Below are 132,004 nucleotides of genomic sequence, written 5' to 3'. Positions count from 1 at the left end.
TCCCCACCCTGCGGGTCTCTGGAAAGCTCTCTCATTCCTCCCTTGCCGTTTGCGGAGGCTCATGCCTTCCTCGCTCCTTTCGTGTGGTAGTGGGGCCTCAGCAGGAGCCGTGGGCACACAGGTGTCGCCCGGGTCTGGGAAAACCGGGAGCAGCATGCTCGCTCGGAACTAGCAATCTGCCTGGGCAAGCACCTCGGCGGCAGCAGACACAAGCAGGGCCAGTGGCACGGCTCTGCCTTCCCCTCCTGCCGGGCCGCCTGCCCTGCCTGACAGACAGGGTGCGAACGCCACTGCTGTCCCCGCTGCGGCGGGCCTGGCCGCTCTCCTTGCCCGGCCACTGAGGGAGGACAGTGTGTTGACACCATTCAGAGGAAGCCCAAGGGCTCTGAGGGTCGCCAGGGAGAGGCCCGAGAGGAGCGCTGCCCGCCCGCCCGCCCTGCCTCCTGGCCTCGGGAAGCTGAGGGACCAGCCGGGGCGGGAAGGGGGTAGAGGCAGGGGGCTGCCCTCACTCCTGCAGCTCAGCCCCGAGCTAGGTTTGCTGGAATCGCATTTAAAGATCAACTTGGTCCTGTTTAAATCTGGGAGCTAAAATTTGGGGTGACTCTGGGGGTCACAGATGCATTTCTAGTCCATTGCCGTTTCCACAGTGTCACCCCTCCGTCCTCTCATCCAAAGCCACCATTCTCCCTTCTCCTTTCTTCCTCTTTTGAACATTTTTGTGCTTCAGAGATTGGTCTGGCAAGCTTCCAACGGGGCACTAGCTCTGGACACAATGCCCGTTTCCCTGGGCAGTGCCCTCCCGTGGGCCCTCCTGGGATGTGCCTCCAGACATCGCTTTGTTTCCCATTGAGGGAGGGCCACTGAGATGGTCCGTGCGAGGGCACAGTGCTGCGGGGACCACCTCGCGGGCCGCTGCCCATGGCGCCCAAGGGAGGACCCAGCGGAGTGGGCGGGTGGAGTCCTGGCCCCCCTGACTGCTGAGTATGGGTGCATCACCCTGTGTCTGAGGCCCCAGTTTTCGTGGCTACGTAGTGGATGGGGTGGCTACAAGGATGGGGTGCGCCAGTAAATGTTGGTGGAAAGATTCTTTGTACCCCCAAGCCCAGTCATGAGGGTCAGGCTGGGATGGGGGATGCAGGGAGGTAGTGGCCAGCCACATGGTTCCCCCCCACGGCTCAGGGCTCCAGAGTCCCTGCCCTCCCTCATCATGGCCCTGACTCCCCAAAGGAAGTGTTGGTTAACTGTGCCTTTTTTGAAAGATCAGGGTTGCCTGCTGGGCACCTCCAGAGCCAGCACCAGGGCACCTGCAGCCAGTGCCAGCCCGAGGGGCCCAGGCAGGAGGACGCTGCAGGCTGTCTGGTCCTGGGCTGACCCTCAGCCCCTCCAGCCTGGCCACAGCCCCTCCTGCATCTGGAGAACTGGCAGGTGCCCTGCTGGGAGCCAGGTCGCCCACTTCTCTCCAGGCACTGCTGAGCTCCCCACCCTGAGCCTCTGGAGCCCAGGGAATATGGACGGAATGAGATGTCAGCTCCTCCGAGAGGCTACCTTGGGTTGTGAGCTGGGCCACCCTCCTTGTTTACAGCCCTGCAGCCCCCAACCTCATGGAAATGGCCCCACTTATCTGCCAGATGTTTGTGTATGCGTCTCCTAGCAGCCAGCCTGGCACACAGTAGGTGCTCTATAAACATCCGCAGCAGGAGGTCGGCGGTGGTTGAGGGGCTTTGTCTCTGGCCCATTGTGGGATTCAGGAGAAAGGCCCCCCGCTTGTTTGTTTGCTGCTGGGCCAGGCCCAGTGGGCTTGGTGACTTTCTTCTCTCCTCCCCCTCCCCTTGCGGAGCAGCACTTTCCAGAGATTGAAGGCAAAATTGCTTGAAAGCCTGTGCTTTTATCCTCCAATTTGTAGCCATTTAGCAGGGCTGGGCGGAGGGGCATGAGGGCTCTGGCTGTGCTGTCTGCAGGAAGGTGCCCGCCGCCGCTGCTGCAGAGAACGGAGAACGAGTCCTTTGTCCTAGCTTGGACAGCCCTGGGCTGAGGGACAGGCGCTTGCGGGGGCTCAGGCTGGGTCCTGTGTGGCCTGCAGGGTGGCCAGTGGCTAGTGTGCGGGCAGCATCAGCCTCCAGAGCTCTGGGCCCCGCACATGGTGGTGTCCACTGTCCCTGCACCACCTTCCCCTGCAGCCGTTCCAGCCTCTGCTCATGCAGCACCCAGCCTCCAGGGAGCCCCTTTCTCTGGTCGTTAGGGAGGGGCCTGCCTAGACCAGAGGAGTCCCCGTGGTACAGGGGAGTGTGAGGGGCGGTGCCAGCTGGAGGAGTTTCCGGGGCTCCTGGGAAATAAAGTGCAGTCACCTGGGGTGGCACGGTGTCTGCCGGAGGGTTGTCATCTTCATGTCTCCAGGCGGCTCTCTGCAGAGCAGGACTCGGCGTCTGCACTGACCTGCCTGTGCTGTGGAGAGGCCCTGGGACCCACGCCCAGCTGTCACTGTCTCTGCGTGGGGAGCGAGGTGTGGGCAGGGCCAGCACCGTGGGGACAGAGGGGGGGGCTATCTGAGGGGCAGGGAGGGCCCTGTGGCTCCCCCCCCCCCCCCGGAGTCTGGATCTCCCGAGTCGGGCTGCCCTTGCCCCTTTCCTGGGGTAAGGCCGAGGTCTGCTGCCACGCGGAGCCCAGGACTCACGCAGGTCCTTCTCCATTGTCACCCCCAGTCCTGTCTCCCCTCCCTCTGCTACCCCCCCACCCCCCGGCCCTCAGCTCCAGCCCCAGGAGCCCAGGAAGCTTCCCAGGTGGAAGTCATGGCCAAGAAAGATGAGAACCTCATCCTGGGGGCAGGCAGGCTGCGGCAGGTGGGGCTTGGGGTGTCTTCTCAAAGCAGGAATGAGTCCCCTGGGCAGGTGATGGTCCAGCGGGGGGGCACTGCTGGGCACCGGCCCCTTACTAAGATTAAGCCCTGGTGTGCCAGCCAGGCTTTCTCCCCACTGCAGTCCCCCACTTAGAAGAGAACACTGAGGCCAGGGGAGGGGCAGGCCTGGGTCTCACACCCAGAGTGGCCTGGTGTCTCCCTAGCACCCCGCTTCAGCCCACCCCCCCACAAAGTCCTCAGGAATCAGCACCAATAAAAAAATACACTTTACTGTGGACCTCAGAGTCTACAGGGCCGGCTCGACGGTCCAGGGGGCGCGGAGCATGCAGGGTGCCACAGGGTGCACGGAATGTGGTGAAGGGACCCTCCACTAGGCACCCGGGCCTGGTCCCTCTGACTGCCCTGCAGGCCTCAGGGCCCTCGGGGCAGAGCTGGCCCTCGGACCCGTCAGCCCAGCAAACGCTGGTTGAGCAGAGGAAGTGGGTGGCAGCCTGCTGACAGCAGGTGTCCGGGCTCTGGACACTCTCAGAGCCACCAGTCGGGCCCACTCTCAGAGCCACCAAGCTGGGGGCAGGGTGGGCAGAAGCAGCTGGTGCAGCTCAGCCGGAAACAGCAGCACGAGGAGAGGGCGTGGGAGCCCACACCTGCCAATCCTGCCCTGAGCTCCTCTGCAATCTTGTCTGTCTTGATTAAACATCCAAGGAACATCGAGTTCACAGATGTGTGTTCTTCTTCTTTGTCTTCCTGAAACACCCAGAATGGAAAAGCAGAGAACAGCAGCAAGCTGTTGGCACTCTGGGGACAGAGAGAGTTGGAGGAAAGAGGGCTGAAGGAGTCGGGCCGGGCATCAGAAGGGGCAGGTGGCCGCAGAGCCAGTGGCCTGGGCTTGTCTGGAGCAAGGGAAGGTGTGCAGCTGTGTGCAGGTGTGCGCACATGCAGGAGCAGACTGCTGGGCAGGAAGCATGGAGCACACGCCATGCGCTTGCTTTGGGAAGAACACCACGCGGTAATGGTGCAAACAGTGGACCCGCTGGTTGCCACACTGTCTGTGGGGAGGTGGGCATTGTGGCTGAGACCCCTAGATTGTCTCTCCTGGGGAAGAGTTAGGATTTGGGAGGCAGGGCTAGCCACTCACATTCCAGTTCAGGCAGCAGGGTCCTCGGCCAGCCCACCAAGCTGCCTCCATGGCAGGCAGGTGGTCTAAGAGAGGCCACATGGCAAAAGTGTGGGCTGAAGAGGAGGCGGCAGCTGCCCAGAAACCAGGTGTGGGCAGAGGGGCCCTGGGGCCCGCTCACTTCCAGCAGTGCTCCAGAGAGCTGTGAGGCTGGACCTTGAGCTTGTGGGGGCACAGCAGCTTGGTGAAGGCCCGGCGAAAGCTGTAATGGCACAGCGGGTAGAGGATTGGGTTGACTGCCGAGTTGGCCCACAGTAGCCAGAAGGATGTCTCATACCAGTAGTCGGGGACGCAGTGGCCGTGGCAGGCAGCCCGGATGATCATCAGGAGGGTGTACGGGGCCCAGCAGAGTCCAAAGATGCTCACGATGATGGCCAGCGACTTGGCCACCTTCTTGTCCCGGGACAGCCGGAAGCGCTGGGTGATGCCCTGGGACACCATCTTCATGCGCTTCTCCAGCGATGCGGAGGACGCCGATGGCTTGGAGCCCCTCTTGAGCGAGCGAGGCCGCTCTGTGCCCCGCGAGGAGCTGCCTGAGCTGGAGGTGGGCGAGTCTGCGGTGCCCCCACCACTGCCCCCCAGGGCTGCCTCCCCTGCCTCAGTGCCAGGGGCCACCTCGCCGACCCTGGCGCCATACCTGTGCAGTGGCATGGCCTCCCTGTGCCCCCTCTGCCAGCAGCCCCAGCAGCCAGGTGCGGCTGGCGGAGAGGGCTGGGCCTCTGGTGGGGGCTCCAGGCCAGTGGCCTCTCGGACCCCGTCCAGCCGGTCGCGGGTGCGCTTCTGGATGTTCAGGTAGATGCTAAGGTTGAAGAAGGTGACACTGAGGAAGGGCGTGAAGAACTCGAGCGTGGAGGCCGTGATGAGGAAGTACCAGTTGTAGAAGAACTCTGCGTAGCAGTGGCCCTCAGGGATGGAGCTGCTGCCCGACAGGTGCTCCCAGCTCAGGATGGCCGGCCCATAGAGCAGGAAGGCCAGCACCCACACCAGCGCCATCTTCCACACCGCCTGCCGCGTGTTGCCCTGCTGGGCCCGGTAAGAGACCTGCGGGGGGACATGCTGGGTCAGGCACCTTTTGGATATCATCTCATTTAATCTTCACAACACCCCGTCACTCTCCCCACTTTCTTTCTGGATGGTTCAGGACGGAGGGACAGACCAGGTGGATCGGCTAAGGGGGAAAACTGGGGTTCAACCCAGGCCTAGTGACGTCAAACCCATGCTCTTTGCACTCTGTCCCATGCCCTTCTAGATAGGACACATGTGGCTCCTGAGCAGAGAGCCCCTGGGGTGCCCAATAAAGCCACCAAGGAGAAGACAGATGGGCAAGGTGAGACTTCCGCTCCAGTGCGCCAGCCTTGTGCCCATGTGGCACTGTCATGGGTGCCCAGGTGGTCCAGGGCCCCGACTAATGGTGGCCACTCACACCAAGGGGAACTGGTGGAGCCAGGAGCTGATGCCTGTCTTCCGGGGATGCACAGAGACACACAAACACACACAGAACACAGACACACATAGGCTGAGACATACACAGACACACACACAGGGCAGGGGGGTGTCACCAAGGGCCTCTGGCTCAGATCCTCCCTCAGCTCCGAAGATTTTGCACCTGCCCCCAAAAAGGAGGCTGAAGTGACCCCCTTCCTTCAGGAACATCTGATGCCAGGGCCAGGTGGTGCCTCCTGCCTGTCCCAGGACCGGTCTACTGGCAGCAAATGGCTACTGAGTGGGCAGCTGGCTGTATAGAGTGCCTGGCATGTCAGGTGTGAGGCAAGCGGGACCAAACTCACCTGGCACTGCCCACATCCCCTGCCGGGTGCCTTCTGGGCCCTCCTGACCACCTCCCCCCAAGAGTGAGCATGGGCACCTGCATCCCAGACTCACAGCGCGGGTGACCGACAGGAACCGGTCATAGCTGATGAGCACGATGTTGAAGACGGAGGACGTGCAGAGTAGATAGTCCACCACCAGCCACAGCTTGCAGAGGCCCCTGCCGAAGGGCCAGCGGCCAGTCAGCACATAGGGCACGTACAGTGGAATACAGAAGGCGCCTGTGGGAGAGCAGGGCGTGGTGGGTCAGAGCCAGACCAGGGTCTGTGGTCAGACCCTCCACAATGCAAAGACAGGCAGGACCTGTCAGTCGCCACCCTTCTTGGCAGCAACCTCACCTGACCCACCCCCTCCACCCTGTCTCCTAGACACACCCTCTGACCTGGAACTGGCCTTCGACCCTGTCCAGCCCTCCCAGGCCCCAAGAGAGGAAGAGGGAGAATTTCCTCCCTCTAGCCCCCTGGACCCCAGTCCCTATCATGGCTTTGGACAGCCTTTCCTCTTCAGTTCAGAAACCAAGAAAGCCTTTTTCCTGATTCAGAGGGCACTCGGCCACTGCCACGCCAGCCGCTCCCGCCGCCAAGCCCCTCTCCAAGCGCCTGGCAGATGCACGCGCAGCCCCAACAGGTGTCTGGCGCTCCAGCCCCCTCCGCGCGCCCGCCCTCAGCCCGCAGCAGCTCACGGACACGTGAGAGCGCTCTCCGCCCCCCCTTCCCAATGCCCCCTCCCACAACACGGCTCTAAAACCCCCATTCCATGTCCCCTCCCCCAAGCCTTCCCGGCGCCCTCCATGAGTCCTAAGTCCCCCATAGCCTTTGTTTGCTCCTGCAGGAGCCGGCGCTGTACCCGCGGCCGCTGCGCCTGGCGCCTCGGGCGCCCGCCAGCTCCGGCCCCTTCCCCAGGAACATCATTCCCAGCCTCCGCAACGCGGCGGAGAGGCAAGAACTTCGGCCGCGCCCATCGCCCATCGCCCCACGAGTCCCAGGCGCCCCCTCCCCAGGCCAGCCCGCCCCGCCCCGCCCCCCACTAGGGCGTGTGCCCGTACAAAAGGCACCCAAGTCCGGCGCTCCAATTCCCGCTGGTCTGGCGGGCCGAGCGCTCCAGGACTCGGGCAGGGGTTGGGGGCTTTACCCACGAGAAAGTCGGAGATGGCGAGGTTGAGCAGAAAGAAGTTGTTCTGGGTGCGGAGGCTCGAGTCGGCCACGAAGGCGAGCATGACCAGCGCGTTGCCCAGCACCGTGGCCACAATGAGCAGCGCCATGAGCGCGGCCAGCACCGCGGTCCAGGCGGCGGAGAAGCCGCGCGCCCCGCCCGCCGCCGCCGCCGCCGCCGCCGCCTCTCCAGCCAGCGCCCCCGACGCGTTCAGCGGCCCGTCGGGTGGCGGGCGCTCCATGGCCCTGCCGGCTCACGCAGCGCTGGTACTCGGGGCAGGGCGCGGACCGCCGGCTGGGCAGCCGGGAGGGGCCCGGGCCCGGGAGCCTGGTGTTTGAGGGCTTTCAGCCCAGCCGGGTTCCCCGGGGGATGCCCGGCGCATGGTCCGCGGGCGCAGAGGCCGGGGCGGGCAGCGCCGAGGAGGCCCAGGCTGTATTCCAACCCGAATAGGGCCAGTGGCACAACCGCAGCGGCCCGAGCGGAGCCGGAGCCCGAACCGCTGCCAGAGCGTCTGTGCGCCCCAAGTGCAGCGCGCTGCCAAGTGCGCCCCGTGCCCAGCCGGCCGCCCCCCGCGCCCCGCGCCTGGCTCAGCTCCGGCACCATTGGCTGCAACCCTCGCCCCGCCCCCGCTCCCGCCCCGCCCCGCCCCCGCCCCACCCGGCGCCGGCAGCACCACGGACAGCGCCGCGTGCCCGCCAGCCGCCGGGGCCCAGCCTGGTGCGCACAGCCGCCGGCTGGGAGCCCGGCCAGGGCGCGATGAGGGCGGGGCTGGGGGCTCCGCCTGCTGTCAGCCGGCCCGTGCGCTCTGGAGCCAGGCTCTGGGCTGCTCGGCCGGCCCCGTGCCCTCAGTCCCGTGATCCCTGGCCGGCCCTCGTCGGGAGTCGGGAGCCGGGATGCCTGAGGGGACCTGGAGTAGGAGTAGGGGAAACACCTGCACCCGCGCGACCCCTCCTCATTCATCCTTGGTGCCAGCGAGTCTGAGGGGAGGCACGTCTTAAAGAAAAAAAAGGGAGGGATCGCTGAGAGCTTGTGCTCTGGTCAGGGTCAGTCCCCCCTCCCATCTGCGTGGCACTCTGGGTCTCAGTCTCCCCGTGGACAGGGCCCAGCGAGGGGGGCAGGGTGACCTACAAGGCTCAGATGTGGAGTTACATAAGGAAAGATGGGGAGCCAGTGGGCCCTGCCAGGAGGGGAGCTTGCCCACCAGGCGCTCAGGTGGGGCCCCAGGTTGAGGGGGGAGTGTTCAGCAGCTTGGAGCCCATGGGCCCCCTGGCGGACAGCACCATGTGGTGGTCAGCGCTGCATGGACAGAAGAGGTCACTGTGCTCGCTGGCACAATCAAGGCACCAGTAGCTGCAACTGCGTTAGCGCCTGTGGAAAGGGGTGGGGGAGGAGAGGCAAGGGAGGGAATGCCCCTCCCTCCAGGGATGTTCTGATAGACAGGGTCAAGGACAGATTCAGCTGGAGACACTCACAGACAGACAGACACGCCCACACGCAGATACACAGACACCCACACACCAGGGAAAATCACCCAGCATCAGTCTGGGGCCTAAAAAACGGCAGTTAGACAGACACACACGTCAGACAGCGACAGCAAGGGGAACAGTGCCCGAGGGGAGGGAAGCAGGGGCTCCCACTCCTGCAGCCACACCTCTGCGGGCCGTGGAGAGGACAGAAACAGTGTCCCTGTGTGGGTGGGGGCTGGGAGACTGGGGCAGAGGCTGCAGACCGGACCCCAGGCGCGGGCACTCCTATACTTACTTCGGGGACCATCCCTCCCACTAGCCCCAAGAGGTACTTCAGAAACTTTGAGGAGTGGGGGCTGGGCTCCCTCTGCCCTCTCTCAGAGCTGGAGGCGCGAGGGGACCCACACTCTCGCTGCAGCAGACCCACTATGCCACAGCTTCTTGCAGCCTGTGCTGGGCATGTGGGGCTCCCAGAAGCCTCGCTGAGCACCTGGCTATGTCCCTCCCACCACCAGCAGAGCCTGCTCCTCTTACCAGCTCCCAGCTCTCCCTCACTGCTCCCAAGGTGACTGGTGGTCACCCAGGACCAGGCACTTACTTGGTGGTGAGACAAGCAAGGTGAAGAGTTCCTGGAGTGGGCAGTGAGGGCTGCTGAACCTCATCGCTCTCATCACCAAAGCCTTCCTGTGCCTTTGGTGCTGGGCCAGGGCTCACTGTCCATGCTCCCGTGGGATGGACTCCACCAGGCCCTGCTCCTCCCCAACCCTCCCGCGGCTGGCTCTGGCTAGAGACGCTGCATGCCCCCACCCCTGCCCCAGCCTTGGGAGATGGAGTCGAATGGGGTTTCAGAGGGGGCTCTGGCTCTCTCACTCACTGGCTGGGAGCCTCCTCCCCAGTCTCAGTGGAGGAGTATGTGTTGCTTACCATCCAGGATGGAGGGCCCATAAAGGGGGTGTCTGTGTAGTTGGTGGCTCCTTCAAAGTCTCAGTGACCCTGTGGCTATCAGTATTCTGGAGATTTCCCTGGTGGACTCACCCCACAGCAGCTGGGGTGGGGGATGGGCTCAGTCAGACTCAGGGGTGGTCTTCCTCTGTAAATTGAGGGCTTTGGGAGAGGAAGGGCCAGGGCTGGGCCAGTGGTTTGAGAATGGCCGTGGCCCACGTGGAGAGCACCATCATTACATGTGTGATCTTATTAGCCCCCTATTTACCCTATAAGGTTGGTAGGACCAGTGGGCCCTGTACAGAGCTGGACACCACTGCCCAAGGTCACACAAGGCCAGGCACCTCTCTCTTAATGGCCACACTCCTGGCCAATTCCTGAGGTCAAGGCCCCTGAGGCCAGCAAATGCACCAACCGTTGGGGCATAGTGTCCTCTCGGTCCAGCCCAACCCAGCCAAGGCAATTCAGGGTGAATAGGGCAGGTCCCTATTGGCTGTCCACAGGGCATCTTGCCCAAGGAGTGGGCATCCAGGCCCCAGATGGTGGGGAACCCTAGGAAAGGCTGGCTGAGGGCTGGGATAGAGGACAGACCCCGCCTCTCCACTCACTCAGACCCCCAAACAGAGGGAGTAGCCTGGGGCTCTGGTTTCTCCATTGTTGAAACAGTTGACATTTTGGGTGAAATGTGTCCAGTCCAACAAGGAGGCCATGGGGAAAATGCCCCATTCACACCAGCCCTAGCCAACTAGCAAACCAGCGCCTGCAACTTCCCATGCTGGAGGAGGCACACCGCTGACTGAGTGACCATCCATCCACCCATCCATCCATCCTTCCATCCAGAGCTCTTACTGCCAACCCTCAGGCACCCGCTGTCCTGTGACAGAGGGAAGGCAGTCGTAAGCAATGTGTGTGCAGGCTCCAGGTGCTGGCTGGGAGGAAGGAAGCAAGGCCGGGGACGGAGAGCACCAGCACAGGGCTCCCCTTCAAGAGACAGCCTGCCATGTGAGGTGAGGTGAGCTGACAGCCCCTGGTGGCAGTCTGGCCTTTGGGGTCTGCTGCTGAGCTGGAGCTGAGGCAAAGGACACATCTTCCCAGTGGGTGGGACTTGAAGCTCCTGGTCATGCACCTTGTGTGGGCAGGAAAGTGGCCCAAGTGAGAATACCTACGCGTTCAGAGGCAGTGCCCAAAGGCCTGGAGGGCTGGTCAGGGCCTGGAGGGACAAGGACCTGGTGGAGGCAAGGGGTTTGGGGCTGGAGCCACGTGGGTGGACATGTGATTGTGGACCCCAGCGTGAAGGCCCTCGTATCAAATGCAAACACCCACCAGGAAGCTTCCATCAGGAAGAGGCGGTTTAGCAGGCCCCTGGCACAGGCCACCCAGAACTGGCATGAGGTGGTCACGCTGGAGGCCCTGCTGGGGCGAGGAGTGTGGACACCTCCCCAGGTTGATCTGGCTACTGCCACCTCTGAATGTCTACCCCACCAGCCACACAGCCAGGCCGAGCCCCCACTGTGGCATGTTTTCCAGGAGAAGAAACTGCCACCTGGTGGCGAGTTGACCACATTGGGCCCTTCCTCACATACCTGCTCAGGTGTGGGCTTGACCCTCTGCCCACAAGGCTGCACCAGCGCCCAGGTGTGGAATCTCACACGGCCTGGGGCCCACTTCCCAGACAAAGATGCACTGGTTGCACTGCCTGACACACCGTCCTGGAGCCACTTGCTTCACAGGACACAAGAACAGCCTCCCGAGGGCACACGGCACAGGTGGGCACCGCCCTGCTGATGCAGTCTACAGCACCTCATCTCCAACAAGGAGAGCTAAGCACCTGGGGCCGGGGTGGAGGTGGGCCTGGGCCCACTGGCCCCTCCCAGTGACCCACTGGGGAAATTGTGCCTCCACCCTGCAGGGTTAGAGGTCCCCTCCCCAAGGGGTGCACTCTGGCCTGGGCACATGGGTGTCTTTTGAAGCTGACATATGAGAGGTATGGGAGACAGAGGTCAAGGCTGACTACAGGGTTTTGGCTCAAGCATCTCAGAGGATGGCGTTGACAGGAATGAGCTGGGGAGTCTGTAGGTGGAGCAGGTTGAGGGATGATGGAGTGCTCTGATTGGAGTGTATCGAGCTTGATGCCAGTTGGACATTCTGGTGGGGAAGTTGTTAGGCCCCCCAGGGTCCAGTCCCGGGCCTGGAATCAGAGCTTGGGCCAGCAGCGGCCTGCCCTATTCCTTCTGGGTCTGGGGCCAGGGGAGCTCTGCACTGGAGACACAAAGTTGGGGTCACCAGTGTCAGGCCAGCAAAACACTGTCCCATGTGTCCTGTGCTTCTGCACGTCCTGTATGTCCGGCGCTGCCACGGGCAGCAGGCTGTGCCTCCACGCTCTCACTGTGCTGGAAAACCTTTCTCCTCCAACCAGCTGCAGGCCCCCGCTGCCCCCGCAGTGCTCTGCCCTGTGCGTGGGGACGTGGCCCACTAAGGAGAGGAGCCAGGAGGCCGAGGCCAGCTGCCGGGCAATTGTCCTGCCAGTATGGCCAAGGCCCATGTCCAGGGTCAGCGCTGTGACCGCTCTGAGGGAACCAATGTTTGCTTTCTCCTTCTGTGGCAGCTCATTTAAAAAAGGAAATGCAGATTTTTCTTTTTTTGTTCCTTGTCTTTTTTTCCCTAGTGACATTCTGAGCCAGCTATGGGTGCAGCCTGATGAGCTCAGAGTTCGGGTGTGATCAGAATGGCTCCTGATGCCACAGATTTGAAATAAAAGCCAAGTCTGATTTCCCTGCCTTGAGGGTCAGGGCTGAATTGGGCCCAGGCCCAGTTGGCAGGAAGGCGAGAGAGGACAGGAGAACCAGGGGCACAGTTGCCGTGGTTTGGCTACAACTCAAAGAGGCTTCAGGAAGGGAATGTTTCTTGTTTGTTGTCCACGGCTGGACCATGCAGGAAATGGGCTTCAGACACAGCTGCATCCAGGAGCTCGGAGACAGCTGCTTCTTTCCACCTGTCTTTCCCTGTGTTCACCTCCTTCCCAGCAGGGACTTTCTCCCTGACATCTCTCCCTGCAGCTCCGCTGCTCTCCTAACTTTCTCTTCACTCCCCAGGAAGAAGGGGAGCTGCCAACAGCACCCCAGAATGAGCCCTGCTCAAACAATCCTGGTGGCTGGCTTGCGCATGCAGCAGTGTGGGTCTTAGGTCGTTGGGTCAGTGTCATTTGAACCACCCCTGTGGATGGAGGGGAGGCTGTCCGGCAGGTGGAGACATAGTTCTCCCCAGCAGCTGCCCTGGGGGTCCTGTGAGGGGCCTCTGTCTGCCCTTCCCCCAACAGTGTCTTTGTTGGCAGTGCTGAGGAGCCGGGGCACTGGGCCTGGGCACTGCGAGCTCTATAGGAGACCCCCGGGGGAGGCCCAAAGCTCCCTGCCCCCAGCCTTGGTTGGGTGGTGGCCAAGCCATTCTTTTGTCTGGACTCTTGGCCAGCCCCTGGCCCATTGCTGGCTGCCATCTGCCTGCCCTTGGAGGTCCTGCCCCCACCGGACAGTGTCCCTGCTCTGAGCCCTCTGCCCACAGTGCCACCATCACAGCGAGTTGGAGCAGCCTGACCATCCACAGCCTCGCCCTCCCTTTGGGGTTCCTGTCCTGCACTGGGCCTCTCCTGCGGTGACCAGGTTGGGTGGCCCTGATCACAATGCTGATGAGGTGAACTGGGCCTGGTGTCCTGATCCACTGTGCAGACCCCAGGTCCACAGTCCCACCCTGACCTGGTCAGGGCCCCCAGCCCGGCCCAGCCTGCACGCCTCTTCCCAGCACACACACTGGTAACCCCCACCCCAGCCCTGCCCGTCAGGATCAGCCCACCTGACCCCTTCCCACCTCGCCTCTCGGAACCTTCAGGACTACCCCAGGTCCCTGAAATCTTGCCCGTGCAGTTCCGTGCCGGGGCCCAGACCGCGCATGTGCTCCTGCATGTGAATGTGCCTGTGGCGTGTGCCTAGTCCCAACCCCTGGGCAAAGGAGCAGCGCCCTGATCCCCATGTCATCCTGGGCTACCCTCCCTCTAGACTCTAGAGTCCAGAGGCAGCCTTTGGGGGAGCCCAGGGGCTGGAAGGAGGGCCCCGCTCAGAGAGCTGCTTCCTGCAGGAGAAGGCAGAGCTTGGCCCCAACTCGCCTCTGTTACTCCCCCAGGCTCCGGGGATTCGGGGCAGCTCCCTGGAAAGCCTGTGGCTGCCAGGAAAATAAAGAATGAGGCGCTGTCTCTGTGTCAGGGGCTGGGGTCCAACTGATGAAGACATCCCCTGAGGTCTTGAAGGAGGAAGCAGGGGGCCTGGGGCGACCCCCAGGAGCAGGGCCAGTTGTGTGTGTGTCTCTGTTTATGTCTATGTGTGTCTGTCTGCCTATATGTGTGTGTATGTATGTGCATTTCTGTTCATGTGGCACGTGGGTCTGGCTGTTCTCATGTCTGTGGGTCAGTGTGTATGTCTCTGTGGCTGGGTTTCTGACTTGGGCCAGGAGCAGGGCTCCTGGAGGAAGCTGGTGCTTGTCTTCCTTCCTCCCTGTGGGGACAGGCCAGGTCAGAGAGATGTCCCCCCTCCACAGTGCCCTGGCTATAGCACCAGGTCGTGGGCCAGGGCAGAGGTCAAGTGATTACTCCCGAATCAGCCCCTCCCCTGGGTCGGGGCACGGCTCTCAGCCACTCACTAGCCACGCACACTCATACAGCAACCAAACACCGGAAACAAGCTGTCCCTCCTGGCACATCCTGGATGCGCGGGGGCCACCAGGCCAAGGCGGGCAGGAGCTCAGCAGTTGGAGGGGCTGGGGGTCAAGGGTGTGGCAGGGCTGGGGTACCCGAAGCAGCCCCTCCTCCAGCCTTGCCGGGGCTTCGCTTAGGAGGCTGGCTGTTTGCTTGGGACCTGCCTGGCCAAGTGGCTTTGTGCCTTTGTCCCTCTCACCCGCAGCGGGAAACCAATGGCAGGGCCGGGGCAGCCAGCGCAGCTCTGGCCGTGGACTAAGGACATGGAGTCGGAGCCCTCAGCCCCAGACCAGAGCTCTGCCTTCCACACTGTCACAGAGGGGCCACCTAGCTTCTCCCTACGGCCCTGGGTAAAGGGCAGCTTGCCACTCCAGTGGGACCCACTGCCCTCTCTCCAGCCCCCGCCCTCTCCCCCACACCCTGCCGGGCCTCAGTTTGGGCCCACCTTTGCCGGGCACTGCCTTTTCCTTTTCCTCTCACATTTTCTAGATGAGCTCAGCGGATTCAGGCAGAGCTGGACACGGCCCTGTGACCAGTAATGAGGTTCACCGGGAGGCCCCTCTCTTCCCGAGGCCCAATTTCCCATGTGTACGATGGCGCAAAACTGGATGAGCCAGTGGCTAAAAGCCACCTGGGGAAAACATCTGGGGCTTCCTGGAGTCTGTCCTTGAGTGACTCACCTGTGTGCCGTCTGGAGGGGGGTCCCAGCCTGGGATGTCCTGATGGAGGAGGAGGGGCCCAGAGGCCTGTCCAAACAGGTGGCTATGCTCCTCGCGTGTGGAGAAGAGGGCATAGAGACCGTGGTTCCACAGGGCATACATCTGACAGTACACCGATGGTGTATCTCCTTCAGGCTTGGCTGGATCCAGGAACCCGATAACTCTCATCAAAGCCTGTCTTTCAGCCCTTGGCGCAGGCCTACTTCCCGCTCATGCAGCTGTCCCCTCAGGGTGGCACCTCCAGGCTGACATTCCACAGCTCTCAGCCCCAGATCAGATGCAGGGCCTTGTGCCCAAGCCCACGGCATGACCGATTATTCCAAAGCGATGTGCCAGGTGCCAGTCATGTGCCCCTGTCTGGAGCTAGAAGTGAGGTCAGCCTGGATGGGGTCGGGGTCCCCACTGGAGAATTTGGGGTTGTTCCTAGAAGACAGGGTGGATGCTGGGCAGAGCACCAGATGTTTGTCAGGGGGCCCAATTCCATGTCCTCTGCCCCCCAAGTCCATCCTACATGGGCTTCCTCGACCAGGGGCTTTCCATGCCTGACTCCCTGGCCTCACCAAGCCCTGGGGATACTGAGGCTCCTTGAGATTCTCTCTTAGCAAGTGGCAGAGCCTGGACTTGCATGAGGTTGCTGGCTCCATCTAACCCTTGGTCATTGCCCAGATCAGACCATCCCACCCATCTCTTGCAGGCATTTATTGAGCACCTACTATATGCAGCTTGACTAGGAACCCAGAAGGTCATGCTGTTATTGAGGCCAGTGAGTGACTGGAGGTGCCAGCTAGCTTTGCCTCCCGGGGGTACCTTGGAGAGGATCCAGCCCTGAGGGTCCCCTGAGCCCGGGCTGTGGGATTCCCGGTAGACTGCCTTCCTGGGCTGGGGCGGTGCTGGCAAACTGCCTAGCAGGAGGCCTCTCATCAGCCCCTTTGCCTTGTCCCCAGAACAAGCCTGGCCTGCTCGCCAGCCTGCCACCCTACTGGAGGGGTCAGAGCCCCAGCTGGCGGTGTGCAGCTTCTGAAGCCCCGAAACTGGAGAGCAGCACCCATGGGCCCTGAGTCCTGCACTGAGCCCACCTCACTTAGGATGGCTACAGAACTGGGGACCCCGCCCCCAAGTTAAGAATTTCAAATGGTGACAGCAGAGTAGTCAATTTAGCACGGAGCCCCACGAAACCACCCAGGTTGCAGCCCCGTGGCCCTGGCACTCCCAGCCCACACTCCAGCCTACTGGGCCCCCTCTCACCCCTCCACTGTGAGGGCAAGTCTGGGGTTTACCTGGCAACCGCTCTGACTGGCTATCCCCCCGATTGTGGCTGTCGCCCCTTTCCCCTCCCTGCCTTCCTCTCCCATGGATGGAATGATGGAAGGGGGGAGCACGCCTATCCCCAGAAGGACCCAAATGCCCGCTATTTCTTACCCCACTCTCCAGAGCAGGGGTGCTCCTGCCAAGGATGGAGGTGGGGGCCCTGCCACCAGTCCCCACCCTGCCTTCCACACTGTCACAGTGGGGCCACCTCAGTTTTCCTCATGACCCTGGGGAAAGAGATGGGCTTTGTTTAAAAAGCTTTCCCAGACCCACCGGCCTCCTAAGCAAAGGCCCGGCAAGGCTAAAGGAGGGGTTGCTTCAGGGTACCCCAGCTCTGCCACACCCTTGACGCGCCCCCCCCCCCCCCCCCAGCCCCTCCACCTGCTGAGCTCCCGCCCTGCCTTGGCCTGGTGGCCCCCACGCATCCAGGGTCTACCAGGAGGGACAGCTTGTTTCCCGTGTTTTCTTGTTGTATGAGTGTGTGTGGCCAGTAAGTGGCTGAGAGCCGTGCCCAGACCCAGAGAAATGGATCACACTGCTCTCCCCCCCATACCCCAGCCCTACCCCCCAAGTATGTTTAAACTCCCCCCTCACCCCACTCCACCCCTGCACCGGGGCTAGCCCCATCTGGAAAGTTAAAGCCCTCCCGCTCCCTCCTGCCTCACTGGTCCCTGCTCGGATGTGCGTGCAACCACCAGAACCCCTGGGAAGGGTGGAGAGAGAAGGGCAAAGCCCCCTGCTTGCCCTGTGGCCCCCAGGTCTGAGTCTGCTCACGGGGGCACGCACACCTGCCCCATGCAGGGCAGCAGGGCAGCAGGTGCTCAGCAGGCACTTTGAGAGGAAACTAGTGTTCAGGGTGCAGCCCCAAGGGGGACAGCGCTGAGGCTCCACCCCACAGGCTGCTGGAGCGCAGTAGGGCCCAGTCTGTGTGGCAAGGGTGTCAGGGCCTGAGAGCTGAGAGTTCTGCCTTGCACCTGGCACCGCCCCTCTTCCCAGGCAGTGATGTGATGGTGAACCCACACCTTGAGAGGTGTCCAACTCTGGGCCTGCCCTGGCCGAAGCTGGAGGACACCTGGAGGCCAAAGGCAGGCCTAGGTGGTATCAGGGGTCTGCACAGGTCCTCTGACAAATGGCCACCCATGATCTCCTCCCCTGAGTCCTCTGTTTTATTCAGGCTGGCAGTGCCTCAGTAAAATGCTGCTGTTGCACCAATAGCAGTATGGGATGAAGTTCTAGCCAGTGAGATGTCAGCAGAAGTGCTTGGTGTATCTTCAGGGACAGATGCACCAGGGACCTGACTCGCCTGGTGGGGCAGCACCTCTGTCCTTGTTCTTTCCCCCCTCTCCTACTTCCTGGTCAAATGCACATGTGATGGCTGGAGCACAAGCAGCCATATTGGGCCATGAGGTGACAATGAGAATGGGAGCCAACACTAGAAGCGTGGTACAATAATATAGAAACTGGGTCCCTGATGATGCCTGGTACCCTACCTGCCTGCAGCTCTAATTAATTCTAAAGGGCAGGCAGCCAAGTCGGCTCAAATGTCCCCCAGCAAGGTGGACGGCCACTCCAGCACCCTACAAGACATTTCATAGAAAAGTCTCCCAGTGTTTAGTTTTGTATTGATTTCAGAGAGGAAGGGAGAGGGAGAGAAAGATAGAAACATCAATGACGAGAAAGAATCATTGATTGGCTGCCTTCTGCATGCAACCCAGGCATGTGTCCTGACCGGGAATAGAACTGTGACCTCCTGGTTCATAGGTCCACGCTCAACTGCTGAGTCACACCAGCCAGGATCTCTCTCATTATTGGTGTTTCTGTCTCCCTCTCCCTTTCCCTTCCTCTCTGAAATCACTACACATATATTTTTTAAAAAGTTGGCAGAATTTAATGGGCGCAGATTGCTCAGGTCCCGAAGCCATGGGAAAAAAAAGAAAAAGCCCTTTGAGGCTGCTATTGATAACTTGTCTCTCTTCAGGTGGTGGGTTCAACACTAAAAATACCCTCTTCCGACAACAGGGCGCCAAGCACTGTCACGTTGCACAGGAGATTAGAAAGTTGTGTGGGAAGGATCAGCTTGGGCCACGTGAGGGGCAGGGCCAGGCTGCAGTGGCCACCGCTCTGTGCTGCATCCAGGTAGCAGATTCCCCAGCAATCCACAGAAGCGAGTGGGGGTGTAGGGAGAGAAGTGAGCCTCAGGCCGTGCTCGCGGGGGCAAAGGCCGGGTCAGCAATGCCGGGCCCCAGCATTCTTGGATGCCCAGCCCTGCTGGAGCGCAGGAGGCAGCTCTGGCCACAGACAGAGATAAGACATCAGCTCAGGCCCAGAAACCTGCTGAGAAGGTAAGAGTGGAGTTGGTGAAAGGGCAGTGGGTTATGGGTAGGGCTGGCATCGCTGACCTGCTCTGCTGTATGGCCCTGAACAGACTGCTCCACTCTCTGAGCCTCAGTTTCCCCATCCGAAGTGGGGAGCAATTGCCTCTGCTCAGCCTCCTCGAGGATGATGGATGTGAATGTGCTTTCTCGGGGCGAAGCTGGAATCTCTGACCCCAGCAGCCAGGCCTCAGCCCTCAGGGTCCGCTGGCTGCCTTCTGGGGGGGTGGTCATAGGCCATTATAGTCCCTGATTCTGACTCGGAAGGAATTGTGACAGGGAGGCTCCAATAATCCCTGCCTAGGGAGTCACAGACTGGCAGGACTGTGGGGTTCACTCTTGAGGCTGGCCTGGTCTGAGAGTAGTTCTGGTGGGAGTAGTCACCCCAAAATGATTAGACCAGCATGTCTCAAGCTCTGAGGACCACATATGGATGGGTCCCTGGGGTCCTGAGAGGACTCTGGGACCTGAGCCAGGCCCAATGCTCAGGATGGAAGGGGACACCGTGATGACCCCCCTCCCCACTATGTAGCAGGTCATCAGTCAGTTGATATCATGACCCATGAGGCCCCTAAGGTCCCAGCCACCCAGGAGCACCCGGGCATCTTGTTCAGGTGCAGATCCTGGTCTGGGCCGTGTCGGGGCTACTTCCGCAGAGCAGGCCCAGTCGTCTCCTCATCTGCGAAGTGGGAATGGTGACGCCGTGTCTACTGGTCGGCTGCTGCAAACGTGAAACTGGATGAGGCATAGAAACCACAGGCCCTGGATAATGTCAGCTGTCACTGTTGTCATGTCATTACTGCATGGCCCAAACCTCTGTCTCCTTTTCTGCTCCTGTCCTTCGTCCCATTCCTGCAGAATTTTGCCTCTGGAATTAGCTTCTTCATCTAGCAAAGATTATGAAAATGTTCCTGAGTTGCACCTTCTCCAGCCTCCAACTGAGGGAGGGTTCCCCCCCCCCCCAATCGTTGCCTCAGGGCCAGGAGGAGGCAGCAGTGGTTGGGAACCCAGCCTATTGCCTCTTTTTAAAGGGGGTAGCATGAGGTGATCCATGCTCACTCACCTCCAAGTTCATGGCCAAGGGTTGGGTTGATAGATCGAGCCTCTCTAGGGCTGGTCCTTTTTTTAAAATATATTTTTATCGATTTCAGGGAGGAAAGGAAAGTGAGAGAGAGAGATAGAAACATCAATAATGACAGAGAATCAATGATTGGCTGCCTCTTGCACGCCCCACACTGGGGATGGAGCCCACAACCCTGGCATGTACCCTGACTGGGAATCAAACCGTGACCTCCTAGTTCATAGGTTGACACTCAACCACTGAGCCACACTGGCCGGGCTAGGGCCTGTCCTTTGAATGAGGGTCAGAGCCTTAGGGACTAGTCAGGGTGAGGGTTGTGGAGGGTGGTGGTTTTCCAGGACTCTGCCGGGTCAGGGCCAGGCCTGCAAGGGAAGCTGCAAGCATCTCCCTGGCAACTGTCCTTGTCCTTGTCCGGGCTTGGGGGCCGGCATGCACTCCATACCCTTCCCTCTCCTGCTGCAGTCTGTTTCTTCAAGGGTAACCATGGAAACACCTTTGTTTCTGAGGCCCAGCCCCGCCTCCCTCTGGTTTCTCTCAGCAGCAGAGGCTGGGAGAGATTCTTCTCCAGCACTGGCTGACAGTGGGCCCTCCAGTGACCTGGCCCAGCCTGGGGATGGAGATGGCTGGCTTTCTGGTCCCAGAAATGCTGCCTGAGCTCCACCCTTGCTACAGAGGCCCTGCCACTCACTTATGCCCTACTGTTTACAGGGAGCACCAGTGTCTGCCAGTAAGGCCTGCTCCTGACCCCCAGGCACCCTTGTCCTGCTGGGGGCAACATGTGTGTCATTCCCCACTGCTGGGAATGGAGAAACACATTCTGAGAGGGAGTGCGGAGACCCAACTGGGGCTGGCTTTGTGGGACAGGTAGCGGTGAGCAGGGCCTTCAGGATTGCGCTCTGTGATCGCGGGGACCAGCAGTGCTCTGGGGGTCTATTCACTGGCTTTAGCAGAAAGGAAAAGGTAGCTGGCCAGATAACTGAAAAGTCTAGAATACAGCATGCTTAAGGTGCAGCGGGTCCCAGGTGACTCGGGGTATTTGCTCTTGCTTTCCCCTGGGTTGGCTTCATTCTCAGGTGCTCTCTCCATTCATGGTGACAAGATGCTTCAATAGCCCCATACTTACATCTTTCTGTCACCTACCTCAATTCTGGGAAGGTCTGTGAGCAGATGGGAGAGTCTCAGCCATCCCTCTGGCCTGAGCTCTCTGATCTCCAGCAAAAGTCCCAGGGCTGACTCTCCTTGGCCAGTACAGGGTCACCTGCTCACCCCTGAGCCAGCCTGGTTCCTGTTACTCCACCCACCCCAAATCAGACCCAAGACAAATGGACAAGGGTGGGAGGCACTGATTTGCAAAGGAAAATTGCGGTGCTCATAAGCTCAAGGCCACACAGCTAGTAAGGATGCAAGCTGGGGTCTCACTCCAGAGCTCCTGGGCTTAACCCTGGAGCCACTGCAGGTCAGGAACTCCCAAAGATTTCAAAGGGAACGGTCAGGAATGCAGCCAGGGGGTAAGTAGGCGCCGGGTTTTGCTGAGCAGTGAAGGGCATGCCAAGGAGTTTGGGCGGTGGGGAGTCCAGCAAGATGCTTGCGTTGACGGAGGCACCGCCCGCCCTAGGAGGTTGCGAGCCTTGGCACAGAGCCCGCGCCAGCCACCTGACTCGCTGTTTGTAAACTCAGCTCTCCAAGCCTCGCCCCTTCCTACCTCTCGCCCGCCCTCTTCGGGTCAATATCTGCATAACCCCGCCTCTTCATGCTATGACTGGCTGTCCGCGTCGTCACTCCTACGTATAGGCGGGACTTTCGAGGAGCCTAGACGGTGTCACTCCAGCGGAGTGATTAGTATAGTCCCGCCTCCCAGCGCTGCTCTCGGGTCGAGCGCTGATTGGGCGGGCGGCGGTCTACGCGGTGGCGCGGGGCGCCTCAAGTGGCTGGCGCGGGCTGTCAGTCGGCGGGGCGGCTGGCCGCACTTCCGCCTCGGTGTCAGTGGGTCGCGCGGGCCTGCGGGGCGGGGCGGGCAGCGAGGCTAGGCGGCCGCCGGACGGACCGCAGTCCAGGTGAGTGACCCAGCCCAGACCCCGGCCCGGAACCCGCATCGCCAGGAACGGCTCCCGGCACCGGGCGGTCAGGCGGCTGGGAGGCCGGACCGGGCCCGGGTAGCCGGAGCCCGGCGCCCACCCCTCGGCAAGCAGGCCCCGGCCCTGGAGTCTCGGCCGCGAGGGAACTTGGGAGGAAAGTTGGTGCCGGTGGCGGGGCGTTGGGCCTGGGTCCCGGGCGGCAGCCGAGACCCCGCGTCGCCAGGCAACTGTGGCCCCAGTCGGCCCTGCCGCCGCAGCCGGAAGTCGGGTTCGGGGTGAACCCGGAGGCCGGGCGCCTGCCGGCCTCTGTCGCGGTCGGGGTCATCAATACGGTGGGCTCGCCGGCCGGGGGGCGTTTGGACCCCCGGCTTCACTCGCATATTTGAGGTGAGAAGTCGGTCCCCGCTGCTGGAGACCCCGCCCCTCCCCAGGGGCGACCACCTGTGGAGACTTCTCCGCAGGTTTGTGCCTGTGTCCACCCCCCACCCTGCTCCGTCTCATTTTTAGTTTGTGGACCGTAGCAGACTCCGCGGACTGTGGAGAGCTCTTACCTGACGCGTCTGTTAGCTAAACTAGACATGGCATCAGATTTTAAAAGGTTCCTTCCTTCAGCTACAACGCGGTAACCGGGAGAGTAGGACTTACACTTGGTAAGTTGTAAGCACAGATGGAGACCGGTTTTCAAAGGTTCCTTCCTGCTCTACAGTTAAATTCAACAGTTAATCAAAACCCGGTGGTTGACTTTATAAGTTGGTGAGCCCAGAAGCTAGGTGGCCCCTTAGTTCGGGTCGCTCCTGAGTGTGTGTGTGTGTGTGGCGGGGGGCGACGGGGGCAGGGGACACCTCTCAGGAAACCGTGCTCAGGTTTTTGGGGTTTTATCCTGAAGGGTGAGTCTAGGACAAGCTCTGGACCAGGAGCCCGCAGCGCTCGCTTTAGTCCCTTTCTGGGCCTGCCCGTGCCCATCTGGACATGGGTCTCATTGCCTGTGTCCCCGGAGATGACAGTTCACAGCTAGAGAGCAGAGCCCCTCCTGACTGTGCTGGGCTTGCCATCTCTCCTGGCCTCGGTTCCTTCCTCTGTGACAGGTACCACCCACCTGGTGGGGCTGATCAGAGAAGCGGATGTAATGATTGCCCCAGCAGTCTCTGGCACATGGAAGATGCTCCAAATTGTTAGTTCCCTTTCCCTTGCTGAAGACAGGAAACTTACTGGCTACACTTCCTCCTTGACCAGCCGCCGGTGCCAGAGCTGGTGTTGTCATTAAAAACATGGCAATGAGTGATGAGTAAACAGATGGATCTCCTTAGTCGAATTTACCTTTCCTGTTTGCCTTCTGTGCCCTCCTGTGAGCAGCTCTTACCTGAGATGATGACGCCATGTAGCAGTTGTTCCAGGATGGCCAGAAGCACCTATAGCTGCTTCATCCACGTGGTCTTCACAACAACCTGCGAGACCAGTACTAACATGAGCCTCCATTCACTCATGTGGAAGCTGAGGAGTAGAGAGGCTGAGTAACACACTCTACATCCCACAGCAGTGAGTGATGGAGCAGGGAGGCTGTCTGGCTCTGGAGTTCACACTCTTTGTTGTTTTTGCTGTTAATCCTCACTGGAGACCGGGAGAGAAATATCGATGTGAGAGAGACACAATGATGGCCGGAGCTCCAGTGGCGCAATCGGTTAGCACGGTACTTATAAGAGAGAGACACATTGATAGGTTTCCTCCCACGCACCCTGAGGCATGTGCCCTTGACCAGAATCGGACCTGGGACCCTTCAGTCTGCAGACCGACACTCTAACCACCGAGAAACCAGCTAGGGCCTAAGTTCACACTCTTAAATTCCTCTCTGTACAGCCTTTTAAAACCAAAATTTTCATTTACAATGGCCCCTCGACATTTTCCTTTAAAACATTCTAATTGTGCTGCATTACAATGTGTCCGAACTTTGTTTCTTGCCACAGAGATAATAGATTTTCATTCTTTTGTGAGCACAAATATTTATAAAACCATTTTATTTCTCCTAAAATAAAGTGGTTCTTGGTGAAAAGAATATCATAACTTAGAATAAATAGACTGAGAAAAAAACAATAACATAAATGATTCTCTATCGTGCTATCCCAGATTTAGCCAAAGCCCCTTGCCTTAGTCAGTAGCAAAGTCATTACTGTTCATGGTGTGAGAGGGGGAGTTGGAGGAGCAGAGTGATGATGGATGTCCACAGTGTCAAGGACGAGGTTGCCCTTGGGGATTCGGCTCTGAACGATCTTAATGCAGGTATCTGTTTAGTGTGCACGGAGGCACCTGCCCTCCTCTCATGCGTTCAGGGCTCAGACTCTTACCTGTTTGACATTTTGACGTGCAGTGTTACTTTAGTGTTTAAGAAGTTCCACTTGCTTCTCATCCTAGACTCTCTTATTCATGCCCTCCAGCAAACGGTAGCAAATGAGTCTTAGATAGGATCTGTGCTAAAAAGTTGCTCAACTTTCCAATTGTATTACATCCAGCTAATTACATAAGTAACAACTTTTTTTTTTTGTTTTTGGTGGGGAAAGTTTTGAAACATTTATGTACTTGTATACTATCTTCCAACGGGGAATTAGCTGTCTCTTGCAAATGACTGCTTTGGTATTCCCATGAGAAGCCAAGGCCTCCTCTTCTCCTGGGAGTTTGGCTGAGGCGGACATAGGCTTATAGAGCTTTTGTATTTGCAGGAAAGCTGTGACAATGGGCCTCTAACGTGTTCCATTCGAGAGGTTAAGAATCTTTCTGGAGATCAGAGGGGCGAGCCCAGGCTGGGGGCTCTCGGGTTCTGACTCCCTCACTTTCTAACTTTGCCCGCAAAATGGGTTATTGTGTGGAATATATGTGAAGAAAATGTAAGGGAGTGTCTGGTGTTGTACTAGGTGCCCAGTTCACCTTCAGTCACTGACCTGAGAGCATTGAAATGGACCCCACCCGACAGTGACGCATAGACACACACAAAAGTTCAATTTAGAAGTGAAGCCAAATAAGTCTTTGTTAGGCAGATTTGCATTCTATTGAATGTTACCGTGATGCTTTATAATAATGTTACAGTGATACTTTATAATAATGATGACTATAAAAAGACCCCTGGACCCATGAGGACCTGCTGTCACTCAGCTAAGGCCCTGGACAGTATGCGGACAGTGTGGGTGTGGCTGTCTCCTGGTCACTGCTGTACTTCCTGCTGGAAGGCTGACGTTCATAGAGTTTATTTATTTTTTATTCCTCACCTGAGGATATTTTTCCGTTGATTTTTAGAGAGAGGGAAAGACAGAGAGAAACATTGATGTGAGAGAAACACATTGACTGGTTGTTTCCTGCACAAGCCCCAACCAGGGCCCAGGCTGGGGAGGAGCCTGCCACCGAGGCACTTGTCTGGGATTGAGCCCGGGACCCTTCGGTCCACAGGCTGATGCTCTATTCATTGGGCCAAACCGACAAGGGCGGTAGAGGTTAGCACTAGCAAGGGCGAGGCTTGATTCTGAAACTCGGTGTATTTCAAGGTTGTTCTTTAGCTTATTGAGACTGAACGGAAGTTAGTATTTAAACATGACTTAAATATTAAGAAATACTTAAATCCTAAGTGTTAATATTTCAGGGACTAGTTCGACAATTTAAATGCAGTTTCCATGGACAGTGGTTAATTTGTATCTCTGCTATAATTTTTATGTTTTCAAAGTGTTTTTGATGGTAAATCTCAGGTGTTGGCCCTGCCAGGGTCAAGCCCACCGTGGATACCCATGTGGAGGACCCACCCATGCCCGCAGCTCTCTTTAACGACCATGTGATTAAATGGTCACCTAGCCATCCCCATGAACATCATGTTGCTTCTTTCCTTTTCTACCCACATTCAGAAAAGAACTTAGGGTCCCATGGCAGAATCTCAGAGCATGTCGTGCTGTCACTGGGACCTTCTGGTCTGTGCCCTGGGCTAAACAGTGCAGCACGCCTTCTGAAAGGACTGTGAGCAGCAGGGACGCTGGTAGACTTTTGCCTGGTGTTTGTGTCTGTCTCTCCTTGCTTTTTCTGCGTGTCAGTGGGATCTTGCGGGGTTGTTTTGAGACGTGGACTCTGGGATTGTGCTGACTGAGCTAGCCCTGGTCCGGCTGCAGGTCTGAGAAGAAGGGCAGTGGGAAGGTGTGCTTCTGTTGACCTGGGCATCTCCCTCCCACGGCTCTATCGAGTCATGCCGGCATGGGAACCGCTGAGTGGCTCTTGGTTGGGCAGACCTGTCTGACTTGAGCTGGTCCCTTGACCAGAGGGTGGAAGCACTGGCCTTAAAAGGTGCCAGGAGAAGCTTGTTCCAGGCTGGTGTCAGGTGCTTGGGGAGAAATGGTCTGCGGATGGTTTGTGGGGAAGTTGTCCTGATTTCGGGTTCCAGAGAGGATGATGGCAGCCAGCGGGGAGGGCAGGCTGTGACACACCGGGTGGGAGCTGTGTGTCCCACTGAACAAAAGAAGGCTGCTCCCAGCCTGAGAGAGAAAAGTCAGCTGTCATCTGGCACCTCTACACTGGGCTTGGCTGCAAAGTGACTTCCACTAGTGTCTTAATATCAGGGTGGCTGTGTGATCTGATGTCCCCGCAGCAGCTTTCAGGACTGCAGCGGTGGCAGATGTTAACAGGCACCTGTCTGACACCGAAGAGGGGCCAGGGCCACCTTGTGCTGAGCTCGGGTGAGTTAGGCTCAGAGTGCCGGGATTCCACAGAGGAATTAGCGTGGGAAATGTCACACCACCCGCGGAGCAGGTAGTGAGGAGGGAGGGGCATTGTGGTTTCCCGTGCAGGTGCAGCACCCAGTGTTGCCACGGTTCTGTTTATAAGGCAGTTCTGCATGCATGGGGTTGACTGCCGATGCTCATCAGGGTAGAAGGTCCCTGGCTGGCTTTGTAGGGTTTTCACTCGGCTGCTGGGAACCTCATAAGAAGTGTGGCTTTGGCCCGGCTGGTGTGGCTCAGTGGTTGAGCATCAACCCATGAACCAGGAGGTTACCAGTTTGATTCCTAGTCAGGGCACATGCTCCGATTGTGGGCTCGATCCCCAGTGGGAGGCATGCAGGAGGCAGCCGATCATGATTCTCTCTCATCATTGATGTGTGTGTGTGTGTGTCTCTCTCTCCCTCTCCCTTCCTCTCTGAAATCAATAAAAATATCTTAAAAAATAAAGAAGTGCAGCTTCGGGAGGGAGGCCCAGGGATGTGCAGCACATCCCACCATGTTGCTGTCCCTCAGCCGTGCTTGGAACCCCTGGTGGGGGTCTTAACCCTATTCTGGATCAGCGACCCCTTTGAGAACCTAGTGGAGAGTCTGAGTCATCTTCCTGGGGAAAAATGAACACAAACAAAAGTTTGTCATTTTCCCTTTTTTATTTTTCTCTCTTTTGGGGGAGGGTGTAGTAATTCAGGGATTTTCCTGACCTTGGTTTAAACCCCACCCCCATTAGTGCTCAGGAAGTGTAGTTGGGAGTGAGCGGGCAGGTCTCATGTAGGATGACCAGTTTCTCAGCACAGTGAAACTGGTTCAGAGGCTGAGCAGGTGGAACTCGTATGAGAACTGACAAGGAAGGACCTGGGGTGGGAGAGGCAGCAGGTGAAAGGGCGAGGGTCTCAGACTGGATTCTGTCAGATGGAGATGGCATCCGAAGCATCTGGCCTGATTGCATAGATGCTTCAGGCAGGGCAGCGGGGCTCTGGGGACATGGGGGTCGGGGGTGAGAGCGTGGGCATGCTCCACGCCCCCCCCCCCCCCCAGGCCCTCAGGGCTGCAATGCTGGGTCTTCCAGTTGTCCAGCCGCCACCTGCTGGTTCAGGGCTCTGGTTCTGCTCTCGAAAGTGGACAAGCAGAGGGCAGTGAGTGGCCCTACTGACGGTCTGATTTCTCTGACTTCCCCGCTGCTCTCGGCGCATGGTGCCCGGGTGGGCGGGGCTGCTGCCCTGAGCTCCCTTCCTCTCCCTGCATTGGAACTGCTTTTCTCTGCTAGAACAGAATGACAAGGTTCATCGCCACCAACACTTTGCGCGGAAGAGCCTCCAATTCACCTTGTCTGGGTTTTGAAGCACTTCGTTCTGGATTGTTCTGGATTCATGTCCCTGTTCCTCGAAGTATCTGGTGCGTCTCTGGCGCTCACTGTTGAATATCAGTTTCCAGGGGAGGAAGGGACTTGGGGAAACTTGTGGGTGGTGGGTCTCTAGGCCATCACCTGTTGGGTCCCTACCGGAAGTGCTGGTCCCTTGGCTCCTTGGGTCAGGCTGGTGTCCCCTCTGCCTGCCTGTCAAGGCCACCCTGTTGGCCATTTGTGCATCTTCCTTGGTGAAATGAAATGTCTATTTAAGTCCTTTGCCCATTTCTGAATCAGGAAATTTTTTGTTATTGTTGAGTTTTGATGTCTTTCATTTCTTTTTCTTGTCTGATTACTCTGGCTAGAACTTCCAGTACTACGATCAATAGCATTGGTGAGTGGGCATCCTTGTCTTGTTCTGAACTTTGAGGAAAAGCTTTCAGTCTTTCACCTTTGAGCATGTTGTTCCCTGTGGAGTTTTTATCTATGGCCTTTATTATGTTCTGGTAGTATCCTTCTATTGGTAGTTTATTGAGTGTGGGTTTTGTTTTTGTTTTTATCTTGAAAAGTGTTGAAGTTGGTCAGATGATTTATCTGCATCCATTGAGATGATCATGTGTTGTTTTTCATTCTGTTAATGTGATGTATTACATTGATTGATCTTCATGTGTTGAACTATCCGTGTATTCCAGGAATAAATCCCATTTGGTGTATAATCCTTTGAATGTGTTGCTGAATGCATTTTAATGTATTTAGTTTGCTAGTATTTTGTTGAGGATTTTTGTATCAATGTTCATAAGGGATGTAAGTCTGTAGTTTTCTTCTTTTGTAGTGTCTTTATGTGGCCTTAGTGTCATGGTTGTGGGCTGGCTTCATAGAATGAGTTAGGAAGTTTTCCCATCTCCACGTTTTTTGGAAAACTTTGAGGAGGTTTGATGTTATTTCCAATTGAAATGGTGGAATTCACCAGCGAAGCCATCAGATACAGGGCTTTTCTTTATTGGGAGCTTTTTTATTACTGATTCAACCGCCTTGCTTTTGTTGTTGTTGTTGTTGTTAATCCTCATCCGAGGATATTTCCCTTGTGATTTCTTCTTTGATCCATGGGTTGTTTAAGAGCATGCTATTTAATTTCTACAGTTTTGTGGGCTTTTCAGATTTACTTTTGTTGATTTATAACTCATCCTCTTGTGGTCAGAGAAGATGCTTTGTATAATATCTGCCTTTTTAAATCTATTGAGGTGGATCTGTGGTCTCACATGTCCTGGAGAATGTCCTGTGTGCACCGGAGAATGCGTATGTTGCATGTGTCTACCGGATCTTGTTGGGTTAGTTTGTTGTTGAAGTCCTCTCTTTATCCTCTGTCTGGTTGTTGCTTGTTAATGCATTTTTAAGTTATTAAATATAATTTATATTATTTTGAACAATTCAAATTCAGAATTCATAGTTAACCTCCAAAGAGGACCCAGAGTTTTTGTATCATTGGTGAACTTTCCATGCTCTGTGAAGATTACATCTCGGTTGCCTTGCCCATTTTTATAGAGAAGAGAAAGAATACGCAACTCTGCTCTTTAGTGAGCTGACTGTGGACATAAACCCTCCAGGTCCACAAGCTCTTAGCCAGTCGCCTGATTCCCAAGTGACTAGATCTGTTTTTCTAAGAAAAACGTAAAGGTGCATTTGTTTGACTTGAGAGAGAATCATTGATTGGCTGCTGCTTGCATACCCCACACTGGGAATCGAGTCCACAACCTGGGCATGTGCCCTGACTGGGAACGAACCGGTGACCTTCTGGTTCATAGGTTGACACTCAACCACTGAGCCATGCCAGCTGGGCTGAGCCAAAATAATTTTGAGGAAATTTAAGTTGATTTCAGTTATGCTGATAATAGCTAACTTATATATATAGCAGCTTCTCCAGAATTGAAAATTGGCTTCCTGTTGATGTGAAACAAATATTTTAACATGATTTTTCATTTATAACCACCTGCCTGTTCTGAGAAAGACTTCAGCACAATCCCTGAGCTGTGTCTGGCCTCTGATGTGGGAATGGAAACTAACCTGCTCGTGTGACTGTCCCAAGTCAGTCGTTTTACCATTTCTTATACAACTGTAGGTGATGGTTTTATTTTTAATTTATTTTTGTTAATACTCACCCGAGGATATTTTTTCCATTGATTTTTAGAGAGAGTGGAAGGGAGGGAGTGAAGAGGGGAAGAGAAAGAGAAAAAAACATTGATGTGAAGGAGACACATAGATTGGTTGCCTCCTGCACATGTCCTGACCAGGGCCAGCAGCTCAGGTATGTGTCCTTGACCAGGAATCGAATCCAATGCTCTAACCACTGAACACACCAACCTTGGCTGTAGATGAAGATTTTAAAATAAAAATAACTTCAAATAATGATTACTTATTGATGTTGGATATTTGTATTATAAATGTTTCCTCTCATATTTTCTAAGATGAATTTTGTTATTTTTTAAAAATATATTTTTATTGATTTCAGAGAGGAAGGGAGAGGGAGAACGATAGATACATTAATGATGAGAGAGAATCATTGGTTGTCTCCTGCATCCCCCCCCCCCCCCCCCCCCAGGGATCAAGTCTGCAACCTGGGCATGTGTACTGACCAGGAATCAAACCTGACCTGGTTCATAGGTCGATGCTCAACCACTGAGCCACTCCGGCCAGACAAATTTTGTTATTTTTAAATATTTTTGTTTAATTCTCGCTGAGGATATGCTTGTTTGTTTTTCATTGATTTTTTAAAATCCTTTTTTAAATCATGTTTTTTTGTTTTGTTTTAAATATATATTTTTTATTAATTTCAGAGAGGAAGGGAGAGGGAGAGAGAGAGAGAGAAACACCAATGATGAGAGAGACTCATTGATCGGCTGTCTCCTGCACGCCCCCCACCAGGATCAAGCCTGCAACCTGGGCATGTGCCCTTGACCGGAATTGAACCCAGGACCCGTTAGTCCATAGGCTGACGTTCTATCCACTGAGCAAAACCAGCTAGGCCTGTTTTTTATTGATTTTAGAGAGAAGAAAGGAGAGAGAGAAACTGATGTGAGAGAGAATCATTGATCAGTTGCCTCCCATACGTGCCCTGACCAGAGAGTGAACCCACAAACTAGTTATATGCCCTGACTGGGAATCGAACCCATAGCCTTTTGGTGTAGATGATGATGCTCCAACCAACTGAGGCCCCTGGCCAGGCTCATGCATTTGTCATTAAATCATTGATTTTATTTCTTTGCTAAGATGTAATTGAGATTGATTTAAAAAATGACAAATGGGTATTTGAAAAATGTTTCTAAGCCATAAAACTTCTGAAAGTTAAGTATGCCAAAATGTTTCTCCTCTTAGATCTCCACCACCTATTGGATTTTACCCCACAAAGCTCCCCGTGTGAAGCACCTGACACTGTCAATGTAGACCCAGGCAATGATTCAGTAGGAGACTGCAGATCGGGGCAGGGCTCCTGGCTGCCCAGCATGAACGGGGACGAGGAGTTCTTTGATGCCGTCACAGGTGAGCACAGAGAACGGGTCCATCATTCGCTAGTTCATGGAGCACGAAGCCCCCACCCGGGTCTCAGACCTACTCTTCAGATTGAGGATGGTCAGGAAAGCATGTTCCCAGGCTTGACTCTCAGATCTGGGGAGAAAGCTCAGCTTTAGACGACAGGAAATAAAAAGAAAGGGCAATTCAGTTTTTAGTCTTTAAAAGAATTGCTCTTGCATGTAAATGCTCAAAGTTCAGTTATTTTCCATTTCCCCACAGCCTTTCTAAGTAGCGGCACATGGCCTGTAGTTGGAAAGCTGCTTGGGTGTGCCCGAGTGGAAACAGCGTTGATGGGAGTGTTTGTATGAGGGCGGTGGGGCAGCAGGCTGGGTCACTGGGCTGGGTGGGACATACAAACTTAGAGCAGCCCCTTCTCCCCATCACAGTGACCACTTGAGGTCCAAAGCTCTTAAAGTTCAAGACAGCCATTTACTTTCTACCCGTCACCCTCACGGCCCACTTTTGGAATCTTGTTTTGGGTACCCAGGTGTTAGTGACAGTCTTTCCAAGTGCAGTCAGGGGGCCACCTGTGTAGTTACTGCCAAAACGACATGGTGCCCAGCACAGCACAAGGTTCTTTGTGACGGCTGTCACTGTCCCTTGACACGCTTCGCTGTCCCCTGAGCCTTGTCAGCATGTTCTTGGGGCGTGCGTCCATCACCACCAAGCTTCTCTTTCCCAAAGCAGGAGTGGGGGCCAGTGCATGGACAGGCAGCCCAGATTGCTGATTTATTCTTGTGGGAAACCCAGGAGGAAGGAGGCACTGGGCACGCCGCCATCCCTCACGATCAGGTGCGCCCTGTGGAGGTTCCCCAGAGGTGTGTCTGACTCACCTGCCCTTCACACTTCAGCTCCTGATGAGACTGAGCCCCCACTCAGTGGCCGGCTCAGGGAATTGCCCTCAGGCCTCCAGAGAGGCTGGCCTCCGTGGGTCCCTCTCCCCTGGGAACCAGTGTGACCGAGACTGGTGGCCGTCTGAGTTTCTGCCAGAGGATTCCCCCGGAGAGGTCTGGAGCTCACGTGGTGTGGTGTTTGGGTGGTGCCTCTCATCTGTCTGCACAGCAGTAATGCTCTGCATGGACTCAGGAAAGGGGGGAAAGGCAGGTGAAATGATTTGTCACCTCCATCCTTTGGTTCCACAGCAAACAAGGGGAGGAATGGCAATGGGAAGGGTCCCCTTGCAGTGAAGTAGCCGCAGAGACGCAGAGCAGCCTGCTTCACTGCCTGGAGCACTGGGTTCCCCTCGTAACTCACCTAAAAAGTCTCTGAACCCAGCAGTTATTAGAGGAACGACTTCAACAGCAACCTCTTCCTCCGGGAAGGTCTTCAAGTCCATGAAACACGTACCGCCTGAGGGTGAAAACTTCCCGAACGGGCCTGTTGGAGGGGTTGTCTCTGAAGGAGCAGGTCACAGTGATTTCAGGTTTCCCCTTTTCTACAGTCAATACATGTTGACAGAGCACTGGCTTAATTAGAGGCAAGACCTTCACATAACTGTCAACGACATGTGGCCTGTTTACTGGGCACACGTCCGGCTGTAGTTGAAGCAGACGGTCCACATAAATCTCTCAGCACTGAGGGAGGGGTGTGGAGATGGGCCGCCTGGCACAGGGCAGTGGGCAGGCCCTGCCGACGTTCTCTTAAGTCAGGATGCTTCAAGCTAAGTGTAGACTGGGGGTCAAGTAGATGTGCTTTTGGGACTGGCCGTGAACATTAGAGGCTCTTTCAGAAGACAGTGGTCAGTTAAGAGGTTCATTTCTAATATATCCTTTCAAAATCATCGTGCAGTTAATCTCCTACATTGTATAAATTTGTCAATGTGGGAGAATATGAAAGGATATTTTGCTTATTCTCAGTGAGGCTTAGCAGCAGATGTTGTAGGTTTGGGGTCTGACAACAATTAGCCCCTAGCTTTACACCTGGGCCTTGCCTTACTTTCTGTGAAATGGCGCTGTTGGGGGAACCCTGAGCTCCTTGTGAGCGCAGGCCCCTGCTGAAGTAGTCTGGTCGTCACCGTCACTGGCAGGAACCACCTCGCCCTGGCGGCCCAGTCCCTCTGCCTTGCTCGGGTGCAGAGCGCCCATGCTCCAATGCCTGCACCAGCTCTTTCTCGTGGGAGGGAGCATGCCTTTCTTCCCCACCGTTGCCTGCTCCTTCGAGAGGAAGCCCTTTGGGGGGAAGGGTACTGGAGCACGTCCCAGTGGGCGCTCTTCTTGAGGAGTCTGGGTGGCCTGGAGAACATAGCTCATTTCCCCAGTTTCCTATGCTGTGGAGGAGTGCTCTAGTTAAACCAGTCACTCGCTCTCAGTGACCATCAGTCCGATCCGGTCTGGTAGTGGTGTGGCACAGTGTCTGCCTTCCTCAGAAACCAGGCCAGTGGGCTGGATCTTAAGATGAGGTGTGGAGTAGGACTGCAGATCTTGTGCAGACAGGACACGCTGCCTCCTTGAGGCCCAGGTTAGAGCATTGTAGAGGCTCCGGCCCAGAAGGGTGTGAGCCATTGAATAAAGCCACAGGAACTTTGTTCTAGGGCCCTGAGGCTGAACCTCAGGTCAGTGACAGTCCCCAGCAGGCCCGAAGGAACCTGGTGTATGTGAAATTCCGGTCAGAGTGGACGGTCTGTCTCCCTTGGAAGCTCCCCCAAGTGCTCCTGCTTCTCTGCCCTTCGTTCTTGGGAAGCAGACTTAATTAATCTGAATGTGCCCGGAGAAGCAATCTAGACCTTCAGGGTTCTGCTTGCACAGAATTCTGGGAGGCAGGCTTTTATCTTCCACGTCCTGCAAAAATGACCACTCTGTTTGTCTTGCGCAGGCTTTGATTCTGATAACTCTTCTGGGGAATTTTCAGAGGCCAGTCAGAGAGCCCCCGGAGGGCTGCCTGTGGACACCAGCAAAAGCAACGGCATTGGGGAAGCTGGGGAAAGGCCCCCACAGGAGAATGGGATTCAGAGGCACAGGTATGGCGTTCCACGTGTGTGATTTAGAATCTTCCAGTGTGTCCGTGATGGCCCCCAACACGCCGAGTCCTGAGGGCCATGTGGGCCAGCTCCTCTGACAGAACCCAGCATCCTTGCAGCCAAGATTTCCAGAGATCAGTGATGGCACTTGTGCGACTCCTGGTCCCATCATCTGTAGAATGGCAGGATGGCCACCCTGCCCCACAGTGCTGGGAAGCCTGAGCGCAGCGGGCGACCTGGCACCACACCTGGGGCCTGGCACACTGCAGGGGGACCCTCCTCCTTCAGTGCAGGGAGACCACATTCTAGTCTCCTCTCAGTGTTTCATTCACAGGCCAGGAGATTCTGATGACAGTGACCCGATGCGTCAGCGGGGTGGAGCTCGTGAGGTGGTGTCAGTGAAAGGTGGGCCTCTGTCCACCCCGAGCTGGCTTGCATCTGGGCTCCAGGGCGCCATCCACCTTCACCCTGACCTGTTCTGAGCTTTAGGCCCAAATGCTTACTCCACGCCTGCCCTGGAGGACTCATACTTTTACTTGTTCGGTCGCTTGCTCGGCAGATGTTGGCACACCTCCTGCATGCTAAGGTGACCTGGCCCATGCGGGCCCGACCTCCGCTGTGAGCCCCTCCTCCGCACCCCGCGACTGGTCCATAGCCAGACATTGGCGAGTCAGCCCGGAAGCTTCCCCTTTTTCTCCCCTTCCCATTACCCAACTCTGACACACGCCTGGGCCCTTTCAGTCCTTCTGTCTGCTGTCACATCCACCCCATCCCCTGGGTCTCCTGCAGTCACCCTGTAACTGCACCTACACCCCCTCTTTCTTCATGCTGCAGCAGTCACTTTTTCAGACAGGTCTAACCGGGCCACATCCACCCCCCACTTAAAACTCTCAGGTGGGCCCTGGCCGGTATGGTCAGTGGTTAGAGTGTCAGCTCAAGCACCGAAGGGTCACAGGTTCCATTTCCAGTCAAGGGCATGTACCTGGGTTGCAAGTTTGATCTCCAGCTCTGCCAGGGCACATGCAGGAGGCGACCAATCCAAATCTCTTTCTCTCTCTCCCTCCCTGCCCTCCCTTTACTCTCTAAAATGGAAAAAATATCCTTGGGAGCCCTAGCTGGTTGGGCTCAGTGGATAGAGCGTCGGCCTTCGGACTGAAGGGTTCTGGGTTCAATCTGGTCAAGGGCACATGCCCGGGTTGCAGGCTTGATCCCCAGTAGAGGGCATGCAGGAGGCAGCCGATCAATGACTCTCTCATCATTGACGTTTCCCTCTCTCTCCCTCTCCCTGTCTCTCTGAAATCAATAAAATATATATTTTTAAAAATATCCTCGGGTAAGGAATTAAAAAAAGAAAGAAAACCATCTCAGGTGGGTGTTCACATGGTACCCCTCTTTGGGATTCACGAACAGCACCCTTTTCCTCTCAGAAGTATCTCGGTGTGGACAGTGAATTCTAAGGTCACCTCCTCTAGGCTGAGGGCCAGCATCCTCTCCTCCTCTCTGGCCCCCTCCCTATTGTCTCTGGGCCCAGCCACAGTGGCTTCTCTTGGGTCCTCCAGGGCCCCCACCTCGGGCTGTGCCTGCTTGCCCCTCTCCACCTCCATCTCTGCTGTCTTCTCTCCCCTCCTGTTTCCATGCTCCCTTCTCAGCCCCCTGCAGTCCAGCCCAGATGACAGTTGCCCATTGACCAGGTGTCAGTTGCTGGCAGCCTGGCATGTGGCGCTCTGTAAATGGCAGTTTTTCTCATTTTGTCTCCAGCTGCCTCTCTCTTTTCCCTCCCATCCCTGAAAATGAGCAGTGTGCCCTGACTCAGCTGCCCTAACTGACATCCCAAGGGAGAGCTTGGGGTCCTTATGGGGCGAAAGCACTGCTGTCATCGTTCCAAGCAGAGTGCTGGAGCGGAGGCGCTGGCTTATGGTCTTCCCGCCCTGAGAGCACTGACCCGTCCAGGGGAGCACCGGGTGGCTTCTGGGACGCAGGGAACCACTGGCTCAGTCTTCAGTCTCGGGTCCATCTCGCTTCCTGCAAACCCGCACCTCCGTCCCACTGGGCACCCCTCCCTCCCAGATGGAGTCAGGGTCTCATCCCAGCCAAATTCCCAGAAGGGAGACCAGGCCCCGCTTGGGTCAGGGGCTCCCCATCCCAGTCTCCTGTGAACTGGGTTTCATGGTGCAGACATGCCTGTGGGGCTGCCTCTGGTCTGCAGGGAGGTCACTGGGGCAGGAATGTGCCTCAGGAGCACACACACATTGAAAGGGGCAAACAGTGCATTTCTGAAAAGGTTTTCTTTCTTTTAAACTATTTTATTAAACATTTTTAAAAATATGTGTTGTTTTTTTATTAATTTCAGAGAGAGGAAGGGAGAGGGAGAGAGAGATAGAAACATCAATGATGAGAGAGAATCATCTATCAGCTGCCTCCTGCACGCCCCCGACTGGGGATCTAGCCTGCAACCCGGGCATGTGCCCTGATGCTCAGTCACGGAGCCACACTGGCTGGGCTGAAAAGGTTTTCTTAATGTAGTTCCCTCTTGGGGACCTTGTGCCCTGGCCTCTGTCCATGGTTCTGCGGTGCTGCAGGCAGCTGGTACACTCCTGCTCTGGGGACAAGGCAACCTGTCCCCAGCTCTGGAAGGAGAGTCATTGGTGTGGTCATGGTCATTTTCTCCCAGGGTTCCTCCCACAAGTCCATTCCTTTGGGACTGAGCTAGCAGGCTGATCTTTTTCTCCCCAGGCATGCCAGGAAAATTAGAGAAAAATGGTCATTGAGCAAAATCACCAGTCATAAGGGAACCTCATGTTGGATTAATAATAACATGTGTTGCTGTGGTTACTGTTTTTCAGGACGTCCTTGCCGGCCCCGATGTTCACCAGGAGTGACTTCAGTGTGTGGGGGATCCTGAAGAAGTGCATCGGCCTGGTGAGTGGGCAGCCTGTCCGAGCTCAGCGTTAGGCAATGTGAACCCACAGAAGGGTTCACTCCCCACATTTTTTTGCTTTGTTTTGTTAATCATCACTCAAGGATTTTTAGAGGAAGTGAAAGGGAGGGAGAGAAACAGGGAGAGAGAAACATTGATGTGAGAGAGACACATTGATTGGTTGCCTCCAGGGCCAGAATGGAGCCTGCAACCAAGGTACCCTTCGGTCCATGGGCCGATGCTCTGTCCAATGAGCCAAACCGGCTAGGGTGACTCTGCAGATTTATAAACGGCATGGAGTAAAGATGATGAAACTGGAAAGGCACAAAGATGTAAGGGGAGGAGGTGAGGAAGCGAGGTTACTGATGGACAGGAAGAAACAACTCTCTAGGTTAAACTTGGAACGTTTCCCTCAGTGTTCTGTGATGTGCTCTTGGTAATCGGTGTAAAATGGGGGTGTTTGTGGGGTTCCTGGACACACACAGAGGGTGAGACCCAGAAGGCCATCCATGAGGGCTGCAGGCAGAGTTCTGATGCTTGGAGTCTGTGAAGTATTTTCCCGTGCTTCATCTCACTTACTCCTCACAGAAGTCCTGGAGTGGGTAGATGGGAGACTCGGTAGAATCCTATTTTCTTTTCATTAGCCGGAAAACAGAGATTTAGAAAGCTTAGAAACTTGACCCGGCTGAAAAGAAGTAAGAAATGGTGGACCTTGAAAATGACTTCAGGCTTTGTCACTGCTGCAGTTAAATATTTACCCTTTGTTTTCCCTGCGTGATCTACAATTATAATCTGCTTCTTGTTGATATTTACTGCTGTGTTGCTGACAATTACCTGAAAGAGAAGTTGGGGTGCTTCACTGGGCTGGAAAAAGTTTAGCTAAATCAGAAAGCAGGTCTAATTGAGCAAGTTTATTCTATATTTATAAAAGGCTAAGTTGACTTGTGCACGTGTGATACATATAAAGCTCTGTCACCAATCACACGCATGTGTTTCCATCTGTCATTGTTGATCGTGAATTTGGTTGACACTTCTATTATAGAGAAAGGGTGAATAGCGATACCAAAATATTTCTTCTAATTAATTTCCTTTCAATGTGCACGAATTCGTGCTCCGGGCCACTAGTCTATATATATAAAAGGCTAAGTGGCCATCTGTCCGTCCGTCCAACCGACTGACCGGCCGGTACATATGATGCGCACTGGCAATTTAAAAATAAACCTTGATTCGCGTATGCACAATACATATAAAGGTCTCGCTGGTGCCAATCGCACGCGTGTGTTTCAGTCTGTCATTGTTGATTGTGAAGTTGGTTGTTTTTGTTGACATTCTGAAGCTGAAAGAAAGTGGCATTGTCGACAAAATATGTCTGAAGACCAACTATTGATACTTCTATTATAGAGAAAGGGTGAATAGCGATATTAAAATATTTCTTCTAATTAATCTCTTCAATGTGCATGAATCTGCACTGGACCATTAGTGTTTCTTATATTTTGCTAAAGGATGGGGCTCTTTTTTAAAATATATTTTTTCATTGATTTTTTTAGAGAGGAAGGGAGAGGGAGAGGGAGCGGGAGAGAGAAACAGAAACATCAATGATGAGAGAGAATCACTGATTGGCTGCCTCCTGCACGCCCCCACTGGGGATCCAGCCTACAACCTGGTCATGTGCCCTGACCGGGAATCAAACTGGCGACCTCTTGGTGCATGGGGCGACACCCAGCTGCTGAGCCACGCTGGCCAGGAAGGATAGGGCTCTTTTTAAACATGACCACCATGATACCGTCAGGTGTGCACTCTGTTCAGGGTTCCCGTTGTCTGTGGGTTTGCATCTGTGTGTGGGGTTCTTCCATCGGGAGACAGCTTGTTGCTCTTGCTCTGAGTTTAAGAACTGCTGGGCTCAGTGCCAAGACCCATGCACTCATTAGGGCTGCAGGTCAGCGCCGCACTGACCCGCCTCACGTACTACCTGGGCTGTCTGCGGTGAGTGTGGTGTCATTAGGAGGTCAGCACCAATGAACAAGTCTTCCTCAGAGTCTTCAGATTATGTGTTTGATTCACTACCATCACCCAGTATGCTGGCATAAGTGACTAATATGTCTTTTTATGTATTTTTAATTTTTAAAATATATTTTTAGTCATTTTAGAGAGAGGAAGGGAGGAGAGATAGAAACATCGATGAGAGAGAAACATCAACATCAATCAGCTGCTTTCTGTATGCTCCCTACTGGGGACAGCCCACAACCTGGGCACGTGCCCCGACTGGGAATTGACTGGTGACCTCTTGATGTATGGGTTGACGCTCAACCACTGAGCAACACTGGGCTCTTTTTTATGTATTTTAAACGAATGGGGTTTAACCTGCTGGACATGCTCCAGGGCACAGGTTGATCCATCTGAGGCTGTGAGAGCCTCTTCAAGGCTCCAGCTCACCCTGTACCGTTATTGTCCCAGCCCGCAGCCAGCCACTGTGCAGGGAGAGAGGCCTCGGGACCATGCTGGGCCCTGGGGAGCTGCGGGGTTGCTCTCATTCCAGTCTTTTTTATGCATTCTGTGGGAGACAGCAGCTGGGCCCTGCTTTGTTTCAGGGATGACAGGGTTGATTTGACCTCTTCTGGCTCCTGTATGTTTCTCTTCTCCCCCACACACCGACACTTCCAGGTGTTGACGCTGGTGCTGCCTAGTGCTGATGGTTGAGCCTAGCATGTAACCAGTGACTCCCTCGCTTTATCCCAAGTGCACAGCAGTTCTGGGAGCAGGATCAACTCACCCAACAGCGTGTTTGCCCCGAAATCCAAGTCCTTTGGTGCCCCTAGCTCTTGCCGTCCTCAGGGTGCATCTCCTATCCCTGCTTTGGGGGAAGGGGTTCCTCTGGGTGGTTGTGCCCAGGGCTGCTCCATTTTATTCTCCATGCGTGCAGATTGCTTTCCTAAACAAAACTTTATTTTGACATTGTAAGTCCTAAGTCAAAGCTCTCAAACAAGAGTATCCCTCTATGTTCTCATTCAGCTTCCTGTCCCTGCCCCTCCCCGAGAGGCAACCCATAAAAATTCTGTGCTCCATCTTTCCAGGAATCATAAAGTGAGGTTGTGTGTCTCCTCCCATTTTCCTGGATAACTATAGGCTTCCCCCCACCTTAGCCACCCCCAGTGCCAGGGCTCCCCAGCTGCTTCCCACTCCTTCTGCCCTGCCTGCTATTGGGTGTAGGGTCATTTCTGGACCCAGGGTGGTGCACGTGCAGCTCTGCCCATGCAGCAAATCTGGGGGAGGGGGGGAACACCACTGCCCTCCCACCAGCAGGTGTGGGGCTGCCTCCCACCACCGCGCCCACAGTGGGTGTCAGGTTCTGATGAGCAGTGGAATCTCATGGTCACTGTTTCCTCTCCTGGCGTGAGCCAGGCCAGCATCTTTCCTGAAATTACTGTCTGCGCTTCTTTCCCTCCACCTCTTCTCCTGCCTCCTCCCTTCTCTAGCCCCCCCCTGTGAGCGGCTTCCTCCTGGAGCGGCCTCTGCCTTATCCAAGTCTGTGGGACCTCCTCCCTGCGCAGAGCGCACTGCCCCTCAGTGTCCCGCACGTCCTCCTGGCTGCTCCTGCACGGCTCGCTTTGCCCGAACAATGCCTGAGAGCAGCTATCAGAGTGGGTGGTCTCCCTTCCCTGCCTGAGGCATCCAGTCACCCTGGATATGATGGGAGGCTAGTGATTCTTTTGTTTTTTATTTTTAAAAAATCTTTATTGTTGAAAGTATTACATATGTTCTCTTTTTCCCCCTATTGACCCTCTCCAGCCCGCTCCCACCCCCAGGGCTTCACCATTGTCTGTGCCCATGGGTTATGCATAGATGCATACCATACCTCCCACCCTCCCTGCCTTCCCTGAGATTCCGCACTCTGTTCCATGCTTCCATAGCTCTGGATCCACTCCGTTCATCAGTTTATTTTGTTACTTAGATTGCACATGAGTGAGATCATGTGATACTTGTCTTTCTCTGACTAATTTATTTCACTCAGCATGATACTCTCCAGGTTCGTCCATGCTGTCTCAAAGGGTAAGAGATTCTACTTTTTTACTACTGTATAGTATTCCATGGTATAAATGTACCACAGCTTTTTAAAAAAACATATATGTATTTTTATTGATTTCAGAGAGGAAGGGGAAGAGAGAGAGAGAGAGAGAGAGAGAGAGAGAGAGAGAGAGAAACATCAATGATGAGAGAGAATCATTGATAGCTGCCTCCTGCATGCCCCATACTGGGGATCGAGCCCGCAACTTGGGCATTTGCCCTTGACTGGAATCGAACCCAGGACCCTTCAGTGTGCAGGCTGTTGCTCTATCCACTGAGCCAAACCAGCTAGGGCTGTACCACAGCTTTTTTATCCATTCATCTCCTGATGGGCACTTGGGCTGTTTATGGTCTTAGCTATTGTAAGTTGTGAACATAGGGGTGCATACATTCTGGGGGGAGGGCCACTGGAGGCAGCCAGTTGGCAGCTCCTGCCACCTTGGTCTGGAACAGGGCAGGGGCCATAAAGTGGCAGAGGACGGGGAGCCATCCTATGGGAGACAGAGTGGAGCTCACCATGTGGCGGGGAGGGCCTGTCTTCCCTTCCAGGTTGGCTCACTCAGCTCAGCGGATTTCAGATCTTGTTCCCACAGGCCTTTGCTGCTCCAAGAAGTGACTGACTGCATGGGGCAGGCCAGGGGCTGTGCTTTCTGGGAACTGCCTGTAATGTCCTCGCTGTCCCTCCAGGAGCTGTCCAAGATCACAATGCCCATTGCCTTCAACGAGCCCCTGAGCTTCCTGCAGCGGATCACGGAGTACATGGAGCACATCTACCTCGTCCACAGAGCCTCCCGCCAGCCCCAGGCCCTGGAGAGGATGCAGGTGGGCGGGCCCTGCGCTGGGGGAGCCAGACCGTGGCAATGAGTGGATGTGACCCTATTTGACTGGTCCCGTCATGGCAGAGACCGGGCACCTCTCCAGTGGAGAAGAGGCAGCACAGTGCACACGCACTCTGGGTGCTGTCCTGCCAGCAGCTGAGACATTTGTGCTGGGGCGTGTTCTCCACAGGAGCGCATGGGGCCTGCGCCTCAGCTCCTCCCAGTCTTTTCAGCACCACACCTGTGCTTGTGCATGTGTGCGCGCATATGTGTGTTTGCCTGTCCACATGTGTTCCCATGCGTGTGTGAGTGTACCTGTGTGTGTTCATGCCCATGTGCATGTATACAGAATGTGTGCCATGTGCATTCATGTGCCCATGTGTGTTTAAAGGGGACAAACACATGGCCCTTGCCACAGGGCCTGCCGAAGGACAGACTGGGACCTGGAAAGCAGCAGGGCCCCTGCTGTCTGTGGTTTTGAGGAAGTGGTGGTGACAAAGGGCACTTCCTGGAATCTCTGTGACCTTGGACACATTACAAGGGGAAGACTGAACAGTCACTAGATAGTGAATCCTGATGCAGACATGCCAGGTGCCAGCAGCTTTCTACAGCCTTGGGCCCCCTTCCTGGTGGGGACTGCTCACGGCCTGTGTGTTGTTTGCAGTGTGTGGCTGCCTTTGCAGTGTCGGCAGTGGCTTCCCAGTGGGAGAGGACCGGCAAGCCGTTCAACCCACTCCTGGGAGAGACATACGAGCTGATCAGGTAAGGCCAGGCCTGAGTGCCATGCGCGGTGCTGTGGAGGACGGAGGGTGTGGTTCTTCCTGCAGCATGATTCTGCCCTCTGACAGCCGACCCTGTGGATGGCAGGTTCACTGAGGGGCCTGGAGCACTGCTGGGGTGAGGAGGGTTCGCATATGGGGGATGTCAGGTTGATCTGTAACAAAACCCTAGTGCTGTGAAGTAGAGTTGGAAATGGGATCCTGTGTTGGACTCAGGAGTGGAGAAGGGAGTGTCTGTGAACGAGCTTGTTAGCTTTGGCCTGAAGTGGAGATGGGTCCCGTAAGCACATTTGCCCACTCACCGAGCATCTCAGGAGCGTTGTACAGAGAGCAGGTGACCTAGACTGTGGGAGGGCTTCGCTCCCAGCCACCGCTGACCGCCATGCAGCTGCCCCTGGGCTCAAAGGCCTGGCCAGCACTGACGATGCAGGGACCAGACCATACCTTATTTTATTTTCTTAATCCTCACCCTAGGTTAAGTTTTTATTGATTTTAGAGGGAATGGAATAGAGAGAGAGAGAGAGAGAGAGAAACATCAATTGGTTGCCTTTCGTATGTGCCCTGACTGGGAATTAAACCTGCAACCTTTTGTTGTACAGACGACACCCCTGCAACCTGAGCCACCTGGCAAGGCCACACCTTATTTCAAGTGCAGCTGAAATTCCTTCCGATGGAGTTTCTCGCAGGCAGCTTCAGCAGCCCCCCGGCTGCTCCCCTCCTGCCCTGGAGCCTGGGACAAGACCAGGGTTCCTGTCTCTCGGGCTGTGCGGTCACTCAGAATGAGCCTTGGTCCAGTCGGCCTGGCTGAGAGTACCACCCAGAGCTCACAGGCAGTGTGGTGGGCCCCCAGGTCAAAGGGATCACAGCCTGGCCGGGCTCGGGAGCAGGTGGTGGCATGTACGGTTTTTCCTGTTTCGCCCACCCTTGGGCCCCAGGGGGCGTCTATTGTAGTCTTTTATTAAATACTAGTTTGTCTTTAGTTACGATAGCATGCTCTGCTTAGGAAATGTGTAAAATTAAGAAAAGTGAGAAAGATGAGTTGGACAGTTCTGTGAGAGTCTGGCTGAAGTTTGGGCCAAGTTCCTTTCCTGTGCGCACACACGCGTTTCCATAATGCAACAATGCTCATTTATACCCTTTTCCATTGAACTTTATGCCACACTCATTTCCCCGTGATTATTGAAACTTTTCCTAAATTTAGTATTTCATTGATGATAAGACATTTTTCATGTTTTAGCATTTCTGTCCTAGTTTAATTTGCAGCATTTTTTCTTTCTTTTATAAAATAAAATAATGGTGTGTTATGTGGTCAATGGCACCTTGGGCTCAAAGAAGTGTAGTTTCTTTGAAGTTTCTAATTGGTTGCCAGCCCTTTGCTACACATGTGTTGTGATGATCAGGTGAGTGAGTGGCTGGGGGAATTGGGGTGTCGGTCTGCTTACAATGGCGCTCAGGTGAGTAGAGGCTGCAATGGTGTGTGCAGCTCTGTGTCAGCTCTGGTCGCAGACCATGTGGGGGCGGGATCATTGTTATGGAGACGCAGGCAGGCCTGAGCACCTGCAGGCCCCCCGCTCCCGTGGTGCGACAGTGGGTTAGTGGTCACGCCCCAGAGGCTGACCGGTGTCTGACTTGCCTGCTGGTGCAGTGGCTGCCCCTCCCCTGGCTCCACTGGTATGGGAATGCCATCTGGATTCTCGGTGGGGCTGCATGGGCTGGTGGTGAGCAGTGGTCTCGAAGTCTTGCTAAGTGGAGAAAGCTGGATGTGCTAACAGAGAGCAACAGAGTGTGCCTCCCGGGGCTTCTTTGCAGATGACAGGTGCAGCAGGTGACCATGGGTTACAGCATGTCACAGCGAGAGAGACGGTGAGCAGCCCTGTGCCTTCAGTTTAGACACTGGGAAACTGAGGCCCAGATGCCAGAAAGATTTGCCCGAGAGTCACCACTAAGGGGGTCTTTTATTTGAATTCAGTAGCGTTGTCCTGATACCTATGCTGAGCGGGTGTCCGCCTCTGTCTGCAGGTGTGAGTGCCCGTGGCTGGGATCCGGCCTCATCTAGATGGTAGCAGAGGGTTAGTATCTCAGTACGTTCAGAGCGTCATTAAAATGTCTTGAACAAAAGGGGAGTTAAGGCATAACGTGAACAGAGCTTTGGCGGTGGAAATAAGCCACATGGGTTGAAGGAACATGGACTAGTGCTGAGTGCTGGGTGAACACGTCATCTGTACCCCATCCAGGCCAGACCAGGGCAGGACCACCATTCCACGCCTGATAGAGAAAACTCACGCTCTTTCTAAACTCCAGTTCACTCTCCCATCTCAGTCCCAGGTCCCCGTGTGCCCGTGTCTGTGGCTCATTGTGCGTCCGGGGCCCCAGGACCCTGGGACCTGAGCAGCCTTCCTGTTTGGGAGCCACAGAACCTCCCGGGCTGCTGCTGAGAAAAGACTGCTTTGCTTAGACAGGCATTCATTGTGTAAATTACATGCCTTGGCAGGCAACCTTTAAAAATCTAATTTTTCAACTTTTTTTCCTCTGTAATAGTTGGAAATTCAGATTCCAGTTAAGTTAGTAATTATGAGGTTGAGCTTTTATAATTATTAAACTACAAGTGTAGGTGTATTCACAGTTCCGGAACAATTAAAACATGACATTCTTCTTGAACAAGAGAGTGTACTAAAAATCCTATTTCCTGGACAGAAATATCTTGGAGCGTGAGACATCTCATCACCAACCTTACAGGAGCCTAGAGGAGACCGAAGAGAGCCCCCTGGGAAGGCTGGGAGTCATGGCTCCTGGCGGGGGCAGTGGGCAGCCCTTGAGCACTGGCACAGCGTCTGCCCTGGGTGCACTCAGGCATTGGCTCTAAGCGGTCGCCAACCTTTCGGACCTCACGGACCACCAGTTGGCGACCACTGCTCTAAGGGATGCTTGCAGACCTCCGTGTGCTTGGGTGGCCCCGTGGAGCACAGTTTAATACATGTGTGTGGTGCGTGTGTTGTCAGCATTAGGCAAGTGTGACATCAGAGCACGTGTTGCCTATTTCTGCTATGTGTGGCAGCATGGAGTGGTCCCCATTTCCCAGTGCCTCTCCGGGACATGAGGGCCCTGCAGTCACGTGCACGTGGCCACTGAGCTGACAGGGGCGCTGTGCTGTCTTCGTGGGTTTTGCTGTCACTAATGGGCTCCCCTTCTTTCTCTCTTGTTTTCGTACCTAGGGAAGACCTAGGGTTCAGGTTCATATCCGAGCAGGTCAGCCACCACCCCCCTGTTAGCGCGTTTTACTCTGAGGGACTCGGTCAGGACTTCCTGTTCCACGGCTCCATCTACCCGAAGCTCAAGTTCTGGGGGAAGAGCGTGGAAGCGGAGCCCCGGGGCACCATCACACTGGAGCTTCTCAGGTGAGCCTCCCTGGGCCGGAGCCGCCTCCCTCCGCCTCCACCAGCCAGGCCAGCCATGCTGTTTGTGGAAGGAAACCTCTTCCCTGGGGGCTCTTCTCTGGAGGGAGGTCACCACGTGCGGAGGGGCCGGGGCTGCCTGCCAGCAGCAGAGCCCTCCCGAGTCTGCTCCCTCTGTTAGTGCCGACCTGGACATGCCCCAGGCGGCCTGGGCGTGCTCCCACGTGGCCTGGACACACTCCGGGCACTGTTGTAGCAGTGACCTATCCTGTGCGAAGACCCCACACCCAGCAGCTCAGGACGTGGTTTCTGAGCAGCTGGGACCTGCGCAGGGGTTATGCTGGGCTCCTGGGAGTTGGCGTCAGGACTTGGGCACAGCACCTGTTTCCCTGGCAGTTGGTGCTGACATCCCTCAGAGCCAGGGATCCAAGGGGAGAAGCCACCAGGAGGGAGCCACAGTGTCTTTTATGACCTAACCCAGAAATGACTCAGCTGTGACCCTCCCCCACACGTGTGCTGTTGGTCACACAGACCCGCCCTGCTGAGTGCAGGAGGGGTGAATTCCGGGAGCCACAGCAAGGGGCACCTTCAAGGATGCCCCACCCCTGTCCAATCTAAATCTACATGCCCCCGATCTGATGTCGATCAAAACACTGTTAACGTAAAAAACATTCAAACCTGTGAAGAGTGTTTGCGAGTTTATTTGAGCCAAACTGTGGACAATTGCTGGGAGCAGAACCTCCTCGTGTGGAGACAGTGCTCTGGAGAACAGCCTTCTGCACCTTGTTTATGCGTCACCATCACAGGAGGGCGTGGGTGGTGACAGGAACTCCATTGGTGATGGATGAGGGAGGCGGGAGAAAGCAAAGCGGGAAACCTCTGGGATGGGATAAAAAGTAAAATGATGGACACATGCTTCTTTTACACAGGCGGGTGCAGGACAGTTAACGAACTCAATGACAACGGCGCGGGGGCGGGGGGCGGGGGGGCGAGTCTTCGCAGAGTGGTGCCTGTGCTTTGAGGGGTCCAGAAAAAGGGAAATTACTTTGACATTCCGTGATATGTTGTCTTAGATGCAAAAGGACAACAGGCTCAGTTAAGGTAGAGATGGACCTCGTCAGGGCAGAGACTCACCTAGAACAGGACTTCGCACCATCACTGCTTTTTAATTAAAGATTTTAATTTCAGACCATCCTTGTGGCTACTTTAGGTCTCTGTGTTTGCAAGACGACCATGCAGGCCTTCCCTGAATTAGTCAGATTAGCATGTGGCCTCTTTTTGTCCACAACACCTCAAAGCAAAAGCTCAAAAGCGGAGTCTGTAGCATCTGCCTGGCTCCCAGAGCCATCGCAGAGTCCAGGCCGGGGGCGGGGGGGGGAGGGTCTGAGCTGTGGCAGCACCATGGGGGAGCATTGGATGGAATCTGTTCCCTGTTGGCCCCGCCTGGCTGGTTGCCAGGGGTGCATGGGGACCTCGGGGAGCAGCGCTTCAGGGAGACTGCGCGGTGGTCTTCACTTTCCTGGAACAAGGCAGGTAGAGTTGAAAGGTTGCAAACCTTGTTGGTTCAGGTGTTTGGGTTCCAACTGGGAGATTCAAGGAATTGCAGATATTTGTCATAAAATACTCCGCACCGAGCTGATTTTGCCGCAGCCTCCCTGGGGACACAGCCTCCCTGGGGAAACAGCCTCCCTGGGGCACAGATCTGGCAGTCTGCTCACTTCTTGTCTGTGCGGCCTTTTCTTCTGGGGTCAGGTCACGGGGGAGGATGAGGAACAAAAGGGAAGGTGTGGGCAGTGCTGTTGCAAAACGCAGACCACGCATCCCACTGGGAGCACCTGGCGGGAGGTGGTGGCTCTCACATCCTCACAGAAGAGCTCTTTGTCTCAGTCTCATTGATATCAAGTAGAAACCTTTGTTGTTGCTACAAAGGAAAGAAGAAATAAATTTCAAACGAATGCTAAGGAGCCGCTGTTGGAGGGAGTTCAAAGCAGTGCTCTCTGCTGTGGGTATTAGGGCAATTACTCCCTGCTGCTGCTTTCCTCTGTCCTGCACCCCGTGGTGTCTGCTGGCTCTGACAGGCGTGTTTTCTGGTCTCTCTGACAGACACAATGAGGCCTACACCTGGACCAACCCTACCTGCTGTGTGCACAACGTGATTATCGGGAAGCTCTGGATAGAGCAGTACGGGACGATGGAGATCCTAAACCACAGGTACCACACGCTGCGTGGGGGGCCCCACACACCGCTGTCCTGGAGCGCTGGCTGTGATCTCAGGACTCGCTTTCACTCTGCTCTGCTTCCTGCTCCTCGCTGTCCACCCTCGGTGTCCAGACAGGGAGCCCTGGGCTCGTGTTGGTGGGAACTGGTTCTGGTCAGCGTGAGGCACCATTCACGCTCTGTGTTGAAAATTTTCTTTCTAATCACAAGTTAACTTATTTTGAAATTTTAAACAATACAGTGACCATCCTCTGTCCTGTCCACACTGCGGCCTGTCATTCCTTCTTCCTGGACATCTATGACACCAGTTCTGTTTTCCACAACCTCATTGAGATGTAATTCACATGTCATAAAGTCCACCCAGTAAAAGTGGGCACCTGAGGATAGAGTGATATGTACTAAGTGTACTGAATTGTGCAGCTGTCACCCGCGGGCACTGTTGGAGCCTTCCCGTCACCCTGGAAAGGTCCCTGTGCCCTTGGCTGTCACTCCCTGATGGCACCCCCAGCCCCAGGCAGCCTCTGTCTGCCCGCTCTCCCTCCTCCCCCGCTCTTGCTTCCTCTCCCTCTCCCACTCCCGTTCTTGCTCTTGCTCTCTCACCTTCTCTCCTGCTCTCTCATCTTTCTGGACGGCTCAAGTCCCACACCGAGGCCTGTGCTTCTCCCGCAGGACTGGGGATAAGTGTGTGCTTCACTTCAGACCATGCGGGCTGTTTGGGAAAGAGCTTCACAAAGTGGAAGGACACATTCAAGACAAAAAGTAGGTCCACGTGCGGGTCTGCTCCGAGAGTATGTGTGCGCTTCAAAGGTCCTTAAACCAGTGATGTCTGTTCAGGGCAGAAAAAATTAGGACCCTTTTATACCCGTTTTTTACTTAGAAAAACATTTCATGATTGAGCATAATGAGATAAAAGCAGCTTTGGTGTCATTTCAAGGGTGGGGAGTGGTTGGGCCCATGTCACCCTCTCGCAAGGGTAAAAGGTAAATGGACACAAGGAAGCAGGAGGTTTCCTGAGATGCTGCTGCAGGTTTGCAGATAGCGCGGCTGGGAATCTGACCACATGTCCTCCTCCCGCACCATGCGTGCAGGTGGTAGGCGAAGCTCGCACGTGGCTCTGTGAGCTTCATCTGCATGACATTGGTTCTTTCCAGTCCATAAACTAGGGAAGTTTAAAGGCTTTGTGAGCAGAGAAATGGTTAGTATCATTTTAACAAATTTTCTGAGTTTTTCCCCCTCTTTGGTTTAGTAATCTCATTTTGGGTCTCAATTTTCTCATTTTTCCCCATAAGTATTTTGGCCCATGTACTGGCCAAGGCTCCTTTCCGCCCCCAGAATCTGTACATGTTCAGTAGAAACACGCTCCTAGGGGAAGCAGGTCTTCTGCCCAGCCCCACTCAGCCTGGGTCACCGTGCCACTACGACTCGGCCCATCCGCCCTCAGGAACGGCCATGGGTGTGGGTGCAGCACCCACTGTGAGCATGTTGAACTCTGGTCTGGTTTTCTGTTTTTCACCCCAAATTTGAGTGAGCGATTTCCTGACGCTGGGCCTGTTAGTGACAGTGCGCGCCCACCGAGCTGTGTCTCCTGAGAGGAGTGCGTCCTCCAGGCTGGGCCTCTGAGACCGGGTGCCCCGGGGCCCTGCCCTGGCAGAGCAGCATCTCCAGGAGCTCGGGGCCCACTGTGCTCTCCCCCGAAGATGCAGCAGGAGCAGCCCGACACTGGCACTGCTCCTTGGGGAGCCAGCAGGTGGCCCATCTGGGAAGGTCCCCAGAGGTGGTTACTACCTGAGGAAGCAGGTGGGCAGAAGGACACAGAATCCGCCTGTCAGTGAAGCTCTGACGTGTGGCCTTGAGGATAAAGCAAACTCAACCGGAGGAGGCCTGTTCCCGGGGTTTATAGAGAAAGGGCTCGAAGTCAGCGCGCTCACGGGGAGATCGGCACACGGGGTTTTACATCTGAACATGGACTCTTCCGCTTGTCTCCACCCTCGTCCCCCCTGTTAGCTGTTGTCCCTTCCCTCTTCCTTTCCCTTTGGAGTATTCGATAATTAGGACCATCGGTGTCGAATGGCAGGAGCAGAGATCCTAAAATGCAAATTTTCGTCTTTGCGTTTTTGTGCAGAGGTAGCCTGAGCTTGGTGAGAAGACAGCCAGACAGGACTCGATGCCACGGCTGAAGTGGGAGCGCTGCATTGGGGTGGCGGTCTGTCTGAGCTTGGTTTCTACCCCTTTGTTCCAGCAAAAAGAAGCTGTTCATCATCTACGGCAAGTGGACCGAGTGTTTGTGGGGCATAGACCCTGCGGCGTACGAGTCCTTCAGGAAGCAGGAGCGGAGGGGTGAGACCCCGAGGAAGTCACAGCCGGTAAGACGCTGCCCAGCTCCTACCCCACTCCTGCCCGGCTCCTGCCCTGCTCCTGCCCCGCTCCTGCCCGGCTCCTGCCCCTCTTTTGCCCGGCTCCTGCCCCGCTCCTGCCCAGCTCCTGGCACTGTTTGGCAGAGGCTCCGGAAACCAGCCGTGACCCCCAGCAGGGCCCTGTGGGAAGACGATGCACAGAACCCGCCTGTCAGTGAAGCTGCTGTCTGTGGGCCTCTGGGTTGGGAGGGTTTATCTGCACTCTGACAGCACGGAGGACACGGGCCCTGTGTCGCAGCGTCTGTCTGTCCCCGAGACAAGCAAGGTAGATACACCAGGCGCCTCCATTTCCTTCTGGAAATGCCATGTTCTGGATGCCTCTTAACAAACCTCCTGTCTGCCTGCCCCGGTTAGCTTAGACCTGTTCAAGCGAGGGAGTGTCCTTTCTGCTGCTTCCTTTCTGAGCCCAGATGACACCCGCAGTCAGGGCTGTGCCAGGCGGGGAGGCTTCTCCCGGGAGTGTGCATCCCGCCGCCCTCAGGCCTCGGAGCTGGACCTGGAAATGGCTTATAGAGGTGTCCCAGGTTCTAGAAGACACGCCCCTCTCAGGCGGCGCAGGGCCTTCCCGGCTGCTCCGCGTCTTCATGTGGTGGTTCCCATGTGCTGTCAGTGTGGCTTCCAATGACGTGTGTCCCTCAGAGAAATGAAATTCCACTGAGAGACTGTGCAGACCGGCGCGTTAGACCCATGGCTGATGCCGTCGGTGTGTGCACGGAGCTTTGCTGTCCTGGGCAACCTGGAGGGGACAGAGTCTTGTCCCGGTTTAGCTCTGGACCTCACTGTGGAGCCTGCTGTCAGGTGACAGGCCCTTAAACTGCGTGGGTCACACTGACACTTATCACACCAGCACACTGTCCCCCAACAGCTGCATGAATAACCACTGCTCCATCTCCAGGCCCCCTTGGGTTTGAAAGGTAACCGCAGGTGGCATATCTCTTTAAAGGGTTTGGTCTCCAGTGGGGTGTGGTCTAGAAGTGCTGGGATATCATGCGATCACCCATCTGGACCACGTCCTTATTGAGGGCAGCATGGAGGGAAGTGCCCTCTCAGAAATGAGCTGTTCAAGTCCCCTCAGCTTAGATGAACGTGCTTTCATGGTGCCAGTTCATCCTTTCACGGTGCCTGCACTCCCAGGAGGACAGCTGTGCCTGCCGCTGACTCGGCACCCTGTGTTTGGGGACCCCTGTGCAGGAGCCTGTGCAGGGGGAGGTGAGCACGGCAGACGCAGGAGCCAGTCTGTAGGTCACAGCGGGGCAGCGGCGCCTCCCTCCTCAGCAGCGCATCTTGCTCTGCGTGGGCTCAGCACGGGGTGAAAAGCACTCCAAGAGCCACTCCCTCCGGCTGCCGACCAGCATGCTCTGCGTTTCAGGGCATCGGCGTGGAGGACGCTGACACTGAAGTGGTGGACGCTGTGCCTGAGGTCCAGGACACTGTGCAGGTCATTCCAGGCAGCAGGCTCCTCTGGAGGATCAACACCCGGCCCCCCAACTCTGCCCAGGTCAGTGCTTCCCCCCTACCTGCCCTTCCAACCCCATGTGCCCACCAGCTGCTACCTCAGTCCTCTGTCCCAGAGCAGACAGAGGACCCTCCATCCCTGATCAGACTGAGTTCTCAGTGTGAGCCTCCGAGGACTTCCTGTCCCGCAGAGCCTCCGCCAGCCCCGACCTCACCCCACTCTCCCAGCTACACAGCAATGCTCTCTCTACATGAGTCGTGGTGGCATGTTGACACAGAATTGACACGCATGTCTGCACACATCACAGTATCACAGTGGCCCCGGATACTCCTGGGTAGAGGTGCCTCGGGACACATGGTGTGCCCTGGAAAGTCTATACAACCACATCTTACCCAAAGGGGTTTCCAGAGTGGCTTGCAGGGGTTGTTTTCCCAGCGTGTCAATTTAAATGCGTCAGTGCATTTTGATATTTATTTTTGAAAATTAAACTTACAATTTGTATTACATATAAATTTGTTACATGCAATAATATATATGAAAATACATGATAAATATAACACTGTAATAAATTATATATTTTCATATTATGAATTATTTATATATAGAATAAATATACAATGTATTATAATTTTTTATTGTATTACCATGTCCAATAACATAGCAGAGCATGTAAAAAATAAACCACTCATCCCAGAGATGTTGGGGAGTCAGACCTACAGGTTGGGCATCAAGTGGGGTGGCCCAGAGGAGCCTGAGGCTGGTGCGTCTCAGGCCCAGGAAGGAGCCCTGCCCCTGCGTGATCCTGACGGGGGCGTCTCCGGGGAGCGTGTCTGTGGCTCCAGAGTGGGCGGTGCCCAGGAGAGAACGCTGTGGCCGTCACAGATTTCTGTCTGTCCTCAGATGTATAACTTCACCAGTTTCACTGTTAGTCTCAACGAACTGCAGACGGGCATGGAGAAGATCCTGGCCCCCACAGACTGCCGCCTGCGTCCCGACATCCGAAGCATGGAGAACGGCAACATGGGTGCGTGCCTGGGCATTGGGGGCAGTTGCGTGGCTGCCCGGGGACGAGCAGAAGGAATGCAGCGGCCTTTCACGAGCAAACAGGCGCTAGGTCCCCCGGCACAGAGCACGCGGACTGCCTGGGTGACGGTTTCAGAGTTCCAGCCTGTAGGAGACCAATCCTGTTGTAAATAACAGTAAGGTTAAGTGACTAGAAAAATGCGATGAAGAGGAATACACACAGAAGTCAAGTCCCAATACTCGATTCTTAGGTAGAATATAGGGCTGCCTTTCAGAACCCGCGTGCTGTTCATTAAAGTCCCCACGGCTTGTCGTGTGGGGCCCTGCTGCAGGTGGGATGAGACAGTCCTGAGTCCGGCACCTGGCGGCACACGCTGGGTGACCGCTGTACAGGGCGGCAGGAGGGGTCAGTGTGACGAGCGGCTGCCTCCTGCTCACCATGCATCACTCTGAGCTAGGTCAGCAGCACGACTCCCGGTGTCCATGCAGGTGCGCCTGCTGCAGTTCGTGGGGTCAGCACATTGCTCAGGGACGAGTGTGGATGGCAGGGCGGTAGGTGGGGGCCTGTGGTCAGGGTCCTCAGTCCTTGGGACAGCACAGCCGCTGACCTGAAGGTTAAGGTTAAATGTGACCGTCTGTGCGAGGGAAATAAGGACCCATGCCAGGGCTCTATTGACACCGCCCCTGTGGGTGACATGGCCCCAGGAGCTGAGCACCTGCCCGTGGCTGGTACTGCACTAGGACCCCATTGTCCCTCGACACCCGAGGCCTAGGCCTTTGGGTTTAGGTTCCTGATGACAGTTACTCTCCATGGTTTTCGAACAAGGGTGTCCAGGAGCGTCACTGTCCACCTGACTCCTAACGCAGCCTGTGTGCTTGGGCCTAGATCTGGCGAGCCAGGAGAAGGAGCGGCTGGAGGAGAAGCAGAGGGAAGCCCGGAAGGGGCGTGCCAAGGAGGACACTGAGTGGCAGACAAGGTGAGGCCCTGCGTGGATGAGGGGACAGTGAGGAGGGCCCTCAACCCACCTGGAGACAGTGAGATGGGCCCTCACACACCTGGGGACAGTGAGCTGGGCCCTCACACACCTGGGGACAGTGAGGAGGGCCCGCACACACCTGGGGACAGTGAGATGGGCCCTCACACACCTGGGGACAGTGAGGAGGGCCCGCACACACCTGGGGACAGTGAGGAGGACCCTCACACACCTGGGGACAGTGAGGAGGGCCCCCACACACCTGGGGACAGTGAGGAGGGCCCCCACACACCTGGGGACAGTGAGGAGGGCCCCCACACACCTGGGGACAGTGAAGAGGGCTGCACACACCTGGGGACAGTGAAGAGGGCTGCACACACCTGGGGACAGTGAAGAGGGCTGCACACACCTGGGGACAGTGAGGAGGGCCCCCACACACCTGGGGACGGTGAGGAGGACTGCACACACCTGGGGACAGTGAGGAGGGCCCCCACACACCTGGAGACAGTGAGGAGGGCCCGCACACACCTGGGGACAGTGAGGAGGGCCCGCACACACCTGGGGACAGTGAGGAGGGCTGCACACACCTGGGGACAGTGAGGAGGGCCCCCACACACCTGGGGACGGTGAGGAGGACTGCACACACCTGGGGACAGTGAGGAGGGCCCCCACACACCTGGGGACAGTGAGGAGGGCTGCACACACCTGGGGACAGTGAGGAGGGCCCCCACACACCTGGGGACAGTGAGATGGGCCCTCACACACCTGGGGACAGTGAGGAGGGCCCCCACACACCTGGAGACAGTGAGGAGGGCCCGCACACACCTGGGGACAGTGAAGAGGGCCCGCACACACCTGGGGACAGTGAGGAGGACTGCACATACCTGGGGACAGTGAGGAGGGCCCGCACACACCTGGGGACAGTGAGGAGGACCCCCACACACCTGGGGACAGTGAGGAGGGCCCCCACACACCTGGGGACAGTGAGGAGGGCCCGCACACACCTGGGGACAGTGAGGAGGACTACACACACCTGGGGACAGTGAGGAGGGCCCCCACACACCTGGGGACAGTGAGGAGGGCCCCACACACCTGGGGACAGTGAGGAGGACTGCACACACCTGGGGACAGTGAGGAGGACTGCACACACCTGTGGCTGAGAAGCCATCTCTGCTTTGGCTACGATGGTGGCAACAGCTCCTTGTCCAGGCTGTACCCACCACGCTGATAGGACGATGCTCCCAAAAGTAGTGCCACCTGCTGGTGTGAGACAGGTCACCTGGGACCGGCCTTCCCAACCTGGCCCCTGGGTATTTGACCCTGAGTACTTTTTTAAGTATGGTAAATTAAAAAGAAAATGTAGCCAGAGCCAAGCCACTAACTGAGGGGAAACGCAGTTCTCAGAGAAGAGGTACTGTGCGCCCAGAAGCCACCGACGTGCTGCTGGAGCAGCGTGCTGTCCCCACATGTTCCCCATCCATATGACACAGCGCCCCAGAACCGTGATGGGAGCAGGCTGGCTGTCTTTCCCATGCCTGGGAGCACTCATCCCATGAACATGTGAGTGGAATGCACATGTGTGTGTCTGCACAGGCCTTGACCCAGAGGAAGCCGTCCAGGAGGAGTATCTCAAATCAGTTGTCATTTGTTCTTTTGTAGTCATTACTAGATGCCCGCTGCATGAAATTCATGCAAGGCCTTTCTTCCCCTCGGGCCACTAGCAGCCCCGGCTTCGTCGGAAGGATGTCCAGTCTAATAAGCATATTACACTTTTATTATTATAGATGTGACAGCAGTCCACTTAATAAGGACTTGGTTAAGTACTGTAATGTTTAAACAAAATTTAAAGGTACATGTAAGCTACAATTTTAGTCTTAGAAAACTCTGGTGGTTCTGAGTTGTTAACCAGGATATTTTTGCCTGTCTGTTGTGTTCAGGGCCCAGTGAAGTCACCTGGTGACTTTTATGTGGCTATCGTTTTTAAAACTAACTTTCAAAGGTTGGGCTTCCAATTTCGCTTAATATTATGCTCTTAACTAGAGGCCCGGTGCATGAAATTCGTGCACTCGGGGTCGGGGGGGTCCCTTAGCCCAGATTGTGAGAGGTCGCAGGCCAAGCTGAGGGACCCCATTGGTGCACAATTGGGGCCAGGGAGGGACGCGGGAGGTTGGCCAGCAAAGGAGGGACCACAGGATGGCTCCAGGGCATGTCCGGCCATCTCGCTCAGTCCTGATTAGCTGGACCTCAGCAGCAATATAACCTACCAGTCAGAGCATCTGCCCCCTGGTGGTTAGTGCATGTCATAGTGATTGGTTGACTGCTCGACTGTCTGCCCCCTGGTGGTCAGTGCATGTCATAGCAAGCGGTTGAATGTCCTTAGCATATCAATAGCATATTATGCTTTGATTGGTTGAATGGCCAACTGGACGATGGGACACTTAGCATATTAGGCTTTTATTATATAGGACTAGTGGCCCTGTGCATGAAATTCGTGCACGGGGCAGGGGGGATTCCCTCAGCCTAGCCTGCACCCTCTCCAATCTGGCAATCTGGGACCCCTCGGGGCATGTCTGACTGCTTGTTTAGGCCCGATCACTGTGGGATCGAGCCTAAACTGGCAGTCGGACATCCCTCTCACAATCCGGGACTGCTGGCTCCCAACCACTCGCCTGCCTGATTGCCCCTAACTGCTTCTGCCTGCCAGCCTGATCACCCCCTAACCACTCCCCTTCCAGCCTGATTGATGCCTAACTGCTCTCCTGCTGGCCCAATTGCCCCCAACTGCCCTCCCCTGCTGGCCTGATCACCCCCAACTGCCCTCCCTTGCTGGCCTGGTCGCCTCCAACTGCCCTCCCCTGCCAGCCCGGTCAACCCTAACTGCCCTCCCCTGCAGGCCTGGTCCCCCCCCCAAACTGCCCTCCCCTGCAGGCCTGGTCGCCCCCAACTGCCCACCCCTGCAGGCCTGGTCCCCACACCCCCAACTGCCCTCCCCTGCAGGCCTGGTTGCCCCCAACTGCCCTCCCCTGCCCGCCTGGTTGCCCCCAACTGCCCTCCCCTGCAGGCCTGGTTGCCCCCAACTACCCTCCCCTGCCCACCTGTTCCCCCCCAACTGCCCTCCCCTGCTGGCCTGATCGCCCACAACTGTCCTTCCCTGCCGGCCATCTTATGGCGGCCATCTTGAGACCACATGGGGGTGGCCATCTTATGGGAGGGTGTGATGGTCAATTTGCATATTACCTCTTTATTATATAGGACTAGTAGCCCGTTTGCACGAAGATTCGTGCAATAGACCTTCATTCACCTGGCTGCCTGTTTTCTGCCGGCACCAGGGACCCAGGCCTTGGCTGTGGCCACCGCCTTCTGCCTTTTTCAGGGTCGGGGCTTGGCCCCGGGCGGTGGCCTTGGGCTCGGCAGCACCCAACATCCTTGCTAAGAATCGCAGGAGCAGAACCCCAGTGGTTTCCTGCGATCCATGCAGGCTGCCCACTGGTGCCCAAGGCCGGGAAAGCCTCCGCCCCAGGCTTTCATGGCCTTGGGCTCGCCGCACCCAGCGTCCCTGCTACTGATCACAGGAGCCAACCCCCAGTGGTTTCCTGCGATCGGTGCAGGCTCCCCGCTGGTGCCCAAGGCCCGGAAAGCCTCGGCCCCTGGGACCCCCGGGAGCGGCGGGAGGGGCCGGGCCACGCCCTCCAGGTGGCCGATCGTCCCCCGGACCCCCGGGAGGGGCGGGAGGGGCAGGACCATGCCCTCCCAGGTGGACGAACAACCCCGGGACCCCCGGGAGGGGCGGGAGAGGCAGGGCCACGCCCTCCCAGGTGGACGATCAACCCCGGGACCCACGGGAGGGGCGGGAGGGGCCCGGACACGCCCCCCTAGGTGGCCGATCGCCCCAGGCACCCCCGGGAGCAGCGGCATGGGCCCGGCCACGCCCCCCCGGGATGCCGATGGGCCCGGCCACGCCCCCCGGGGTGCCGATCGCTTCAGGCACCCCCGGGAGTGGCGGCATGGGTCCGGCCACGCCCCCCCCTGGGTGCCGATGGGCCCGGCCACGACCCCCGGGGTGCCGATTGCCCCAGGCACCCCAGGGAGTGGCGGCATGGGCCCGGCCACGCCCCCACGGGGTGCCGATCGCTTCAGGCACCCCTGGGAGCGGCGGCATGGGTCCGGCCACGCCCCCCCGGGGTGCCGATGGGCCCGGCCACGCCCCCCCAGGGTGCCGATCGCCCCAGGCACCCCGGGGAGCGGTGGCATGGGCCCGGCCACGCCCCCCCCGGGATGCCGATGGGCCCGGCCACGTCCCCCCGGGTGCCGATCGCCCAAGGCACCCCCGGGAGCAGCGGCATGGGCCCGGCCACTTGGCACCGCCATCTTGAACTTCTCAACGGCGGATATGCCACCCGGAGTCCCGCCCCCAGCCTCCTGCCGGCTCAATCGTGGGCATAGTGGAGGTGCGGTCAATTTGCATGTTTCTCTATTATAAGGTAAGATAGTTTGATATGTGGAATTTGCTGTTTCAGAAAACGATAGTTTGAAAATAGTCAATGTTCCTTCGTTGTATTTTTTTTATTTATTGTAAAAATAATGACATTTTATCCTGAGAAGACAATTACTTCTACCTCTCGAGTCCTCCATACCCACTCCCTCTCCCACCGCGCAGAGGCCAAGGGTGGGTGACCGTTGCGCTGGGAGCCTGACGGAGGCTAATGACAGTGACTGGATTGGCTCATAGACAAGCTGGAGGCCACTGTGACCCTCTCTGTCCTTGATCCCGCCCCTCCTAGTTAACAGACCATGCAGACCTGGCTGCTCGAAAGGGTGGAAATAGCACTGTCACTGTTCTCACCTGGGAAGGCACAGAGTGGCTTGGGGTTCAGCGCCCCTTCTCTGGTGATGGCCCCGCCTGAGTGTTTTCTGTTTTTGTCAGGAAGTGAGGCTGACATTGGGGATGTGTGCAGGGTGAGTGTAGGTGTGAAAATGTGATTACTAAGCCTGAGTTGAAGTGGCTGCCTTTAGAAACGCACGTTTCTGGGTGATGGCTAATTAGAGGGTTCTCTGTCCTACCTGAGAAGGCCGGCGACCGTGACTGCCCAGCCACTCCCTGAGCCTCTTCTGTGTTGCAGGTGGTTCCACCAGGGCAGGAATCCACACACTGGGACCCCCGACTGGCTGTACTCAGGGGGCTACTTCGAGCGGGATTTCTCAGGCTGCCCGGACATCTACTGAGGTCTGTGAGTGCCCCAGGACCCGGACCCCTGCCAGGCTGGACTCCGCCACGTGGCTCCTTGAGTTCCGGGTACGGCAGCACCGGCCTTTCTAAGGACCGTGTTCACGGAGAAAGCACCATCCTGGCTGAGGACTCAATCCTAATTAACTTTTGATTGCCAACCATTCACTACTGTTGCCGTCTCTTCATAAAGCTTCCCTTGGGATCATCATGTTTTCATTAAGACTTGAGAAGGAACATTCTTCAACTCCTTTTATGTGACAGGTCAGCTGGGGCGTGCTCAACCGACAGCAGCCTTGATGATACATTTGAAACTGGTGGAAGGCACAGGAAGGAGGGACCGTGTTGCTCCTTAGAATGCAGTGTCACAGAGTATCCAAAAGTAGTTTAAATTGGAACCAATAACAGAAAAGACAGATCTTGAAACTAACCCTGCAGCGAGCTCTCTGCGGCCAGGAACTGCTGTCTGCGTCGGAACAAAATGAGTGTTTCAGAGCATTGGATTAAATGAAATGGGTCGCTGTCAGGTTCTGTGTTTTTTTGCCAACCTTCAATGATGTAAAGATAACTTTTAAATATTTAAGTTAAAGCTGCTTGACTAGGATTTGCTGAAGAGCTAGACATGCATTAATTGCCAGCTGTATACGCAAAAGGAAGCATTGCCATGACAGGGTCCAGAAACACTGTAAGTTGTTGACCAGGGCTCCCAGCCTTGAAGGGAGCCCTGTCTCTGGCCGTGTCTGCTCTGGTCACCAGGGCTGCACTGTCATTGCAGGCCAAACCCATGTCACAAAACAAGTCACTCGTTAGGACGTTTGGTCTGTCACCACAGCACTGTGTCCTTGTTTTCCCAGCATGTATTTGAAACTCAGGATACAGGAGGCCACACCTGGTGTGCACTGGGGGGTCAGAGCAGAGGCTACTTACAGGTGAATTGGGGTTATTTTACAGAACACGGGTGTACATCCATCTCTGCACATGTCCTGATCAGGTGACTGTTTCTTTCTGTAGAAATATCAACACGTAGATCATGGTACCACTCTAAATGGAAGACAATCTGCTGCATGCGGGCGCGCAAACACAAACACACGCACGTGCGCACACGCATATGCGTACGTGTGTGCTCTCACGTGCACACCCACATGTGTGCACATGTACACATGGACACGCAGTTGTATGGAGTGGTGGGTTCCCTCTGAGAGGGTGTCACTATTGTGTGTCCGGGCTTCAGAATCACATTTGTAATTAAAACTCTTTTGAAAGCGAAGACTTGCTCTGAAGACTTGATTTTGTAGCTTTGCAACTGGAAGCCCCGTGTTGTAACAGAGTCCTGGGTGCAGCCGCGTGCCCATTGACCCAGTGCCCGTTTTCCCGAGAGCCCCCGGGAGTCGGCTGTGCAGACAGCCCGACCTCGAGCAGCGTGTCTTGTGTAAAGTGTATATAATGGGAAGGGACCCACTGGTGCCAGAGGGTTAATAGGGAGCCTAGTGTTGGGGCTGGATGGTCGCATCCGGGTTACTTGGCTGGTGCAGCTCTGTCCCAGGAGAGGTGCTGCCTTCCCGCGGGGGGGGGGGGGGAGGGGCGGTCAAGGTCAGGGTATCACCAGGACCTCGGGCTTCTTACAGGGTGTGGCCTACTCCTGAGAAGGTCTCGGAGAAGCAGGGCTGGTCCCTCACGGGCATCACAGCACTTTGCCACTTGGGGCTGCTTCTCTGGACATGTGCTCTCAGCAGGGAAGTGGCGTGCGAGACTGAGCCAGCACAGCCCTTCTCGTGGAATGGAAGAGGCCTCGGGAGGGCCCCATGGTTGTCCTGGCCCCCGTCTCCCTCTCAGACTGTCCCCAAGGCTCATGCTGTTGTGCTTGAGGAAGTGTCAGCTGGCAGCTGGGCCACACATCATCTGGTCCAACCCCGCCGCTCTGGAGATGGCCAAGTGCAGCCTGATGGGCTTGGAGCTGTCCAGGAGACATGCTGAGGATGCAGAGGACAGGCCGCCTGCATGCTGGGTCCTTGTTGGGTCACAAGATCAGGACCTGGGACAGGATGAGAGAAACGCTGCGGGAGGCTTCCCACAAGCCTGCCACCTCCGGGCAGCCTGGTGAGACGCTTCCTCTCAGGACACCAGCTCTGGGAAAAGTGCTCCTAACGGAGGTGGTGGCTCACAAACCTCACGGGTCTCACATGTGCGTGAGGAACAATGAGATAAAGATGGTTAAAAATGCTAACAAGATCCAAAATTCAGAAGCACTGGCAGCTACTAGTTCTGGTTGCTCCTGTCCCAGCGTTTGGACTTAAAAGCATCTTTCAAGGGATCTTGCTGTGTCCAGTGGCGCAAAGGTTGGGTCCCTGGTGAGAGAGCGTGTAACCTCTGCTTGAATCTGGGCACGTCCTCTGGTGGCTTCCCCGTGTGTGTAACCCCTCCGCCTCACTGTCTCCTCCGTCTTCAAGTGAGGAGGGTCCTGTAAAGTGAGTGTCTCTTGGGATGAGTTTACTCGACGGTCAGTCCCTCGCTGGATACACGGCTCCTTCCCCGGTTTGAGAACCAAACTGTCCTGGGTCAAAGGTTTAGGAAGGCGCTGCTTGGTCCCTGCAGGGTGACAACACACAGACTGGGTCCTTCCTCCCTCTTGGTGCCCTGTACTGGGCTGGTCTCAACTGCTCCCCTGGCGCTGCAGCATGCCAGCATGCTGGTGATGGGCTCATTTTATAACCCGTAGCAAACAGAACCAACTGCTCGTAGGGTTTTTGGAGGACTGGTACTGACCTGTGAAGACCCAAGTTAAACCCTGGCTGTGGATAACGGTCCTTTAAGAATGGTTGTTGCTGACATTTTTGCACTGAGCAGTTTTCACCGTCTCAGCTCCTCTGGCCCCTTGGAAAGGGCTGCAGACGAGCCCTTGTGCCGGGTGCAGGTTGGGACTATGCGTTCTGTAGGGTGGGTCCAGTGAACGGACTGCTCCAGAAGACTGCTGGTCACTGGAGAAGGGCACCAGGGATGCTGTTGCATCCCTGGGAGGGCACATGTAGTGGGTGGGGGTTTGGGTCTTTGAGCGTCGGGAGCTCTGGTTGAGTCTCTCCTCTCCAGGCATTGGAGACTGTGAAACAACTAAATGCACAGTGTACTGTTACTTTGACTCGAGGGTCCCCACCGTCTGACCACTGTCCTAGGTGCCCAGCAGCTGTGTGCTTCCTGGGAGGTTGAGCTGAGTGGGGACACTCATGCCAATAGCCAAGAAGGCTCTGGGCAGAGGGACAGTCATAGGTGTGAGTGCTCTCAGAATGCTCAGGTTCACAGGTCTGGGCCGCTGCCACAAGCACCACATCTGATGATGGGGCCACAGAGCACCCAGCCCCATGGAGCCCAGGCTGGTGTCATGGTGCTAACTCCCCACAGGCCAACCCAGGCCACAGGAAGGTGGGCATGCCCCACCTTTCACAGCAGGTAAGTGGAGGAAGTGTCTTCAAGCCCTACACACAAGGAAACCATGTGTGCAGTTGACAAAGTCAACATATACAGAGTGGCCAGATGATGATGATCTCTGAACGCATAATAATCTGGCCACTCAGCGTATATCCTATATAATAAAAGGCTAATATGAAAATTGTCCCCTCGACCAGGAGTTCGACCAGCAGGCAGGCCATCCAACTGCCCATGTCCCTTCCCCCTGGCCAGGCTGGCCGGATCCCACCCATGCACGAATTCATGCACCATGCCTCTAATCCTATATAATAAAGAGGTAATATGCAAATTGACCATCACTCCAACATACAAGATGGCCGCCCCATGTGGACACAAGAGGGCTGGCAAGGGAGGGCAGTTGGGGGCGATCAGGCCTGCAGGGGAGGACAGTTGGGGGTGGGACCCAGGCCTGCAGGGGAGGGCAATTGGGGGCGACCAGGTCAGCAGGAGAGAGCAGTTAAGGGCAACCAGGCGCGCAGGCGAGGGCAGTTGGGAGTGACCAGGCCTGCAGGGGAGGGCAGTTGGGGGTGACCAGGCCTGCAAGGAAGGACAGTTAGGGGTGACTAGGCCAGCAGGGGAGGGCAGTTAGGGGCAATCGGGCCGGCAGGGGAGGGAAGTTAGGGGCGACCAGGCTGGCAAGGGAGGGAAGTTAGGGGTGATCGAGCCAGCAGGGGATGGCAGTTGGGGGCGACCAGGCCTGCAGGGGAAGGCAGTTAGGGGTGACTAGGCCAGCAGGGGAGAGCAGTTAGGGGCGACCAGGCTGGCAAGGGAGGGCAGTCAGCGGTGACTGGGCCAGCAGGGGAGGGCAGTTAGGGGCAATCGGGCCAGCAGGGGAACAGTTAGTTGTCGATCAGGCTGGCAGGGGAGTGGTTAGGGGGTGATCAGACTGACAGGCAGAAGTGGTTAGGGGCAATCAGGCAGGCAGGCAGGCGAGTGGTTGGGAGCCAGCAGTCCCGGATTGTGAGAGGGATGTCCTAGATTGGAGAGGGTGCAAGCTGGGTTGAGGGACACCCCCCTCCTGTGCACGAATTTTGTGCACTGGGCCTCTAGTCTAATAAAATAGAAAGATGCAAATTGACTGTACCTTTGCTATGCCCACCAGCCAATCAGGAGCAAGTATGCAAATTAACCCAACAAAAATGGCGGCAACCACGGAGCTGGAGAGAGCAGGAGGCTTGGGTTGCCCCCAGCGATGGAGGAAGCCAAGTTTTCCGCTGCCCTGGCCTGCCCTGGCCTCTGCTCAAGGCTACAAAGTTTCAATTATAGAAGATAAATAAATCCCAGATACCTGCTTCCAGCTGGACCTGGCCTCCGCTCAAGGAGGCGCTGGAAAAAAAAAAAAAAAAAGGAGGGGCTGGAAGCCTGGGTTGCTGGGGGGCATGGCCAGCCTGCAAACAGCCATCAGCCCCTTACCCAGGTTGGCCAGGCCCCCCAGTGGGGACCCCCACCCTGAAGGGGCTGTGGGCAGCCTACAAAGAGCCATCAGCCCCTCACCCAAGCTGGACACGCCCCCCCATGGGGACCCCTCACCCCATGAGGGCATGGCCAGCCTGCAAACTACCACAAGCCCCTTGCCCAGGCCGCCCCACACCCCAAGGAAACCCCCACCCTGATCCGGGACACCTTCAGGGCAAACCAGCCAGCTCCCACCCGTGCACCAGGCCTCTATCTATACTAATAAAAGGTGAATATGCTAATTAGACTGGGAGACCTTCCAGGAGACCTTCCAGACGTTCCTCTGGACAAAACCATGGTGGCGGGGCTGAGGTAGAGGCGGTAAGAGGCCAAGAGGGGAGTGCAGTTTTGGGTGATCAGGCTGGTGGGGGGCGGGGTTGTTGGGGGTAAGCAGACCAGCAGGGGGGCTAGTTGGGGGTGAGCAGGCCATCAGTGGGGGTCAGAAGTGATCAGGACAGTGGGGGGGCAGTTTGGAGTGAGCAGGCCAGCAGGGGGGCAGTTGGGGGCGAGCAGGCCAGTGGGGAGGGAAGGTAGGAGTGAGCAGGCCGGCAGCGGGGGCAGTTGGGGTGAGCAGGCTGGAAGGCAGAGTGGTTAGGGGCAATCAGGCAGGCAGGCAGGCAGGCGAGCAGTTAGGAGCCAGCAGTCCTGGATTGTGAGAGGGATGTCCGACCACCAGTTTAGGCCTGATCCCTGTGAACCGGCAGTAGGATATCCTTTGAGGGGTCCCAGATTGGAGAGGGTGCAGGCCGGGCTGAGGGACACCCCCCCCCCCCCCCCCGTGCACCGGGCCACGAATATATATATATCTAATAATAGAGTAATATGCAAATCATCACTCCGCTACACTCACAAGCCACGCCCACCAGCCACGCCCCAGCCACGCCCACCATCCAATCTGAGTGAGTATGCAATTAAACTGAAAACATGGTGGCAGCCCCGCCCCCCAGCCTCTCCAGTCTCTGGGAGTCAGAGAAGTCAGGCGCCAGCGCCTGAGGCTGGCTGCAGCCACAGAGACCAAGAAGTCGCCTGCCCCATGATCCCAGGCTGCAGCCAGTCTCAGAAGCCTCAGGTCCGCCTGCCCAACGTCCTGGGGAGACGGAGAAACCGGGCCCTGCGTCTGAGGCTGGCTGCAGCCACTGAGACCAAGAAGCCGCCTGCCCCACGATCCCAGGCCTCAGCCAGCCTCAGAAGCCTCAGGTCCGCCTGCCTCACGTCAGCCTGCCCCACGTCCTAGGGAGACAGAGAAACCGGGCCCTGCGTCTGAGGCTGGGTGCGGCCGGGAGAGGAAGAAGCTGCCCACCCCATGATCCCAGGCTGCAGCCAGCCTCAGAAGCCTCAGGTCCGCCCGCCCCATGTCCTGGGGAGACGGAGAAACCGGGCCCCAGCACCTGAGGCTGGCTGCAGCCATGGAGACCAAGAAGCTGCCTGCCCCGTGATCTCAGGCCACAGCCAGCTGGAGAAGCCGCCCTCCCCACGTCCTGGGGGAGACAAGAAACCGGGTGCCAGTACCTGAGGGTGGATGCGATCTGGGAGACGAAAAAGCCGCTTGCCCTATGATCCCAGGCTACAGCCAGCTGGAGAAGCTGCCCACCCCATGTCCGTCCTCCCCATGTCCTGGGGGAGACAAGAAACCGGGTGCCAGCACCTGAGGGTGGATGCGATCTGGGAGATGAAGAAGCCGCTTACCCTATGATCCCAGGCTACAGCCAGCTGGAGAAGCTGCCCACCCCATGTCCACCCGCCCCACGTCCTGGGGGAGATGGAGAAACCGGGCCCCAGTACCTGAGGCTGGCTGCAGCCCGGGAGATGGAGAAGCCGCCCACCCTGCGGTCCTGGGCACCAGTACCTGTGGCTGGCTGTGGCCTGGGAGTCAGAGAAGCCGCCCACCCTGCAGACCTGGGCGCCAGCACTTGCAGCTGCAGCACAGACGAAGCCCCCTGTCCACCATCCCCTAAGGCTGCAGCCAGCCTGGGCGCCTATGGCTGACCAGAGGGAGGGAAGCCCGGATCCTGGGTGCCTGTGGTCAGCTGGAGGAGGGAATCCTGGGTACCAGGTGTGGGCCCAGGCAGAGGTAGTTAGGGGCAATCAAGCCAGCAGGGGAGCAGTTAGAGACAATCAGGCTGGTAGGCAGAAGCAGTTAGGGGCAATCAGGCAGGCAGGTGAGCGGTTAGGAGCCAGCAGTTCTGAATTGTGAGAGGGATGTCCAACTGCTGGTTATCCCATGAGGGGTCCCAGATTGGAGAGGGTGCAGGCCAGGCTGAGGGACACACTCCCCACTGCCCCCTGTGCACAAATTTCGTGCACCGGGCCTCTAGTATATATATATATATATATATATATATATATATATATATATATATACACACACACACACACACACACACACACACATATATATATATATACACACACACACACATATATATATACACACACACACATATATATATATACACACACACACATACTGAGTGGCCAGATTATTATGTGTTCAGAGATCATAATAATCTGGCCACTCAGTGTATAGTCAAATGACAGGCGTTAAGACCATTCAAGGGGAAAGGTGTGGGGAACACACGGTGCTGGGAAAACAGGACATCCCCATGCAAAAGAATGTACCCTTACCTCACACCATATACAGAATGAGCACAAAATGGATCGAGGCCCTAAATGTAAGAGCTAACCCTGTAAAACTCTCAGAAGAAGACTTGGGCACAAATTTTATGACACCAGACTGGCAATGACTTGGCTATGTCACCAAAGGCCTGGATAAAAGAAAAAATGGACCAATTGGACTTCATGAAAATTTTAAAAATGTTGTGCATCAGATATTATCACTAGAGTATAAAGGCAATCTACAAAATAGGGTGAAATGTTTGCAAATCATACATCTAAATATAGAGAGAACTAAAACTCAACAACAACAACCCCCCACACCTGATTCAAAAATGGGCAAATGACTTGAATAGACAAATGGTCAATAAACCCATGAAAAGATGCTCAACATCACTAAACATCAGGGAAATGAAAATCAAAGCTACAATGAGATGCCATCTCACACCTATTAGGATGGCTACTGCCAGAAAAACATAACAAGTGTTGGTGAGGATGTGGCAAAACAGGTGCACTGTTGGCAGGAATGTAAAATGAGGCAACCACTATGGAAAACAGTATGGTGGCCCCTCAAAAAATTAAAATGGAATTACCATATGGTCCAGCAATATGACTTCTAGATAGACACCTAAAAGAGTTGAAAGCAGCATCTTGGACCCAGTGTATGGAAGAACATATTTGGCAATGATGCATCTGATAAAGGGTTACTATCCAGAACATATAAGGAACTCATACAACTTCACAGAAGGAAGACAAACAATCCAATTTAAAAATGGGCAAAGGAGCCCTAACCGGTTTGGCTCAGTGGATAGAGCGTCAGCCTGCAGACTCAAGGGTCCCAGGTTCAATTCTGGTCAAGGGCATGTACCTTGGTTGCGGGCACATCCCCAGTGGGGGGTGTGCAGGAGGCAGCTGATGGATGTTTCTCTCTCATCAATGTTTCTAGCTCTCTCTCCCTCTCCTTTCCTCTCTGTAAAAAATCAATAAAATATATATTTTTAAAAAAATGGGCAAAGGACCTAAATAGACATTTTTCCAAAGAGTACATTCAGATGGCCAAAAGACATATGAAAGAATGCTCAGTCACTGATCATCAGAGAGATGCAAATCAAAACAACAATGAGGTATCACCTTACACCTGTCAGAATGCCTACCATCAACAAATCAACAAATGACAAGTGCTGGCGAGGATGTGGAGAAAAGGGAATCCTCGTGCACTGCTGGTGGGAATGCAGACTGATACAGCCATTTTGAAAACAGTATGGAGTTTCCTCAAAAAATTAAATATGAGCCGAAACCGGTTTGGCTCAGTGGATAGAGCGTCGGCCTGCGGACTCAAGGGTCCCAGGTTCGATTCCGGTCAAGGGCATGTACCTTGGTTGCGGGCACATCCCCAGTAGGGGGTGTGCAAGAGGCAGCTGATCGATGTTTCTCTCTCATCGATGTTTCTAGCTCTCTATCCCTCTCTCTTCCTCTCTGTGAAAAATAAATAAAATATATTTTTTAAAAAATTAAATATGAAACTGCCATCTGACCCAGTGACCCCACTTATAGGAACATATCCTAAGAAACCCAAAACACCAATCAGAAAGAATGTATGCACCCCTATGTTCATAGCAGCACAATTTACAATGGCTAAGATCTGGAAACAGCCCGAGTGCCCATCAGTAGATGAGTGGATAAAGAAGCTGTGGTACATTACTTGGAATACTTGGAATACCATGGAATACTATGCAGCAGTAAAAAAGAAGGATCTCTCATAGAAAGACAAGTATCACATGATCTCACTCATGTGGAATCTAATTACAAAATAAACTGATGAACAGAGTGGATCCAGAGCCATGGAAGCATGGAACAGAGTTCAGAATCTCAGAGGGAAGGTGGGGAGGGTGGGAGGGTGGGAGGGAGGTAATCACCAAAGACCTTGTGTGCATAGATGCATGGCCCATGGATGCAAACACTGGGGAGGTGAGGGTCTTGAGCAGGGGTGTGCAGGAGGGGGTCGATGGGGGAAAAGGGGGACATATGTAATACTTTCAACAATAAAGATTAAAAAGAAAAAAGAAAATAGGGTCTTGGAGAGATCTGCACACCCGTGTCCCCAGCATTATTCACAGTAGCTGAAATGTGGATTCCACTGATGGATGGAAATGGATGAGCAAAGAGTTACTCAGCCGTAGAAAGGAAACCCTGACACCTGTTCCGTGGATTGGTCTGAGGACATTGCTCAGTGACATAAACCAGCCACTAAAGGATAAACACTGCATGTGGGTTTTATCTATCAACTAGAGGCCTGGTGCACAAGTTCATGCACGCGAGGGGGGTCCCCTCAGCCCAGCCTGCACCCTCTCCAATCTGGGACCCCTTGGGGGATGTCTGACTGTCAGTTTAGGCCCAATCCCTGGCAGTCAGACATCCCTCTCACAATCCTGGACGGCTGGCTTCTAACCGCACACCTGCTGGCCTGATCACCCCTAAACACCTCTGCCTGCCAGCCTTATCACCCCCAACTGCCCCCCCCCACTGGCCTGGTCACCCCCAATTGCCCCTCGCCGGCTTGGTCGTCCCAGGCAGCCTGCTGTTTGGTTGTTTGGTCGTCCCTCACTAACCCCCCTGCCAGCCTGGTCACCCCATGCAGCCTGTTCGGTCGCATCTGGTTGTTTCGGTCATGAGGGCCCCTGGCTTTTTATATATATAGACTAGAGGCCTGGTGCACGAAATTCGTGCACAGGGGGCAGTGGGGAGTGTGTCCCTCAGCCTGGCCTGCACCCTCTCCAATCTGGGACCCCTCATGGGATAACCAGCAGTTGGACATCCCTCTCACAATTCAGAACTGCTGGCTCCTAACTGCTCACCTGCCTGCCTGATTGCCCCTAACTGCTTCTGCCTACCAGCCTGATTGTCCCTAACTGCTCCCCTGCTGGCTTGATTGCCCCTAACTACCTCTGCCTGGGCCCACACCTGGTACCCAGGATTCCCTCCTCCAGCTGACCACAGGCACCCAGGATCCGGGCTTCCCTCCCTCTGGTCAGCCATAGGCGCCCAGGCTGGCTGCAGCCTTAGGGGATGGTGGACAGGGGGCTTCGTCTGTGCTGCAGCTGCAAGTGCTGGCGCCCAGGTCTGCAGGGTGGGCGGCTTCTTTGTCTCCCAGGCCACAGCCAGCCACAGGTGCTGGTGCCCGGGACTGCAGGGTGGGCGGATTCTCCATCTACCATGCTGTAGCCAGCTGCAGGTGCTGGCACCTGGACTGCAGGGTGGGCGGCTTCTCTGTCTCCCAGGCCACAGCCAGCCGCAGGTGCTGGTGCCCAGGACCACAGGGTGGGCGGCTTCACTGTCTCCCAGGCCACAGCCAGCCACAGGTGCTGGTGCCCAAGACCGCAGGGTGGGCGGCTTCTCCATCTCCCGGGCTGCAGCCAGCCTCAGGTACTGGGGCCCGGTTTCTCCATCTCCCCCAGGACGTGGGGCGGGTGGACATGGGGTGGGCAGCTTCTCCAGCTGGCTGTAGCCTGGGATCATAGGGTAAGCGGCTTCTTCATCTCCCAGATCACATCCACCCTCAGGTACTGGCACCCGGTTTCTTGTCTCCCCCAGGACATGGGGAGGGCGGACATGGGGTGGGCAGCTTCTCCAGCTGGCTGTAGCCTGGGATCACAGGGCAGGCGGCTTCTTCGTCTCCCAGATCGCATCCACCCTCAGGTGCTGGCACCCGGTTTCTTGTCTCCCCCAGGACATGGGGAGGACGGACATGGGGTGGGCAGCTTCTCCAGCTGGCTGTAGCCTGGGATCACAGGGCAGGCGGCTTCTTCATCTCCCAGATCGCATCCACCCTCAGGTACTGGCACCCGGTTTCTTGTCTCCCCCAGGACGTGGGGAGGGCGGCTTCTCCAGCTGGCTGTGGCCTGAGATCACGGGGCAGGCAGCTTCTTGGTCTCCGTGGCTGCAGCCAGCCTCAGGTGCTGGGGCCCGGTTTCTCCGTCTCCCCAGGACATGGGGCGGGCGGACCTGAGGCTTCTGAGGCTGGCTGCAGCCTGGGATCATGGGGTGGGCAGCTTCTTCCTCTCCCGGCCGCACCCAGCCTCAGACGCAGGGCCTGGTTTCTCCGTCTCCCTAGGACGTGGGGCAGGCTGACGTGAGGCAGGCGGACCTGAGGCTTCTGAGGTTGGCTGAGGCCTGGGATCGTGGGGCAGGCGGCTTCTTGGTCTCAGTGGCTGCAGCCAGCCTCAGACGCAGGGCCCGGTTTCTCCGTCTCCCCAGGACGTTGGGCAGGCGGACCTGAGGCTTCTGAGACTGGCTGCAGCCTGGGATCATGGGGCAGGCGACTTCTTGGTCTCTGTGGCTGCAGCCAGCCTCAGGCGCTGGCGCCTGACTTCTCCGACTCCCAGAGGCTGGAGAGGCTGGGGGGCGGGGCTGCTGCCATGTTTTCAGTTTAATTGCATACTCACTCAGATTGGATGGTGGGCGTGGCTTGTGAGTGTAGCGGAGTTATGATTTGCATATTACTCTATTATTAGATAGATATTTATCATACTAGAAATTTAAATGAAATAAAAATATTAACTAATTAAAAATAACAAGCCCATTACTTATGAACACAAATTATATTTTCAATGAAAAACAGCTATATTTTCTAAAACAATTTGTGACTAGCCCCGTGGTAGTGGAATGCAAGTTGTGGTGCTGCAGGAGTCCCGTGAATGGGCATCTTAAAAACAACAGCGAGCCCTGGCCAGTTTGGCTCAGTGGATAGAGCCACAACCTGGGGACTGAAGGGTCCCGGGTTCGATTCCTGGCAAGGGCAGTGCCTGGCTTGTGGGCTCCATCCCCAGTGGGGAGCGTGCAGGAGGCAGCCCATCAATGATTCCCTCTCCTCAATGATGTTTCTATCTCTCTCTCCCTTCCTCTCTGAAATCAAATGAAAAACCCCACATAGCAGTGAATGGAAACACCTTCACCTTCATGCTCTCCGTAAGGATAAGAACACATTGATGGACACGCAGACAGTAAGTCAGTTGGAGGCCCCATGGCAGGACGCCGCTCCTCTGGGGCGGGAGCGCTGGGCTGCCCGGGCTCCGAGGGGCACAGGTGCCAATGCGGGCCGTGAAGGCAGCGGCCGGCGGCCTTCCACTCCTGGGCGGGGCGGGGGTGGGTGTGTGTGGGGTCTTCCCGCCTTAACGGAGGACGGCTGCCTACTGTCCATTCTGACCTGCACACCAGCCTCTGAAAGTCCCGGCGCGGATGGGAAGGCGGGAGGCCCAATGTCGGTACCTTACAGGGTGGGGTCTAGGGGCCCCTGGGAGAAAGGGGGAGACAGCCTGTAAGCACTGTTTCCGGGTGGGGTTGGGGCACCCCGGCTGGGACCACGCGCCCCTTGAGTTCCAGGTCCCAGGTCCGACGGGCAATGCGGGAGTCCGGGGCTGCGGTTCAGTCATTAACCGGAAGACCCGAAGCCAGTCCCCGCGTCCTAAGATACCCGCTCCCCTGAGCCCTTGACGGTTTCCCCTCCGTCTCGGGAACTGGCGCCCCGAACCAACAGTGACCCCCGAGAGACGCCGCCTCGCCCGGGGCCCTCCCGGAGTCCATCTCCCCCTGCCCGGCCCGCGCCCGCCTCGCCGTTCCCGGCGTTGCCGCCAGGGGCCGCCGCCGCGCCCCTATGACACAGCAACAATAGGGGCCGCTCTGGCCCGCGCGCCGCCGGCCCACGCTTCCGCCGGAAGGGAGCCGCCGGCTTGGGGGCGGGCCGGGGCGGCGTGATGGATCGCCGCCCTCGCCAATCGCTCGCGGGCCAGTGCCGGCCCGGCCTCGGACAAGGTCCAATCGGCGGCGAGAGCGGCGGGTAGGCGGGGCGAGCGGACGCTTCCGGCGGGGCCCGGCAGGCTCCGAGGAGGAAGAGCGATCACGCACGGTACATCTCTCAGCCGAGTCTCCGAGTTGGCCAGGTTGAGTGGGGCGACCGAGGGCGGAGACGGCTACGGGGGAGGCTGGGGACCGGGCCTGTGCCTCCGGGAGACCCCCCAAGCTGGGCGCCGGGTCCGCGGAGGCCAGAGGGGCCGGGGGTTCGGGGTAGAGGGGCCTGGGGGCTGAGGGAGCCGGGGGCCTGGGAGCCGAGGTCTGTGAGCAGTCCGGCGCTCTCGGGGGTTGGGGGCCCGAGGGTCCCTGCGCGGGACGAGGACTTTTGGGCTCGGGGACCGCGGCGTGGACTCTGGGGCCAGCCGGGGGCACCGCCCTGCTGCGAGCCGCCCGGCCCCTCCGCCCAGCGCGGAGCCGAGGGCGTCGGGCTGCCAGGTGTGCGGGGTAGGGCGGGCCGTGCACCCCCGCAGACTTTCTGTGTTTGAAGGGAGCACACCTGCAGCTTCGCGGGCCCGTGTCCGACAGAGATCGGGCGTTAGGCCAAAGTCTTGCGTCCCATCTGATGTTAGCGGTGTCCCCGTCCAAGTTTTTAAATTCTTGCGGGGGGTGTGTGTGTGTGTGTGTGTCCCAGACTAAGGAACAAGTTTGCAAGTACAGAAAGTGGCCGCGGCAGAGGCCCTCTGCGTGCCGAGATTAATTTCTTCCAGAAACGTGAGACGCTGGGTGTTGGCTCCATCGCTCAGGTGCCCGCAGGCTCCGAGCCTGCCCGCCCCCCAGTTGGTTTGAGCGGGTTTTGGCAGCTTTCGGGTGCTCCCTGGCGCCCAGCGTGGCAGCAGCCTGGAGGTTTAGCGAGGGGGCGCTTTCACTGGGTTGGTTTGGTGACTGCTGGCCCCTCTTTCAGGATGGCGACCTCAGGCGCGCTGTTTCCAAGCCTGGTGCCAGGCTCCCGTGGGTCCTCCAACAAGTATTTGGTGGAGTTTCGGGCAGGAAAAATGTCATTAAAAGGAACAACTGTCACCCCAGACAAAAGAAAAGGGCTGGTGTACATCCAGCAGACGGATGACTCCCTCATTCACTTCTGCTGGAAAGACAGGACGTCTGGGAATGTGGAAGACGTGAGTCTCTGCCCTCTGGGTGGCCAGTGGCGGCGGCACAGCGTGGCGGGCCTTGGAGGTCGTGGGTGGGGTGTGTGGGGTTGCTTCGAGGCTGCTCTCAGAGCTGTTTTGATTTGCTTATAGGTCTTCCCAGTCCCACTGATTATGTAGGTTTCTCCTGTCACTGTATATGCTTGCTTTATTATATTTTTATTGATTATTGATTTCAGAGGAAGTGAGAGAGAATCATTGATTGGCTGCCTCCTGCATGCCCTACACTGGGGATCAAGCCCTCAACCCAGGCATGTGCTCTGATCTGGAATCAAACTGTGACCTCCAGGTTCTTAGGTCGTTGCTCAACCACTGAGCCACGCCAGCTGGGCATCACTTTATATACTTTAAACTTTGAAGATTAGCCGAAACCGGTTTGGCTCAATGGATAGAGCGTCGGCCTGCGGACTCAAGGGTCCCAGGTTCGATTCTGGTCAGGGGCATGTACCTTCGTTGCGGGCACATCCCCAGTGGGGGGTGTGCAGGAGGCAGCTGATCAATGATTCTCTCTCATCAATGTTTCTAACTCTCTATCCCTCTCTCTTCCTCTCTGTAAAAAATCAATAAAATATATTAAAAAAAAAAAACTTTGAAGATTAGGTACTAGAAAGGGAGAAGCCATGTAAAAATCCTGATCTTGACTCCAGCCCACCAGACAGCTTCCTCCAGTGGTCATTTTACTTAGTGTTCTTTGCCCTTCAGACTAAATGGTTCTGTGTTAGGTTCAAGAGCAGGTCAGAGTTGACTTTTTGACTCATCTAGGAATGTTCCCACGATGTTTCTATTAAAAAATCCTTTAAGACCCCGCGTTCCCTGTTCAGCACCAGGCCTGCGCCTGGCCTGCAAGCCTTTTCCTTCCTGGGTGCCTCTGACCCTGGCTTATCCGCCCTGCAGAGACCCTGCTGGTGAGGAGGGTGGTTTTGGCCCTGTGCCCTCCTCCCCACCCCAGACGCTGAGACACAGTGCCCAGCATGTGTACCTGGGAGGCTCGGGGGCTTGATGATGTGTCACAGGAGAATGACTCTTCCCTGCCGTGGCTCTCTGCAGGATTTGATCATCTTCCCTGACGACTGTGAGTTCAAGCGCGTGCCGCAGTGCCCCAGCGGGAGGGTCTACGTGCTCAAGTTCAAGGCAGGGTCCAAACGGCTCTTCTTCTGGATGCAGGTATGTAGGTTTTGTTTGGATTTTTTCTTTCCTTGTCATAGAACTAGGTTAGAAACCTGCTCACCAGATGGTAGAATTGGCTTCCACAACCAGCTGGGGTGACCAAACATGCTGCGTGGAGCCTCCAGTCCCCCGTGTGGCCCTGAGTGCCCCTCAAGGTGTGGAATTCCTTGGCAGGCAGATAAGTGACTTCCAGGCTAGGCTCCATCTCAGGGCATTGATGGGCACTCGGCCTGTGGTTTGCTTGTCCCCCAGTGCCCTTCAAGGGTCATGAGGACCCCAGGGCCGAAGCCAGGGTGACCGTGTATAGTCTCCAATGCAGTGTTCTCTCCGAGCTCTCTGAGCCCGCCTCTCCCCCAGTGGAGTGCTCTGGAGTCTTGGGGTCAGCACACATGGGTGCCAGGCAGTCCTCCATCAGGTCAAGCTGCTGCCATGTCTTGGCTCCTTCTGCTCCAGGCAGTGCTGTGAACATCGCCTTGTGCCGGTTACTGCGTGTGTGAGGATAATCTGTGTGCTAAATGGAGTGGCTTGTGGGTACAGTGGGTACACGTGTGTGCAGTTTTGACAGGTGTCACCATGTTCCCCCCCGAGTCTGGACTTGGAGAGCTGGCAGGAAAGGGTTTCCTTCTGGGGGGCCCAGCTGCTCACCTGTGCCGAAGTAGTGGTGCCGTGGCCGGGCCAGGAAGAGCATGCCTGGGCGCGCAGCCCGGCTCCAGTCCAGCTTCATCTGCAGGCTCATGGGGCAGAGCTTGTTTCTCCAGTTTTGCCAAGAAATCTTGTCAGAGGTTCGCCCCACACTAGCTAGTTTACCAGTTTTGCTCATTTGACATCTCTCCTCCTCCTGCGTGCCTGTCGAGTCCCTGTGTCCCCACACAAACGCATGCTCAGTGACTATAGACAGATCAGTCTTGGGCGCTTTGTCTTGCAGTTCTGGGCACTGACAGGGTGGCATGCCCGATGACACCCACCACACCCAGGAAGGGGCTCGTTGTGGTGCCCTGTTCACCCCAAGGGGCCTGGGCCGGGCGTGGTGTGGGCAGTGCATGATTGAAGGAAGGGCCTGGGGCTGTCTGTGGTCAAAGGAAGCCTCCGGCCTGCGGGACAGGACCTGCCCTGGCTCGTCTCGTGCTCGTAATGCTTTTGTCTGTAACAGGCACGTCTGTCGTGTGGGACTGCTGGGTCTTCTCCCTGGTGCCCTGGGACAGGTGACTTCATCTGTCTGAGCCGAGGTCCCTCATCTGGAAGTCTGGTCTCTGGTGGGCGGGCTGCTCAGCTGCGGCTGTTGTCCTGTCCTCCCACAGGAGCCTAAGACGGACCAGGACGAGGAGCATTGCCGAAAAGTCAACGAGTACCTGAACAACCCGCCGATGCCTGGAGCACTGGGGGCGAGCGGGAGTGGAGGCCATGAGCTGTCTGCACTGGGCGGTATGCTGCCCTCCCCTCGGGTGTGCTCGGAGGTCCCAGGAGGTGTCAGATGGCCCTTGATGAAGCAGACCATTTATGGTTTTTAAAACTGATTGGAGAGAGAGAGGAAGGGGAGAGAAGCATCGCTTGCTGTTGCACTTTTTTGTGCGCTCACTGGTGGGTTCTCACATGTGCCCTGACCAGGGATCACATCCGCCATCTTGGCCTCGTGGGGTGGTGCTCTAACCACTGAGGTCCCTGGCCGTGGCCCAGACCAGTTGTTTTAAGTGCAAGTGAGGAGTCAAGCTGAAGCCCTTCCCAGGTCCCCACTCCTATCCTCACAGGCGAGAACAGTGTCAGAGACCCACCCACCAACTCACTTCATGCAACACGCATGGAGGGGCAGTCCTGGAGGCTGTTTGGTTTAGCTTTTTGCCTGGAGGCACCAGCAGTATGAACTCTGCCGAGAGCACCTTCCCCAGGCACTGCAGGGTGGGTGCAGGTGGGCGCTGAACCTGAGCACCTTCTGTCTTCCAGGCGAGGGCGGCCTGCAGAGCCTGCTGGGGAACATGAGCCACAGCCAGCTAATGCAGCTCATCGGACCCGCCGGCCTCGGAGGACTGGGTAACACCCTGTGGACCCCGGAGCCTTTGTTTTAATTCAGACAGCCTTCAGCTGTGGTTGCTTTTGTGTTTGAGTCTGTTTCCTTTAAGCTCCTAATTGGCTGAGTGGTGTCTATGTTTCCCTGCGCTGCCTTCCCTGGAGGAGGGCCTGTGAGCCTTCTGGTTTGAGCAGGAGCTGAGTGGGCCCGGCCTTCCAGGGCCTCCTGTGAGGGCCCCGCTGTGTGGCTCAGGGGAGCCCGGCCGGCTGAGGAGGGGCCTGCTGCCACCTGTGGGGTTTGGGTGGGTGTGGCTCACAGCTGCACCTGCTTCTCTGCTGGATTTGCGCTGCTGTTACCTTGACCCCAAGTGTAGTGAATGGAACAGAGGCGTTGACTTAGGAGTTGGCTTCCAGAACTCTGACCTGAGCAGGTGCCGCCGCTCACGGGTCCGCACCGCCCCCTGCTCGTCCCTTGGCTTTCATGCGGGGCATCTCTGCTGCTGTGGTGGGCGAGGCGGGTGCTCCAGGTGAGTGACATCTGAGTGTGTCTCCTTGCTCCTCGTAGGTGGGCTGGGGGCCCTGACTGGGCCAGGCCTGGCCAGCTTACTGGGGAGTGGAGGGCCTCCGGCGAGCAGCTCCTCATCCAGGTGAGCCTTGCCCCTGCCCCTGCTGCTCCCTTGAGTGCCACCAGGAGTGAGTGCCCTTCTTCAAGAAGACTGGGCACAAGACTGTGCTTTCAGGGGTCACTTCTATAGTTTGTTACTGGAGAAGTTTCTCTGAACGTGTAGAGCACCCGAAACCATGAGGAAGTGCAGCGTTCTCTCCTGAGTGTGAAGCCGGCTCTTGGCTTGCTTCTGCAACTGCCGTTAGCCACTGATGATCGTTCGTCTCTTCTTAATGGAAGAGGAAGAGGGAGAGGATGCCGTCTGAGTGGCTTTTGGAAAAAAAAGAGATTGGGCAGAGGAGCTGCAGGACAAAATGGGCTTCTGGGAGGGTCCTTTCATAGCCCAGGTTCTTCCCGGTGCAGGGCCTTTGGGGCAGGACCAACGTGGTGAGGGTACCTATGTGGGCGCCTGGCGGCTCCACCTGCCCTGCTCTTCCCAGCTCCCGGAGCCAATCAGCAGCTGTGACCCCGTCCTCCACCGCCTCTTCTGCCCGCGCCACCCCAGCCCCTTCTGCTCCAGCAGCTGCCTCGGTGACCAGCCCGAGCCCCACGCCCAATCCAGGTAATGGAACCAGCACGGCAGCCAGCCCAACCCAGCCCATCCAGCTGAGCGACCTCCAGAGCATTCTAGCCACTATGAACGTGCCGGCCGGGCCAGGAGGCAGCCAGCAAGGTAACACGCTCCTCAGTTCCAGGGGGTGAAGGTGCCTGCTGCCCCCTGCCCCCTGGCTTTCCGAGGCACGGCCGAGCGTGTCCCTGGGCCGAGCTGCCGTCCTACACATGCGCAGCCGTTGCTCCCTCATCTTCTCTCGCCACACCACACCTAGCAGAACACAGCCTAGTTTGTCACAGCCCTCCGAACGGGCGCCTGGGCCGGCCTCAAGCCCTAATGGCCGTGTGCTTGTGTCCTAGTTGACCTGGCCAGTGTCTTGACGCCTGAGATCATGGCACCAATCCTCGCCAACGCGGACGTCCAGGAGCGCCTGCTACCCTACCTGCCCTCTGGGGAGTCGCTGCCACAGACCGCAGAGGAGATCCAGAACACACTGACCTCCCCTCAGTTCCAGCAGGTAATGCCGCGGCCCAGCACCTGTCTTCAGCTTGGCGCCCCATCTCCAAGAGTCCCTGGCCTGCTGCTGGGGCACCCTCGGTGCCTCTGGCCCCGCCCCGGCTTGCTCAGAGACGGCTGGCTCTTCTTTGCAGGCCCTGGGCATGTTCAGTGCGGCCTTGGCCTCAGGGCAGCTGGGCCCCCTCATGTGCCAGTTTGGCCTGCCTGCAGAGGCCGTGGAGGCCGCCAACAAGGGTGGTAAGTATTGCTCCTCCGCCTGCTATGGCAGGACTTGGCGTCCTGTGGCTAAAGGCACAAGCCTCCCTGTTTGCACAACACAGGCTGGCTGTCCCTAAGGCCCAGGAAGTTGGCCTCAGGCTTTCCAATGCATTGTAGATGTGGAAGCTTTTGCCAAAGCGATGCAGAACAGTGCCCGATCGGAGCAGAAGGAGGGCGATGGGAAGGACAAGAAGGACGAAGAGGAGGACATGAGCTTAGATTAAGTTATTTGCTGTCTTTTATGGACGGGGTTCTTGGCTGTGTGGACGAGCAGTGTGTTTGTGGGCCGTCGCACACCCTCACACCTCTGTTCTAACTTGCTAATAAATAAAAGTTTTTTCTTTTACCTGCCAACTCTGGTGTTTCTGTGCCCCATCCCCTGTGAACAAGCTGTCCTTTGGTCTGCTTTGTCTTGGGTATTGTGACTTTGAGGTGAAAGACCTGGGGAGGTGGGCCATGAGCTGCCCCCACGGCCAGGCTCTCTAAGCACCTGTCCCGTGCTTTCCTCTTTCTCCATTTAAAAGCCAGCACTCATAAGGACATGTGCTGGGGGGTGGGAACGACGCGGGAGAGGTCAAGGGGGGGAAGGAGACGTAATACTTTAAACAATAAAGAATAAGAAAACGTGTTTTAAAAAAAAGTTGACACTCAGATACATAAGCTCCTTTTTAATTTTTTTTCAAGAGAAGGGACCAGTGATTTACAGACTTCTCAAACTAGTAAAAATTGGTGGAAGGGAAATCTCACAATTATAAAAGATATAAAAAACCCATTTTATTGTATTTTAAACTTTCATTTAAAGTCAGATATAACTTAAACCATTTCCTGTAGACTCGAGTCTAGGGAAGTTCATACAAACTTCATCTATGAGACTGGTGGAGGGTGGCATTGTCAGCGAGCTGTCTGAGCAGCAGGTGCCCTCCTGCATGGCTAGGGTCCCAAGGGGCAGCTGTGCTATGTGGCTGGGCAGCCACTGGCCCCCACTGCGCCCTGGACACGCGCAGAGCGAGGCAAGGTGACAAAGGCCCAGTTCACCATCAGATTCCTCATGCAGCCTTGGTAGAAAGGAGGCCAAGGGTGTGTTGGGGTGGGGTGCCCAGCCTGTGTTTCTGAGGATCCTGGGGTGCAGGGGAAGAGGAAGGGAGACAGGTTGGAGCAGAGACTGGCTTCCAGCTGGCGTCCACCACCGAGAGCAGCCGACCCCAGTGCCTGGTCCCCCAGGGGCAGCTCCCCCACCTAGGCTGAGGTCTCACTCACCGGGCAGGCCCCCCAAGTGCAGAGGCACTGGGGTGCTGTCTGAGGGCTGCAGCATGGGACCCAGGGTCTGGTTGCTCCGGGAGTCCACCTCCAGCCGGAGGGCGGTCCTGCTTTTGGTCACTGTGGGACACAGGCTCCTTGTGGCTGGCCTGCGAGGCCCTCTCACCAGCCGCAGAGTGAAAGGGCCCACCCAGTGTTTGGCTTCTGCAGCTTCGTCCTCCGAGTCCCTCCCAGGCTCTCTGCTCTGCAGAAGCAGGGCTGCGGGGTGTCAAGAGTCTGGTCGTGGGACAGGGGGCCCAGCTCACCTGTCAGTTGGTGCCACTGCCCGTCACACAGCTCCTTGGAGAGTGTCACCAACGTGGAGAACTTGCCTGCACCATCGTCTGCACACAGCAGGACCTGGGTGGGGGCTGGACATCAGGAGAGCCCTGCCAACCCCAATTCTGCCCTTTGGCCACAGCCCCCCCACCTTCGACGTACCTGCTTCTCCAGCACCTGCAGCTCTAGGTAGGGGGGCACCTGGAACTGGCCCAGGTGGAAGATGAGGCCTGTGGCTGCCTGGGGCCGCACCTCCAGCTTCAGGCTCACGTCAGGAAGGGTGGTTCCCAGGGTGTCTGCGGGGAGGGACTGTGAGGGGAAGAGGGCCTGGCCCCAGGCCCCTTGCTTCCTGGCATGGCTCCCCTGACCCCACAGCCCAGGGCACATGCAGGGAGTGGGGGACAGCAGACTGACCTAGAGTGATGGCTCCCCTACTGCCGGCAAAGAACAGACCCATCTCCAGGGGTTCTGACGAGCAGGGTGTGACCCCCACCATTCGGTTGGGGGGACTCAGGGGCTGCCCGTCCACCATCAGTCTCCTCACACAACCGCTGAACCAGGAGCTGCTGATAAACATCTGTGGGGCACAGGTGGGTGGACGTGGGGTCAGGTTCAGGGGTGCTGAGGAGGGTGGGCTGGGCTGGGGATCGGGTAGGGGTGCTGGGGAGAGGCAGTTCTCACTGGGAGCTTGGGGCCATGGACAGGAAGACCCCCCACAAAGAGAGTGTAGGGCTGGGGGCCTTCTGCCCCCTGATACTGCTGGCCAGGCTCCTGGTTAGGCTGCTCCTGGCTCTGAGTCCAGACCCCATCCATCTGTAGCTGGATCCGAGTCCTCTCCCAGCGCACAGACACCTGGGGGGGAAGAGGCACATCAGGCGGGAGCCCCCAGGGCCTCGCCACAGCCCTTCTCTTCAGTCCCTTACCTTGTGCCACTGGTCAGCTTTTGAACGCTGGTGACTCAGGACGCGGAGCTCGGGCCCTGGGCCTTGTGTCTGAGCCACAAAGTATCTGTGGCTCAGGAAGAGCGCCAGGGAGGGGCTGCCCGCCGCCAGGGGCACAGCGAGGAGCAGGAGTCCTCTTCGGGTGCGAGGGCGGACCACCATGGAGAATTGGGACCTGGAAGCCAGCAGCCAGGCAGGTGTCAGCCTGGGCAGCCCTCACCTCCGCCCCCACCTGGCCTGGTCTTACCAGTTCTTAAAGGGTGCCAGGACGGCTGTGAACTCCAGGTAACTGGACAGGGGACCCCCAAACTGGTAGGTGCCATGGATGGTCCCAAGGGGCCGAGGAGGCGCACAGGCAGAGTCCTGGGTGGGCTGCCGGGTGTGCCGGGAGACCTGTGGGGTCAGGTGGGGATGCAGGGGTGCTTAAGGGCCATCTTTTGCCCACCCCCAGCTCTACCTGTCTCCTGCCCTTTACCCTCACCCCGCTGACCTTGTCTGTCCCCCAACACCTGTGGTGCCCACCTTCTGAGCCACCGTGGCCTGTAGTCCTCGAGGTGCCTGCACTGGTGTCTGGGTGCCAGGGGCTGCTGGGGCACATCCTGAGCTCACGTTGATACCACCCACATTCTGCTGCAGGTCCAGCACACGCTGGGGCCCCGTGAGCCTGTGAGGACAGCGAGGCAGTCAGCAGCTGGAGGCCCCTGAGCAGGAGGGGTCAGCACAGCCCCCCTGACACCCGCTCAGCTCACCGCTGCACAAACACGTTGGTGATGCAGCCGCTGAAGTTACGGATGGTGTTGGACGCCCCCAAGCCTCCCAGGAGGAGCCGACGGGGCCCCTCAGGCTGTGGCTGGGGCCTGGGGGGCGGCCCCTGGTGGGGCTTCATCTGCTGAAGCTGGTCGTCCACGTAGAGCCAGACCCTGTGAGGAGAGCCGTGTTTCCCCACCCTGTCCACACACCTGCAGCAGGTTGCACCCAAGACCCCGGCTCTGCTGCCGTCCAACCCTGTTCCTGGCTCACCCTGTGGTGTTGCTATAGAAAGCGACGTAATGGGGGGAGCCATCAGCAAACCCCCCCGGCGTCTTCAGCTCAGTTGTCACCAACCGGAGTGTCACGTGGCCCTGCTGCAGGGACACCTCACAAGGCCCAACCTGGGGACAGTGGTCAGGTCAGCGGGCCCAGCCAGGGGCCCAGACTTACTCCCTCCAGCCACACGGGCCCCCACACTAGGCTGCAGTCAGGTTCAGGGAGGGCCGGGCAGAGGTGAGGCTCAGGGAGGGAGGGCTGGAGAGTCAGGCTTGGGGGCAGCAGGCGGTCAGACCCAGGCTGGGTGGACACACCGGGGACGCTCTGTGGTACAGCAGACCGCTGTCCTGGGTGCTGCGGAAGCCGAAGCCGGAGTAGACGCTGCTGGTGAGGGGGGCAACATCTGGGAGCTCCAGGGGCAGGAAGCCATGGCCGTGGAACGTCATGGCCCGTCCCACCTACAGGGAGTGCACTGTGAGGACCCCAGCAAGCCTGCTGGAGGGGGCTGCTGGCTGGAGCGGGTGGGGGGCTCACCAGCAAGTCCGCGGTGCAGCCGGCACTGATGCCTGTGGTGTTCAGCCGCTTGAGATCCACATACTTGCCCAGAGCTTTGATGCCCTTGATGCAGCCACGCACGGAGCCTCCGGACGGGAAGAGCTGGCGCAGGCTGCCGGGCAAGCAAGTATTGGGGCACTGGCACTGGGGAGGGGGGGGGGGGGCTGGGCGTGGCTGAGACAGCGTGGGGCCGCTGCCTGCCCTGCAGGTGCTCACCTTGGGGGCAGCTGGTCCGGAGGCACGCCCCCCAAGTAGTAGGCATTGGCCAGCTCCAGTACATTCTCCTGCTCCACACTGAACACAGTGGCCCTCTCCACGCGCACCAGCACGCGCTTGCGGCCGCCCCCCAACAGGAACACCTGGATCTGATGGCAGGTCGCGGGATCCTCAGCACCTGCCGTTTCCTGCTGCCAGCCCAACCCCACCTCGCCCTGCCGATCCTTCCGGCTTTAGCCTTACCGCCTTGCTGGCCACAGTCAGGGGCGGAGGGGGCTGCATCGGTTTGGCCTCCTGCAGGCCCTCACCGAAGTCATAGAGCAGCACGAGGCGGCCTTCCAGCACGGCCAGGCACAGGAACTGACCCTGTGGGGCGGGTGGGTCAGCATGGCGCGGGTCCAGCAGGGGGGCGCTGGGCTTGCGTGGTGGGGTGCGGCCAGGGGGCGGGGCGGGGCGGCGGCGGCAGGCTTGCCTGGTGCTGCAGGTAGAAGATGATCCCCCTGTAGGACACCAGCCGCAGCTCCTGTTCGAAGCGCTTGGTGTTGCTGATCTGACTCTCCACTCTGATGCGGGCAAAGCCAGAGCCCTCCAGGTAGGAGCCGTCTGTGAGCCATGGGTCTCCAGTCGACTTGGTGCTGCAGGTCAGAGGTTACGGGGTCAGTGGAGGGTGGGCCGAGGGGGGAGAGGGGCGGGCCCAGGCCGCACATACCGTGCACAAGGCTTATCCACGGCTGTGTTGAGCTGGAAGGTCTTCTCGAAGTTGTAGAGACTGACCACCGCCTCGTTGAGCGTGCCCATCTCAATGCAGCCCCGGTAGCGGGGGAAGCGGAGGGGCTCCGGGGGCTGTGGGCACAGCACCTGGTCAGGGCGCCTCCCCACCCAAGACAGGCCCCAGAGGAGGAGCTCAGACCGGGGCAGACCCACGGAAGCCAGAAACCCAGCAGGACTTGCTGGGACAAGAGCGCAGAGGGGATGGCCGAGTGCCAGGTCCTGCTAGGCTCACCGTGAAGTTGCTTGGGTAGCCCCCCACATAGAAGACAAAGTCGTCAGGCTGCAGGCTGAGTAGCCCCTCGGCCCCAGGGGCCACCGTGTCGCCCTTGGTCTCGTGGCTCGTCTGTTTCTCCACAGTGACAGACATGTGGCCAAACTGTAGGGTCCTGAGGGCAGAGCGAAGGGGTTGGAGCAGACATGCAGCCTGCCAGGGGGTCGGGGAGCACGGGGCAGGCCTCTCACCTGTCAAGGCTGATGGCTGCAAATTCCTCCCCAATGTTCTCGTCGATGCTGAGGGTCGTGGGGCCCGCGCCCCCCAGGCGGTAGATCCAGTGCACCTTCTGGTTACGCAGAGCCACGCCCATGTAGTCGCCAGTGGCCTGTGGTGGTGGGAGACTCAGTGGGACAGGGACCCAGTATAACCCACCCACTCCAATCTGATGCCCATCTCTACCCAGCCTGCCAAGCTGGCCCAGTACCTGGCGGCTGCCCATATAGAGCACAAACTGATCCTCAGCGACCTGGTCGGATGCTGGCTCTGGGCTCTGGAGGTAGAACTTGAGGGCAGTGTAGGCAGCGAGGTCTGTGAGGTCCCGAGGGGCACGCAGCTGCACCCCCGAGCGCCCGTTGAACTTCATGGACACCTTGACCTGTGTGCAGGGTGCACGGCCCATCAGCATCCACCACCCAGTCGCCCAGATGCCCCCTTCTTCTGGCACTCATGCCCACCTTGCTGGCAGCTCCTCGGGCCTGGGCAATGAGCTCCCGCACACGGCCGATGCTGGCCGACAGGGCCAGGCTGGCGTTGTGCCCCCCCCGGCTCTCTAGCAGGTTTAGCTTGGCCAGCAGCTGTGGCAGCGTCTTCTCCAGGGTGGACACTGCAGGGGGAAGGGAGGGGGATGTGGCCTGAGAGCCCTGCTTCCCCCGGCCCACCTGCTCTCACAGGTGCTGCGTGCAGGGGGGCCCACCTGAGCGACCGGCGTCCAGCACCACCTGCCCCAGGTCCTGGCTCTGCAGACCCCCGTACTGGCCCTGCCACTGTTCCAGGTTTCTCTGCATGTCTCGGAGCCGGGACTGCACTCGGGTGGCCGTGTCTTGTGCTTTGGTGGCCACAGCCTTGGCGTGAGCAATCTTCTTGCTTGTCTCGTCTGTGGCGGGCAGTGGGCAGGCTTCAGCGGGGTCCAGAGAAGACCACCCTGGCCCCCCCTCCCATCAGGGACATCACCAAGTCCCCTCCACTAGGACTAGCAACAGGGGCGCTGAGGCATGGAACCCACCCTACCTCCCCCCCAGGGGGCTTCTCCCGTGCCAGCCTCTTGGGCCAGAGCAGGGCCACCCTGATGCCTCCGCTCAGCCCTGTCTCCCTACAGCCACCACTGCCCCCGGGCCACGCTCCTCTCCCCCGTGGCCCTGCGAGAGCCCCTGCGCCCTCGTGGCCACGCTCGCGACGATGCCCTGCTCTGGGCAGCCTCAGGCTTCCTCCAAAGCCCGTCAGACACGGCTCCTCTGCTGCGAGCCGCCTGGGCTCTGCCACCCCGAGCCTCCGCCTGGCTCTCCCGCCACACCAGCCCCTTGCCCCCCATCCACCTCCGTGCCTGCCCACGGACCGTACCTTCCCCGCTGCCCCAGCATCCTGACCCCCTCCGCCCCCCAATTTATCCCTAAAGCACTTCCCGTCCCTTCCCAGTTTTCACTTGCTACTTGGGTCTCTTTTGTTTGGTGTTTATCTCCCGACCAGAGGCGGGTCTCCAGGTCCAGGGTCGCCCCCTTGGGGGTCCCCTTCAGCTGTCCTGGTCACCATGTTGCATGGCACAGGTGTGATGTGCCCCACCCCAGAGCCCCGTTGGGCAGCGCTGGCTGGAGTGGCTGGGCAGGTGTCTGTTCACCTCTGGGGACAGCAGTGAGGGCAAGGGCAGGAAGAAGGCTCAGCCTACCTGTGTCCATAGCCAGCATGGCCTGCACCTCCTGGACCCGGGCTGCCAGCTGCTCCTTCTTGGCCCGGGTGTCACGGAGCTGGGTCCCAGTGCCCTGGAGGGTGGCCCTCACTGCGGGGGAGGCAGCCATAGCACCAAGGAGCCCCTGCCCCCGTGCATGCGTGCAGCCCACGGTGGCCCTCCTGACCATGGAGGCCTAAGGCTGGCATGCCCACTGATAGACGGAGACACCCTGACAGCAGGGCTCTGCCTCAAGGGGAAGGGTGAGAGCACCCCGAGTCTCAGGGCTGCCTCCCCGTCCCACAGCAAACATGTAATCCTCCCCATTTTGTAGATGAAAGCACAGAGGCTCAGAAAGGCCAAGCCATTGCCCACAATTCCAGCAAAAGGGGAACCCTTCCCACTCCCCGCCTGCCCTTTCTCATCCAAAAGTCTGCCATGCACACAGCCTCCAGCCAGGGCAACAGGCTGGTCCCGTGCCCTCGGCCCTCCACAGCCCCAGGGTGGACACACCAAGCCAGTGGGAGCAGGGTCCCCACCAGGGGCAGCTGCCACTGTAACAATGCACAAACCCACACACGTGCCCAGAGGCTGAGGGTCCCTGCAGAGCCTAGCACTCACCGCGGCCCAGCCTCTGCTGCTCCCTGAGAACAGCCTGCTCCAGGGCACTGCTGTTGGCCCGCAGCTCCCGGGCTCGGGGCGCCAGGCCCTGCTGTACCGCCATCTGCAGACATGGGGACAGGACACACTTCACACCCACGCAGTGGGAGCAGCGGGGCAGGGGCAGGGGCAGGGGCAGGGGCAAGGCCTCACCGCCCACGTGTGGCCCGCCTGCTGCAGTGCCTGGCCGGCTGCACCCTCGGCGGCCTGCACAGCCCGCAGAATGCTGCTGTAGGCGTTGGCAGCCTCGATGGCCCGCTGGATGAACCGGTCCTGGTTGACTCCACGGATGATGCTGGGGAGGGAGAGGCGAGGGTTCGAGGGGGTGTAGCAGGGGCCCAGATATCCTCAGGCCAGCACATGGGCCCCACCGTCAGCTGCTGGGCCAGCCTGCCTGAGGGGCCTGGCCTCCTGTGAGGACAGTGACTTCTCCCTCTAGGACCCGCCGGACCAACTGTGCCCCTTGAGGCCTTGATTCCCCTGGCAGGGACCTGACCGTGTCCCTAGGGCACCCCTCGTTGGGCCCCGCACCTGGAGAGGTTGTGTGCCAGCTGGTCCAGCTGCCACGCGTGGGCCTCAGCAGCCTCCACCAGGTCCACCTTGCTGCTTGCAGGGGAGAAGGCACGTATCTTCTCCAGCAACGGTGTCCAGGCCCCGTCGAGGCTGGCAGCCAGGTGCTCATACTCCTGGGGGCAGAGGGGCTTGGTGGGACCCTTGTCCCCACCCCCTACTCGCTACCCTGATCTGGGACCCCAGGGGTCACACTCCGCATGCAAACTCGTCCAACCCCGCCTGGGGCACAGCCCGGGAGGGGCAGTGCTCACCTCCTTGGCCCGGTCCATGCCGTGCAGAAGCTCAGAGACCCAGGCCAGGGTATCGCTGGCAGCCTGCAGAGTGTCCCTCAGAGTGGCATTGTCACGGGACAGCTCCTGCTTCCAGTGCTGGAGGGGAGGAGTGCAGAGGAGGCGATAGAAACACAGAGGCATGATGGGGTGAGGGGTGGGTAAGGGGTGAGGGGAGAAGGGGTGAAGGAGGGTGATTGGGAGAGGGGGGGCTTCAGGGTAGGGAGGGTAAAAGGAGGAAGGGAGAGGAAGGGAGGGGAGAAAAAGGGGGAGAGGGAGGGACGTTCCGCACCAGGGCCTCCTCCAGGCGCTCCTGGTTGCGGCTGTTGAGTTCCTCGGCCTCCCGCGTGGTGCCCACTGCCCGGTTCAGGGCTTCTCGCAGGTCCATGAGGCCAGCCTCATGCTGGGCCAGCTGGTCACGCGTGCGGGCAGCCAGCGCCTGGTTCCCCTCCCAGCGGCTGGTCAGCTGCTCCTGCACACGGGCCAGCACTGGCAGAGACCCAATACGGGGATGGTCACTTGGGCAGTGACCACTCCACACTGACCTCAGTCCTGGACTCCTGGCTGAGGCCTCGCCCCTCCCCACCTCTGCCCTGCGGGCTGACCACTTACGTCTCTGGGCCTCATCCAGCTCGGCCTCAGCCACTGCCCGCGGGGCCCCCAGGTCACGGGCCCGCATTTCCCCAAGCAGTCGGTCCACCTTGGCCAGTGTCTGACGCAGCTGCTCCCCGGATGGGGCTGAGGCATTGCCCGGGAACAGGTGGTCTGTCATGAGCTCTGAGGGTTTGAGGAGGGGCCATCAAGCCCGGGGCAGACCTCGGCCCACTGGCTTCCAGGCCGAGGCCCTGCCCCAGCATCACCAGCACATCCCAGGAAGCTCCCTGCCAGCCCGGCCCTCTGGCCCACACCCCTCACTCCCCAGCCCCACAGCCGCGTCCCTCTGCTCAGCCGCTCCCGCTCCGGCCCAGCGCTCAGCTGGACCTGCACTTCTCCTGGACGCCTGGGCTGGACCAGGGCCTCTGATCTCTTCTGGTGGCGCGACGGTGCCCACCATCGAGTGTCCCGAGAGGTAGGGTGTCTGGGAGGGATGCTCGGGCCCTTCTGCAGTGTCCCCCCGCCCTCTCGCTCTGGCCACACCCACCACTGCCCCCACCTCCCGACCGCCCTGCCGTTCCCTGGGTGAGCACCATCTCCCCATTGAAGCATCTGAACCCTGCCGGCTCTCAAGGTCGAGCCACCTGGAGGCAGCCCCTACCGCTCAGGGTTCGGTCCAGGTCCAGGATGGCCTTCAGCAGTGTCTGTGCCCGGCCCAGTGTGGCCTCTGTGCTGTCCAGCAGCTGTCCAGCCCTCACTCGGGCCCCTGTGGCCTGTGGACACAGTACCCCATCAGCCCACAGCCTCTGCCGGCTGGAGGGTGTGGGGAAAGGCCATGGGCCTGGGAGTGGCCTTGGGCCTGAGCTGAGGGTCGGGAGTGACCATGGAGGGTGTGGGGCTCAGGGAGAGGGCCTATGAGAGGGGTCCGCTGAGGAGAGGGCCTCGGGGCCGGGTCCTGCCTGGCTGTCCATCCGCTGGGTGTCCTGCCCGAGACTCTTGCTCTGTCTCTCCAGTGCCTCCAGCTGCTGTGTGGCCTCACGGCGGGGGCCTGCGGGGCTCCGGAGCTGGCTCTGGGGGGGAGGGACAGTGAGGGCCTGCCACCTGGGACGGGGGGGGGGGCAGGGGCCACAGCTCAGTACCTGCAGGTCTGCGATGGAGGCGTTCAGCCTGTGCAGCTGGGCCCAGGCCAGGGAGCTGGTGTTGATGCCTCGCAGCTGCTCCCGGATGGCGGGGAGGAGGGTGCCGGCCCGCTCCAGGTCGTCCAGGAGCAGGACCACGCAGTGGTCACACACTGCGAGCAGGCGGGCAGGTCAGTGCAGGGTGAGGGGCGGCCATGGGCAGGGAGGTGTCGGGGTCCACATGGTGGGGATGGGTCAGCCAGGGGCCATGGAGCTGGCATGGGGGCACTGAGCTGGGCTAAGGGGACAATGCTGGTGAGGGCCAGAGGTCTCACTGGGAGGGGGTCCGGGGTCAAAGACAGGTGTGGGTCCCTCGGAGAACTGAGAGGGAAATTTGGGGCCACAGGACTCCTCTGCAAGTTGAAGTTAGTGCTGGGGTCAGCAGAGCAGTGCCAGCTGGGGTGAGCTGGGTGTGGTCAGATGGGCGGAGGGGAGAGCGGGGACGGACGCACCTTCGCAGTGCACGCCGCCGCTCCCAGGACCGCCAGGCACCGGCACCTGGTGCTGGTGGCTGCAGGTGTCACAGCGCTCCCCGCTGAGCCCCGGGGGACACGTGCAGCGGCCCGTGTGCACGTCACAGTGGCCCTCCTGGCACTGGCAGCCTGGAGCGGGGGCAGGGTAGGGTGGGGCGTGTGGCTGGCAGAGGGCCCCGGGGCCTCGCCGCCCTGAGGTGCCCACCCCACGGTGCCCTGCCCGTGGCACTCACGCCGGCAGCCCTGCTCGGGGAGCCCCCAGTGGCCGGGGGCACACTCTCGGCACTGGAGCCCCCCGGCCCCTGGCAGGCAGTGGCACTGTCCAGTCTGGGGGTGGCACTCAGAGCCCTTGGAGGCTGGTCCACAGGCGCACGGGTGGCAACCCCCGCAGCCCTCGAAGCCGAAGTGTCCTTCCTGCAGGCACAGGTGTGGTCACAGCCCTGCCCAGCCCTCAAGACCCGGCTGCCTCCACTCCTTCAACCATAAGTTTCTACCCTGCAGCCCCAGGCCCCCCTCCCGACCCGAGGCCCCGCCCCTCCAGACCCGAGGCCCCGCCCCTCCAGTCCCAAGGCCCCGCCCCTCCAGTCCCGAGGCCCCGCCCTTGTACAACAAGGCTGGCCCCTCCCAGGCAGCCCTACCTGACAGCGGTCACAGCGAGGTCCTGTCACACCTGCCTTGCACAGGCAGTACCCGCTGTGGGGGTCACAGGACTCTGTCCCACACGGGGAGCAGTCGCACCCTGCAGAAGGTGGGCTGTGAAGTAGCCCCCCTCCCCGAGCTTCCTCCTCCCCCCCCAGGCTTAGTGAGCTCCTGCTGCCTCAGTCTCCTGCCCCCATGGGAACCCGGGGCCCTCACTTTGTACCACCTCCTCCACCCCTGCTCCAGGCCATCCCATCACACAGCTGCCCTTTACGTCCCACTCTGCCCTCCCCCCGCGGTCCAGGCTCAGCAGAGGCTGGCCCCAAAGCTGCCCGCGGTCTTCTGGGGGAGGACGGGCTGGGTCCACCCTCTTCCTGCTGGGCCCAGCATGGGACACAGCCTGCTCCCAGGGGATATCCAGCTTCCCCCCCCCGCCCAGCACTGAACCACCCTCCCTGAGGCCTACGGGTGCAGTTGCCCGGCAGCAGGGCGTTGCCATAGAAGCCAGGGGCGCAGGTCTCGCAGTGGGGCCCGGTGGTGTGGCGCAGGCAGCTGTGGCAGGCGCCCGTCAGGGGGTCACAGTCCTTGAAGATCATGTTGGGGTCCCCGTTGCCACTGCAGTTGCAGGGCTGGCATGAGCTGCCCAGCACCAGCGGGTTCCCGAAGAAGCCAGGGGCGCACCTGGGATGAGGGCGGGGTCAGAGCGGTGTGGCTGTGCTTGAGGCCCGTCCCCACCCCCAGCCCAGCTTGCCCTCCAGCCGCCCCTGCCAGGCTCACCGCTCACAGGAGGCTCCTACGTAGCCGGGTTTGCAGAGGCACTGGGTGCGGCCCCCTGGAAAGACGCAGCCCACCGCGAAGCTACAGAAACGGAGGCGGTTGTCACGCACGCACCTGCACACCTGCGCAGCGCCTGTGTATCCAGACCGGCCCAGCCTCTGGGAGCCAGGGGCCCTGCCTCATGGACCCCCCGACAGCTGCCCGGACCTCGCGGAAGTCAGTGCTGACTCGCCAGCTTACTTGTTGGAAGGCACCGAAACCGGGCAGGGGCAGCTGACGCAGGGGGCTGCGGGGTCCTCTGTCCCGGTGCGCACGAAGCCAGCCTGGCAGCGCTCACAGTGGTCGCCCTCGGTGTGGTGCTGGCAGTCCTGGGGCGGAGGGACAGGTCAGTGCTGACAGTGGAGGCCCCAGTTCCCACCCCAACCCTGCTGGGGGCCCTGCCCAGGGCGCCTCCTCAGACCTGTGTGTCCGTAACTACTGACCCACAGGTCCCTCGTGGCTCCCTCCGCTGAGTCCCACTCACCATGCAGGTGCCCGAGCCTGGGATGCAGAGGTCTGAGTGGCCGTGGCACTGACAGGGGATGCAGCGACCCAAAAAGAGACCTTTGACGTCCCGGTAGTAGCCAGGGGCACATTCCTGGGGGAGCATCGGTGGTCAGGGAAGAAGGCAGGGCAGGGGCCGCGCTCACAGGTCGGATTCAGACCAGCGGTGGACAGGGCAGTGGGTGGTCAAGGGCTGGCAGGGACACGGTGACAGATTAGCAGACAGATGAGCAAGCGGCTGGCTCAGCCTGTGGTGGGAAGGTTGGGGTGCTTGGAGGGTGGAGAGGAGGGTGGGTGACACCAATGGGGATGGAAGGCAAGAGTGGACACGGGGCGGGGGGGGGACAGATGTGCATGGGTGGGGCAGACTGACGGTGCCTGCCCCCTCCCCACCTCACCTGGCATGAGTCCCCGAGGTAATTGGCAGGGCACATGCACAACTCCACATTGCTGGCCAGAGGCCCCCTGCCCATCTTGCTGGCCACCTCCAGTGCCACCCTGCGCAGGGAGACGGCCCTGGAGAACTTGGAGAAGAGGGCGCGGATCTGCAGCTGCTGCAGGCCGGCCAGCACCATCATGAGCTCCTCGCGGGACACGGCGCTGTGGGTCTCCGTGTGCCGAAAGTTACCCTGCAGGGCCACCACAGGTCCTCAGTGGGGCAGACCAGGAGCATAGAACAGACCCTCCCATCGGGTGGGGCTCTCAGGTCAGGTGGGGCAGGAGGGGGTTACACTCGAAGTTGGCAGCGCCTGGGTCCCTACCTCGCCATGCACAAAAGCCAGCTCTGGCATGTTAGATTTTGAACATACCAAGATAGTTTAAGCTTTTAGGAGAAAACTTATGTGCGTACTTCCTGATCTCAGAGAGACAAATACTTTCTTAAGGGAGACACAATACTAACTGTAAACGAGAAATTCGTAAACAGTAAGAACTGTTCTTCAGAAGACATCTTAGAGAAAGACAGGCGAGCCGGCAACTGGGCGGCAACAGCCACGTCTCCAAAGTCAGGAGCGACTCAGAACTCCTCGAAAAAGATGAAGACAACAGGCGGAGGGGGAACTGGGCAAAGACACACAGGAGGGCCCGGCTGGGAGCAGGGAGTGGAAGGCAGCGTGGGCTGGGAGCGCTGCCCACGGGCAACCTCAAAAGCGAGCGTGGGGTGAGCCCTGTCCTGCTCCTGGACCATTTCCCAACATGAGTGGGCACCACAGTCCTGGCCCCTTTTGGCCTTTTCTGGGCCATGCTGGGTGCCAGCCAGCTCCACTCACCTCCACCAGCTGCAGCTGCCCCTGGTGCACGTGCCCGGGCTCCGGGTGCCCCGGCTCCAGGAACATGATGCTCATCTGGTTGCCCTGGGGAGGCGGGCAAGGGCGCGGTCAGGGCTGCCCACTGTCCTGGCTCGGCTGTGCCCACCTGCCCACCCGCCACGCCGCCCGGCAGCCACCTGCAGCAGCACGTCCGGCCGGCTCTCTGTGGGGAGGAACACGTCTCCCCGCTGGCTCTCCGAGTGCAGCTCATAGCGGAGGGTCCCCCCGTAGGATGACACCTGGAGATGGGACAGAGGAATGTGACCCGGCCAGACCCTCTCCATACCCAGCGTCTCCGCAGCGGTTTGAGCAACGCTGGGCTGGGCCTGTGGGCTCATGGAGCCCCCACGCCTCCCAGGACATGGCACCCCCCTGAGGCCCGATGTGCCCACTCACCCGGTCCCCCAGATAGGAGGGCGGCGCCTGCCAGTACAGCTCGGGGACGGTCTCGGGGAGGTGCTGCAGGTCCGCGTGGAGCAGCTCTGCCTCCCCCCGCAGCTCGTGGGGTACCACGTGCCGGTCACTGCTCAGCAGCACCCAGCCCTCCATGTCCACGAACTGTGGGCACACGGGCAGGACACTCGGTGAGCACCCCCACGTTATAGGGCCCACCCCACACTGCAGAACCCGCCGGTGGGGGGCAGCGTGTGCCCTCCCGGAAGCGGGGAGCCTCCCGCGGCCCTGCCCACGCACCTCCTGGCGGGTGTGGACGGAGCTCCTGCAGCGCTCCGTGGCGCCGAAGCAGAAGCAGCGGGTGCAGCCTTTGGGGTTGGCAGCGTCCAGGGAGAAGGTTCCCAGGCGGCACTGGTCACATCTGGGGCCCTGAACGTTCTCCTGGGGCGGGAGGCCAGGGCAAGGCAGTTGGCCCTCAACCGCCTCGGCTCACCGTCAACCCCTTGCCAACGGGCCACTCTCCCAAAAGCTTCCGGGGAGCCCTCCCCACCCCCCGAGGCTGCCCTGCCGTGGATGAGCAGGACGAGGGGTGGGCAGGGCGCAGGCCCTGGCCCCCTGGCCTCCCGTCCCTCACCTTGCAGTGACACTGGCCCGTGAGGGGGTCACACACGCTCGGCGCGGAGCCGGCCTGGTGGCAGTCGCAGGGGCGGCAGCCGGGGTAGCCGTAGAAGCCAGGAGCACAGGTGTCGCAGCGGCGCCCAGCCACGTGGGGTCTGCACCTGCCAGAGGGGTGCAGAGGCGGACTGGGCCTCCCCTCCACCAGGACCCTCACGCTGTAGCGAGAGGAGGCCGGCGGTCCCCCGCCCCCCAGAACTGAAGGAGAGGGTGCTGCGACCGAGGAGGGAGTGTGGGCTCAGGACCTCTGGACCCAGAAATGCTACCCTGCGCCCCAGGACCGCCTCGCGTTGCGGGCCGCCCGGCTCACTTGCACTGGCCGCTGTCCTTGTCGCAGGTGGGGTCCCCCAGCTCCTGCACGCCGGGCCTCGAGCAGTTGCACTCCTCGCAGCCGACCAGCGGGTGGCAGCCGAAGGTCCGGGGCTGGCAGGTGACACAGCCGGGCGGGACGGTGCGCGGTGGGCAGAGGCAGTGGCCTGTGAGCTCGTCACACAGGCGCCCCTCACAGTCGCAGGCTGCGGGGAGCGTGCACGGCTGGTGGCCCCGCTGCCCCTCACAGAGGCCCCAGACGGCAGCCCTCCCCCCTCCCGGCCCTGCTCCACCCAGCTCTGGGCCCTGGCCTCAGGCGGCTGCTCTGATGTGGGGTCAGCCACCTGGGATCGCCGCCCTAGAACCTTCCGGACAACCCTGCAAAGCCTGGGCCGGATGCTGCCTGAGGTCCCACAAGACAGGAGGTGGCTGGACTGGTCTGCCAGGCTCTAGAATGTTCTCCTGACCAATGTCCACATTTCCTGGTGGGAAGCTCCTCTGAGTTTGGGCACCACCCCCGCTGGCGAACCCGTGGACGGAAGTACTCACGCCTGCAGCTGGGGAAGCCCCAGTAGCCGGTGGCGCAGCGGGAGCAGTCTCGGCCGATGACGTGAGGGCGGCAGGGACACTGGCCCCCATAGGGCTCACAGGTGGGGCTGGTGGCACCGGCCTCATGGCAGCCACAGGGCCGAGCCCCGTTGTTGTAGAAGAGGGAGAGAGAGGTGGCCGCATCTCGGCAGAACTGGGATGAGCTGGTGGGGCTGGGGTGAGGGGCGGGTGGTGAGGCCATCTCCCTGCCCGGAACCCCTGCCCCGCCCCCCCCCGCCCCGAGCCCCGCCCACCTGATGTGGTAGCCGTGGGCGGCACACTGGCTGATGAAGTCATAGGACTTGTCCAGGGGCTCCTCCTGGAGGTAGCTGGAGCTGTAGGCGTCCTCGGGGACCACCAGCACGTACTCCTAGGGCACCGGGGTCTGGTCACCTCCGAGGGCCCAGCAGAGGGCCCGGGTCAGGGGAGTGTGCCAGAGCCGCCCGCCGGAGCTCATCCCCGGGGCCTCCGCACTGGCCGAGGCCTGGCCAGGCAGCTGAGACGGTGGGGGCATCACCCCCAGCCCTGGGCCCCCACGCTGGCCGAATGACTGGGGTGGTGTGACGAGCGTGAGGCTGGGTGGAGGAGCGAGGTGTGCGCAGGTTCAGGACGTCTCCATCGGGGCCCCCGCCTCGGACTCACCACCCAGAGCCAGCGGCCCTCGGGCACACGCAGGGTCACCGTGAGCTCGCTGTCGGTCACGTCCAAAATGGCCTGGCCCTCACATACCACCAGGCTGCGGCAGCCATAGCCGTGTGGGCAGAAGGTGGCGTTGGCATGCCCTGGAGGGGCAAGAAAAGGCAGGTCATCCCCCAACACTCACCGAACCCCAGGCCCCAGGCCTCCTCCAGGCCGGGCTGTCCTGCAGTCACCAGGGAGGAGGGACTAGGCCCTCACACTACTCGGACCAGCCATGGCCCTGCGCTTGGCTGAGCGGGAACAAAACGGGCAAACACACGGAACATGTGTCATCAACAAGCGTCCCGTAGCAAAGCCTCGATGGCCTGTGGGTGACGCGTGACCCCTAACTCCTAAAACAGACGTGAGGAACAGAGACAGGCGGGGTTGGGAGGCGGGGCTGCCGGCACTGGGCACTGGGTGGGCCCGAGGGCATCTCGTTTGAGAACTGACGACAGGAGGGGTGTGCGGACCTGTCACTCACAGCCAGGTGACAGGCATCGTGCCATGGGCCACGGGAGCCACATGCCATCTGTGCACATTGTGTGCTGACCACACGGGCTGTGTGGATGAGGGAGCCCTGCCGGGCGCCAGGTCGGGAGTCTGCCCCGCCCCGCCCCGCCCCGCCCCCGCTCAGCCTGCCAGATGCGCTCACCCTGCCAGATGCGGCCCCCGTTCACGAGGACCTCCACGGCGAAGGCGGGGTGGGCGGGCTGGTAGCCGTGCAGCAGGAAGGCGTAGCGGCCCAGGGCAGGCACGTGGGTGGTGAAGACCACCGTCCCCTGCAGGGACAGGCTCCGTGAGTGGGCAGGTGTGTGGACACTGGGGTTCCCCCGCACATCCCGCCTCACCCACACCCGTCCTCACCTGGGGGTGTCGCAGCAAGGTGGGCTCGGCATCGGGGTCCACGGCGGTGGGGGGCCGTGGCTGGGGTCCAGACGGGGGTGCACCTGGCGTGAGCTCCTGCGAGCGGGTCAGTGGGAGGCCGGGCGGCAAGGGCAGCACCAGGCAGTCCCTGAGGATGGTGGGCTGGGGCGGCTTCGGGAAGCGGGAGGGCAGGCAGGAGGCACTGGGAGGGGCATGGGGCTGAGTGCCGGCCTGGCCGTGTGCCCACAGGCCGCTCAGCCCCTCCTGCCACTCAGCCCCTCCCGCCCCATACCTGCTGGGGCTGAAGGCCCCATGGCTGCTCACGCAGCGGACCCGGGGCTCCACAAACTCCAGACTGAACGTCTCCATGGGCACCAGGGTGACACTGTGCTGTGGGCAGAGGGCCAGGCGTGGGCGTGGGCACGCAGGTGGAGTCTGTCCACACTGGTGTCCAACCCGAGTCCTGCTCTTTTTTAATATATTTTATTGATTTTTTACAGAGAGGAAGGGAGAGGGATAGAGAGTTAGAAACATCCATGAGAGAGAAACATGGATCAGCTGCCTCCTGCACACCTCCTGCTGGGGATGTGCCCACAACCAAGGTACATGCCCTTGACCGGAATCGAACCTGGGACCCTTCAGTCCGCAGGCCGACGCTCCATCCACTGAGCCAAACCGGTTAGGGCCCGAGTCCTGCTCTTGACACCAAGTCCCTGCCTGCTATGCCATCTCCTCCTCTGGCTGCACAACCTCAGCCCTTGAGTGCAGTTTCTGGGGCCTGCGGCACCTCCCAGTTGTCCCCAAGGGCGGTCCTCTCCGCCAGCCACCCCATTGCCATCTGCAGGTTGGCCGCCTGCCTCCCCCCAACTCCCGGGATGGGTTCACAGCGGGCATTCCTGCCTGTGCCGCCCACTGCGATTGGAAGTGCAAGACAAATGTGACCGCGCAGACCCATCGCAGCAGTGGCAGGAACGCTGCGTGGCCAGGGCAACGCACACATCGGTGGCCACGGGTCAGCAGAAGGGCGCCCTGTGATGTGACGGAAAGCCCTGAACAGAGGAAGGGTGCTGCCCGTCTTGGGGGTGGCTGCCCCGGGTGCTCTCCCGTGTGCATGGAAAGTTGGACACGCCCTAGTCCACGACCACCAGCTGGGAAACAACGGGGTCCCAGCGGACAGCCCAGGAGCCGCCGCATTGTCCCGCGGTTAGCAGCACGGAGAACACACGGCTCCACGCGGTGGGACCAGCAGCCCTGCCCCGGCCACAGGGCTGCCCTGCCCGTGGCCAGGCTCTCGGTACTGGATGCTTTTATAAAAACGGTGCCTCTATCGCTCCGAGAACTTCCTAAAGGCCGAGGCCCTAGGGAAGTGGCTGCAACAGACCGTGTGATACTTGGCAGAAGGCAAACGCCGTCGCTTCTGGTCTTGTGTTGAATAAACCCGGAGATTGCAGTGTTCTGTGACTACGGCCTAATCACAGCGACCCGATCAGCCCTGTGAGGCTGAGGCAGACGAAACTGCCACCCTGCTGCTGACTGCTAAGCTTCAGGACCCCCGTCACAGACGCCTCCCAACCCCAGGGCGGGGCCCTGTTCACACGGGGATCTGCTTTGTAAATTATACCAAAAAATTGGCTTTTATGAAGACCACCATTTCTTTCCTACTCCAATGCATCATACTTCCTGAGGTGGCCGTGTGTTACTAGTAAGTGAATGGACATGTGCCCACAGGAAGAACCCTGCAGGTGGGGGTGCTGGGAGAACAGACAGGCACGAGCTACCAGTGGCACTGGTGACGGGGACCTGGGCTCGTTACCTTCTCCTACTTTTTGTGATGTTGTTAATCCTCACCTGAGGGTAATTTTTCCATTGATTTTTAGAGAGAGTGGAATGGAGGGAGGGAGGGGAGAGAGAGAGAGAGAGAGAGAGAGAGAGAGAGAGAGGAACATGGATGTGAGAGAGACACATTGATTGGTTGCTTCCTGCATGTGCCCAACCGGGGCTGGGGATTGAACCTGCAACCCAAGTACATGCCCTTGACCAGCAATCAAACCCGAGGCCCTTGGGTGTGCAGGCTGACGCTCTAACCACTGAGCACACTGGCCAGGGCTCTTTTCTCTACCCTTTACGTGGGTTTAAGCTCTCCTGAAAGACCTGCCGCCGTGGGGTCCTGGGCCACGCGGGTGAGGTGTCAGGGCCTTACCAGGAGGAAGTGCGCCTGCTGGGCCGTGAGCCGGACGCTGGCCTCTGTGTCCAGGCGGAAGGCCACCAGGTGGTGCTGCTCGTCCAGAGCGGTGCCCCGGCAGAGGGTGCTGGGGGTGGGGCAGGGGCAGTCAGCAGGTGAGCAGCCCTGGGGCCCAAATCCCCCCACCTCCTCCCTGAGTACCTGTACAGGCAGGGGAGCAGAGTGAGCGCCCCCTGCTGGGGGAGATGCTGGGGAGTGTGCACGACCACACCCACCTCCTGGTGGGCCTCCTCATTGGCGTACTCCACCACCAGGGCGTAGCGGCCTGGCCGCGGTACCGCCACCTGCAGCTGGACGTCCACCTGGGGGGACAGGGCAATCAGAGGCCTGCCCAGCCCCCACCGGGAGAACAGGACCCCCCAGGCTCCCTGGGACACGCCCTTCTACGCCTCTGCCTGGGGCCCTCCCCCCAGAACACCGCAGTCACGCGGCCTCCCCGGCCCCCTGGCCTCCCCTCTGCTGAGCACAGAGCCCAGAGGTCGAGCCTGAGCCTTGAGCCTGAGCCACCCGCCATGCCCTCACAATGAGCCAGAGGGCTGGGGCTCAATACAGATGAGGCCCTGAGGGTGTCCTGCATCTGTGTCCTCTCCCTGCAACATGGACCCCGTCTCCCAGGCCAAGGGTACCCTTCCCCGCAGGTCTCGGCCCCGCCTGCCACCCCCTGGGGTCCCAGGGACACGCACGTCATTGCCCTGGCAGACGGCCAGCAGTGGGTGCGAGGGGCTGAGCTGCTCCCGGGGGCAGGGCCGGGGGAGGCTGTTGTCTCGCAGACACAGGGCCTCGAGCCCAGGAGCCGAGGGGAAGCCATCCAGGGGCAGGTGGGTGTAGAGCAGGCAGCTGTGTGGGGGACAGTCTTCGGTCAGCACGGGGCCAGAGGCCGGAGTGCAGCGACGGTCAGGCCCCCACCCCTCGCCAGGCCGGCCCTCACTTCTCCCCAGAATGCTGGGCGGCGGGCTGGAACGTGCAGGCCTCGGTCACCCGCAGCTGCAGCAGGGCCGCCTCGTAGTAGGCGCTGGGCAGCAGCACCACGTAGTCCTGCGGGTGGGGGGGGAGTCAGTGTGCGGCCCCCCCACTCCGCCCCCCACCCTCTCAGCCCCGCCTCACCAGGAGCACCCCTTCAGCCTCCACGAGCAGGGCCCAGGTGCCAGGGTTCAACACGAAGGGCTCCCCAAAGCCTCTCTGGGGCACGGTGACGAAGGTGGGCTCAGTGCTGGGCGGGAAGGCCACAAGCTGGCTCTGCTCCGTGCCTGGGGTGGGGACGGGCAGGAAGAATGGACACAACCCGCGACAGGCCGCCCCAGGCCACACGCCCCAGGGCCAGCAGGGCAGGCGGCTTCCCCTCCTGCGCATGGGCCCAAGTCGGGGCTGGGGCTGGGGGGGTGGAGGTGTGAGTGGATGCAGGGGTTTGGGACAAGGTGGGGAGGGGAGAGGGCGTGGGAGTGGCCCCCGATGCACTCACAGTTGGTACAGGTGGCAAACTTGCCCTCCTCCTGCACAGAGACCCGCCCGCTCACACTCAAGGGCCCACGGTTGACATATCGGAATACGAGCCAGAAGAGGTCAGGGGAGGTCACGTTCATCCTGGCCACAATCCTGGGCTGGGGGGACATGGTAGATCGGGGTCACCCCTCCCTGGCCACTCACAGCTGGGTCCTGTGGCCTCAGAGGCCCGCCCACCCCACTGGGCACTTGAAGCTGCGCCCTGGGGAAGGGCGGCCACACCCACCTGGACGGGCGCCATTTGGGCGTAGCCCCTCCAACTGAAGTTCTCAAACTCGAGGGGGTTGAAGCCAAAGCGCACAGCATGGCCCTCGGGCGTGGCCGCCTCCTCCAGCTCCAGGCGCAGGTGGTGCAGGTCAGGGAGGTAGTGGTCCGGCGCCGGCCTGGCCACAACACGGGGGTCAGAGCAGCCTGCCGGCTGGTGGGTGGGGCAGGCTCTGGTCCGGCACAGCCCCCCGGGTCCCCAGGGACAAACCCAGAGGACCAGCTACCCCCCACCAACTGGAATGGGGTACCCACTCGCTGCAGGTGGGGCCATGCGTGTTGGGGCGGCACCGGCAGGCGCCTGTCCTCGGTTCACAGCCCTGGCCCAGCGCACCGCCAACATCGCACCGGCAGCCTGTACGGAGGGAGGGTGAGGTCAGTGCTGCCGGGCCCTCACCCGCCTCAGGGCTCCTCCCACAGCCTGGCTCAGGGGACAGGCCTGGGCTCCGGCCACCTTGTCAGGACAAACGGGGGCACGGGGAGGTTCTGAGCGCAGGCCCAGGAGGGAGGGGGCGAGGAGTGATCGGTGATGTCTGTCGGGTGCAGGATTGGAGGGAAGGGGCCTGAGGGCAGAGCCCTCTCCCAGCCCAGCTCGGGCCTGGCCAGGCAGCAGGAGCAGCTCAGTGAGTCCCAGTCCAGCATAAGGGGCCCCCCGAGACCCCACCCGGCTCCTGACTCCTCTGTCCCCCCAGGCCCCAGCCCCCCAGATGTGGTCTGAGGGCCCAGGAGGAGGGCACTCACTGCGGCAGCCGAAGTAGCCGGCCTGGCCCAGCCCAAAGAAGCCGTCCTTGCACACTGCACAGGTCTGGCCGCACACGTGGGGCTTGCAGAAGCACTGGCCATTGCCCTGGGGGGCGAGGGCGAAGGTGGGACTAGGCAGGGAAGGGTGTCCCAGTGCACCTGCCTCTAGAGCCCCAGCACCTTGGCCCTCAGACTCACCAGCTGGCACTCGGCAGCTCCACCCAGTGTGCCCCGGGGGTCGCAGCTGCAGCCTGGGGGAGGGGAAGAGCAGGCCTGACAGTGGGGGAGGGAGCAGGAGCGCCTGGACTCTGTGAGGCCAACCCTCACCTCCCTGTCCCTCCAAGGCTCCCCCCCAAACCCCGCATCCACTCTGGGCAGACTCACGGGTGCAGCCCTCAGGGTTGCTGGAACTCAGCCCCCAGAACCCAGGTTTACAGCGATCACAGCTTGGCCCCTCCACGTGTGCCCGGCATGTACACAAGGCCTGTGCCTGGGAGAGGTTGAGACTGAGGGTCAGAGTGGGCCCCTCCTCCTATCTACAAACTCTCAGCCCTGGAGCCCTGGCCCGGCACCCTCTCTGGCACCTCCCCGAGTGGGGGCGGGGGACCCGCCAGGGGAACAAATGAGCCATGAGATTTCCCAAGTGACCAATTCGCAGGGGAAGCGTCGGTCTCAGCCCCATGAAGGGCTGAGTGGCTCACCTCAGGAAGGACACGATCAGCTGGGGCCAGGCCAGCAGGGTGGCAGGAGCCAGCTGTGGAGACACCGCTCGGTCATTCCTTAGTCACTGACCCGAACGGCAAAGAATTCCCCAGGCCTGGCCAGGCCCCACAGCTCCCACACGTGTAAACAGGCATGAAGATGTGCACTTTCATGTTCTGGTCCCCACACCACAGGGGCATGTGCCTTTCCCCGCCCCAGCACATGATTATGAACACGCAACCAGGGCATTCAGCACACGAACATACATGTGAACACACATGTGAACACATGTGCGCGCACACAGCATATGGACACAAACACAACACACGAACACACATCCAGGAACAAACACACGGAGATGTGCATGGACACTAATGAGGATCGTGGATACACACCCACAGCATACGAACCTCACATGAACGCATGCGAGAACAACCACATGGACACATGCATGGGCACAGAGCACACAGACCGTGGCGGGAACGCCCAGCACATGATGTGTGCAGGGTGTGAGCCCGACTCGCACGTGGCACCAGCCTCACCTTCACAGTAGGGGAAGTTGTAGGTGCCGGGCACACACGTGTCACACCGCAGCCCTGTCACTCGGGGCCGGCAGCTGCACTGCCCGCTGCGGGGGTCACAGGCCGCATCCAGGGAGCCGTGGGCAGAGCAGTGGCAGGCTGGGGAGGGCGGAGGTGTGGGCTGGGCATGCAGTGGGACGCCCCCCGCAGCCTCCCCCCGGCCTCCTGCAAGGACACTCACGGGCACAGGCGGGGAAGCCGTGGAAACCAGGGCTGCACTCCCGGCAGGTGGTGCCTGCGTAGCCAGGGCGGCAGCGACACGCCCCGCCTACACTGCAGAGCTGATCCAGCGCCCCCTGGGGGTCGCAGTCACAAGCTGCAAGAGACACGGGCAGGCCATGGCTCCGGCGGTGCCCCCCCCCCCCCCCCCTGCACCCGCCTCCGGGCTCCTGCCCAGTCCGGCCCTCTGCTCACCTCGGCAGTCAGGGTAGCCATGGTGGCCGGGGCGACAGCGGTCACAGTGAGGGCCTTCGAACTCGGGCCGGCACAGGCAGTGGCCAGCCTCGTCGCAGCCCTCGGGCAGGGTCCCCGTGGTACTGCAGCCACACACTGCGGGGCAGAGAGGGGCACAGGGTGCTGAGCGGGGCAGACAAGACCCCAGGCCCACCATGCCCACTGGGGAGGCCGTGCTCACACTGGCAGAGCGGGAAGTGGAAGTAGCCGGGGGCACAGCGGTCACACGTGGCCCCCTGGAAGCCTGCCCGGCACGTGCACTGGCCCGAGTCACGGTCACAGTCACCGTCCGCCACTCCGGGGCTGGAACACTGGCACGCTGCGGGAGGGGTGGCCACACTTGGTCCAGGGTCGATGCGGGGGTGGGGGTGGGACGGGAGCGGGGCTGGACTCACGCTGGCAGTCCTGGCCGTAGAACCCTGGGGCACAGAACTCGCAGTAGATGCCCTGGAAGTTGGCTTTGCACAGGCAGCGTCCCAGCTGCGGGTCCTTCTGGCAGGCGTTGTTCTGGGTCCCACCAGCGTTGCAGTCGCAGCCTGGGTGGGGGCAGGAGGGAAGCCTCAGAGGCCCTGCCCACCAGCCCTCTCCGCAGGAAACCTCCCTTCTCCACAAACCCATATCCGTACATTCTTTTATTTTTTTACTTTTATTGATTTCAGAGAGGAAGGGGGAGGAAGAAAGAGAGAGAGAGAGAGAAAGAGAGAGAGAGAGAGAGAGAGAGAGAGAGACATCAATGATGAGAGGGAATCGATTGGCTGCCTCCTGCACGTTGGACTGAGCCCGCAACCCTGACCGGAATTGAACCTGGGACCCTTCGGTCCGCAGACCAACGCTCCATCCACTGAGCCAAACCAACCAGGGCATACCCGTACATTCTTACGCTGCACACATATAAACTAAAAGACAATCAAAGGCAGGCGGGCACTGGGCTTACGGGGAGATCACTTCGCAAGATGTATAAACAACTAACCACTATGTTGGACATCCAACACTAACATAATATTGTATGAAAATTGTAATTGAAAAAATACATTTTTAAATTTTAAATCACACAAATAAAGGACAATAAAAATCCCAAAAAGGGGAAGTCGACGTTCCAGGGAAAACAGTGGTGAGTGACGAAATGAGGGCGACTACACGTACGTGGATTCTTGTCGTCTGTGATGTAGATACCAAGTCAACCATGGGCGTTCACACAACCACACAACACTTACACTCAGAATCATGAGACGGCAAGAGAGAATTCTAGTCGTTTTTGTTGTTATTAATCCCCACCAGAGGATGTTTTTTCCATTGATTTTTAGAGAGTGGAAGGGACGAAGGAAGGGGAGAGAGGGAAACACTGATGTAGACACATAGATTGGTTGCCTCCCGATTGGAGCCGGGGATCAAACCTGCAACCCAGGTGGTATGTGCCCTTGGCCAGGAATCAAACCCGTGACCCTTCGGTGTCCAGGCTGACCACTGAGCAACACCGGGGGCAGGAAGAAAGGAGAAAAAAATGTGTTCAAGTCTTAACTTGTGCATAGAGGGCCATGACTACAATTTAGGTTTTGTTACTGAGAGAGAAAACTGCTCGATATTTGCCCAAAGTATACGGGTGACCATGGGCCAGAATTTACAAACCTCATAGAGGAAAACACAAACCAACCCACCAAAACCAAAACATGTTTGGTTGCTCAACCAGCAAAAGGCAAGAGAGGGAAAATGAAGCCGAAAGGGAGAAACACCACCATCCCTGGACCAGGCCAACTCCCGTCTGAGACAAAACCCAAAGGCCTCAGTTTGACTCTAAAAGGACAATTCGGTCGCGTCCTCCTGAAAAGATGCAGCTCGAACTACTCAACAGGAAACAAAGCTGGTGACGCAGAGCATTCAGTGCAGGTGTAGAGAAGGTGAGCGTGGAGACAGGGACGCAAATCCAAGGCCACGAGCATTAATGGGGACAAAAGGGATGTGTGCTGAGAAAATGGACTTGTGCCCCCACCACAAGAGAGGCAGCAAACCCAAGCCTCTAAGAGCAGAATAAACACGGTCTTAAGGTGCAGAAAGCAAAATAAACTAAACAACATTTCGAGAGTTTGGCAAAACCTGACTCCTATAGAGACAGACTGAATAGGCTGTTCTCAGAATGTGGCAAAAACCACACTCGGACAGAGTGGATTTAATAGCATAATTAACACGCGTGCTGGAACAGGTGCACTCACAAAGATCTGTATCCAACAGAGAATACATGTTCTAGCCACATGCTCATGGAACAATCCAAAAGGGTGGAAAACAAAATACCAAATTCAAAACACAAAAAGCAGAAATCGTCCGGCTGCTGAATCTGACTATGATGCAACAAAACGAGGACTAAACCGACAAAGGCCAGCGCCAGGCCAGTGTGGCTCAGTGGCTGAGTGTCGATCTATAAACCAGGAGGTCGTGATTTGGTTGGTTGGGGCACATGCCGGGGTTGCGGGCTTGATCCCCAGTGTGGGGGTGTGCAGGAGGCAGCCCATCGATGATTCTCTCTCATCATTGATGTTTCTATCTCCCTCTCCCTTTCCCTTCCTCTCTGAAATCAATAAAGAGATTTAAAAAAAAAAAAAAAGAGCAGAAAGAAAATCAAACCACCAAGAATGATAAACATGCTTCTAAAAAACTCTGGTCAAAAGCAAATAAAAACAGAAATGACTGACTAAGTAGAAAAAAGCAATAGTGAGAACACAACAATCAACCTTGTGCGATGCACCTAGCCAAAGTTATATTCTGAGGCAAACTGATAGCTTTAGCCCAGATTTCTGAACCTCAGTACCACTGACATTCTGTGCTGGACAACTATCATAGGGGTGGGGCCGTACTGTGCACTGTATTTTTTTTTTTTAAAGATGTACTCTTCTTATTTTCTTTTAAATATCAGAGAGGAAGGGAGAAGGAGAGAGAGCTAGAAACATCAATGATGAGAGAGAATCATTGACTGGCTGCCTCCTGCACACCCCACTCTGGGGATCGAACCTGCAACCGAGGCATGTGCCCTGACGAGGAATCAAACCGTGAACTCCTGGTTCCTAGGTTGATGCTCAACCACTGAACCACACTGGCTGGCATTGTATGATATGTTGTACACCCCTAGCCTCCCTCCACCCACTGGATGCCAACAGCACCCCCAGTTACAACAACCACAAAGACATTTTAGACGTTTTCCTATGGATCAAAATCACCCCCGCTTGAGAACTGCTGCTTTAAACCTTTGAATTGACAACTAAGAAAAATTGAAAAGAAGTAATTCAAGAAGCTATCAAAAATAATAATAAACCACAAGAAAGGATAGAGAAGGCATTAGACTTTAGTTCCAAAATTTCTATATAAGGAAACAAAATCTCTGCCCCACATGAGTCAGAGAAAAACCCAAGCAATCTTGTACTATAACCTTGGGCTATCCTTTGAAAACACCAATAAATTCAATGCATTTCTGTTAGGTCAAATGAAGGAAGAGATAAAAAGAAAGAAAGAGAATAAAAATAGACAATCAAAAGTCATGGGTTCGATTCCCAGTCAAGGGTACATACCTGTGAACCCCTTTCCAAGTATTTTACAAGGTGACTTACAAACCAAAGCAAGATGGCGCAAACAAACAAGAAACCTTTCAACCAGTCTCACTAATGAAAGCGTCTATGTTCAATGGCGGGTCCATGTTAATAGAATTTGTAATATAGTAATCCGCAGATTAAACGTGCAATACAGCTTGGGTGGGAACCTACTGAATTGAAGATATTTGCAAACGATACATTTGATAAGGGGCTAATATCCAAAATATATTGAAAACTCATAGCCCTGGCCGTTTTTGGCTCAGTGGATAGAGCGTCGGCCTGAGGACTGAAGGGTCCCAGGTTTGATTCCGGTCAAGGGCACATGCTCGGGTGTGGACTCGATCCCAGTAGAGGGCATGCAGGAGGCAGCCAATCGATGATTCTCTCTCATCATTGATGTTTCAATCTCTCCCTCTCCCTTTCTCTCTGAAATCAATAAAAATATGTATTTTAAAAAATCCCAAAACTCAAACCCAAACAGCCCTGGCCAGGTGGCTCGGTTGATTGGAGCATCATCCTGTACACCAAAAGATTGTAGGTTCAATCCCGGTGGGGCATGTACAGGAGGCAACTGATCGATGTTTCTCTCTCACATTGATATTTCTCTCTCTCTCTCTAACAAAACATATATATATATATATATCAATGAAAAATATCCTCAGGTGAAGATTTAAAAACACACACCAAAAAATCCAATGGGCAAAGGACCTGAATAGACACTACTCCAAAGAGGACATACAGAAGGCCAAGAGACACATGAAAACATGCTCAATATCACTAATCATCTGAGAGATGCACATCAAAACCACAACGAGGTACCACCTCAGACCGGCCAGAAAGGCTATCACCAACAAACCAACAAACAACCAGTGCCGGCGAGGACGTGGAGGAAAGGGAACCCCGGGCACTGCTGGAGGGGATGCAGACCGGCGCAGCCACTGTGGAGAACAGTGTGGAGGTTCCTCAAAAAATCAAAAATGGAGCTCCCATTTGACCCAGTGATTCCACGTCAGGTTATTTATCCAAAGAAAATGAAAACACTAACTGGAAAAGCTGCCTGCGCGCCAGCGATCCTGCAGCCTTACTCACAACAGCCGAGGCTACGAAAGGAGGTGCCTGCAGATTTGACTGGGGCGTGCCGTCAACCGAAAGCGGGTCCCAATTCCAGAGACGCTCACGAGGAGAAGGGTCGCCCGTGGGCGAGGACCAGGCTGTCGGTAATGAACCTTGCTGAGTCCCAAAGCAGTGACTGGATTTAACGCGTGTGCTAACGCCTGGCGCCTGGCGCTGGCAGATGGCTTCCCCGGAGAACAAGCTGGCGCCCCAGCCCGAGTGCCCCCGGGTGCCTGCTGGGCCGGGCAGAACCCTCTTTGGGAACCCTTCCTACAGAAGAACTGAGGCGTATGGGAAGCTTGAGCTGCGAGGATGTTTATCGGAGCATTATTTAAGAAGACCACTGGAAAGAGCCCAAGTCCCAGCACCTGGGAGTTGGCTGAATAAACGCTCGCTCCATCGTTCTGTGTGACACAGGACGAGGAGTGACAGGCTTGCAGGGTGGCGGTGGGTGGGAAACGCAATTCCGAATCAGCCGGCAGAGCACACAGCGTGTGTGTGAGCGCCAGTGTGCCGGTCCACAGAGGTCCCGGCGGCGCGAGGCGGGGGTTGGCGGGGCTGCGACGCGGAGTGTCTCCTTTGACGGTAAGCTTACGTAAGAGTTTTGACCGTTTTCTAGCATGAATACGTACTGTTCGCAGAAAATGAAAAGAGCCCAAACGAATGTGACTAAAGTGAATATCCCACCTCTCCGCAGGGCCTCCACGGGGCCTCCTGCCCCCTGCTCCAGGGCACCCAGGCCGAGCGGGACCTCAGGGACACTTACTCACGATCTGTCCAGCCTGCTGCACCTGTGCCACGGAGGAGTTGCGGGGGGAGGACACGGCTGGGGAGGAGACACGCATGTCAGCCAGGCTGGCTCAGCACATGGAAGGGAGGAGGCAGGACCAGAGGGTTCCCCCGGGGCCCGACCCCCCCGGCCAGCACCCTCACGGTAGCAGTGTGGGAAGCCCGTGAGGCCCGCAGCACACGCCTCGCACCGCTCCCCCGTGAAGTTGGGCCGGCAGTAGCAGCGGCCGGTCAGGTCCTCACACGTCCCGTCTGTGAAATTTGACTCGCAGTTGCAACCTGGGTGGGGGCCGCCAGTCATGAGACCCAAGCCCCGGACTCAGGCCCAGGACGGGCGGTCTCCTCAATCTGGACAGTGGGAGGAGAGCTGTGGCCGGCCTCCCGGAGCGGTGGGAGGGCCCCGGGGAGGCAGGGGGCCGGGGACCCCGGGATACCGGTCTGGGCAGACCCTGCTCCCAGCCACCCGTCCCCAGGACACCCCAGCCAGGTGGACCCCACTCACGACGGCAGGTGTGGGGCGAGTCCAGGGGCTGGTCGGGGTCGCGATAAAAGCCGGGCAGGCAGTGCTCACAGTTGATGCCGGTGGTGTGATGCTGGGGGGGCGAGGGGGGTGGAGGGCCACTGAGTCCAGGGTGTCCCATCCAGCAGCACCCTGGCCCCACCCACCCCACAAGTGCCGCTGTCTCCTTGGAGCCCCGCCCACCTGGCAGGCGATGCACACGCCCCCGCCTTGGTAGACGCTGTCCTGGTTCTGGCTGGCATTGTTCCTGTCCACCTCAGGGTCGTAGTAGCAGTCGTCCGCGTGGCCGTGGCAGTTGCAGGCTGGAGGGAAGGGCAGGCACCCAGATGTCAGCAGGCCCTCAGGACCCCACCTGGGGGGACCCCCAGGCTACATCCCACAAACCAGACAACCTCAGATGTGGCCAAACACACACATGTGCATATGCACTGTCAGTGTGCTAGCTTGTGCGAGTACAGCTGTGAACATGCATGTGAGTGTTGTATGTCCACACAAGAGCACCCGTGTCCACGTGTGTACGGTACACATGTGTGAACATGTGCCCATGCATGTATCGTGTGTAGGCACGTGTGCGTGTTTTCATGGGCACTGTGTGTGCATGTGTGCAAGAGTGAGCGATGCCAGTGTGTAAGTGTGTATGAGACCTTTGCACGTATGAGCTTGTGCAAAAGCACGTGTGCACATGGGGGCACTCACACTGACACTCGTTGGCACTCTCAGGTGTGGCCGGCTTCCACTGCTGCTGGTTGAAGCCGGGGCAGCAGCGCTCACAGGAGCCCCCACACGTGTTGTGCTGGCAGGCGCACTTCAGCCTGTGGGACACATGGCAGAGCGGGCTCAGACCCCGCAGAAGAGGGCAGGAGGAAGCCGAGGCGCAGGGGCTGCGCGGGTGGGTGAGCTGTGCGCAGAATACCGAGTGGTCCCCCTGGAGCACTGGGTCGTGGAGCTATGCCATCCCCACCAGGCCAGGACCTGAAGCTCAGGTCTTGCTCAGCAGGCAGCCCTGAGCTCAGTCAGGAGCCCATGAGTCCAGGGCACTCTCCAGAGGCAGGTGGCCAAGCACTGCTCCCTCTTCCAGCCGGGGGGGGGGGGGAGGGGACACCCGTGGGAGGGCTGGAACCCTGCCTGCTGCCCTAGAGAGCCGCTCCTGTTGGCTCAGGGGCAGGGGACAGCTGGCCGCAGCTGGGAACTGAGGTTGCGGCCACCTCCTACACAGACAGTCATGCCAGAGCCCCACCCGGCCCAGGCCATCTGTCCACCAAGGTGGGGCCAGAGAGGGCCCCATCTGAGCTGTGTGTTTCTGGGTCCTGGGCCAGCTCTGTGCACGACCCAGAGCTCCAATCCCACCCCCCTGGCCCCGTCCCCATGAGGGTCCGCAGGGCCTTGGGAGTCAGCGCTGCTGTCCTCGGAGTCCAGGGACCCCCGGAGGGCTGCGTGGGAGAGGAGGGCAGGACAACCCGCCGCAGGGAGGCAACCACAGGCTGCAGCTGCTGTTAGACTTTCCAATGATCGACATGGGCAGGCACCCCTAAGCTGGGGAATTCACGTGGTTGAGCCAGGTTGGTGATACCCAGCATGTTTGGCAAAGCCCTCACAAAGCCACGCTGGAGGCTTCTTCCCGATCCAGGGCACGCAGGAGCAGCAGAGGAGCAGGGCCTGACCCAAGACCTCACGGAGCAATCGGCAGACACCGTAAAACTAGGATGCTTAAAGACTGTAACCTAAGGGAAGCTAAAATTCGTGAAAAATAGGTGGAAAAATTAAGTTAAAAAGAAAAGAAAAATAGGTGGATGTGACAAAAGAGCCAGTCAGAATTCCTATAAACAAAAAACAAAATTACTGCAGTTAGGACTCAATGGGTGGGCTGCGCAGCAGGTCAGGCGCAGCTGAGGAGACTGAGCGGAAGCAGCATCCGGAAGGCAGCTTGGAGACAGGTGGGGGAGCCAGACTTCCCGAGACGGAAGGAAACCAGGACCCGAATTCCAGAAGGAGGAAGGGGCAGGTGAGGAGCCCAGCAGGCAGAGGGACAGCCAAGGATGGTCTTGGTTAACGAAGAGTCTTATTCTCAGATTCAAAAGGCCCGAGTCCTGTCCTGGCCCCGTGGCTCGATGGGTGGGAGCATCATCCTGTGCACCAAAGGGTGGCAGGTTTAATTCCTGGTCAAGGCACATGCCCAGGTTGTAGGTTTGATCCCCGGTTGGGGCATGTGCGGGAGGCAGCTGATCAATGTTTCTCTCTCTCTCCCTTCCTCTCTCTAAAAAAAAAAAAAAAAAAAAAATCAATAAAAACTACAACACATTTTTTTAAAAAAAGCACGCGTCCTGAGGCAGAGAAAACGTGTCCACCCCTTAACACCACAGAGTGGACCAGCAGAGCACCAAGAAGATCACAGAAGCTTCCAGAAGATGCCCAGGCAACAGTGCGCAGGATGGGGGACGCTCGCAAGCATCCAGAGATGCCAAGAGTCCAAGTGTTGAGAGACATGACCTTCAGCAGAATTTTATAGTCGGCTCAAGTCTCACCCACGAGTGAGGGCAAAACAGCCAAACAGGGCAACGACAGACAGAACTGGGAAAGACTCACCAGCTGCCACAGAGTGGCTGTGTCCCCCCAGTTCACATGTGAAACCGACTCCCAGTGACGGCCTTGGGGTCTAGGGGGGTGATTAGGTCATGGGGCGGAGCCTTCATTAAAGGGACTAGTGTCCTTATAAAAGCACCCCAGAGAGTCCCCTGTCCCCTCTGCCTACCATGAGCGGGTGCAGTGAGAGGACACCTCTGGGGCCCAGGAAGTGGCCCCCAGCAGCCCCCAAAACCGTGAGAGGTGAAGCATGATCCGTGGTGTTTCGTAATAGCAGCCAGAGCAGCCAGCACTGACAGCAGCCACCACGACTTCCCGTCTGGGGCGGGGGAGGGGAGACACTGGTGTGTGCTGGGTGCCGGGGCCTGGGAGGCTGTGCAGCCCTGTGCCCTGCCTGGGCGCTGAGCTCGGCCACGCCCACGTGCCGTGCGGGTGAGTCAGGGCGGGTGCTGGTGCCGCCCAGTGGGCAAGGGCAGACCTGCCTCTCTCCCGAGAACCATTTGGCTGCCTGGCGAGCTCCCCGCCCAGCCCGCACAAGCCCCTACTTGGCACTAAGTTCCTCAGAGCCATGGCTGTGCCTGAGCATGGCCGGCAGGCAGGCCCCCGCGCCCAGGGCGGCACGGAGCGTGGACAGCAGGTGGGTCCCAAGGGCCTGCCTGTGCCCTCCCTCTTTCAGACCCACTGGCTGCAAAGGACTGGTTTGGGGTTCGCCTCTATGCTGTCTGGGCTTCACTTGTCTCCCTATAAACTGGGGTATAGACAAAGCAATAAAACCCCAGCAGAAGGCACAGAGAAGACCCCAAATCCAAGAGCATGTGCGGGGGCTGCATGATTTTGAGGCAAGGCAGGTACAGGGCACACACCTACGGGCCGCTTGTTAAAGACGCAGATGCCTGGGCCCTGCCTTACTGGCTGACTCGGGCCCGGGGCTGCTCCTGCACTGTGCGGGCGCCTGTGAGGGCTCGGCGCCCTCAGCTCCCCATCCAGGGCCTTGGGCCCTGCCCGTGGTGGGAGGTGCAGGTGAGGGTGGGGGCGGCAGGGAGTGTGTTTGTGGGGTAGGCAGAGGACGGGAATGTGCAGCCGCAGGCTGACGCCTCCCGTGGCGGCTCCTGTCCGTCAGGCCCTAGGCTCAGGGTCTGGACAAGAACTTCACCTTCACTGGCAGCAGGGCCCAGGCACTGCCCCCCGCCTCGCTGTGCACATGGGGAAGACGCCACGGCGTGGCGGCCAGCGCAGCTCACAGGGGCCAGGGACGTGGCGGGCAGTGGAACCAGCCCCCCCCCCCCAGGTTGGCGGGGGATGCAGGGGATGGGCAGGGAGCCAAAGATCTCACCTAAAGGGGTCTGCGGGGTCTGTGGGGTCACACACATCCGCGTGGCCGTGGCAGACGCAGCGCCCGCCAATGCTGATGTCCTTGATGCTGTAATAGTACTGCACACCTGGCTGTGAGTGTCGTGGCCCCCACACCAGCCCGGCCCACCCACCAGGACCGCCCCCATACGCTCAGACCCCCCGTGTGACCTGGACCCCCCACGTGGCCGCCTGGCTGGCGTGCTCACCCGGCGGGTGACGGTGGGGTCCCGCAGCGCCTTGCCCATGAGGTGGCCCAGCAGTGTGTTCGTGCGCAGGAAGCGCAGGCGGATGTTGGTGGCTTTGGTGAAGTCGCGCAGCAATGGCGAGTAGGAGAAGTTCATGGCCCCCGGACGCCCGTTCACCAGGGACACCACAACCTGCAGACAGGATGGAGTCAGGCCAGCCCCTGACGCCGCCGCCACACCGCGGGGCCGCCGCGGCCCCTGGCCCACCTCGCCGTTCTCCAGGGGCACGATCCGGGAGTACTCTGTGCTGCAGATGACATCGTCGTCCTGCGTGACGCGCTCCAGCCGCGGCACCCCGAATCGCTCCAGGCAGTCCCTCCTGGAGGCTGCGCAGCAGGGAGGGAGGTGAGGGTGCAGGGCCAGGAAGGCGGCCTCGCTCTGCGTGCCTGAGCTCCCCAGCGCTTTGTGGCCTGGTCCCTCGTCAGGGAAGGGAGCCACTCAGCCCGCCTGCCTTGGGGGTGCGCCCCCAACAGTCGTGACCCACACAGAAGCTCGGTGTGACAGAGCGGGCGGACAGCCCGGGACGCCCTGCCAGCCCCGGGCCCCGGAGACTCACAGGCGAAGAACTGCCAGGGCTGGTAGGTGTGGCCGAAGTCCACGGAGCGCTCCAGCACCCACAGGTCCGGTCGCGGGGAGTTGGCAAACTTGACGAGCACGTAGGCCACGTGGAACACCTGTGGGGGAGGGGGTGATGCCGAGGCCCTCCTCACGCCTGGGGGGCTGGCGGGGAGGGGTGGCGTGGGCTCCCTTCTCCCACAGTGGACATCTGTGCGTGTTCCGGTGAGGGCCAGACACACCCAGGGAGAGGGCCAGCCGCTCAGAGGAGCCCCTGGGCTCGATGACCACCTGTGGCCGCTGAGGCCTACACTGGGGGCACTGCCATTCCTAAGGGCGCCCACCTGGATCTGGGGTACGGTGGCCCAGGGCCCAGACCTGCCTGCCTCCCCATCCCTCCCCGGGAGCCCAACAGCCACACTGGTCCTAGGGCTGTGAGGCTAAGACTTGGGGGGCAGCCTACCACAGGCCCTACCGAGGGGCTGGGCACGGAGAAGACAGGAGCTCACCCTCCCCTCGACCCGTCACGCAGCTCCAGCGGGCAGTGGCCAGGCACGCTGCCTGCCCCCTTCAAGCCTGGCCTCATCGCGCAGCTGGCAGGTGACACCCCCTCTGGAGACGGGGCGCCTGTCCTAGTCTCACCTGGTCACATCCCATCACTCTCAGAACCAATCTGAACCTGCCCTTCACTCTCTGACAGCCCCCAGGCACTGAAGCCCACCCCACCCCCCGGCGGGGGCAGGCTCAGCTGGACCCAGCGCCTCTGTTGTGACAGGTCCCGGGGGGAAGACAGACTGGAACATGGGGCGCTGGTTCTCACTGCCAAAGACACCCCTCATCCAGCTCCCCAGGATGACGCACACGGTGGAGGCCCACATCACATCGGCACCTGGAACCCTCGACCCCAGGCCCCAGCCCCCAGGAAAGGTCCCTGGGACCCCTGGGAGCATCAAGGGCTCAAAAGCACCTGCTCAGCCTGAGGCTTCAATGGCGAGGTGGGGCCACCCAGACCCCAAGGAGGGTGCGTGAGCAGGCTCCACCCTCACACCTCTGCCCCACAGCCCCCTGGGAGCGCCTACCCCAGGCCCGGTCTCCCACAGGGAAGGACGCGGTTCCCAGGCAGCTCTGAGGACAAGCGGGCCCCTCCCCTCGGCCCCAATGCCAAGGGAACATCAAAGCCGACAGCCACTGTACATGCTGAACCTGGTGGGGTGTGGGCTTCAAGGGCTCCGTACAGGGTAGCGGGGGGACACAAGCACCCCCAGTGTGCGCTCAGGAGTGCGAGGCCCAGAAACAGGGCTTGGACACGCTAGTCAACATGCCACATGTGATGAGTGCCTCCCCCGCACCCCACACCAGGGCTGCTCACAGGGGCACCGCCTGTGGGCTCTGCGCTGTCCAGACCCCGAGGGTGACGTCATGCCCCCCCCAGAGGAGCAGGTCCCCTTTGGGCGTCCACTGGTCTGGATCCACCCGGGGACCAGTTGAGGCAGAGCAGGGGTCCCCCCCAGGGCTGCCCAAGGCCGCCATGGTGACCCCATGGAGGGACGGTGACCCCTCAAGGCCAGCCCTCAGGAGGCACAGGCTGCGAAGAATGCCAGCGGGGGCAGGGCCCAGGCCCGGAGCCACGCCTGTGCTGAGGCGGCCCTCCCGGAAGGCCTGGTCCCAGGGACGGCCCGTCAAGCCAGGGGCCTTTCCAGGCGGGGGCAGGGGGGAGCCTATTCACCCATGTCCAGGCTCTGAGGTCATCTTCCCTCCCTGGGTGGGGGAGGGTGCGCCCCAGGGGACAGACCCTGCACCCAGCCAGCACCTTGGCCAACCCTCAGGCATTCCAGGAAGCCCCAGGGGACCTGGGTGTGTGTGAGTCACCCAAGGCCCCCAGGAGATTGAAGGCTCCCACCCAGCCATGGGGCCCACCCCCGCCTTTCCCTGAGTGAGGCCACCAGGCTGCAGCCGTCACTGGCCAGCTCTGCCCCTCCCCGACGGCGGCAGCTGCATTTTTCCCAGCTGAGGGCACTTGCACAAATATTGATTTGAAGACACTGATGGGGCAGGACCGGGCGTCATGGGAATGCCCCCCCACGCCCGTCATGCTGGGCCGTGCTTACAGAAAGACCCCGCCCCTGCCGGCTGTCCACCTGGTCATCTGTCTGTCACACGGGCCCTGGCCCAGGCTGGAGGGGAGGAAAGGCATGAGCCCAGTGCTCTCTCTCCACCTGTCCCCAGCCTGGTGCCGCTCCCAAGGCCACACTGGGCATGACTGACCCCGGAGAGCCCCGGCCGCCCCGTCCACCGCCCTGCCCCCCGCCCCCCGCCCACAGGCTCTGCTGCCAGCGCAGGCTGACCTTTCCCGCTGCAGAGTTCTCTGCAGAAGGAAAGAACGTCTTTTAAGCAAAAGCCAAACAAAAGCCTCCTGAGTTATTTTTAACAATCTGGCTATTTTGGGGCAGGCACGTCTCCAGGACAGCAGCCGGACGGCCTCTCGGTCACTACACCCTGGCCCCCATTCCCGGCCTGACCACAGAGGGCCCCCCAGGAGGCCCAGGGTGGGCTCCAGGCGCTAATGGCCATGTGGCCCTGGGTAGCCACATCCCCTCCTGGGCACAGGAGCCGAGGAAAGAAACAGGGTCAGGAGTCTGGTGTGATGGCTGCCGAGGCCTGCACAGACGACGCCACCTGTCCCCGAGGTAGACAAGCAGAAGCAGCAGCCACCTGTCCGGGACGCCGGAGTGCAGAGGCCCGGTGGGGGAGGGGAATGCTCGCTGGGGGCCGGGCTGAGATTTGGACACCAGAGAGGAATGAATCCCTGGAGGGTTTCATAGCAGCTGACATAGCAGCCTCCTGGGCTCAGGCACCTCTGTCACCAAGGGCAGGGTGGTGGCTGGAACCCCCGATTGCAAGGTGGTCAGGCTAGCACACCCCATCTCTGCCCTGGCCCATCTCAGAGTAGGGAGAGCCAGGCCAGGAGGAGTGGGCCCAGCCCCCACCCACAGGCAGGCTGCGTGAATCACTGGGCAGCCCTGAGTCAGCCGGGCCCTGCCGGAAGCAGGGCTGATTCCTGGGGCCGGGCCAGGGTCCCAGGCTGGGGCCGGGTGGAGGCAGGAAGCCCCTCCTAGACCGAGCGTCCGGGCTAGCTTCCAGGCCATTCCCCTCAGAGTGAACAGTGGGGCACCCAGACCTCCTGGATTCCCTGCCCAGGTGCCGGGCCGGCCTTCTGTGCCCCCACCCTGTCTGCTCAAAGCACCTGGCCTAGCCCCTCACGTCTGCCCTCTCCCCAGTGCGCCCACCCTCTCCGCAAAGACCCCTCTGGAAACCTTGATAAAGATTAACGCCACAGCAGGGGCTAGCCCGGCCTGCAGGGGCCAGGGCAGGGCAGGTGAGTCCATGCAGGCCCCACCTGGGTAAAGAACAGCCGTCCACGCCAGGGTCTGGGAGGACCAGCTCCAGGAGAGACGGGGAATGGAGAAGTAAAACATGGAAACGCAGAGGGGACAGGCAGCGGCCCAGGGCCCGACTCTGCGGGACAGGGGCCCAACAGACGACACAGGTGCGCAGAGCAGGTGGGGGTTTCAGGGAACGGTGGGTGGAAGGGCCGTTGATGGGTGTTCAGGAGCTCCCCAGCTAGAGGGCACCAATGCCCGGCGTGGGCCAAACCTCAGTGCGCTCCCTGCTCCCATCCCTCCGCCCTGCAGGAGCCCAAGCCAGGCCAGGTGGCCAGCCCAGCCACAGGAAGTGGAGTTTATCCCAAGGGGACCTCAAACACAAACAGTTTAGTCTCTGGTGAGCGGTGCTGCTGGAGGTCAACGTTGTGGGGTTTGTTTAAAAACAGATGGGCCCTAGCCGGACAGAGCGTTGCCTGCAGACCAAAGGGTCCCAGGTTCAGTTCTGGTCAGGGGCACGGACCTTGATTGCAGGCTCCTCCCAGGCCCTGGCCCTGGCCCTGGTCGAGGCTCTTGCAGGAGGCAACCAATCGGTGTGTTTGTCTCACATCGATGTTTCTCTCTGTCTTTCCCTCTCTTTTACTCTGTCTAAAAATCAATGGAAAAATATTCTTGGGTGAGGATTAACAACAATAAAACCAACCAGCCTTAACCGGTTTGGCTCAGTGGATAGAGCGTCTGAAGGGTCCCAGGTTTGATTCCGGTCAAGGGCATGTTCCTTGGTTGCGGGCACATCCCCGGTAGCGGGTGTGCAGGAGGCAGCTGATCGATGTTTCTCTCTCATCGATGTTTCTAACTCTCTATCCCTCTCTCTTCCTCTCTGTAAAAAAATCAATAAAATGTATTTTTAAAAAACAAATAATAAAACCAAACAAACAAAAAAACAGAGATGGGAGCCCAGCCAGTGTGGCTCAGCAGTTGAGTGTTGACCGAGGAATCAAGAGGTCCCTGGTTTGATTCCGGGTCAGGGCACATGCCTGGGTTGTAGGCTCGATCCCCAGTGGGGGCGTGCAGAAGGCAGCGATCAATGATGTTTCTCTCATTGCTGTTTCTATCTCTCTATCCCTCTCCCTTCCTCTCTCTCTCTAAAATTCAATAATAATTAAAAAAAAAAAAAACAGATGGAAAACAGGAGCCTTTGGGGGGGGGGTCCAGTGTGAGGTGTCGGGGGACATCTGTGTGCACCCAAGTGAGCAGAGGCGAGCAGCCCAGGCTGGCTGTGTGTGGTTGCTGAGGGGGTGCGGCAGGGGCAGGAAGCACCAGGCCAGGGATGAAGGGCTGTGTCAGCAAAAGGCCCAGCAGAGGCAGGGCTTCATCGATTCTCACAAGGAGAGGCCTGTGCTGGAAGAGGAGGTGCCCCTGCTGGCCATCAGGCCCTCCCCATGGCCCTCCCCAGGGAGCCCAGCTCCAGGGGCTGTGTCCAGTCTAGGCCCCACACCTGTCCTGGTGCTGGGCTCAGTAACCAGAGCCTGGCCAGCCTCGGCCGAACTTCCTGCCACTCCCCTCGAATAACCCCGCTGGCCCTTCTGGGGAGCCAGGCCAGCGGGCATGTGGGGACCAGGCGGCCTGCACAGGGAGCCCTGAGCCAGCCGGCCTGCGGGCGTGGCGCCTGGAAATGGGGTGCAGCCAAAGGAGCTGTGTGCAGGGGGCCCTTGCTCAGGTACAAAGGTCCTAAAGCAGGTCCCAGGGCAGCCTCACCGGAGCTCTGCTCCTCAGCAAACCCATCTGATGTCCTGTCCCCCAGGGAGGGCATAGACCCCTCACCTGGCCCTTCAGCATAGGGCCCAGCGTTCCCCACCTGGACCTGGGGAATGTGGGCTGCAGCCACAGGTAAGGGCCACCAGGGAGATGTCTGGACAGGGAGGAGGACACGCCATGGGCCTCAGCTCACCTGCCCAGGTGACTGGGCCTGAGACCCCATGGCAGAATCCCTGGTAGGGGCAGAGCACTTGGGTCAGGACCTGCCTCGCCGTGTGGCCTGAGCCCAGGTCAGAAACAGCACCCGCCCTGCTGGGTTCAGGGAGGGAGAGCCCAAGGCAACAGGAGGTCCCACAGGAGAGACAGGAGACAAGCAAGAGCCTGTGGCCCCTGCGAGGCCCCAAGGCAGCTCACACCACCGTGCTGGAACACAGCACCTCTGGCACCAGCCTCGGGGCCTTCCTGGCCCCACCTGGAGGCTGGCACTGGTGGCTGTCTCAGGTCTGAGGGTCCCCGGCAGAGATCCATGCAGGGAGCGGGGCAAGGTCCTGAGGCCCGAGCCCCTCCATAGCCTCCCAGCCAGGACCTGGCTCCTGGAACCTGTTGCTCCGTCGGCAATGAGAAGGAAGAGGGTCCCACATCTCCCACCATGGGAAAGGTCAGAACGGGATGCAACACAGACATCGAAGGAGGGCAGGCTCGCTGCCCCCGCCAGCTCCAGGCGACCCCCCAGGCAGAGGAGGAGCTGTGATCCGGCCACGGCCCTTTCTCAGTCTCCCCGAGGCAGGAAGGCCTCCTGATGCCCAGCGCTGGCCACCCCACCCCCTTTCCAGGGCATCCGCTCCAGATCCCAGAACAAAGGCAGCTGGCAGCCTGCCCCCGGGAGTGCCCAGCCCCACTGCCCACTCAGCCCCACTTCCTGAAGGAAGCCCCAGCCCCACCCGGACCTTTGCCTCCAAGGATTACCCAAAGTGGGAGAACCCCAGTTGGGGGTTGGGACCCCTGGACTTGGGTTAGCTTAGCCGGGCCCCTCCCGCCCAGCCTGTCTCTCATCTGCGCCAGGGAATGTGCTTGGGGGTTCTGCCCTGGGGACCTCCTCAGTCTGACGTGGGCACCAGGTGCTCCTGACACCAGACCTGGGTAGACCTGGAGGCACAGAGCCCAGGGCCACTGTGAGGGCCCAGAAGGGCCCGCCTGCACCTCCAGAGGCCTCCCCGGTGCTTCGGCCCCAGAGCCCTCACCCCCGCCCTATGTGGGCTCCTCGGCCCCAGAGCCCTCACCCCCGCCCCACGTGGGCTCCTCGGCCCCAGACGGTGCTGAGGGCAGAACCTAGTCTCCGTCCCCAACCCCAGCAAGTGGCATCCCAAAGAGCCAGTCACTGCTTGTGGCTCAGGGAGGAGGGCAATGAGCCCCGTTTCCCGTTCCGCCCAGAATCCCACCTCTCGCCCATGGAGGGAGCCTGGGTCCATCGTCCCACCCAACTCCAAAGCACACTGGTGAGCAGTCCCTGGCCCCTGCCCATCCCGACCAAGGCTGGCAGCCCTCGGCCAGACCGAGACAGGGCTTCGGTGGGCTCATGGGCAGGCAGGGACTGGGGTGTGGGGGGAAGATGGCTAGGTAGGTGAAGAGAGGAAGGAGGGAGAGGAGGGAACCATGGCAGGTAGACGGGTGGGTCCAGCTTCCCAAATAGACCGAGAAATGGCCCCTTTCTCCTTCGGGTCATTTTATAGTTAGGGAAACTGAGGCTTGGAGAGGCAGGAGGTGCACATGGTGACCCTATCCCGGGCCCAGGACCAGTCTACAGAGCAGGTGAGCTGCCTGCCACCACACCTCCGGCTCAGGCGGCACAGAGCCAAGGGGGCAGGGACCCCACGAGCTCCTCCTCAGCCCCACACGGCACCTCGGCTGCGGGCACGGTGCCCACCTGCTCGGAGGCCACTCTGGGGTTGCCATGGAGACTGGGCCATTGCACCCCAGCTAGGGCCCTCGCCCCTCCCCCAGCCTGGCCGGCCTGGCCCACAGGGAGGGGAAGAAGAGGAGCAGGAGGAGCAGCGAGAACCCACCAGCTCAGCACAAGTTCCCCCTGACCGACCTGCAGTGCCAGAGAAGGGGACCCAGGTCACACAGGGTTCAGAGGTCACACAGGGTTCGGAGGACCCTCCCAGGGCCCGGGGAGAGGAGAGAACAGAGGTGCTATAACCCCGTGAGCGCCCAGCCAGCCTGGGCCAGCTTCTCCCTAGTTCCCCCCCAGCCTCCCCCCCAGGACATCGCAGCCAATCCAGAGCCCCCCAAATTTCAGGCCACCTGTTAGAACTGAAACCCACTCCCCTCACTGCCTACCCAACCACTGGGCCAGGCCTGTAGACCTCCAGGGAGGTGCCCAACACTGTACCCCGAACCTGCCCGTGGGGTCTGCCCTTCCAGTGAGCTCAGGTGAGACACTTTGCCACCTTCTCAGACCCTCAGGGTCGCACGCAGCAGCAGGAGGCTTGGCAACAGGCAGGCGCACTGAGTCACGTGGCCTGGACTCTAGCTTCTAGACCTGTGGTCAAGACCCTCCCAGCCGGTGAGCCCGTGTGGCTGGGTACAGGAGGCGCCGGCCAGGCCCCTGCAGACAGTACTGCCTCCCGGGGTGCGGTCTGGCAAGATCAACCTTGTCACCCCAACTCCAGGCAGGCCTGGCCTCATCTATCACCCCCACCCCATCCCGGGAGGTGACGGGATTGCTAGCCCACTTCACAGGCCAGGGTGTCAGGGCCAGGCATCTGGGCAGTCACACAGTACCAGGACACACCCTAACCTGAGTCTGACCCAGCAGGGCCCACCAAGGCGGACTCTCGTCTCTGGAAAATGCCGGGCCCCACCCTCCGGACTGCACAGGGCCCGGGGCAGGCACACCTGACCCCGGGCGCCTCTGCAGCACAGGTATCCCAGGAATGTCCACTTCACCAGCCTCCTCCACATTCCTGGGCCCCTCCCACACCAGCAAGCCAGAGCCTGGCTCCCGGCAGAATTCCTCAGAATACACACCAGGGCTCAGCATCTGCCGCCTCCATGCTGGACCCTTAGCACCCCCCCACCCCCCATGGATGCCTTTTCCCCACAGGGATGTGGAAAGACCATGTGAGGTGCCTGCGGTTCACCTGTGTCTGTGCGGGGCCTGCCCCAGTAGACCTGGCCAGACTCCTGGCTGGCCCAAGGGTGCACTCAGGTGGGGTCAGAAATGCAGAGGTGGGGGCTGTGACAGACCAAGAAGGACCCTACCTGGCCCAGGTCCAGGGTGACGTTGACCTCATTGTACTCCAGGCCGCGGGACAGGGGTGGGCTCTGCCACCAGCGCTCCGTGCCGTCCACGGCGTTGCTCACGGGGTGTGCCTTGTTGCTGTTGGCGGCTGTGCAGATGTCGCAGTACTGGCCCTGGGGGACGGAGCCGTCAGATGGTGGAGAAGGGCCGGGACTGCTTGTCCCCTCCACTCACTCTTCCACCATCACATCAGACATCCCAACCTGGGCCCTCGTTCACCATTCACTCATTTCCTGTGTCTACTGCATTCTTGGCTCAGGAGACATAGCCCATGTGAGAGGTGGTCACATCCATTATGGAGAGACCAAGAGTGGGGAAGGAGAGGGACACCCAGTCCATTTAATTATTTATTTGTTTGTTTGTTTATTTAAATATTTTTATTTATTTCAGAGAGGAAGGGAGAGGAAGAGAGAGTTAGAAACATCAATGATGAAAGAGAATCATTGATTGGCTGCCTTCTGCACACCCCACACTGGGGATCAAGCCTGCAACCGGGCATGTGCCCTGACCGGGAATCGACATGACCTCCTGGTTCATAAATCGATGCTCAAGCACTGAGCCACGCGTGCTTGCTTTTGTTAGAGAGGACGGGAGAGAGAGAGAGAGAGAGAAAGGCATCGATCAGTTGCCTCCCATACACACCCTGACAGGAAACCACACCAGCAGCCTTTTGGTGCATGGGATAATGCTCAAACAACTGAGCCACACTGGCCAGGGCAGGGACACCCACTTTAGATGGGAAAATCAAGGTGGGCTTCTCTGAGGAGGTGGCATACACTATATGGAGGTGTGTACTCCGGGCAGAGGGACTGCCCGCCAAAAGACCCTGGGGCAGGAAGAACCACTGAGAACGGAGGGAGAAGGCCAATGTCGCTGGAGCTGGGGGGAGGGGCCAGTCAAGGGGCCACTCACTTGCTCCCGACAAACAGAAAGCTGGGTCACCTGGAGGCCAAGGGTCCAGGGGCCAGGAACATTAAGAGCCAGACCTCCTCCCGCCTCCCAAAGGCGTGTCTCCCACACACCCCTGCCAGGCTTTCACCGAGAGCCATCTGGATTAGGGTCTCCAGAGAGACAGAACCAAGCCATTCCAGTGGCCTGTGCGGACAGGCCCGAGTGGAGGCATGTGGGCAGCCAGCAGGCAGGGCCGGGACCTCCTGGCTCTGCTGCTTCTGAGCGCTGGGGCCTGGCCAAGTCACGATAGCTGCTAAGCCTCAGTGTCCCCATCCGAAGAGTGGGGGTAATGCTGGCACCTGCCTCAGCTGTCCCAGGATTAATGATCCCACCCCAGGCCTGGCAGCTGCTTCCATCACAGTCCAGACACCTGCCAGGGGCCTGTCCCCTGGGGGGACAGAGGGCTCCCAGCATCCTGGCCTGCCGTCCCTATCATGGAGGAGCAGGTGCCCAGAACCTGGGGTGGGGTGGGGGCAGGGCTGGGCCCTGGCCACTGGCCCAGTGGAGCCCTACCCTCCCTCTCCCTCTCCCTCTCCCTCTCCCCGCCCCAGAGGAAACCAGACCTGCCATCCCTCCGCACACACAAAGGCAGCCCTCCGGGACCTGGCAGTGATTGAGGCCAGAGTCTGGGAAAGGCAGACACTACCCCCCCCCCCCCCCCCCCCCCGCTCAGCCTCCCAGGGGGCCAGGCCTCATTGGAGGAGTTGGAGGTGGGCGTGTAGGATGCCCCACCCCCACTCCCAGGCCCCACACGTGCACTGCACCCGCCTCCCCTGGATGGGTCTCTCCCCCCCCCCCCTTCCCTTCCGGGCACCTGGGAGGGCGAGACCAACCGGCAGCAGAGTGGGCTCCTGGGTCCTGGTGCTGGTGCTTTGAGTCCCCCCATCTCAGACCTTGCTCCTGCCTGGGGCCTTTGCACTTTGACCTCCTGTCCTCCATCTCAGCTCAGATGTCACCTCCTTAACAGTGCCCCACCCAGATCTAGTAGACCACCCAGGATGCTGACCTCCCCCTGCCCGTGCCCCCGCCCCGCGCCCCCCTCCCCGCCCCCGGTTCCCCCAGACATCACCTTGCTTTTTTTATTCTCCCTCCAGACCTGGAACTGTCTGGCTATTAGTGATTCTGTGTTTACTGCCTCTCCGGAGGCTGCAAGCTGGGATTGTGGGACACCCATCTTGTTTTTAACTGTGTTCCTGAGCTCACTACCACAGCTGCCACACCTTGGGGATAGAACCATGGAGGCCACCAGAGAAGTGGCGTGAGCCAGGTGGACCGTACTGCCGGGCTCGAATGGTGAACCTAGGCTGGAACCTGGAGCTCTGGCTCGGGTCTGTGGGAGCTCTCGGGCGAACAGAGGAGGGGTTCAAGGGTGTCGCCAGAAGTGCTGTGCACATGGGTACAGGCTGTCAGGGACCTGGCTGGCGGGGAGGTTTCACGGAGGAGGTGGGCAAGGCATGTGGCTGGGGTGGCGGCGTTCCAGAGAAGGCTGCCTGTGGTCAAGACCCTCCCAGCCGGTGAGCCCGTGTGGCTGGGTGCGGGAGGCTCCGGCCAGGCCCCTGCAGACAGTCAGGAGGCAGCCCCAGTAGTCCTCACTGTGCCTGGCCGCCCGCCGTGGGCAGGGGACGCAGTTCCCTCCACACCTTGGCTGCAGAGGGTCCTGCTGGGAGCAGAGTGCGGAAACAGGGAGTGGCGATAAGAACTTCCCCTCCCAATGAGTCACCACACCAGTAGTCTAGCCCCCGACTTGCCTACGGGGCCTGGGGCCAGTCCTGAATTCCTCCCATGCCCACCTGATGCTGAAAGGGCTGCCCGCACAGGACCGCCTCGCCAGCAGGGCTCCAGGTGGGACACCCTGCCTTGGCCCCGCCAGCTTCTGTCCTGTCTCCTCCAGGGGGTCCCCTGGGAGCTGCGAGCCTCCAGCCTTGGGCCCCATGTCCTCCGTGACCTCCCCCATGTGGCACAAGACGGGGCTCTCTGGATGGAGAGAAGGTGGGCTTTATCTCCCTGGCACCTCTCCAGCCCAATCAGAGACCAGGGCACTGAGCAGGCCCACTGCCCCCAGAGGAGAGGGTGGAGGTGCTGGGCAGTCCAGGGACTTGTCTAAGGTCCCATGGCTGTTCAGCTCATGTCCGTCTGGCCGCCAGCCTTCCTACCATGCCTCACCCCAGCAGCCTCGGAGCAGGTTCTAATCGGAGTGCCACAGGCTTTGGGGGCAAGCTTTGGCCTCTCTTGCTAGACCGTGGACTAGGCAAGCAGGCTGACACTTCTCATTCAGGGCCAGCTCTGTCCCCTAACACCAGGGCTGCCACTGGTTGCCAAGTAGTCACTGTGTGACAAATGGCTTCCCAGTCTCCAAATCCAGGTAAATGGGGCCCTCACACCGTGCCCATTTTACAGACGAGGAGACTAAGGTTCTGGGAGGGAAACCACGCAACTAAGGAGAGGCAGAGGAGAGGGGCTTTGAGCTCTGCTCCAGGCTGCTCCTTTCCGCACTATGAGGGGGCACTGAGGGGCCCCTCCCTGCAGGGATCCATGCAGCTGGCCCTCCTCAAGGGTCTGCCATCTGGGGCCAGGCAGCATGGTGGGGAGGAGTGGTCTGGGGTTCAGAGGAAGCCAGGAGCTTCCACTACTTGAGTGGCAGAATCTCAGCTGAGCAGTGAGGAGGCGGTGGGGGCTGGCCAGCGCCCCTGGGGCAGCTTTGGAAACCCCCTACAAGCTCCTTCCCCGGATCCAGCCCCTTTGGCGTCAACCAGATGTGCCAGGGCCCGCAGTGGCCTGGTTTTCACTGCTCACCCCAGCCAGGTCAGAGCTGTGAGGCTTCCACAGGTGTCTGCACCTTTTCAGGCCTCAGTTTCCCCACTGGAAATGTGAGCGTGAGACCTCCTAGCTCTGCTGTGCGGGGCTCAGAGGAGAGCATGCAGGTAATGGGGGCGTCTGAGGGAGGAAGCACTCTGCCAAGAATGGCTCTGCCATACCAGGGTCCCCCCCCCCCCCCCCCCCCCGCTCCTCCCTGCACTGAGGGCCCAGGGCGGGCAGAGGGGAGGGCGGGAAGGCAGAAGGCGGGCAGCGACGGCTCCTTCATCACCCACCCCAGCTACTCAACCATCCAACGACCTCCCTCCCCTCCCCCAGCCTCTCCCATCAGGGAGGTGGCCGCCTGGACCTCCTCCCGAGGAGTCTCTCAGTTTACATCAGGCCTGGGGACCCCAAACTCTCCTGCAGGTTCCACAGGAATGGAAAGATGGGGACCCCTAGAGCAGATCCTACCTGCTCCCCCAAGGCAAACCCAGGAGCCTCACAGGACCCCAGCCCTCAACTTGCCCGGGGGCCTTGGCAGCCCCGCCCCCCTGGGGGAGAGGGTGTTCCCATGTGTGGGCACCTAACCCATCCCCCACCTACAGGCTCCACCTCGGGAGGGCACGCCCTGCCCAGGGTCTTCAACCGGAGGACTTCACCACCTGTGGGGCAGAGATGCCGCCCTGACTGAGCTCCCTGTCCCCATCCCCAGTCAGAAATCCGGCTGTGCCACCCTCCTCCACCCCCAGGTCCCCACCAAGCCCCAGACCCCCCAGTAGGGATGGCTTTTCCCTCTGCAGCTAGCAGGGAGAACCTCCGGGGTCTGGCCCCTCCCGCCCCGTCCCAGTCCCATCCGGACGCCAGCAGCAAGTTCCAGCTAGTCCTGGGGAAGGCGGAGCGGTCCGCCCTCCGCACAGGCTGCGCCTGCGGCTGCCAAGTCCCACCTCGCCCGCATCCCGGGACTCGGGGCCGCCGAGGTCTGGGCACCAGCCCGCCCCCTTCACCCCGCAGTCCGCGCCGGACGCTACGTCCCGCCTTCCCGGGGGGGGGGGCGGGGGGCGATGGGAACACGCAGTTCTCTGGCACAGCCTGAATGGCCGAGTTGGGGTCCCTTCTGTTCTCTGAAATGTGGAACCGGAGAGTCGGGCGGGACAGGGGGCTTCCGTCCGAGCCCGGGCTCCCCCTGGCCCGGGGCGCTCCCCGCCAAGTCAGCCTGGAGTGGCCGAGTCCGAACCCGGGCGCACCCCGCCCGCAGCGCCCCTGCCCGCCCGCGCTCACCTGGATGGTCTGGTTGGGGTCCCCGCCGGCCACGGGCCCCCCCACCAGCTTGCAGTAGAGGTCCTCGGTGGGGCGCGGGGAGCCGCGCGCCGGGGCCTCCTCGCCGCAGGTGGCCGAGGCGGCGATGCGGGCGCCCTCGGCCAGATTGAAGTAGGGGGGGTGCAGGCTGAGGTCGCCGTCCGCCCGCGCCGCGCCCAGCAGGGCCAGCGCGACCAGCAGCAGCGGCGGCGGCGTGGGGCGCGACCTCCCCATCTCGCAGGTCCGGGCCGCGCTCGATCGGGGACTGCGCGCCGCGGGAGCCCCGTGGGGTATGAGCGCGGGGCCGGCCGGCTCGCTCCGCCCGGGGACGTCAGGCCCCGCCCCAGCCCGCCCGGGCGCCGGAGCCCCGCGCCCCGGGGACTGGGAGGGGGAGGGGCGGCCGGCGGCCTTAACCCTTCCGAACCCGGCCGGCCGGCCTCCGGAAGGGGCACCTGCTGGCCCCGGGCCAGGCCGTGGGGACACAGAACGGCCCAGGCCCCCCAGGGCGTGACTTGGGTCCCAGGCGACATCCCCGCGCCCCGCGGCGCCCCCGGTCCCGACGCGCCCGCCCGGCTGGTCCCAGCCTAGAGACTCCACTCTTTGTTTCCGTAACTTCGGGCACCTCTGGCGGCCGAGCGCCCCCGGCGGCTCGGGCTCGGGCAGGGCGGCCGGGAGTCGGCACGATCTCGTATCGCCCCGCGTCCAGCCGGGGCATCTGCCCTTCAACGACTCAGCGCGTCCCACCCGCACCCCCAGAACCACGCAGCGTCCCCAGGGACGGCCGCGCGGGACCCTAGACGTTTGGCTACACTCCCCCCACCCCAGTTGGACGGGGTGCCCTCCGGAGACCCCCCGCGCAGCCTCTCCCCTCTCCCCCGGTTTTTGGCTTTATTTCCCTCATACGGTCCCATGGCTTCCTCATCCTGCAGGTGTGCGAGAAGGTGCACTCTGCTCCATGTGCGTGGCCAGGTGTCCATGTGCGTGGCCAGGTGTCCATGTGGGTGGCCCTGTTCGGGGCCCTGGAGGAAACCCCATTGGCAGAGGGACAGAGAAACCCCCATGCAGACCCCATGCCTCCCTGGGGTGCCAGGTCAGATCCACACATCCCCCGCCCCCGCCCCTGCGGTTTGGGAAAAGTATATGAAACGGGGAGATGGATGGGGAGGGACTGGACCTGGCGCCCACGCAAACAGTGAAGGAAGCGTGCTCAGGGCCTGGTGGGCGCCAGGAAGCCTGCAGCACACGTACTGAGCACCTGCTGTGTGGGTGGGGGGCGTGTGAACCTGCCCTTGTGCCAGGCGGTGCCTGTGCTTGGGGGCAATGTGGACCCAAACTTTGTGTGCCAGGCTGAACCCTCCTGCTCAGGGGCCCTCCCCTGTACAGAGAGGGCACTGGAGGACGCCCAGGAGATGGCACAAAACCTGGAGGCCAAGCTGGGATTTTGTCCCCGCTGTTTCTGGTTGGGGAGGCTCCTGACCAAATCAGCCTCAAGGGAAACCCAAGGGGGCGGGGATGGGCCACAGCGGGGGGCTGGCAGCTCCCCCCATTCTCTGAGCCAGGCCAGTGGGCGGCTGTCCCACGTGAGACCTTCTGGACAGTCCTGGGGGCCAGGTGAGTTCCTGGGGCCGCATCCTGCTGGTCCTGTGGGCGTCCTGTCCCCCTCCCCACAGCTGCTCCCTGAAGCCTGCACCACCTTTGGCATCTTCCTGGCTGCCCCCCCCCCTCCGCCCCAGGCCCCTGCAAATCCTGAATCTGTAGGGGCTGGGCGGCCCCTTCTCTCTCTTAGGAGTTGAGAATCAGGCAGTGGGAATGACCCTCCCTCCCCTCTCCCTCTCCAACTTCTTAATTCTGTAACCACTTTTAGTTCTTCCACCTGGGGTGGGGGCGACGAGAGGCCGTTAGTTCCCTTTGCAGAAGCTCAGGGTGGGGGAGGGCCGGCTCAGAGGGTGGCCAGGACACCTGGAGGAATCTGGCGTCACCGGACAGGCCTGCTCAGGGGTAATTTATGATCCCTTGCAAAGGACAGCTGCCTCCAGGCATAGTGGTCCAGGATGGGGGATTTGACCTACCTCACCCTCCCTCCCTCCCGGAACCCCCCCATCACAAATACCACAGCAGTACACTCCTGCCCCCAGCTCCCCATGATAGCTGGGGACCCTGGCAGTCTGGGGCTAGAGGCTGGGAAACCTCCCCCTGATCTAGGTAAGCTTCCCAACATCCCTGGAGGGACCAGTGGGCAGAGGTGGTGGGTGGGCTCCCTCTGAACCCACTAGGGGCCAGGTCTCCGTCCACTGCCCAAGAGCAGGAGGGGCAGGCGGCTGCCGAGAATGTGCTGAGTCAGCCCTAGCGCTGCTGGAGGAGGGTTCATCACAGCTGCCAGGGAGCAACTGATGGCTGGTGGGAGGTGGGGCATCGAGAATATGGTGCCACTCTCTGCCCCCACTGTGTGCCTATGTGCCCAGCCAGGGAGGGGACAGCATGGAGAATGGGGGCATTGAGGGGAGGTGAGCTGGGCAGGGGAGGGGAGGTCCATTTCTGCCCACTATCACACTGCTGCCCAAGTCATCCCCAAGGGGCCCAGCGAGTGTGTCCCTGCCTTCCTCAGACTCCCGGGCCACAGTCACCTTTCCTATTTAAAGACTGGAAATCGGAGGCCAAAAGGTCCAGGGGTGAGTCAAGAGCACAAAGTCAGCCCCTCACTGCCTTCCCCAGGTTCCTGGGCGCCTCCCAATCAGGTAGCCCAGTGTTCTGTCCTGAATGTCCAGCAGGGGCACACCCAGTCCTGGGGCGGGGGTGCCCCAAGTCGTGTCTTCCTCCCCCTACCCACTGCAATAGCATCCCCAGGAGCCCTGCTGCCCATCTGCGGGGCGGGTGTGGGGACCTGCAGGCCAAGCCCAGCACCTGGCTCAGCCAGAGGCTCTCCGGGAAGCAGCTGCATGGGCGCCCACTTGCTCCGCACACGGCGTCCCTGTGCTCACAATGACTAACAGGTGGCTGTGCCGGGCCTCCAGGCCCCAGGCCCCAGCTGTCCCTGGGCCCTGCACCCTTGAGGGGAGCGCGTGTCGAAGCAGGGCCGTGCAGTGTGGCGTGAGGAGGGGGCCGAGGCTTCCTGGCCTGTTTGTTTCCGAGGAAGGGGGCGAGGGAGCTAGTGCTGTGGTTTGAAGAAGTGTGGCCACCTCTTCCTGGTGCCCTTCCGGGGAAGCCAGCGGCAAGTGCATCCATGCGCGTGAAACAGGAAGCAGGTGCTCCCGGCTGGCGGGGGGCTGGCGGCTGGAGGTCCCAGGCGTGGAGGACCACAGTAGCCAGGCCGGGGAGGACTCACAGCTGGAAGCAGCCTCATCAGGAGGCTGTACGCCAAGCATGTCAGATTCAAAGGCTGAGACGGGCCAAATAAACAAGGTTTAAGTTTATGTGGCCGCAAAAAAAACAGAAGCTTCAATTTTCATAGAAACGTAGGTTTATTTCGATAGAGGCATGCTGAATACAAAGGGCTGAAATAAATGAGTCATCTATATATATAAAACACTAATGTGCAAATAGACCGAATGGCAGAACAATCAACCAACCAAACAGCCTGTCGCTATGACATGTGCTGACCACCAGGGCGCGCACGCAGAACATGGCAGGCGTTGGCGGCAGGCGGCAGGCGGCAGAGCACGGAACGTGGCGGGCGTTGGCCGCAGTGGAATGGTGGAGCAGGTGAGCGGGGGCATCGGGGCGAGCCTCTGGTGGTTACTGAAAATTCTTTGCTCCCGCACACTGCGGTCCCGCCCGGCACTCGTACCTGTTGCTGGCACTGGCCCCGCTCGCACCCGTTGCCGGTGCTGGGGCTGCCGCTCGCACCTGCTGCCAGTGCCCAGTGTTGGTCCCAATTGCTTGGCACCGTCAGCGGGTGCAAGCAAAGGCTGCCGGCCCTGATCGCCCCTCAGGGCTTCTCCACCTCCCCCTGCTCCTGAAGGGCGATGATGGCCGGCAGCTGCCTCTCACACCCCCTGCCGGCGGCGACGGCCCTGCTTGCACCCCCTGCTGGCGCTGCAGCCACAGCTCACACCCGCTGCCAGCACCGGGCACAGTCCCAATCACTTGGTGCCCTCAGCGGGTGTGAGCGGGGGCGGGGTGGTTGGGGAGGCTGCTGGCCCCAATCATCCCTGAGGCTTTCTCCACCTCCCCCTGCTTCTGAGGGGCGATCGGGGCAGCAGCTGCCGCTCGCACCCACTGCTGGCACCAGCCCCTATCACTCCGCACTGTCAGAGGGTGCAAGTGGGGCCAGCGCTGTCAGCGCT

General features: G+C 59.2%; 4 protein-coding genes across 10 annotated transcripts; 2 read left to right on the top strand and 2 right to left on the bottom strand.

Moving 5' to 3' along the window:
• Window positions 1-4,145: 4,145 nt before the first annotated feature.
• On the bottom strand, window positions 4,146-7,248 carry HRH3 (histamine receptor H3; the record flags this gene model as incomplete). 2 transcript variants are annotated; one of them, XM_079785303.1, is made up of 3 exons in its annotated part: window positions 4,146-5,069; window positions 5,910-6,076; window positions 6,987-7,248. In XM_079785303.1, 3 exons carry the CDS (start codon window positions 7,246-7,248, stop codon window positions 4,146-4,148), a joined length of 1,353 nt encoding a protein of 450 aa, XP_079641429.1. The 2 variants fall into 2 exon arrangements, with proteins under 2 accessions (XP_079641429.1, XP_079641430.1); XM_079785304.1 differs by lacking the exon at window positions 5,910-6,076 and having other exon boundaries at window positions 6,991-7,248.
• A 14,342-nt stretch (window positions 7,249-21,590) lies between these two features.
• OSBPL2 (oxysterol binding protein like 2) lies at window positions 21,591-60,852 on the top strand. 4 transcript variants are annotated; one of them, XM_079783973.1, is made up of 14 exons: window positions 21,591-21,687; window positions 31,156-31,320; window positions 34,201-34,309; window positions 37,153-37,228; window positions 41,976-42,110; window positions 42,771-42,868; window positions 46,098-46,280; window positions 48,381-48,488; window positions 49,164-49,253; window positions 50,734-50,857; window positions 52,278-52,406; window positions 53,265-53,388; window positions 54,274-54,364; window positions 59,482-60,852. In XM_079783973.1, exons 2-14 carry the CDS (start codon window positions 31,284-31,286, stop codon window positions 59,582-59,584), a joined length of 1,407 nt encoding a protein of 468 aa, XP_079640099.1. In that variant the 5' UTR covers window positions 21,591-21,687; window positions 31,156-31,283; the 3' UTR covers window positions 59,585-60,852. The 4 variants fall into 4 exon arrangements, with proteins under 4 accessions (XP_079640099.1, XP_079640096.1, XP_079640097.1 ...); XM_079783970.1 differs by having other exon boundaries at window positions 34,165-34,309; XM_079783971.1 differs by lacking the exon at window positions 21,591-21,687 and adding an exon at window positions 21,712-22,095 and having other exon boundaries at window positions 34,165-34,309.
• Window positions 60,853-72,936: 12,084 nt separating this feature from the next.
• ADRM1 (ADRM1 26S proteasome ubiquitin receptor) lies at window positions 72,937-79,617 on the top strand. Of its 3 annotated transcripts, none has more exons than XM_079783882.1 (10): window positions 72,937-73,048; window positions 73,861-74,074; window positions 75,152-75,268; window positions 76,570-76,693; window positions 77,210-77,296; window positions 77,838-77,919; window positions 78,377-78,498; window positions 78,849-79,006; window positions 79,140-79,242; window positions 79,381-79,617. In XM_079783882.1, the coding sequence occupies exons 2-10, from the start codon at window positions 73,862-73,864 to the stop codon at window positions 79,485-79,487; spliced, it is 1,113 nt and encodes a 370-aa protein (XP_079640008.1). In that variant the 5' UTR covers window positions 72,937-73,048; window position 73,861; the 3' UTR covers window positions 79,488-79,617. The 3 variants fall into 3 exon arrangements, with proteins under 3 accessions (XP_079640008.1, XP_079640006.1, XP_079640007.1); XM_079783880.1 differs by having other exon boundaries at window positions 78,377-78,609; XM_079783881.1 differs by having other exon boundaries at window positions 72,959-73,014; window positions 78,377-78,609.
• A 299-nt stretch (window positions 79,618-79,916) lies between these two features.
• On the bottom strand, window positions 79,917-128,049 carry LAMA5 (laminin subunit alpha 5). Its single transcript, XM_079783879.1, has 80 exons — window positions 127,704-128,049; window positions 122,639-122,791; window positions 114,238-114,355; window positions 113,889-114,007; window positions 113,643-113,813; window positions 113,417-113,514; window positions 110,200-110,315; window positions 109,687-109,805; window positions 109,486-109,576; window positions 109,128-109,262; window positions 108,961-109,020; window positions 103,902-104,042; window positions 103,688-103,825; window positions 103,468-103,602; window positions 103,235-103,369; window positions 103,015-103,152; window positions 102,472-102,524; window positions 102,155-102,260; window positions 101,969-102,021; window positions 101,771-101,876; window positions 101,285-101,384; window positions 100,992-101,148; window positions 100,725-100,863; window positions 100,370-100,512; window positions 100,194-100,300; window positions 99,949-100,102; window positions 99,407-99,567; window positions 99,224-99,332; window positions 97,316-97,413; window positions 97,024-97,225; window positions 96,812-96,938; window positions 96,121-96,260; window positions 95,733-95,848; window positions 95,440-95,651; window positions 94,892-95,096; window positions 94,541-94,685; window positions 94,207-94,347; window positions 93,910-94,071; window positions 93,651-93,752; window positions 93,475-93,558; window positions 92,605-92,835; window positions 92,187-92,300; window positions 91,904-92,031; window positions 91,664-91,744; window positions 91,353-91,567; window positions 90,886-90,986; window positions 90,481-90,661; window positions 90,227-90,376; window positions 89,736-89,887; window positions 89,556-89,666; window positions 89,258-89,369; window positions 88,615-88,779; window positions 88,295-88,491; window positions 87,985-88,101; window positions 87,692-87,846; window positions 87,314-87,455; window positions 87,122-87,224; window positions 86,501-86,611; window positions 85,535-85,714; window positions 85,296-85,444; window positions 85,046-85,216; window positions 84,810-84,946; window positions 84,580-84,733; window positions 84,286-84,419; window positions 84,049-84,211; window positions 83,820-83,942; window positions 83,577-83,725; window positions 83,340-83,472; window positions 83,120-83,263; window positions 82,800-82,930; window positions 82,529-82,699; window positions 82,302-82,443; window positions 82,027-82,172; window positions 81,762-81,954; window positions 81,520-81,690; window positions 81,253-81,415; window positions 81,001-81,134; window positions 80,826-80,919; window positions 80,521-80,640; window positions 79,917-80,381 (listed from the first exon to the last, which is right to left on the bottom strand). Exons 1-80 carry the CDS (start codon window positions 127,953-127,955, stop codon window positions 80,218-80,220), a joined length of 11,073 nt encoding a protein of 3,690 aa, XP_079640005.1. The 5' UTR covers window positions 127,956-128,049; the 3' UTR covers window positions 79,917-80,217.
• Window positions 128,050-132,004: the final 3,955 nt, after the last annotated feature.

The sequence above is a fragment of the Cnephaeus nilssonii genome (assembly GCF_951640355.1).
Source record: "Cnephaeus nilssonii genome assembly, chromosome: 11".
Lineage (NCBI taxonomy): Eukaryota > Metazoa > Chordata > Mammalia > Chiroptera > Vespertilionidae > Cnephaeus > Cnephaeus nilssonii.
Note: the sequence above shows the minus strand (reverse complement) of the source record. Positions and strands in the feature narration are given on the sequence as shown.

Coding starts and splice junctions, on each gene's coding strand:
- LAMA5 (XM_079783879.1), bottom strand. CDS start 127,955: ATGGGGAGGTCGCGCCCCACGCCGCCGCCGCTGCTGCTGGTCGCGCTG. Junction 114,008..114,237: donor GCCCTGGCAGTTCTTCGCCT/GTGAGTCTCCGG, acceptor CCTGCTGCGCAG/CCTCCAGGAGGGACTGCCTG. Junction 83,726..83,819: donor TGACTGTGGCCAGCAAGGCG/GTAAGGCTAAAG, acceptor ACCTGCCATCAG/ATCCAGGTGTTCCTGTTGGG.
- OSBPL2 (XM_079783970.1), top strand. CDS start 31,284: ATGAACGGGGACGAGGAGTTCTTTGATGCCGTCACAG. Junction 31,321..34,164: donor GTTCTTTGATGCCGTCACAG/GTGAGCACAGAG, acceptor TGTCTTGCGCAG/GCTTTGATTCTGATAACTCT. Junction 48,489..49,163: donor ATGGAGATCCTAAACCACAG/GTACCACACGCT, acceptor CTTCTCCCGCAG/GACTGGGGATAAGTGTGTGC.
- ADRM1 (XM_079783880.1), top strand. CDS start 73,862: ATGGCGACCTCAGGCGCGCTGTTTCCAAGCCTGGTGCCAGGCTCCCGT. Junction 74,075..75,151: donor CGTCTGGGAATGTGGAAGAC/GTGAGTCTCTGC, acceptor GGCTCTCTGCAG/GATTTGATCATCTTCCCTGA. Junction 75,269..76,569: donor GGCTCTTCTTCTGGATGCAG/GTATGTAGGTTT, acceptor GTCCTCCCACAG/GAGCCTAAGACGGACCAGGA.